The sequence below is a fragment of the Schistocerca serialis genome, chromosome 8 (genome assembly GCF_023864345.2).
Source record: "Schistocerca serialis cubense isolate TAMUIC-IGC-003099 chromosome 8, iqSchSeri2.2, whole genome shotgun sequence".
In the NCBI taxonomy this organism is placed as follows: Eukaryota; Metazoa; Arthropoda; class Insecta; order Orthoptera; family Acrididae; genus Schistocerca; species Schistocerca serialis.
This window is the reverse complement of record NC_064645.1, coordinates 289,743,727-289,870,411: the sequence shown is the minus strand read 5'-3', so window position 1 is coordinate 289,870,411 and position 126,685 is coordinate 289,743,727. Positions and strand designations below refer to the sequence as shown.

The 126,685-nt window shown below is 40.0% G+C and overlaps 1 protein-coding gene across 1 annotated transcript; it reads right to left on the bottom strand.

The window, feature by feature from the left end:
* Window positions 1–9,066: 9,066 nt before the first annotated feature.
* LOC126416467 (protein phosphatase 1 regulatory subunit 42-like) lies at window positions 9,067–118,556 on the bottom strand. The gene is made up of 7 exons (XM_050084204.1): window positions 118,300–118,556; window positions 118,041–118,207; window positions 94,657–94,795; window positions 68,240–68,474; window positions 35,223–35,375; window positions 25,124–25,255; window positions 9,067–9,324 (listed from the first exon to the last, which is right to left on the bottom strand). Exons 1-7 carry the CDS (start codon window positions 118,441–118,443, stop codon window positions 9,206–9,208), a joined length of 1,089 nt encoding a protein of 362 aa, XP_049940161.1. The 5' UTR covers window positions 118,444–118,556; the 3' UTR covers window positions 9,067–9,205.
* Between the last annotated feature and the right edge of the window lie 8,129 nt (window positions 118,557–126,685).

Genomic DNA, 126,685 nt, shown 5'->3' with positions numbered 1-126,685 from the left:
ACAAAAATGTCTCATGAAATTTTGGCACACACACACACACACACACACACACACACACACACACACACAAACAACATAAGTGATACAAGATTTCTTCAAATGGTTAACAGTTAAATATGGAACTAAACATTGTTAAGTTACTTAGTAAGTTTCACATAATACAAGACTAGAGGGCATACACAAAAATTTCCCATTATGGCTAACAGTAAAATATGAGCTCAACATTATTTAGTCACACTAAACTCTTGCTAATATTTCTGTTCTTTGCATATATGTGTGCCAGATTAGCAGAAGTGCCAGAATATTGAGACTGTCTCAAATTTAGTTTAAACACATGCGTTATTAAATCCAAAGCTACATTCATTTGCCTAGAAAACTTTGTTCTTGAGTGCATGCGTGTACAGTAGTATCATTCACTGGGAAACATGTCAGGCATTTTTAGTTGTCACAATGATGATACATGATGATGGTATGCTTTATCGCACAGTAGCTTTAAAAGCATTACGTCAATACCTCATGTATGTGGTTGTTGCATAATGTCTCCAGGAAAATGTCTGCAGCTTCAGCAACAGCAGTGTGAGAAATCTTCATGCTCTCTATGTCCTTTTCTATCACTTTCATCATTACTTTCCCTGCTTGCTTTTTATTATTTCTTCAGCTGTTAATGTTTGGTCTCTCACACAGTTTTCCACATTCAGTCACTTAACGGCATCATCATCATCATCATCATCATCATCATCATCAATTCCTCCTCCTCCTACAAACTTGCAGAACATGTCAATGTACAAAGTGTCAGCAGTTGATGGTTCCAAACTAAAAGGCTCATCACTGTCAGTCAGTGCTGGTCCCAGCTCTGCGTCTGTGGGTGGCTACACTTTTCTCCAGTTTCATTATAGTAGGGTTCTCCACTTTATCCCATGTTTCTGATGTCTATAAAACAACATTATGTAAGCTGACTGCTGTCCTCACCTTTGACTAGCCTTGGTAAAGTTATTTACACTCTGCAAGAGGTGCATGTTGATTATGAAATTTCATTGATTCCAAAAGTCCAGGGGCTGAATCAACACTGCACACAGGGCGGAAGAAAGAGTGTTTGTATACCATTGGACATTGGAGTCACATTAGAATGATCATTGGGAGCACTGTCAATTATAAGGATTGCTTTCAGCAGAAACTTTTTCTTCTTCAGCTATCCTCCGCAGCTGGTACAAATGATTTGTGGAACCACCAAGAATACACACTTTCTTCCGAGCTCAATTTTGCATTCTGATGAAGACAATGTGGATGTTGGGGTCTCCCAATCATAATGAGTGGTAATTTATGATTCCATTTGTGTTACAATATGCCATTAATGTTGGTTTACCAACCAGCTTCCGTCTCATTTTTGGCAGCTAGTTTTTTTGAAGGAAGTGTCTTGTAGAAGAGGGCCATTTCATCAGCATCATACAAGGCATCAGCAGTTAAATATTCTTTCTCTGTTATCTTCTGTATCTTCTTTACAAACCCTTCTGTATCTTTTCTGATAGCTGTGTGACTTTTCTGGTTGACTACCAGCTGCCACATGCCATGACATTTGTTTCAGTTTAGTAGGCAACCATCACTGGCTGCAGCCAAGTTACTTCTATGGAGCTCTTTGTTAAATGCAGCTGCTTTTTCCTTTAGTATTGGGCCACTGACTGGAATTCTTTCACAGCATTGTTGTATGAACACCTTCAAACAGCTAAGTCCAGTTCTTCATCCTCATTCTTTTACATAACCTTCCATTTTATCAGCTCACTCTCCATTTGGGTTGCATACTGTTGAACATCATCTTAATTTTTTAATGTTATAAATAGTTTCTTGTCTAACATTATACATAGCAGCAATTACTTTCTGTAAAGAACCTAGGTTCAACTGATCTAAATTCTAAAGTTTTGCTTGAGACCTAAATATTTTCTATTAGAAGCAGTGATACTGAACTGCAAATAAAGCCACAATTTCAAACATGTATAGCATTGTTTAACATGGTAATTAACTAACATTATTGCACACAATAATTCATTGTTGTGCATGTCATTTCTGCTTGAGTTACTAGGGGCTAGATGGCGTTTGGATTACTGAGAGGCAGGGTCACTGAGCCTTCCTCAGCAAAAGTTCAGTGCATTTGCAGATTCATTATATACATAACACAAGATACCAGAGAGGGCATAAAAGCGTAGGAAGAAGGTACAAACAAAACTGTATTATGAATTACTTACCAAATCAAGTCAACTTTTGATGAGTTTTCAAATCCCTTAAGAGTGTAAAAAGCTTTGTCTTCCAGCCACTTTTGGGTCTTATTTTTAGAGACATTAAGAGAGGCAGCATGTGCCTGTACAGGTAGTGTGTTGAGAAGGTTTATTCCTACATATTCGTAACTGCCTTTTGTTTTTCAAGTCGAGTTGTAGGTATGTCAATCTCTAATCCCTGACAAATGTTATGTGAGACGCGGGACTTCGGGAAAGGCAGGATTCGGTATGGACTGGGCGTTACTCAGTAACTGTTGGTTGCTCAGTTTCCTTTTTTTCTTTCTTTTTTTAAAAAAAAAAATCACGTACACTTTATTTGGAACCAATTGCAAATGAGGTTGACAATAAGGAGAACAATTATCAAATTTGACTATTAAGACACAAAGTCTAATAAAAAGTCCTTAACCAAGTTGCACTCATGGCTGAAGGCCTTATTGACCAGAAATTCAAATTATTTGTCAGCTGAAGGCCCCAATAGTAATAACTCAAAAACAATTTGACAGATTTGATGGCTGAATGCCTGGATAGCAATTCTTAAGAACAGTTAAACTTCTCCAAGAGATACTAATATATTTTTAAGAAACAACAATCATCAAAATTTCACTATTAAGAGACAATATCTAATTAAAAATTCTTAAGGCAAGTCGCATGCACTGCTGAAGGCCTTATTGACCAAAAATTCAAATTACTTGTTGGCTGAAGGCCCCAATAGTAATAACTCAAAAAAAATTTAATGGCTGAAGGCCTGGACAGCAAATTCTTAAAAACAGTTAAACTTCTCCAAGAGACGGTAAAATATTTTTTTAAGAAAAAACAATCATCAAAATATCACTATTAAGACACAATATCTACTTAAACATTCTTAAGACGAGTTGCATTCACAGCTGAAGGCCTTATTGACAAGAAATTCAAATTACTTGTCGGTTGAAGGCCCCAATAGTAATAACTGAATATATAACAAAAAAAAGAACAATCATCACAATCTGATCAAACTCAAGAGACAAGACAGTGCTCGAAGGATCAGCCTGGGAAAGACACTCAACTTCGTAACCGATGAGACAGGCAGCCAAGAGTTGTATTAGCTTAACTGCATGGCAACTCAAACTAGTGACAGTTTAAAAACAGACCAACACTCTTGCAAAATCTACCTAATGTCTGGTAACCAACACAACGATGGAATAACCCAGGCAAGGCAGAACCGGCGGAGGTAGTCCAAAAGGACTGACAGCAGTGGCAAGGCAAGGAAAGGTACACTGCCGCAAAAATACGCTAACCTCCAGGGCAGGTAACTGGGGCGTTAGCGGCCACCAGACAGATAAATACCGCTGGTTGAACTTCATCAATAATTCAATGATTAATAATAAGAAGTGGAGGATGGCTAATTAATTTCGCCAACTCCAAACACTCCACTTGTTGCTCTTCATCTCAGCGACCCTGTGAGCAGCAATGTGTGAACAAACGGCATGATCTCAAAACAGTGGAGCTTTCACTACTGGGTTAATGTTCACTCAACTGAAACATCCTGGGTCCAGTGGACAATGGGGTTGTGGTCCTCGCAACTACAGCCCCTCGATAAGGCAGTTCCTGCGTGCCGCCAGCGGTCCTGGGATGTCCTCGCACTGCCGGACCTCACTGCTGCTCTGCCCCAGCCGAACTGCCAGACACACTCCGACCCGGAAAACACTTGACGACCTTCCAAAGGGTACTAAATATCGATAACCATTGCTGCTGCCACTCGCAGACAGACAACGATAGCAAACATAGTAGCACCAGTAAACACAAGAAGAAAACAAGACACCACTACCCCTATTACACAATGCCAACCTACCAAAGGGACCAACGCGAGCCGCAACATCATTACACACAATAATTCATTGTTGTGCATGTCATTTCTGCTTGAGTGACTAGGAGCTAGATGGGGGCTGGATTACTGAGAGGCAGGGTCACTGAGGGCTGAATTAGCAAAAGTTCAGTGCATTTGCATATTCATTATATACAAAACACAAGATACCAGAGAGGGCAAAAAAGCATAGGAAGAAGGTACAAACAAAACTGCATCATGAGTTACTTACTAAATCATGTCTACTTTTAATGAGTTTTCAAATCCCTTCAGAGTGTAAAAAGCTTTGTCTTTCAGCCATTTTTGGATCTTATTTTTAGAGATATTAAGAGAGGTATCATGTGCCTGTACAGGTAGTGTGTTGAGGAGGTTTATTCCTAAATATTTGTAACTGCCTTTGTAGATATGTCAGTCTCTAATCCCTGACAAGTGTTATGATTATGAATCAACTGCCTAATGTTGTAACCATTAAGGTTTTCTTTCATGTACAAAAGGCAGCTGAATATAAAAAAGATGGGACTGTAATTATCTGCAATTCCCTGAAGTAAAGCCTACATGTGATATTTTTGGTAATTCAAGAGAAGCTCCTGATAGCTTTCTTCTGCCAAACAAATTTTCCTGGTCCCTTAAGAATTACCCCGAAGAAGAATGTCATTGCCTAGATGGCAATGACAGGAGGCATAACGGGAGTTAATCAGCAGTTTTTTAGAAACAGAGGTGTGTAATTGTTTCAGTAGATAGATAACTTGTGAAAGGTTTCAAGATGTGCTGCTTCCAAGTTAATTTTCTATCAAGGTACACTATGTGATCAAAAGCATCAGGACCCTGGCTGAAAATGACTTACATGTTTGTATCACCCTCCATCGGTAATGCTGGAATTCAGTATGATGTTGGTCCACCCTTAGCTTAGATTACAGCTTCCACTCTTGCAGGCATACATTCAATCAGGTGCTGGAAGGTTTCTTGAGGAATGGCAGCCCATTCTTCATGGAGTGTTGCACTGAGGAGAGGTATCGACGTAGGTCGGTGAGGCCTGGCACGAAGTTGGCATTCCAAAACATCCCAGAGGTGTTCTATAGGATCCAAGTCAGGACTATGTGCAGGCCAGTCCATTACAGGGATGTTATTGTCATGTAACCCCTCCACCACAGGCTGTGCATTATGAACAGGTGATCAATCACGTTGAAAGATACAATCGCCATCACTGAATTGCTCTTCAACAGTGGGAAGCAAGAAGGTGCTTACAACATCAATGTAGGCCTGTGTTGTGATAGTTGATGTAGGCCTGTGCTGTGATAGTGCCATGCAAAACAACAAGGAGTGCAAACCCCATCCTTGAAAAACACGACCACACCATAACACCACTGCCTCTAAATTTTACTGTTGGCACTACACACACTGGCAGATGATGTTCACCGGGCATTTGCTATACCTACACTCTGCAATCGGATTGCCACACTGTGTACCATGATTTGACACTCTGCACAATCTTTTTCCACTGCACAATCAATCGTCCAATGTTTAAGCTCCTTACACCGAGTGAGGCGTCGTTTGGTATTTAGCGGCACAATGTGTGGCTTATGAGCAGCCACTTGACCATGAAATCCAAGTTTTTTCACCATTCACCTAACTGTCATAGTACTTGCAATAGATCCTGATGCAGTTTGGAATTCCTGTGTGATGGTCTGGATAGATGTTTGCCTATTACATGTTAGGACCCTCTTCAACTGTCAGCAGTCCCTATCAGTCAACAGACAAGGTCAGCCTGTACGCATTTGTGCTGTACTTGTCCCTTCATGTTTCCACTTTACTATCACATTGGAAAGAGTGGACCTAGTGCTGTTTAATGGTGTGGAAATCTCACATACACACGTATGACACAAGTGACACCCAGTCACCTGACCACGTTCGAAGTGAGTGAGTTCCACAGAGTGCCCCATTCTGCTCTCTCATGATGTCTAATGACTACTGAGGTCGCTTATATGGAGTACCTGGCAGTAGGTGGCAGCACAATGCATCTAATACAAAAAACATATGTTTTTTGGGGTGTCCAGGTACTTTTGATCACATAGTGTATATTCCAAGAAGTTTGGTAGAAGTGGATTCAACATTAAGACTGGATAAGCTGAAAGAAATATCTGCAGTCTTTTCACAGTTAATAGCTAATGCATTGGCTTCAAACCACATACTGGATAATAAGAGGAAATTTTTACTTTGCTCCTTCAGTTTATTTATGTCTTTCCCAGTATCCCCAGTAGGTGGTATGTATATTGCTAAGACTATGACTTTTCCCTGTATTTCATACAACTGTATAGCTGCTGCTTTATAATGTTTCTCTACACTCAATGATTCAGCTTCACACCTTATTTTGTACCTGATACCTGATTTAGCAAAGATACATACATCTCCGTTTTTGGCATTTTTTCTACAATACTGACTTGCCAACTTATATGGATGAATATAAATGCTACTTACTTCAAAACTTCTGCACCAATGCTCCATGATGCACGTACAGTCAGTGTTTGCACCATTCATTGCTGCCTCAAATTCTAGTGATTTATTTCTAAGGCACTGAATATTTAGGCTGAAAATCTGCAGGTGACTAGGATGAGAACTGGTTATGGTTTTATTTACATTTTGTGCTGTCATATTCATGTCCTGGTAAGATATGTCAGCATGATCTATACTATCGCATATGTCCTTAGAAAAACAGGTTTGTCACAAATAAAAACAATACAACAATACCAGAGAAGGGAAGTTGCTACTCACCATATAGCGGAGATTCTGAGTCATGATAGGCACAACAAAAAGATTCACACAGTTATAGCTTTTGGCCATTAAGGCCTTTGTCAGCAGTAGACACACACACACACACACACACACATGCACACACACGCTCATGCAGGAAGGCAAGAGAGAAGGTGCGGAGGGGGTAAGTAGCGAAAAGGAGAGAAATAAAAAGAAATTAAAAGACTGGATGTGGTGGTGAAATGAGGGCTGCGTAGTGCTGGAATGGGAACAGGGAGGGGGCTGGATGGGTGAGGACAGTGACTAACGAAGGTTGAGGCCAGGAGGGTTACGGAAATGTAGGATGTATTGCAGGGAAAGTTCCCACCTTCGCAATTCAGAAAAAGCTGGTGTTGGTGGAGACCCCCGGTCACACTGAAGCCTTCACTGAGCATAATCATCCTTCCATCCTTGTACAAAAACAAATCTCTTGTGCCTTATCTTTCCAGTCTCCCATCACCTCTCAAAGTCCCACAGTCCGGCCACAGAGGAGCATTCTCCTCGTAGCTCAGTACCATCAGGGACTGGAGCAATGGAATTATATTCTCCACCAGGGTTTCGATTACCTCTTGTTGTGCCTTGAAATGAGAAATATCCTGCCCACTATCCTTCGCACCCCTCCTACCATGGTGTTCCACCATCCACTGAACCTACACAATATACTCGTCCATCCTTACACAACCCCTGCTCCCAATCCCTTACCTCATGGCTCATACCTCTGTAATAGACCAAGATGCAAGACCTGTCCCATACATCCTCCTACCACCACCTACTCCAGTCTGGTCACTAACATCACCTATCCCATCAAAGGCAGGGCTACCTGTGAAAACAGTCATGTGATTTACAAGCTAAGCAGCAACCACTGTGCTGCATTCTATATAGGCATGACAACAAACAAGCTGTCTGTCCGCATGAACGGCCACCGACAAACTGTGGCCAATAAACAAGCGGACCACCCTGTTGCTGAACAAGCTGCCAAACATGATATCCCTCATCTTAATGACTGCTTCACAGCCTGTGCCATATGGATCCTTCCCACCAACACCAGTTTTTCTGAATTGCATACGTGGAAACTTTCCCTGCAATACATCCTACATTCCTGTAACCCTCCTGGCCTCAGCCTTCGTTAGTCACTGTCCTCATCCATCCAACCCCCTCTCTCTTCCCATGCCAGCACTACGCAGCCCTCATTTCACCACCACATCCAGTCTTTTAATTTCTTTTTATTTCTCTCCTTTCTGCTACTTATCCCCTCTGCACCTTCTCACCCGCCCTCCGTCTAAACTGCAACAATTCACTGTCTGCCACTCCCACCATACTATCCCTCCCCCTCCCCATCCCAGCCTCCTCCTCAGCCCTACCCAGTCGCCACTCAGATCATGCACTGGTGCTGCTGCTTGCAGTGTGGTTTCAATTCTCTGAGACTGCAGACGTGTGTGCAAGTTGCATTTGCTTGAGTGTGTGTGTGCATGTGTATATGTGTGTCTACTGCTGACAAAGGCCTTAATGGCAGAAAGCTATAGTTGTGTGAATCTTTTTGTTGTGCCTATCGCGACGGTGAGTAGCAACTTTCCTTTTCTGGTATTGTTACATTCCATCCTGGATTTTCCACTGTTTGATAAAAATGATACAGTTGCAAAGAACTTTGTGTAGTAATTAGGGTTGTCCACACACACAACATTCCACTGATACTAGCTAGATGCTGAAATGCGTAACAGTTCATATTTGTACTCACGTTTACGTTTCCTGATGAGTTCAACTGTTCACAGTTCAACTGTGCACTTCAACTTTTTAACTGTAATGTTTTTATTTCTGACAAATCCGCTTTTTAATAAATGTGTGTGGAATATGCTACATACCATGCACTATAATGTTGACATGGCATGTGTGATACAGTCACTGTGGAACAGGATGTGTAACAACAAATTTTTTGAAGACCATAGGTTGACAGTCAACTGCTGAAACCGAATGCAATCTTGGCTATTAATAGCTTCTTCAAAGCAAATACAGACTGCTTCTTTCAGCCTCTAATTGGGAGACATTTCAATAATGTATTTTTCTCACTGTAATGGTGTTATCTTAAATGTACAAGTTATTTAGTTGCTTGGAGCGTTAAGTGGCATTAACGTTTCAAATAAAAATGCACCATTACATTTGTGGTTTGCCATATTATTTGCAGAAAGATAATTTAATACAAGGAATCCATTGACAATATGAAAATATTTTTGTTGGGGAAATAAAATAAACCTGATTAGAAATTTATTGCTGCTGATTTAGAGAACGAACACCACTAAATTAATGAGACACATTTTTATAGCTTTGAAAAATTAATGTCTTCTGGGAGCTCCTTCCCACCTGATTTGTCATCAGATTGGAGTTTTGTTTGATACAAGGAAGATCTTGATAATGTATTTCCCCTTCGAACGTTTCCTGAAACAAAATTGAAATATTATCATAGTACTTAATAATAATAATAATAATAATAATAATTATTATTATTATTATTATTATTATTATTATTATTATTATTAGAAATAATATTAGGAATTAGGAAAGATGGTAGACAAATAAAAGATCCTGAAATTGGCAAAGAGAACAGCATAACATATGACAAAACTATTAATCTGTGGTAAGTACAGACTGTTCAACAGCAAAACAGACAGGAAAATGGGAAAAGGAGCTCTATTCTCGGGAATGGCTTTTACAGTCAACAAGAAGATCCTCCAATCAGTAACAGAAATGAAACCAATAAATAAGACGTGACAATGATGCTCAAATAGGCTAAGTCTTATATGATAATTGACACACATGTACTAGTAAACCAAGATTAACAAGAGAGAAAAGGAGGAGTCAATAATAACTGGGATGAACTAGAGAAAACCACAAAAAAAAATCCCTAATGGAGATGTTAAAATTTTATTAGGTGATTTAAACACACAATTAGGCAGAGAAAAAGAGATTCGGAGGACTGACAGAACAACATCAAGGTCACAGACTCGCTAACAAGAATGACCAGACACTGATAATGCTATGTTACCAACACAATATGAGGATAATATGGTCAACTCACGTCAAGAAAGGCATGAAGAAAACCAAGATATGAAGACTGCCAGTCAAATCCTTACAAGAATAGCAAATCAACCATGTAGCTTTACACACAAGAACTCAAATGGTTCAAATGGCTCTGAGCACTATGGGACTTAACATCTGATGTCATCAGTCCCATAAAACTTAGAACTACTTTAACCTAACTAACCTAAGGGCATCACACACATCCATGCCCGTGGCAGGATTTGAACCTGCGATCGTAGCAGTCGCGTGTTGCTGGACTGAAGCGCCTAGAACTGCTCAGCCACTGTGGCCGGCACACAAGAACTATAAAGAATTCAAGACCATACAAGTTAGAAGAGGAGCTAACACAGACTACAATCATTATCTCAACAGAATCAAAATTAGCCTGACACCAAATGAAATGAATAAGAAGATCACAGTGATAAAAAAGTTAAATATGACAAAATTTATATAATCAAGGAACAAAGAGAACAAAGAGAAATGGGAGTAAAGACAGACATGATCTGACAAAAATAAGATCATCAGTCAGGCAAAAAAGAAAATTCATCTAATCCAAGAGAAGAGACATTTGTAGTGGAATGACACATGTGTTAAAGCAACTGGCAACAGGAAAATAGCATACAACAAACAAAACAGTGACAAAACAGAAGTCAGTCTGATAATGTACAAAGAGGCGAGAAAGCAATTAAAAGGAATAGAAGAGGATTTCTGAAACTGTAACATGAGAGACTTTTAAAAGGTCTGGCAAAAAGACCTCCAGTATTTCAAAAGGTAATTACAAAGAAACAAAAGATACAGAGATAATATTTTTATCTGTGAACAACAGTACTGTGCTATTTTACATTAGTTGGTTTTAAAACCTATGTCTGGTGAATGACGTCTCGCAATGTTGACACATTGACAAAGCCTTTCCCTGACATTGTGAAGAATTCCTCTCAAAATATCTAGAGAACACTGAGAAATGTGAGCTGTGGCTCTGTCTTTTTAGAATAAGACTTCTCCCTCTTCATGGTCCCCAACAAACTGTCACATGACAGCTGTGAAATGGTTGTTGGTAAAGTTCCTAGGGGTTTCTGCTACCCAGTAGTGGAAATTTTGTTTCTTTACAGTTCCTCCCAAGTGGAAGTGGGCCTCACTGAAGAAATCAAAACAGTGCCAAGGGAAATGTTCTGAAGAATTTTCTCACATACAGCTCTGCAAGTTTCAAAATCTCTCTTAACTCATTGGCAACCACCATTTTGTTTGGGTGCATGTGAAGATCGCTGTGAAGGATTTTTATTACAATCCTATCAGACAATCCAAGGGCAGCTGCATGTTTAAGTGCCAAACATTTCACGGAGGACACGCTTACATATGCTACATTTTCTGGCATTCATACAGTCCAAGGTTGGCCAGTAGATTTTCTTCTCAGTGCACAGCCTGAGGTTCTAAAGTTTGATACTAAAACTAGAATAGTTTCTTAGAATCATGTTGGGCAGGAAAAACCAAAGGATTAGAAATCTGTCTGGCATTCACTGATGATTTGGTAATACAGATAGTACAGAAGCCACAGTAAAGCAAATCGAGGTCCTGGAAAGGAAGGCTGAAAAGGTTGGATTACATATCTCCTTCCAGAAAGATAATACATGTCAATCCAAAAAGATGCACCAAAAAAGATCACGACAGAGTTTGGTGAGACAAAGAGAGTTTACAAACTCAAGTATCTTGTGGAGACGATAACAGAAAATGGAACAGAGAAATAAGCTCATGAACTGAGATATCAAAAGATGACTAGAGCATTCTGGATGACTGGAATCATCTAAAATAAATCATGTCTACCATGTGATGTAAAAGTGAGTCATTACAACACTGTAAAAAAACTTATATGCATAGGAAACACTGGTCATAGATTGGAAAGGTGCACAAGAAAATATCAAGAAACTAGAGAGAAGCATCATTAGGAAAATCCTAGGGCCCAGTAAAATAAAAGAAAGCTGCAGATTGTTGGGTAGATAAGAGACTCCACAGGTGTCTAATATAGCACACGACATGAAGAAACATTGCCTGAAATTTTAGGGGCTCATCAAGTGAATACCAGTCACCTGACAAATTAAACAGATCTTGGAGTACACAAAAAGCTTTATGAACATGAAATGGATCACCAAAGTCAGAAAAGACTGTTACGATGCTGGGGTAATAGACAGAAAATCTCACATCAAGCATGTTCGGTGCATGGTCCTCTAGCAGCCTACAAGTGTATGATAATAACAGTAATAATAGTAATAATAATATTTAGTTGACCATAATAAATTTACAGTCTTGTACAACGTTTTTTGAACATTTATAACAATGATATGATCCCATAAATACAATGAATATATGCAATGAATAGCACAGAAAGACATTTACCACTAGTAACATACTGCAATACACAAAATTATTTCTGTAAGTAATTGAACTCACAAATATTTTTAGTGAGTGTAAACGTTTTTAAATGACAGCTGTTTCAAATTGTCCTTAAAAAGATTTCCATGGAGTTATTTTACATTACTTGAAAACCTGTTACAGAACTGTATTTCAGCAGCAAGTGAGCTGTGATCGGTACCTCAGTATCCCATAACCTACATCTACAACTACATCATTATTCTGCAGTAAACATCCAACTGCTTGACAGAGTTTCACGAAATCACTGTCAGACTATTCTGTGGCCATTCCACTCTTAAACAGTATGTGGCAAAAAATGAAGACCTAAATTTTTCTGTGCAAGTCCTGATTTCTCTCATTTTATTACAATGGCCCTTCCTCCATATATACATGGGAGTCAGTAAAATATTTACACATTTGGAGGAGAAAGTTGATGATTAAAATTTCATGATAATACAGTATGAGCTGCCCTTCTCTGAACATTTTCAATACCCTCCATCAATCCTATCTGGTAAGGATTCCATACCAGGCAGTGATACTCAAGAAAAGGACATACAAGCATAGTGTAGGCAGTCTGTTTAGTAGATCTGTTGCATCTTCTAAGTCTTCTCCCAACAAAACAATGTCTTTGGGTTTATAACGTAATTTGTAGATAAAAAATCTACTCGCCAAGCAATGGCAAGAGAATGCACACGTAAAATGTATTAAGATTTGCCAGTTTTCTGAGTCAGTGGCTCCTTCTTCTGGCAGAAGCACTGAATGGGAAGAAAGACAGGTGAATGGGTGAAGGAAAAGGACTGGTGAGCTTTAGGAAATGTGGTAGAGTTTGGGAAAGTTGTCCACAACCCCAGGACAGGGGAGAATTACTGGACAGGATGAGAAAAAAAGACTGACTGCTGGAGACTGCATCAGTTGAGATTTGAAAATCTGAGAGCTTAAAGGTGGAAGATAGGGAAATATGCAACACAGAGATCACTTCCAAAATATCACGTATGAGTTAATAAGAGAGAAAAGTTAAGTGCATTGTATGTGATAGAGGTGGGGTGGGGGTGGCAAAAAAAATGAAAAGTGTAGGAAACTAAACGGAAGTGAAGAAAGAAATAGTTACTGTGAAGAAATGGCAAGACTAAAGAAATTAATGTAAATTAAGGCCAGGTCAGTGGCGAGAACCAAGGACATGCTGTAGCATCAGTTCCCACCTGTGGAGCTCTAAGAAACTGGTGTCTGGAGGAAGAATCCAGATGGCACATGTGATGAAACAGGCACCAAGATCATGACTGTCATGTTGTAGGGCTTGCTCTGCAACAAGATATTGGATGTTGCCAGTATACACCATCTGCCTATGCCTATTCATTTTAACTGATTACTTGGCAATTTGTCTTCCCCGCAATTTCAGTCTACTGGTTCCAATTAAAGTTGTTCATAGTTGTAGTATGTGGGTATTTGGCTGAACTGACAACCTTTAAATTTGTCTTGTTCATCATGTAGCTGTTTTTAGTACTCATGTGGAGGACCTCACACTTTTTATTGTTCAGTGTCAATTGCCACTGTTTATACCTTACAGATATTTTGTCTGACTTATTTTGTAATTTTTGATGATTTTACTACACTGTATATCACAGCACTATCTGCAAACAATCTAAGAGGGCTGTTTACACTGACTCCCAAATCGTTTATATAGATTAGAAACAACAGAGGACCTTGGGGAATGCCAGATATCACTTTCATTCTGCTTATTCCTTCATTCTCATTTACAAATATAATTGTCTTAAGGACACGTAAAGAATACACAGTCAGTAAATTATATTTGATGAAATAGTTTCTAAAGGAATGAAATTTGATTATATTAGAAATTATTGTAACTGCTCTCTTCTGAAGCCTGAACACCCTGTCCATGTAGACTGTGGATGCCCCACTCCAAATTTGCTGATGTCTGTGGATTAACCTATAGTATAGTTGTTTAAAGATGTTAAGATATGTAAATTGAAATCGACAGTTTTTTGTTTACTCCACTGTGTTATAATTACTTGGTGGTTATTATGTGTTCTGGGGTGTGTAGTAGTTGTTATGCACATACTGATTAATTAAATAAAACATTGTTTTGGAAATCTTTCACATGTATATTAAAAAATGCCCAACAAATGGTTATGGGCCCAGGCACAGGTGTGAAAGCAAGGTTTTATAAATGTAAAAATTGAATCTGTGCACAGAAATCCAGAGCAGGTTTGGAAGTTATGTGTATGCTGACCATTCATATTTTGCTGATTGATCATTCTTGCATACAGACTCAAAGCTAAAAATTAGTAGTACGGCATCAGTATGGCTTCCAGTGGATGAAAAGTTGATCAGGCGTGAAAATTACTCAATGAGGAAATTTGCCATAAGGAAGATTTGGTCCATGGTGGACTGTGGGATGTTGCTGAAAACGCTCCTTTGGATCCAACAAAATGGGACAATTCTTGAAAGAAGAGAGACAAAAAGGCACATTCCTGGATTATACTTTTCACTGACAAGATGAATTATTTCCATATAAGAGGCATAAAGATGGCAGTAGAAGCCTGGATGGCCTTGGAAAAGGCATTTGAAGACTCAGGATTCACATGTAGAGTGGACTTGCTTAGATCATTAATCACTACCAAATTAGATAACACAAGTCGGTAGATGACTACAGTAATCGTACAATAACAACCATGTGTAAGTTACATGAAATGAATATATCTAAAAACAAAGATGATGTGACTTACCGAACTAAAGTGCTGGCAGGTCGATAGACACACAAACAAACACAAACATACACACAAAATTCAGGCTTTCGCAACAAATGGTTGCTTCATCAGGAAAGAGGGAAGGAGCAACCGTTTGTTGCGAAAGCTTGAATTTTGTGTATATGTTTGTGTTTGTTAATGTGTCTATCGACCTGCCAGCACTTTCGTTCAGTAAGTCACATCATCTTTGTTTTTAGATATATTTTTCCCATGTGGAAGTTTCCCTCTATTATATTAAATGAAATGAAGTTTGTCATGAGTGAAGTGTGGATAGGAACTTTGGTCCTGGCTGGATTACCTGATCATTATCAGCCTATGATCAAGGCACTTGAAAACAGTGGCACACATATCATGGGAGTTTCTATCAAACTGAAACTGCTGAAGATGCAAGTGTAAATGAAGAATCTGCTCTATATACAAATAAGAAGAGGCCAACAAAACATATTATTAAATGCCACAAGTGCAGTAAATCAAATCATATTGGTAAATATTGTTCTAGCAAGGACAAAACAGCAGGAAGCTCATCAAAAAATGACGGATATGTATTTAGGATCAGACACAACAAAAGAAAGCTTTTCTTGCTGTCGATGATAAACAGTCTCTCCAAAAGGATATGTGCTTTGACTCACATTACTAATGATGGAAACAAGCTTCATAATGTCAAGCTATGGTGGAAAAGCAGTCAGCAGAAATATAAAGTAGTTATGGGTTGACAATGGAAAGGAGTGTGTCAACAATGAACTAAAAGGATTTCTGGCTTCTGAGTGTATCATCCACCAGCTTACAGTATGTTACAGTCCACGGCAAAATGGAGTTGCTGAGAGAGCTAATAAAATATTGGTTGAAAAAGCTCAATGCTAACCTACCAAAGGAGTATTGGGCTGAAGCTGTGTCTACAGCTGTGTACCTGTCAAATCGTTCACCAACACCACACTCGGAGATAAGACTCCATATGAACTTCGGCGTAGGAGAAAGTCTTGTTTGTCACATATGAGAATTTTTGGCTGCAGTGCAATGGTTCACGCTCGAAAACCCCATTGCAAGGAGTGGGATAAGAAGTCACAGAAGTTGTCATTTGTAGTCTACTGTCAGGCAACCAAAGGCTGTTGATTCATCAACACGGAGACTGGCCAGATGATTGTCAGCAAGGATGTCAAATTCCTGGAATATGGGAATTTTTCAAGTTCAAAGACCACAAATGCATTAGGATTGAAACATGAAGCAGTTCTTCAGGACATCAATACTTCACAAACTGAAGAAGTAGTTAAATCAGAAGACAGTGACAATGAACACTTTTATGGCTTTGACAATGATTCAATATAAACTGAAGCTCAAGATAAGGGTCACAAGAATAAAAACATACCTCGAAGGTCAAACAGAGAAGCTAAACCCAAGAGGTAGCCTGATCATGTTACTTACTATTTGAAAGAAGGACTTCCAAGTGAAGATATTGATGTCAAAGAAGCTTTGGAAGGGGCAAATAATGAGGAATGGAAAAAAGCAATGAAGAAAGAATTCTCATCCCTAGTTCATAACAACACATTTGAAGAATCAGAGCTACCCAGAGGACACAAACCACTCAAGACAAGTGTGTATTAAAAATAAAGCCTAAGATTAGCAGTACACCAGAAACATTTAAGGCACAATTAGTGGTAAAAAGGATGTGCTGAAGTTCAAGATGTTGATTATCAGGAAACCTTTGCACCAATGGTCAAGCATGCATCAATTAGATATCTCTTTTCTGTGGCAGCTCGAGAGGAACTGGAGATTGACCATGTTGACGTCACTGCTGCTTATCTCTATGGATACTTAAATAAAGAAATTTAAGTCATTCCACCAGAAAATTTTGCAACTCCTGGAAAAGAATGGAAGCTGAAGAAAGCTGTTTATGGACTCAAACAGGCTGGTAGGAACTGGAGTCAAAAAATTGATGACATGTTAAGAAAACTGAAATTGAACAGATCAAACACTGATCCATGTCTCTATTTTCACAGAGATGGCACCAAACTAATCATAATGGCTTTCTATGTTGATGATATGCTATTACTCTCAAATGACAGAAGAAGTGTTTTGGATCAATTCAAAAGTTCTTTGAAGAGATTTTTTGAGATAGAAGATTTAGGACAGATAAGCCATTGCCTAGGCATGTAAATTACACAGGATTGTGATAAAGGAAAAATGTGGATCTCCCAGAAATCCTATGCAAAAAAAGTTCTGGAGAAATTTGGAATGAGTGAAGCCAAGCTGTTGTCAACACCACTTGAATGTGGTTTGGACTTTGAAGCAGTTGACTCAGGTGATATCAAGGTACTACATCAAGAAGCGTTAGGAAGTCTTCTATATTTATCCCAAATCTCCAGACCTGATATGCGTATCGCTGAAAGTCTCCTGAGGAGCTATAATCATTGTTTTAAAAAGATACATTGGTTGTCAGTAAAAAGATTGATTAGATATTTAAAGAGAACCACAGATTATACGCAAAAAAATTTGGAAATTTGTGGTAAGGTCTTTTGGGACCAAATTGCTGAGGTCATCGGTCCCTAAGCTTACACACTACTTAATCAAACTTAAACTAACATATGATAAGGACGACACACACACACACACACACACACACACACACACACACACACACACACACACACACACACACACACACACCTATGCCCAAGGGAGGACTCGAACCTCTAATGGGGGAAGCGACGCGAACTGCGACAAGACGCCCCAGACCGCGTGGCTACCCGCGTGGCGGATTACACACAAGAACTGTCTAGAGATGGTAACAGTGAAATAATGGCCTTCAGTGATGCAGAGTGGGGAAATAAAATCAATGACCGACATTCTGTAACTGGTTCATGCATAAAATTGCAAAACTCTTTAATTTCAAGGTCTAGTAGAAAACAGAAAACTGTTGCACTTTCTATTTGTGAAGCTGAGTGTATGCCCTTGGCACCAACTGTTCAAGATTTACTGTGGTTAAGATAAATTATGTTTGAAGTAGATCCAAGCAGTATCATAAAGCTATTTACAGTGTATTGTGATAATAAAGTATCTAATGACAAACTCTAAATCAAAGCATATAAATATAAAATATCATTTTATAAGAAGGCATGTTGAGTCAGGTGTTATTAATGTTGAACATCTGCCTTCTGAAGAAATGTTAGCTGATGCTTTCACAAAACCACTTAGCAATGCCAGACATGAAACATGTGTAAGAAGCTGTGGCTTTGTGAATTACCTGAAGGAGCTACTGTACATTTAGGCATCATACTGTGTGTCGATGTCAGTTTAAGGGGATATTTTAAGATATGTAAATTGATATCGACAGATTTTTTGTTTACTCCATTGTGTTATAATTACTCTGTGGTTACTATGTGTTCTGGGGTGTATACTTGTGGTTATGAATGTAGTGAATAATTAAATAAAATGTTTCAGAAAGCTTTCACATGTATATTAAAAAATGCTCAACAGAGGACAGAAGAAGTTGTCACAAATGCATCTGCAAGATGTTTGAATCAGTATGTATAAGAGATAATCTTTTTACAGATATAGCTGATATGCTCTTACCACGTATATGTTATTCCATCATAATACCTACAAATTTGTATGTATCAGATGTTTCAGCACTAGACAGTGATTCCATATTTATGTCCTCTTGAGACTGGTTATAATCTAACAATAACTTCATCACATTTGTCTTAGCCTTTTTTAATGAAAGTTTATTCATGATAACAATATTATGAAAAGGAAAGTCGCTACTCACCATATAGCGGAGATGCTGAGTTGCAGATGGCACAACAAAAAGACTCCAACAATTAAAGCTTTTGGTTATTAAGGCCTTCGTCAACAATACACGCACACACACACACACACACACACACACACACACACACACACACACACGCACACACACAACTCACACACATGATTGCAGTCTCAGGCAACTGAAACCACACCGTGCAAGATATGCATGGCAGCTGGGTGGAGGTGGGGGTAAGGAGGAGGCTGGGGCAAGGAGGGGGACGGATAGTATGGTGGGGGTGGCGGACAGTGAAGTACTGCAGGTTAGACAGTGGGCAGGGGAGAGGTGGGGAGGAGGGGGAGGGGGGGGAGTAGTGGAGAAGGAGAGAAATAAAAAGACTGGGTGTGATGTTGGAATGACGGCTGTGTAGTGTTGATAAGTTATATGTGATCCAACTAAAGATCTCTCTATTTTTTTGCAGTGCTAGTTGTTCAGTGCAGTCCTGGCTAATAAATGATGTATTGTCAGCATAATTCACTAACTTCAAGTTTGTGGCCATGTTATGCCACTGGCATACACATGTAATAAAAATGGACCAAGAACACTTCCTTGTGGGACTACATGGCTGAGAGTCTTGCATGTTAATATTACTGTTAGGGTCTTCCCTTTATTCTTACAACATAGTTTTGCACACTAGCCATTCCTTCATGAGTATACACTTAACTTTCTAATTTGGATAAATGCACTGAATGATTCACAGAATTAAAGGCCTTACATAAATCTACAAAAGTTCCAATGACTTTGTTACCTTGATACAGTCTGTTTAGCAGTTCAAGGAAAAAAGCTGCTACTGCTGTGTTGTATTTACAGAATAAATGTTCTATGAAGGCCTTACTTAGAGTCTTTGGCTCACTCACCAACATGCTGTTTTCTCCTAGTGCTATATTTCTGAAACCCTGGATACTCTCTCTTTTTACATTCATTGTTTAGTATATTCCACATTGTTTATTAACATTACTGGATTTGCTCTCTGGTTAGCATAATAATGTGCTTTCAGTGTCTTCAAGGACTGCCTGAATGTTTTTCTATCTCTTTTGTATTCTTTTGGGAAATATTGTAAATTGGTCTCCCTGAACAGCACTTATATGTCTTTCATATTTTCTTTTAATTTGTGAAATTTTGAAGGACTTTTAAGATTTTATGTATAGTCTGATTTTCTTACTGTTTTTACCAACAGCTCTAGGGTCTGAAAGAGAGTTTTCAATAGTTTTCATCACCAATTATTCCCTATTTAAATTAATAATGACATTGTCAAAGTAAGTCTATGAATCAGGTGTTATTGTGGTTGGTGACAAATTTATATGGATATAGTTATAGCACTATAACAAGTCAGAATGCCTAAGATAATTTACGTTATACCTTAAAGAGTCTATGTTCACATCTCCCACTATTATAACCTGTTTTTGTTTGTCGAGAGTTTGTCCAGTAGCTCTTCTAAATGATACAAGAATTTATCTACATCACTGTTTAGTGATCTACATAGACCAAGCGTTATTAAGCTGTTTCTGCCTCATTTTGTTTTTACTGTTGCCAATTCAAAAGCCATGTCCACTGCAAGTTCATCAATGCAATTAATGTTCTCCACACTGAATGTGACTTCTAACACAAATGCGTACATCACCACAAATGCTTATATCACCATCCATGTTTATCTTTCTGCAGTATACAGTCATAACTTTATAATTATTTACTTAAAAACTATGGATCTTTCCAGTTCATTCACAATATATAGCAATTCAGAACTTACTCTATTTTATTTCTACCACACAGTTGTTGGAAGTATCACAGCGTATGGTGCAGAGTTGTGGGAACTAACTCAGAGGCAGAAAGATCACCTGCTGGCTGTCGAGATGGATTTCTGGAGACAGAGTTGTGGATATTCCAGGCTTGATCATATTAGAACTGACAGGCTCAGAGAGGTTATGAATGTCGATAGCACAATCCCAGACTACACGAAAAGGAAGCGCCTACTCTGGTATGGTCACTTACAGCAAATGCCAGATACAAGATGGCCAAAAGGTGTATGGCAATTGACTCCACATCAAAGAAGAAAGTGCGGTAGACCTGTGAGATGCTGAAAAGATGATGTCAATGAAGCAATGGCAGCGAGAGGTCTTAATGAAGGAGACTGGAATGACCATGAATGATGGAAATTGGGATGTGAGAGGCAGCGGCAGCCGTGGAAACATCACTCATATACATAATGAACATTCTGGAACAAGATTTCATGGTTTTCTCTTTTTTGTGCTGTCAGTGGGTGTTTTGGCTTCATGTGTGTGCGTGGAAAGCTGCTATACATTACAATTGGGACTCCACGCAATTAACTGATTTAAAAGCACCTTCATTCTGAAATGGCATTCATTGGTGCATTATTATAAGATATAGAGGATAAATGTACTCCAATTAATACTTAGAAATGAATGGAATATTTAACGTAGAATTGTCTATAGGCATCTGCTCAAACAGTTGGGGATATTAACCACAGCCCGATGGTGTATTTATTCAGTGATGAAATTTGCTGTCAACAATCTATTACAGTTGGATATATTCAAAAACAGACTAGAAGGAAAATGATCTGCACTCCCCTCTAATCTAACTTTGCCATAAAAGTAGTTAAATACATAAGTTTAAACTCTTTCACACTCTGCCTATGGAAATAAAATGTCTGACAGAATACAGAATTGTAACAATACCAGAGAAGGACAGTTGCTACTCACCATATAGCAGAGATGCTGAGTTGCGATAGGCACAACAAAAAGATTCACACAATTGTAGCTTTTGGCGATTAAGGCCTTTGGCAGCAGTAGACATAAATACACACACGCACACACACACTCACGCAAACGCAACTTGCACACACGTCTGCTGTCTCAGAGAACTGAAACTACACTGCGAGCAGCAGCACGAGTGCATGATGGGAGTGGTAACTGGGTGGGAGTAAGGAGGAAGCTGGGGCAGGGAGGGGAGGGGGAGGGATAGTATGGTAGGAGTGCCAGACAGTGAAATGTTGCAGTTTAGACAGAGGGCAAGAGAGAAGGTGCAGAGGGGGTAAGTAACAGAAAGGAGAGAAATGAAAAGAAATTAAAAGACTGGGTGTGGTAGTGAAATGAGGGCTGCGTAGTGCTGGAATAGGAACAGGGAGGGGGCTGGATGGGTGAGGACAGTGACTAACGAAGGTCCACTTGTGGTTTGGCCACACTTTGTCGGTGGTCATTCATGTGGACAGACATCATAGAATGCAGCACAGTGGTTGTAGCTTAGCTTGTAAATCACATGATGGTTTCACAGGTAGCCCTGCCTTTGATGGGATAGGTGATGTTACTGACCGGACTGGAGCAGGTGGTGGTAGGAGGATGTATGGGACAGGTCTTGCATCTATGTCTATCACAGGGGTATGAGCCATGAGGTAAGGGATTGGGAGCAGGGGCTGTGTGAGGATGGACGAGTATATTGTGTAGGTTCGGTGGATGGCGGAATACCACGGTAGGAGAGGTGGGAAGGATAGTGGGCAGGACATTTCTCATTTCAAGGCATGACGAGAGGTTATCAAAACCCTGGCAGAGAATGTAATTCAGTTGCCTCAGTCCCAGATGGTACTGAGCTACGAGGGGAATGCTCCTCTGTGGCTGGACTGTGGGACTTTGGGAGGTGGTGGGAGACTGGAAAGATAAGGCACGGGAGATTTGTTTTTGTACAAGGATGTAAGGATAATTACGGTCAGTGAAGGCTTCAGTGAGACCCTCGGTATATTTTGAGAGGGACTGCTTGTCACTGCAGATGCGATTACCACGGGTGGCTAAGATGTACAGAATTGTTTTCAAATGCGGGTTTAAATTGATTCACCTTAACAACTTCTATTCTTGGATAGAAGTAAACAGTCAGTTACAAACATTAATAGGCCAGTAAGTAGCTATATAAATAATTTTAAAACTTTTATGCACTCTTTAGTTCAACTGATATTGTAACATTTATCATAAATATGATTTGCTGGTCATTGATTTAATTACCAAACTAACCGCTCATATTACAACTCTCCATCTGACATGGACTGAATACCTAACAGAGTACAACTAATGGATATCCCTACACTATTTTTGGTAGTTGCACATTGAAAGTTGTGACAATACACTACTGCTGTTATATACCTAGAAAAGTTATGATACTAATGGTATGACCCTCCCTGTTTGCTTGGATGGAGTCTTACTCCCATGACCGAAAATAGAAGGTTGTATTAATCAGGGTTGAGATAAACCCTGCTCCAGCTCTCAGCTATGATATGAGTATGTGTACAGAGCTGCAAGTTAAGTGTTTATCCTTTTCTATGTTTTCCACCATATTCCTGTCTTTTCCTGAACATTTTTGTACTTTCTTCTTTCGTTGATCAGTTGAAGCATTTCTTCCAGTCTGTGGTCTAGGGCTAGCAACTTTGACTAGTGTCATGGGTCACAGGTCTTAACCCAGTCACTGCTTAAATTTTGAATAAAAATCATCAGAAATGGCAGCTAAAGACTTCTGGCATAAGAAGTCACTTTTGTTCTGCCAATAGCCTTGTAAAAAAAGGGCAGAGAAGGGGACAGAGGTTCAGTGCACCCTCTTGGCCATGGTGTGGGAAACTAACCCAGAAATATGGTAGAATCAGCAACTACCAATGACATGAGAATGTAGAAGGCAATGGAAATCACTGCAGCAAAGGCACATAAGGTGTGTCTACATAACATGTAACTGAGAAAGTGTCATGATGATCTGTCTATCAGCAAAATATTCCAGGTTAGTTCCCCATTCTGATCTTGAAGAGGGGACTGCCAAGTGGGAGGTAAACACGAGAAAAAGAAGGAATAATCAACAAAAGGATAACTTCCTACAGGTAGGAGCATGGGCGGCAAAAGTTTGAACATTTAGGAAAGCTATAAAACCTGAAAAAGGAAATTTAAAGACTCAATCAAGGTACAGCAGTGTCAGTGAAGTGAAATGGGAAGAAGATAAGGATTTCTGGTCAGATGAATTAGGGGAATACCAACAGCAGCAGAGAATGGTACAAAGGGAGCAGATTCAATATGACGAGAAAAGTAGGGCAGGGTGTCAGCTACTGTAAATAGTTCAGTGACAGGGTTGCTCTCATCAGATTCGAAAGCAAACCAACGGTGACAACAATAGTTCAGGTATACATGACGATGACACAAGCAGAAGATGAAGAGGTAGAGAAAGTATACAAGGATACTGGACAGGTAATTCAATATGTAAGAGGAGATGATTATCTAATAATCATGGAGGACTGGAATGCAGTTGTAGGGGAAGAAGTAAGGTTTACAGGAGAATATCACAGTAGGAATGAGAGAGGAGCTCTGCAATAAATTTCAGATGGTAATAGTGAATACTCTGTTCAAGAATCATAAGAGGAGGAGTACTTGGAAAAGATGCAGAGACACTGGAATGTTCCAGTTGAGTTGCATCATGATCAGAAAGAGATTCCAAAATCAGATATTGGATTACAAGGCATGCCTAGCAACACATAGATTCAGACCATAATTTAGTAATGCCGACAAGTAGACTGAAATTTAAGAGAATCATGGAGAAGAATCAGTGTGGAAGGAACCGGGGTACTGAAATTCTGAGGAATTATGTGACACATTTGAAGTTTGTTAAGGATGTGGACACTGTGGTAAGGAATATCACAGGAGGCAGTTCATTTGAAGAAGAGTGGATGTCTCTAGAGTGGGCAAATCATGTCACTGTATAGAAGGTTTCCAAAATTTGGTCCCATCCCTTGGGATCTCTCCTTGTGAGTCTTGGCATTATTAATGCATGACTCATTGGATTTTCAAGTTCAGTTATTTAAGTGTTGTAAAGTGTGAGTTAAATATAAAACTTTTGATATGAATGGAAAAGAATATAATAATTTAATCTTTTCTGTTGTGTGAAAGCAGTGTTGCTATCTGCAGCTTCTGACAGAAGTGATTATGCATTTGTCTTTTTTAGTCTGACTGTTTTTCATAACAAAGTTGAGGTCTATTGTGTGTGTGTTGTGTAACAGGCAAACCCATCTGAGTTTCAGATTTTTTAGTAACAGATAAAAAAATAATAAAGAAATGATATAAAAGACTGACACTTCACACAGTATAGATTCATACCTACAAATTATTAATACTTATGCACTAACTGAAGAACACTACTGAGCCAACTGACTTACCACTTGGCCATGGTGGAAAGAATGTGTCCAACCCAGAGTGACCTGACAGGCTGTCACCACCAGGCATAACATCACGCAAAATAGAACGAGAGACTGATTTCATAACATATGGGGACACAGCCTTGGTCAAATCTGAAAAATAAATCAGTATTTAGTGGAACTGTTTAGGTAAAAAATTACAAGTTTCAGATGACTCACACAGAGATAAATTATTTTTTATTTGTATATGTGACTTTTTTCTCACAAAGCAGCTCCCAAAATTACTGATTTATTTGCATACTGGTTTTTTAATGTTATAAATCCATTGTCAACGCAACAATCTGTCAGTTCATTTTCATTTCTGTCTCAAAAACTGTTATATTCATTTACTAACTTGCCACTTTAGGTAAAGGATGTAAATATCTTTCAAAATACAACCTGATGGTCACTTGCTGATGTAGGCACTATTGCCTAGACCAGGGGAGGCCAATTATTTTGGCTCGGGGGCTGTTTTGTGAGAGGGGAGCTTAACAGAGAGCCCCACATTTTAAAATGATTATATTCATTAACTAACAATGCTGTAATTTGGAAAAGGTGTAAATTGTACCACAAAAGTCAATAAATCTTACATATACATATAATATTATTAATTATTAAATATCAGTTAAATACCAATATCAATTATTAAATGAAATAGTGGGAGTTGTCCCTATTTATTTATTGTACTAAATAAATGTCATGTGACTAGGGCCTCCCATCGGGTAGACCGTTCACGAGGTGCAAGTCTTTCGATTTGACGCCATTTTGGCGACTTGCACGTCGATGGGGATGAAATGATGATGATTAGGACAACACAACACCCAGTCCCTGAGCAGAGAAAATCTCCAACCCAGCCAGGAATCGAACCTGGGCCCTTAGGATTGACAATCTGTCATGCTGACCACTCAACTACTGGGGACGGGCATTTATTGTACTAATTTGATATAATCTACAGCTGTAAATGCATATAATTTTTCCACAGAATGCTATGGCCTCCTCTGTTGTAATGCTTGCCATTTTGTTCCAAGAAGGCCATTTTCTTCCACACCATTCACAGCACACTAAAGCAATTCCCAATCACTGGGTCTATCTTTCACTGATCCTAGAACAAGTAACTCCTCTGTGATGACGAAATTTTCATTAACTTTGTGGATAAAGATGAGTAATTGTGCAGTATCTTCATTATCTGCTCCCTTGTCTATTGCCAAAGCAAACCTACAAAAGTTTTTGTGCACAATCTTTAGCTGTTTTGTCACTAACTGAGTCAAAGCACCTCGCTACAGTCCTTTCTGGCAATAACATGCTCTCAATTTTGCTTCTAAGATCAGGACATTTAAGTTTGTGCAGTATCTTACACTGCTTATTAATTAGGCCTTCTTAAAAAAGGCTTCTTGTGTTTAGCAAGATTATAGGCTACTTTTTAAATGACTGTTGCTTTTTCTGCCTTTTCATAAAGTCTACATTTTAATATTTTGTGTTCTGTCTTGGAAAGTTTTCTGCCAAATTTGCTGTGTTTGTTTCGTAATGTCTTTTCATAATGTACTTCTTGTATACACCATTGCATGACACAACAGACACACTCCTTTGTTCCCAGTATTAACACAGAAATAAGTGTGTGTATGTTCTTCATTAAACAGATGAAATTCAGCACCGATTTCATGATTTCATGATTTTATAGAGGGTTCATAATTTCAGTAAAGTTGTAAATTTATATATTTACTGTTGCACATACAAAGTATATACCAGATCAACCAGAAAAACAGTGTGTATTGTTCTACACACGCAAACCAAGTCAAAATTTGATGCGGTGGCTGATGGGGAGACACCATAAATGGCTTTGTAAATGGTAAATGTCTTCTCAGTTGCTCCCATCAGCCACTGCATCAAATGTCAACTTGGTTTGTGCAAATAGTATCTACACTGCACATGCCTGATGACATGCCCATCCTACAAAAAATCAGTCATGCATGGCACAAAAACCTCAGTTCAAGATGATTTTTCTTACTCTTGTGGCAGGCCGCACAAAAACCCTTAGTGGACCACATGTGGCCCCAGGTCTAGACAGTCCTTTAATGCACCAAGCAAACTATGCCTCAAAATACAAACTAACAATTATACTAAAGCTATGGAAGCATTTCAATTAAATGTTCTCTACTTTTAGAATATTCTGTATGGAGCGCAGAAACTCATTATTTTTAGTGAGAATTGCTATGCAGTTGGGACTCATAACTCTAATGCACAGCCAGAACCATGGTACCATGTGTTACTGGATGGAGGCCAGGGGGTGGGGGAGGGGGGGGGCAACATGATGACAATTTTTGTTTTTCACTTCCAATACTGAACACACTTTGGCTCCAAAGGCGTAACAATACCTGCTGTTACTGTCCAATGGCCTCACAAGTTCATGTAATACTTACATTTCTTGTCAGTGATAGTACAAGAAAGTAAGACGCACACACATACATTGTACAGTGTGTTATCATCAAGCTCCAATGCAACTTTTAGATGATGTCAGTCAGAAACTGACAATGGTAGTAGTCACTTCAAAGTACTTGCTGATGTTGTTGTCAAAGCCTTGCTGAATATTTACAAGAAAATGGTTGCAATATACAAACTTATTTTTGACTGATTTGAGGCATTAATGAAAAAATCTCACACACAAGATTAATTTCCTATGGGTGAACTCAAATTTCAATGAAAGTTTTAAATGTGTGATAAATGCTGATGCTCTCTCTTAGATAAACTATAATGCATGATTAAACATCCATCCGTCCAAGAAAATGGCTTTTCCAGACAACTGATGTTAATATTTCCACATTTTACAGTATTTGTAATGATATGATTGTGTGAGTGAATATTAGTGAAAATGGGAGAAAGTAAGTATGTTTATAAGTAAGTCTATTTTTATCATTTTTTTTAATTTTAAAGATCTTAATCACATTTGCCATAAGCTGTTTTCACTATTGTGAATGTTAAATGGACTGTTTCTGACTCCTCTAAGAGTATTGTTACAGGAAGATATCGATTAAACTGTGTGTATTGTGGCAGAATCAAAAAACTTGAACTCCGACTAAAAATATATAAAATAACAAAAATAAAACTATTCTGATCCCAAAGGACAGTGGAAGAACTTTATTAGACACAGTCCTGTTTTTAATAGTATATTATTGTCTTCCTCTAACCCGTAAACTGATTTACTCAACCAGTTATATACAAGTCTAACTATGTATCTGTGTAATGGGGGGAGTTTCTGGGTGTTCAGTGGTGAAAACAGCTTGAGGCAAATGTGTTTAAAATACATAAAATTAAAAAAACAGTTGAAAGAGGATTAGTCAAAAACCACTCACTTTTTCCTATTTTTCATTGATATTCAGTCACACATTCACATATTTACACACACTGTAAAAAGTGGAAACATGGCTATTGGCCTAAAGCCCTTATAAAATGTAAATACAAAGGGCAAAAATAAGCTAGCAGTTCCATTAACTGAAAAAAGTAGTACTGTTTCTTCAAAGTAACAGCGTTTCTGCCAATTTGAATGGGTTCAATTTAAATTTAGTCTGTGGACATACATATAATGAAACAGTGGATGGAATAATAACAGTATGGAAATGATATCTTGCTATTTGCCATATAAAGAAGGTGCTGAGTTGTAGGCAGGCACACTGGAAAAGATTGCTCATTTCGAAATAGAAAACACCCACACATCCACACAAGCACAACTCACAAACTCATATGGCCAACATCTACAGGCACTGGAGACTGATTGCAACAGCATCTGATGTGAGTAGCAATCTGCTGGGGTGAGTGGTGGGGGTAAGGAGTAGGCATGGGGTGTAGGGGTATCAGGATGGAGATGGGTGAAGATGCTGCTCTGCCCATGGGAGCATGCAGGGACATGGTGGGGACAGGTAGAGGTACTAGCGCAATGTCAAGATGGTGTGCTTTGGGGGGGGGGCCTGACCGGGGGGGGGGGTGAGGGTTGCAAATGGATGGGGAGGGGGGGGGAGGGAGGAGAACACATCATGTTGGGCAGCACGTTCAGCAAGTGGGTGATCCAGTCTTTCTTGATCATAGTCTGGTGGTGGCCATTCATACAAACAGCTTGTTAGTTGGCATGCCCACATAGAAAGTGGCTCAGTGGTTGCAGCTTATTTTTTAGATTACATGGCTACTTTCACATATAGCCCTTTGTCATATGGTACAAAAATGTCTGTGATAGGACTGGAGTAGGTGTCAGGTTGTATGGGGTAGTTTTGCAGCTAGTCTATTGCAGGGATGTGAGCCATGAAGCAGGGGTTGGGAGTAGGGCTGGAGTAGGGATAGACAAGGATATTGTACAGGTTCGGTGGGTGGCAGAATATCGCTGTGGGAGGGTTGGGTTGGGTTGTTTGGGGGAAGAGACCAAACAGCGAGGTCATCGGTCTCATCGGATTAGGGAAGGATGGGGAAGGAAGTCAGTCGGCTGTGCCCTTTCAAAGGAACCATCCCACCATTTGCCTGGAGCGATTTAGGGAAATTACAGAAAACCTAAATCAGGATGGCCGAAGCAGGATTGAACCGTCATCCTCCTGAATGTGAGTCCAGTGTGCTAACCACTGCGCCACCTCACTTGGTCACTGTGGGAGGGGTGGGGAGGATAGCAAGCAAGATTTTGCTCATTTCAGGACATGACAAGAGGTAGTCAAAATACTGGCAGAGAATGTGATTCAGTTGCACCCGTCCTAGGTGGTACTGAGTCATGAGAGAAGTGCTCTTTGTAGTAGGACAATGGGTAAGTGGGAGGTGACTGGAGAGACAAGGTATGTGAAATCTGTTTTTGGACAAGGTTGGGATGATAATTTTGGTCCAAGAAGGGCTCAGTGAGACTTTTGGCAAATCTGAAGAGGGACTGCTTGTGACTACTGATGCAATGACCACGGGTGGCTAGGCTTTATGGAACAGACTTCTTGGCATGGAAAGGGCAGCACCTGTCAAAGTGGAGGTATTGTTGGTGGTTGGTAACATGTTCTCGACAGAGGCACTGTTTTAGCCATGAGGTGGAGGTCAACATTGATAAATGTGGCTTGTTAGGTGGAGGAGAACCAGGTGAAGCAAATGAGGTAGAAGGTGTTCAGGTTCTGAAGGAATGTGGATAGGGCGTCCTCACCCTTGGTCCAGGCCAAAAAGATGTCATCAGCAAATCTGAGTCAGTTGAGGGGTTTGGGATTCTGGATGATCAGATGGTGCCATGTGGGAGCCCATTTCTGTACCATGGATTTGTTTGTAGGTGATACCTTCAAAGGACAAGTAATTGTGGGTGACAATACAGTTGGTCGTAGTGACCAGGAAGGAGTTTGTCAGTTTGGAGTCAGTCAGATAGTGTTCAGGAGTGCCAAGGCCACGGAGTTGTCAGTGTAAATGGAGGTGGCATTGACAGTAATGAGCAGGGTTCTGGGTGGAATGGAATGTAATCTGTTCACCTCCTACTCTCACCTTGGACTACCACTATCTACCGTCTCTACAAGTGCTTCCATCGAACATCCCTCACATCCCATCATAGCAGCCAAATCCTGCTCGCAGACCTTCTACATTTAACACACCCTCAGAAATGTCCTCCAACCACTATGCAAAATCCACAACCTAAACAGACCCAAAACACAGTCATGAAAATATGCCCCCAAAAGTCTAGATCCACAGAAGTAGCAGTCCCTTCCAAATGCCTTACCAATTGCCCCACTCAAAATTCAGTCATGTTGGACTTATTTAAGACCTCCTCCCATTCTCCCGACCTCTACAGAGGAAACACTTTTTCACCACCAACCCTACCAATTAGACCTGATACAAAACCAATATTGAACGCTGCCAGATTCATTTCACTCCTCCATCCAACCTGATCCATCCCCACTGCCTCAAAATCATCTGATTAACTTTCCAGAAGTTTCTAACCTTGAACTTTGCCTCACCATCATTCCCTAAATACCTCAATATGGACACCAACTTCACATTTGCAGAAAGAACCACAATCTGCCACCTAAAATCCCCACTGCCTCAAAACCATCCGATTAACTTTCCAGAAGTTCCTGACCTTGAACTTTGCCTCACCATCATTTCCTAAATACCTCAACATGGACACCCACTTCACATTTGCAGAAAGAACCACAATCTGCCACCTAAAATCTGATCCCAACCTTATAATTCTACCTACCAACAAAGGCTCCACACTGTGGTTAGGGACAGCAGGGATTACCTGGCAGAGGGACTCTGCCAGTTCTCAGAAATGTCCACATACAAACCCTGTCACAGTGACCCCATTCCAGAAATTGAGCAGAATCTCCAAACCTTCCTCAAGCCTTTGGTGGTCCATCCTAGAACCTCTCTCTCTGTCTCCCCCCCCCCCCCCACCCCCACCCCCACCCCCACCCCCTCACCCCTACTCTCCTATCTTCTCCATGCTTTCTGAAGTCCATAAACCCAACCACTCCATGCTTTCTGAAGTCCATAAACCCAACCACCCAGGACACCCCACTGTGCCCAGTTACTGGGCCCCATAGAGGATCCCTGCTTTGATGGACCAACACCTTCAGAATATTGCCCCCATCACTCACCCCAGCAGTTTACTATTAATGTCAGGTGTAGTCATAGCCAGGCTCCAGCACCCAGAGAGAATGGCCCTGTGTGTGTGAGTTATGCTTGTGTGAATGTGTGTGTGTGTGTGTGTGTGTGTGTTTTCTAAGTATATATAATGTGTAGGAGTGTAGTGTAGTGATGAGTCATTGTTAATAACTTGTTTAGCTTTGGTTTCTAACAGCTGCTTGAATTTTGTCAATGTTTTCCTTTACTCCCTCCACATCCTCAAAGGTTCTCCTAAACGATGGACAGCTTTACTTATCATGGGATTCTCAAACTTATATATCAATACAATTTTTCCCTAATGGCATTTGTGGTTGATGACAAGACTGAATTTTTGGATGCACTGCCATATTTTCAATCACTATATTACAAGTAAAAGTAGTTTTCATATAGACTATGTGTCCAAAATCTATGACAGGTTGTCAGTATGTTATCAGTAAGTGAGTAAGGAAATTGCAACCTGTTTGTCCTATATACTGACTATCGCTATCACTACAAAAAAATCTTGTAAACTGCTGAGTCCAAATATTTATTATCACAACTACCACTTATATGTTTCTTGTTTTGGAGAAGGTGTAATAGTCAGTATATAGGACAAACATGTAATAATTTTCTTACTTGCTTCAATGAGCATACAACTGGTGTAGCCTGCACTACATCATTGGTTGGTCAGTATTTAATACACAATAAACATTCAGGAGGGCTTATTCATGAGAATTTAAGAATTCTACATAATGGCCCCAAAGTGCACTTATTAAATGCTTTGGAATAGACAGAAAACTACAACTATTAATGCAGGAAAAAAGCCAGCCATCTACCCTAATAAACAAGCAATTTGATTTGATATTTCTTAAACATTTTTGTTGATTTTCTGTAATACATGTCTGCTCTTGTGCTTTCCTTTTTATTACAAAAATTGTTTTTAAATTATCTTTATTTTTATGTCCTCTCCCTCTTATTATAAAATATATATTTCTTTTTAGCTCAATTTTTTGTATGACAGATTTCAGCTTGTAAAGATGGTATAATGTCATTGCACCTATCATGAAATTCTTACATGCCTGTAACAGTACATATGGTCTGTCCTTTCTTTGACTGTCAGTGTACTATCTCCATAAGCTATAAAGTGTGACCAGTTTGACATGTATTGAGACATTTCTTCACTACTTAAATAATTTTATCAACAAGTTTTAGGTTTTATACTTCCAAAGGTATGATACAGATTGCCATTCATCGATCCCCATCTCTGTGGTGACCTACGGCATCCATCTGCTGTTACACCTCTGGCATGTCAGATTCCTCGCCACTGACACAATTCATCAACAGGTTCCATGGTGCTATCTCCACAACAATGGCTGGCATCTCCAGATTTATCTTTGCTTCCACACCTCAGTTTGAATTTTATGCAATGCTTGTAGATGGCAGTTACAGTTCTTACAACTAATTCTATTGGTTGTTGATGCATATTTGTAAGTATCTGTTGCAAATATAAAGTAATTACTACTATGGCCAACTTACATTTATGTAATGTTTCATATTGTATGTTATTTGTATCTAGAATGATATTTTGAGTGTTCATGTATGTCATCATTGTATGTTAAGCCCTAAAGCCTCCTAATGAGGTCACACAGTAGGCAAGGGGTGGAGCTTCTCCTTTATAACATGTAGCACTTTGATGTTATTTAGCAGTTGCCACAGGTGTCTTCCAACACGCCAGTACTCTGCTCATTGTCCCCGTTCAACTTGTCAGTACTCTATTGTCTCTGCTCACTGCCTAAAGATATAAATACCTTTCTGTTTTATTATTATCACGTATCCACATTTTATCATACAAATAAAGTGTAAAATATTAGTATGTTATCCTATGTTGATAGAGACAATAAAAAACCCACAAACACACACACATATTTCAAGCTTTCACAACCCAAGGTTGCTTCATCAGGAAAGAGGGAAGGAGAGAGAAATACAAAAGGATGTGGGTTTTGAGGGAGAGGGTAAGGAGTCATTCCAATCCCGGGAGCAGAAAGACTTACCTTAGGGTGAGGGGGGGGGGGGGGGGGGGGGGAAAGGACAGGTATACACTTGCACACACACACACACACATATCCATCCGCACATATACAGACACAGGCAGACATATGTCAACAACATCTTTGCCTCTGTACTTCCGCCTCGACTGACATCTCTGCCCAACCTCTTTGCCTTTACATATGTCTGCCTGTGTCTGTATATTTGCGGATGGATATGTGTGTGTGTGTGAGTGTATACTTGTCCTTTTTCCCACTAAAATAAGTCTTTCCACTCCCGGGATTGGAATGACTCCCTACCCTCTCCCTTAAAACCGACATCCTTTCATCTTTCCCTCTCCTTCCCTATTTCCTGATGAAGCAACCTTGGGTTGCGAAAGCCTGAAATTTGTGTGTGTGTTTTTTATTGTCTCTATCAACATACCAGCGCTTTCGTTTGGTAAGTTACAGCATCTTTGTTTTTATATATATTTTTTCCACGTGGAATGTTTCCCTCTATATATATATGAACTTTAACTTCTAACAAAAATCTGTGATCAAGACTGATTGCTATTTTAAATAATCTAATCAGATTGCTGCTTTGTCCAATAATGTTTTCAAAAATTATACAGTGATAATGCCAGATGCTAGGCAATTCCTTTGACTGCAAATGTCAGTTTGTACACTGATGGATGACAAGAGGGATTTCTTGTAAAGATCCTAAAACAGCACTGAGAACGGTATCCAACACAAACACTTCAATTACAACAAAACTGTAATGTCCACACAACAAAGTGGCTGTCGAGGGGAATGAGTAAGGCAGACTTTTGCTGCCAGAAATTGCCTTCAGTGGCTGCTTCAGTCTGTTAACATATAACATCATTTATTCCATACCCCTGAAGGCTCTCCTTTGTGATAAGCTTCAAGAAAGTGGCATGTAAACAAATGAATCCAAAATGAATCCATGTTATTAATATAACAAAGTACATTAATATAATTCTTACACTTTGAATCTGCCGTAATGATGACTGTTGCTTTCTGATACTGGCCTCCTAACAGATGAACATAACCAACTAATATTTTCTGTCTGCCATCCTGCAAGTCTGTTTTTAATACCTTATGATTAATTCCAGCCTTGTGAATTCTGATTCCTTTACACTCTCCCACAGCCATTCTTTCTGTCATACCACTTCTCCTTTCTCTCTCTCTCTCTCTCTCTCTCTCTCTCTCTCTCTCTCTCTCTCAATACAATTATTTAATTTCTATACTAAATCCAAATCATAGCACTAACTAGATCACTATAATAGATAAAATATCATTATAACATGGGAAAAAGTAAGAAAATCATATTCTTATGGCACTGTGCTCGAACTATCAGCCCAGGATTTTCACAATACTGTACAATTATCTCATATCAAAGTAAGCAAACTTGACTTATAACTTTAAGTAAACTTTACACTTACGAGCTATATTGGCAGCTGCAGTCAAGGCTTCCACATCTCCGGATTTTTGTACTGCACCTTCACGTTCCAGTCTCTGGTAATATGCAGTGTTTTTCATAAGATGTTTTACAAAGACCCGTGTCGTTTCAGGAACAAATTTACCATCCAGCAGAGCTGAAGCACACAAAAATTATTATTTAAATTCCTGTTTCACTCATCAAATAGTTATGGTTCGAGTTTAACATGTGTAAAATTAATCAAACATAACAATAAAAATAACAGATTAGTAAAAATGTCATAAAAACAGAAATGGTACAACCAAAAGAGAAGAGTTCGTTGGTGACATCAACTTGAAGACAGGTTAAAGTTTGCTTTCCAAAAAAAAGTGAACAGTAAAGCAGTCATCAATCTGCAGATTGCTTTGAACACAAAGTACTTCACCAGGTACAGTCCTATCAAAGTTGATGCTGATTTTCCTCCAATCTTTGAACTGACTTACCCAGCCATTTGTGGGAATATTGACATCAAAAATGCTTCTCAGAGACATAAGCATTGCTGCGCAGACAGAGTATGGCTGCCAAACAGAAATATCTGAGCAATACACAAAGACTTCAGTGTACTGTGAAACGTGACTGTGCAGTCAGACTTTTGTATTATTTGATTGGAAGAAAGTATTTTTTTACTCAGAATCATCTTGTCTTCATTATTGGAAATTTTCCTTAATGGTGGCCTCATGTCAACTGTGCACTGCTTAACACAATTAGTAAGTGTTCGTTTCATTTCAGTTAATGTGCCTCTTTTGTTGGACATACTGCTTAACAATCCCTTTGTGACTCCACAATATGGATGGATGTAAGTGAAGTTTTTCAGCAGTGCAGTCAGTGTGACAATCACCGATCGGTGGTAAAATATGAGTGCATAGTGGTTACGAGTCCTGTGTTACATAATGAGCTCAGTCCAAAGCACCCTCAACAATGCAACAACCAAGCAATCTTCTGTTAGGCTTTGGGCATTAACTACCTCCATATACATCACTGTGTGAACCAGTATGACAAAGAGAACTACTTTCAAACTGTGACACATTTCACAATATGAGCAGCAACTGTGTTGCAAACAATGGCTACCTCCATATACATCACTGTGTGAACCAGTATGACAAAGAGAACTACTTTCAAACTGTGACACGTTTCACAATATGAGCAGCAACTGTGTTGCAAACAATGGCTGCACGTATGATCACCTTGCATATGATTGCTTCACATGTGTCTCCACAACTCGTCACCCAAGATATGATTAGCAGAGTCACAACCTCACTGACAAGGGAACCTCCCCATCGCACCCCCCTCAGATTTAGTTATAAGTTGGCACAGTGGATAGGCCTTCATAAACTGAACACAGATCAATTGAGAAAACAGGAAGAAGTTGTGTGGAACTGTGAAAAAATAAGCAAAATATACAAACTGAGTAGTCCACGGGTCGCATAGGCAACATCATGGACAAAGTGAGATCAGGAGCGTCGTAGTCCCGAGGTAGCGTGAGCAGCTGCTAAACGAGAGGTCCTTGGTTCAAAGCTTCCCTCAAGTGAAAATTTTATTTTCTTTATTTTTGCATAGTTATTGTCTGTCCGTTCGTTCATTGACGTCTTTGTTCACTGTAATAAGTTTAGTGTCTGTGTTTTGTGACCGCATGGCAAAACCGTGCGATTAGTAGACGAAAGGACGTGCCTCTCCAATTGGAACCGAAAACATTTGATCGCAAGGTCATAGGTCAACCGATTCCTCCATAGGAAAACACATCTGATATATTCTATACGACACTGGTGACGGCATGTGCGTCACATGACAGGAATATGTTGTCGACCCACCTAACTTGTACACTTGGCGAAGGGGTAAAAAGATTCTTCTACCTTGCCCGATTTAGGTTTTCTTATGGATGTGATGATCACTCCAAAAAAAGTGATGAAAACATAAGAGTTTGTCACATAAACCGAAAATAAAAAATTAAACTTTTCACTCGATGGAAGATTTGAACCAAGGACCTTTTGTTCCGCAGCCGCTCACGTTACCACGAGACCATGGCGCTCCTGCGTTCTTAGTGTCCTTGAAGTTGCATATCTTCCCATGAACTACTCAGTTTGTATATTTTGCTTATTTTTTCACAGTTCCACACAACTTCTTCCTGTTTTCTCAATTGATCTGTTTTCAGTTTCTCAAGGCCTATCCACTGTGCCAACTTATAACTAAATCTGAGGGGGGTGCAATGGGGAGGTTCCCTTGTGAGTTACAACCACACTGCAAGTACTGCAGGCCACCTCATCTCTGATGCCATTCCACTCGACTGCAGCTAATTCTATTACCTCATGGCCACCACGACATGCACTGACTGCACTCTCACCCTAAACAATTGCCATTTCATTAAGAACAATCTGCCCTCTGGTTTGCAACTGTGGAATGTGTTTCCAATACCACAGGCATTCTGGATATTGAGATATATCAATAAATAAATGTCATGGGAACTCCATGCCATACAATGCACAGCAACAGTCGAACACCGCGATTACCGACTTACAACCAGCTATGATAACACACATGAGGACAATGTCACTGTGCCTGCTCAGAAGCCAGCCCAGCCAAACATTCACACCACTACACTGCCAGCTGGAAATGAGGTGTCCAGCACGCCACCACATCAAGGTCATTGCACTGCTGCTATCTTTGTCAGTTTAATGATGCCACGAGGAACTGCAGTCAGCTTTCTGAGTTCTCAAAGTCCACACATGGGTGCACAGGTTCACTGGCTAGCACTGAATCAATAAGTCACCAACAGCCATCACACGTGTGTCAAATATGCATCTCACCACCCCCCATCTCCAGGGGGACACACTGTAAGTTCTGTAAATCTGTGATCACAACACGCCCAACTACTTACTGGTGGAAACAGTTTCAGACATCAGCACAATACCGAAGAAAATTACTTCCACATTCAGCACTAGGCAGTGCTCCAACTCAGTGCCACTAATGATTCACGGATCATGGTGTACAAAACTGTCGAATGAACCTTGCACCTCTCCCCACACCAAAGAGTGGCACTCAGACAATGCATAAATGACATATCCATTGCTCACACACCGGCATTTGAGCACTACAAGTGCCACTGGCCACACTCAGTGGATCACCCATCAGAGCTCATGCTTAATCTCTGAGTTACAGTCAAACTACTGGAGCTACTTGGAGCCACGAGCAGTCTTCGTACTCGCTATGCTGAGTCTTGGCATCTTGATGCTCAGCCATCCCAGACTATGGAGTCTTGACCTTCTACTGTGACTGTGTTCAGAGACTGTCATCTCACCTTACAGTTCAAACTATTTGTGTTCTTGTTAATTAATGCTCCAGAATGGACAACAGTAAATTTATGTTGTTATTAATAACCAATATTTCTTGTTGTCTACCTGGGTGTAAGTTCTTCCACAATGAACCCCAAGCAGGAAACATCATCCTGACCTCTACAAGAGGTGACAGAAGAGTTTCTGCCGCAGACAAGTGCGTCAAGGACCAGGGTGCGATTTGTGCTTTTACCAGTGGGGGGGATGTCTTAGATGGTTAGTAGAATTATATATGTTACTAGCTTGGACTGTGGCGTTACACGTGGTTAAACAGCTATTTATAAATAGATGTTAATGCCAAAACTCACTATTCACGCATATGCACTATCAGAAAAGCCATACCTTGTTATATCTTTAAAAGTACATTATACAGGGTGTTTCAAAAATGACCGGTATATTTGAAACGGCAATAAAAACTAAACGAGCAGCGGTAGAAATACACCGTTTGTTGCAATATGCTTGGGACAACAGTACAATTTCAGGCAGACAAACTTTCGAAATTACAGTAGTTACAATTTTCAACAACAGATGGCGCTGCGGTCTGGGAAACTCTATAGTACGATATTTTCCACATATCCACCATGCGTAGCAATAATATGGCGTAGTCTCTGAATGAAATTACCCGAAACCTTTGACAACGTGTCTGGCGGAATGGCTTCACATGCAGATGAGATGTACTGCTTCAGCTGTTCAATTGTTTCTGGATCCTGGCGGTACACCTGGTCTTTCAAGTGTCCCCACAGAAAGAAGTCACAGGCGTTCATGTCTGGCGAATAGGGAGGCCAATCCATGCCGCCTCCTGTATGTTTCGGATAGCCCAAAGCAATCACACGATCATCGAAATGTTCATTCAGGAAATCAAAGACGTCGGCCGTGCGATGTGGCCGGGCACCATCTTGCATAAACCACGAGGTGTTCGCAGTGTCGTCTAAGGCAGTTTGTACCGCCACAAATTCACGAAGAATGTCCAGATAGCGTGATGCAGTAATCGTTTTGGATCTGAAAAATGGGCCAATGATTCCTTTGGAAGAAATGGCAGCCCAGACCAGTACTTTTTGAGGATGCAGGGACGATGGGACTGCAACATGGGGCTTTTTGGTTCCCCATATGCGCCAGTTCTGTTTATTGACGAAGCCGTCCAGGTAAAAATAAGCTTCGTCAGTAAACCAAATGCTGCCCACATGCATATCGCCGTCATCAATCCTGTGCACTATATCGTTAGCGAATGTCTCTCGTGCAGCAATGGTAGCGGCGCTGAGGGGTTGCCGAGTTTGAATTTTGTATGGATAGAGGTGTAAACTCTGGCGCATGAGACGATACGTGGACGTTGGCGTAATTTGGACCGCAGCTGCAACACGGCGAACGGAAGCCCGAGGCCGCTGTTGGATCACCTGCTGCACTAGCTGCGCGTTGCTCTCTGTGGTTGCCGTACGCGGTCGCCCTACCTTTCCAGCACGTTCATCCGTCAGGTTCCCAGTCCGTTGAAATTTTTCAAACAGATCCTTTATTGTATCGCTTTTTGGTCCTTTGGTTACATTAAACCTCCGTTGAAAACTTCGTCTTGTTGCAACAACACTGTGTTCTAGGCAGTGGAATTCCAACACCAGAAAAATCCTCTGTTCTAAGGAATAAACCATGTTGTCTACAGCACACTTGCACGTTGTGAACAGCACACGCTTACAGCAGAAAGACGACGTACAGAATGGCGCACCCACAGACTGCGTTGTCTTCTATATCTTTCACATCACTTGCAGCGCCATCTGTTGTTGAAAATTGTAACTACTGTAATTTCGAAAGTTTGTCCGCCTGAAAATGTACTGTTGTCCCAAGCATATTGCAACAAACGGTGTATTTCTATCGCTGCTCGTTTAGTTTTTATTGCCGTTTCAAATATACCGGTCATTTTTGAAACACCCTGTAGGTAAAGCTTATTTACAAAATCATCTACATACAGGTATATGAGGGGAATTCAAAATGTAGAGGCACATTTGTGAAAAGCTGTACGTATTCTGATGATAGAAAACTGAAACATATTAATAGTATTAATAGTAAGACTTATTAAAAACTTTCAGTGTTCGGCTCCATAAATTTAAATTATATTTAAAGTTTTACTCCAGTGCTTGGGAAATAAACATCCCTGATTGGGATGCATAAACTAAAACCACAGGAGGGGATGGTCTGATGCAGAGAGGGGGGGGGGGGGAAATCCCCCCCATCCCCCCCTGCAAATCGCACACTGTCAAGGACAATGTCGAGCATTCACCTGGTACTTCCCACCACAGCACGAACCCTGCCTATGGTAGTGAACTGTAGGCCTTCCTGACCACCAGCTATTCACTCTAGACCATTACATACACAACAGACAGCATCTGCAGGCAAGGCAAAACTGTGAATATCTTCTGGGGGGGGGGCGGCAGCTGCCCCCCCCCCTCCCCCCTCTGCCCCTCGCTGGGTACGCCCATGTCTGCAGGTGAGTTCTCATGTAGGATGAGCAAACTGTATGTCAGAAGTCAGTGCCCAATATGGAGACAAGTTAAGATCACTTCATGTCACCTCTGTGACTGGAAGGATCCAGTGTTATGGCTTATTGCCAGATTTAATTAACTGAAATTTTTATCTCTCACTTCCAGCCACTCATTCTCCCAGTGATGCTTATAACTGTGTCCACACAATGAGCACACTGTGTTACTGTAGGTATCGTAAACACCTTCTGGGATCCAGTACCTGCTAAATCATTTCTCCAGATTCCTACACATCTTTGTATCCAACAGAATATCCATTTCTGTAAATAAGGAAGCATGTCTGTGAAAAACTAGAATAGTTTCTCTGTTGGATATATGCTGTGGATAGCTTGGGAGTCCACACAAGAAACAAGAGCATATGAATGATGAGGATTATGGGTATGGCTTTAAAGATACTACACATCTAAGGTCATCAGTCTCTTATTCATCCCCCAACTCCCCTCCTCCCCCCCCCCCCCCCCCCCGCACCTACCCACCACCACCCCCCACCCCGCTCCCCAGGCACAAAAATTGTGTTATTTTTGTTTGAAAACAATTCTGAACCTCATAATTAACTATTTTAGGGGCTGTTGGCTTCAACTTAAAGAGTATGAAATGGCTTTAGGTTGCCACTGAGTGTCATCACTGTACTTTGTACAATCATTGGAATGGCTTTTTCGTAGAAAGGTTATTGAAGAATGCCATTTCCATGGATAGGTGCTTAACCAGATGGAATACAATTGATTGTGGGTCTGAGAAGAACCTGTATACCTCACACATCATGAGTTATTGCAAAATGAATAGAGGCAGCTCAACAATCTCAAGTGCAGAGACTTGAGTATGGGGCTGGTACAATAAGCGTCTCTGAGCAGCCTAATCGCCTCATGCTGTAAGGTATCAACTATCTTTGGTCTGTTGGACTTGCCAATCCATAATTCAGTTGTAATAGCTTGAGAAATTCATAAAATTTGTGCAGATGTATTCTATTCCCTCACCAAGATGGTGACTATGGGTCTTCTGGCTATTTACTGTTCTCTGAGTTTGAATGTGTATAGCATTCTGAAGTGGCAACTATGTCAGTTTTCCATCATAATTGAGGCCTAGTAGCATCACAGCTTTCTAGAAACTTAGAACTGTGTCCCTCATTAAAAAATACATAATGTAATCCTCGACCCAAAGGTTCAACTGAACACCAGAATGCTTCATTATGAATAATCCTAATGTAGGTGCTATGTCCTTGCCTTCATCTGGTCTCTATACAATTTACGTTGCCATTTAAGTGAACTCTGTTGAACCATGGTACAACTTGGCATTTCTGACATTAACAGATCGCTGCCGGAGGTAAAATAACTGATAAGTGTCAGAAGAAATCAACTAGGAATAAAACACTGAATCTTTGGATTTGTGGTCTGGCATTTACCCACTGAGCAACCACACTAGTTGGATTTAAAAATGTTTAAACAATTAAAAGGCACACACACTGACTTCTCTAAGTAGAATCTAAGGCCAGTGCTCTCTGCCCATTGCTCAAAACACTATTATCAGACGCAGGTGAGAATTAGTCATTATAAGGCCGGAGGGAAGACAGAAGATAGCAAAGTGATCTACAAGCAATAAACATTGCAAATCAGTAGTGTCTTCAATCAGTCAGAAGTTATAAAACTTTAAGGGTTTCTTTCAGTTCATTCCTTAAATGATGCAGCATGCTGCAGTACATTAAGTCAATTACAGGAGACAATTTACAAATATCAGACAATGATAAAAAAAACTGTATTCCTCTATGCTAACGTCAGCAGAAAGCTGAACCTGTGCTTTTATGGAAGAAACTGAAATAAAATATTCTGTCATAGTCTGGGCAATCTTTTGGGCATTGTTTGTAGATATCACTGTCTGTGTGCATCTGACAGAAATTATTTTGTTGGTATTTGACAGTTTGTTGGAGCTAGTGGAACAATTTAGCAAATCCAGAAAAATTTCTCATTAACCCTTGTTGTTTTCTGTTTGTTCTACATGTTTTTGTCCTCTGGAGCCAAAAGTCAGTGAGATCCTATGGAGACAGTCAGTATTTGAACCAGTGGAGAGCCATGTGCCTGCATCTTCTAACTACTGATTATCTAACTGTTAATTATCATTCATCATTCCACACAGGACAGGCTACCTTGTAAGATGGTTTCAGAACTTTGGGATGTGTGTTTCATCTTGTAAAATGATCTACCCAGTCATGGATGCTGCCCTGGTGTTCAAAAGCAACCAGCAACAGAATGTAGCTTGCTCTGCCATGCTCTCATTTTGATGGCTTCTTTTCAGAGTAAGGAATGTGGAAGTTAAAGAACGTGGAATTAAGTATGTGTAAATTAAAATCTGAAATGCACAGTATATTGAAGGCAATGTCCCAACTGATTGAGTCACTCACTGACTCATAATCTCCAGCCCAAACCTCTAAGGATAGAAACTTGATCATATGCTGTAGGCATTGTTTAAGATGGGATTTTTCGAAATTCAGCCCCTAAGAGGGAGAAATAGGGGATGATAGATTTTTTGAAAATATGTCACTTTCTTGGAGCTAGACCCATGAAAATTAGTATTTGGTTTATCAATCAGAAATAAAGAAATGTGTGTTTCAGCATTTTTGGAAGTGTAACCACTAAGGGGGTCAAATAGTGGACAAATGTTCTTTTGAAAATAAATCATTATTAAATAACTACTAAAGTATTTTTAAAGCTACAGCTATGAAAATTGGTATTCAGCTTCTTGGTTCAAAATTTAAAAAAAAGTGTGTTTCAGTGTTTGTGGAAGTTCAACTCCCTAAGGGAATTAAATAGGGGATGAAAGGTTTTATGAAATTATTTCATTATGAAAGCATTTTCAAAGCTAACTCTATGAAATTTTGTATTTGTATTCTCTATTGGAAATTAAAAAATATGTGTTTCACTATTTTTTGGCACTCAACCCCTGAGGGCATGAAATAGAGAATGAAGACTTTTGCAAAAATATTTTGTAATATTTACAAAATTTAAAACTAAATCTATTATAACTTGGTATTTCACTTCTTGATTAGAAATGAAAAAATAAGTGTATCACTGTTTTTAGGAATTCAACCCCTAAGGGGTGAAATAGGGTCAGACTGACTTACTGACTCATCATCGCCCAGCCCACTAAGTATAGAAACTTAAATTTTGGAGATCGTGTGGACCTAATACTGGATGCATGTTTTAAGAATGGATTGCTCGTAATTTCACTCCTAATGGGGTGAAATAGGAGATGAAAGGCTTTTTGAAAATATGTTACTATTAAGGCAACTTTGAAGCTACAACTACAAAAAGTAGTATTTGATTGCCCAGTCAGAAATTTAAAAAAATATATGATTCAGCATTTTTTAAAATTAAACCTTCAAGAGGGTAAAATAGTGAGTGAACTTTTTTGCCAATAAATCATTATTAAAGAATATTAAAGCACTTTTAAAGCTACATCTGAAGACTGGTATTTGACTTCTCACTTAGAAGTAAAAAAAAATATGTGAACAAGCAATGGTGTGGACAAGTGAAACAACTGCAGTATGGACAGGCACTGACATGGATGTAATGGCCTGCAACAGCTGTGGCACAATAGGCAGTGACATGGACAGGTGTTGATGAGGACAGGTGGGTTGGTATGGCTGCAGCCCCCCAACAAAGAAATGGTGGGCAGTGGCATGGATAGGTGCAGCCCTGCAATGACTGCAGCATGGACATGCAGAAGCCTTTTGTTTGTCACCAACAGCACTCTTACAGCACAGTGATATGTCGATGATATTCTATGCCCAATTTTGTTGCCCTTCATGGCAAGCCATCCTGGGCTTACATTTAAGGAACATAATTCCTGCCAGCACACAGCAAGAGTTTCTACTGCTTGTCTTTATGCTTGCCAAACCCTACCTCCCAGCAAGGTTGGCAGACCACTCCCCAACTGAGAATGTTTGGAGCACTATGGGCAGAGTCCTCCAACCAGCTCAGGATTTTGACAATTTGATGCACCAATTGGGTATAATTTAGCAAGATATCCCCCATGAGGACAGCCAACAACACTATCAATCAATGCCAAGCTAAATAACTGCTTTGACAAGGGCCATAGGTAGACCAACACATTATTAACTAGCTCAGTTTGTAAAGTTCTTTCTTTCGAATAAATCACACACATCCATTTTTTCTGCAATTGTAATCATTTTTTGTGTTTGCATTTACATCACATCTACCAGTGTCCATCCAATGTGGATAATTTCTTTGTCATCGATGTACCTTCACTCATGATATGCACAATTTCAGAGAACACACGTCCATACAGTTCACAAGCCCACTTATAGGGGCCACCTTGGGCAGCTCCCTGGCACACTCTGGAGAGCTGCCAAAGAAACAGCATTATTTAAGTGATTACAAATGAGTGTTTGGCCTATTCTTTACACTGTATTACTGTTGTCCAATCAATGTCTTCAGTGTTGCACACAACCTATATCTTACGTGTTGCTCTATAAAGTACTGTGTTCCATAAATTATGTTTGTTCTTGCTCTAACAAACTTGGCGACAAGTGAGGGTTACATTTTCTCCATGTGTTAGTGTTAGTGCTCAGTCACCTGACAAACATTTCGATGGAAGAAATACTCCAACACCTCAATGCCCAGCAACAAGCTTTTGTGGAACAGCAGCAGACTCTTGCCACCACTCTCAATCAAGTAGCATCTGTGTGTTCACAGCAGTTTACTTTCCCATCAGTGCAATGGTTGCCCTTTTGGGCATATGATTGAAGATTGGGACTCCTACGAGACACGGTTACTCCAACATTTCCAGGATTTTCGTGTGGGCAATGCAAACCTGTGTAAGCTTTTCTTTCTTTCCTGGCATTTGGCACACATGTATCAGTTGTTGTGCCAACTGGTGCCGTTGCAAGATCTGGCCAATTTATCATTTGATGAAATATGCAATCTTCTATCCATCTATTACTGTGACAAAATGCATCTCATTGCAACACATATAGAATTTTACCATTGTTAGAAATACTCGCACCAATCCTACAAAGCCTGTGATGCACAATTGCGCTGATTGAGTCGTTGCCATAAATTTGTCACTAGTACCCATCACAAATAATACATGGATGACATGGCGTGTGATGACATTATTGTCTGGCCCTGGATAGGGAAGTCCACAAAGAAGCACTTCAGTGTGGGAATCTGACGTTTACAGATGTGCTCAATGTAGTACAGTTCTTTGAAGCTTTGAAGTGTAATGGGTTGCAGGTGATCAGATTGCTGCATGGGGGAGAGCCATCAGAAGTTGCTCAGTCAACCCCTATAAGGCATGCTGCAAGTGTTCAGGATGACTGGGAAGCCATTGCAGAAGCACAATCTTCAAATCAGCATTGCGTGGGGCAGCGTCAGTTATGGCTGCAGCAGCAACAGGCCATGTCACAGCAGTGGCCACACACTCCTCTTATATCTTTCTCATACTGCTACACTGAACACACGCATGCTGTGTGACCTAAGCATTGGATGGTCTGCGGACCTGTTTGGGTTAGACGTGTTTAATGATTTTGGTTTCTCCATTGCCGATGAAGTATATTTAGTGTCAGATAAGTTCTGAAAGAAAGGCCACATTTCATCAGTGTGTAACTCCTCTTCAAATATGGTAGACACACTAGTACCAATGGACATAACCTGTATCTCCACAATGACTGGTTCCCCAAACAAATTGTTCATTGACTTGTGTATGTTTCATAAACTGCTAAAAATGTAAGTGGACAGAGGAGCTGCAGTGGCTTTAGTAAATGCACAGAAGTTGGTTAGCTACAATAAATAGCAGATTCCGATCCTAAGTCAGTTCTCTTCTCCTGTATCTCACAAGTCTGTTGTTTGCCCTCCTGCCTTCCTTGTTGTGGATCATTCTTATACTGTAGACCTGTTTGCGTTAAACGTGTTTAATGCTTTTGGTTTCTCCATTGCCAATGAAGTAAATTTAGTGTCAGATCAAGTTCTGTATCAGCAATTGGAGTCCATCTGCTCTGAATTTTCATCCCTGTTTTCCTCTGGGCTGGGTTGTGCTACTCTTTTTTAGGCCCACATTCCCATGAAAGAGTCTGCCTAAGGTCCTCTGCTCTGAGTTTTCGTCTCTGTCTTCCCCTGGGCTAGGTTGTTCAAGTTGCGTACTATCTTTTACCAGGCACATCCACTATTACTCAGCCACTGCACTTGCTTTTGCACCAGAATGTGCCTTTTTCCTGGTCCCCAGCTTATTACTGAGTGTTTGCTTTGCTTAAATCTAAGCTTCAATCTGTCCTGCGTCTGACCACTTTTCAGCTGGGTCAGCATCTCGTGTTGGCTACCAGTGACTCTCAGCATGGTCTCAGTGTGGTGTTGGTGCACAAATATGCGGACGGGTCTGAACAACCTACTGCTTATGCATCTAAGACTTTAACTATTGCTCAGCAGTGGTATTTTCAGATTGAAAAGGAGGCTTTAGTGACTGTGTTCAGCCTCAAGAAATTTCATATCTTCTTGTATGGTTCTAAGTTGCATTTAATCATGGATCACAAGCTGTTGATTGCTCTTTTTAACTCTTTAGCCTCTGTGCCAGGACAAGGCAGCACATCATTTGCAACAGTGGGCACCCTTCCTCTCCCATTATCATTATGAAATCCATTACTGGCTGCAGGCGCAACACATCAAAGTCGACCCTGTCTCGCCTTCCAATTGGGCCAGATACAGTATTCAATCAGGATGAGTTGCTTTGTTTCTACTTAGGTACTGAAAACCAGAATAGAATAGAAACTTTATTGTCACATAACATGTCATATACAATCAGATGATTGGGACATAGGTGGCTCATTAGTTTAAAGCTACTTCTAACTGTAAATATACAAGATAATTACAGGTATTTTGTAATTTTAAGTATCACAAAATGATTTAAAATAATTATGCTGAAAATAAAGTAAAATTAAGAATAAGTCTTTACTTCAAATACTTTTTTAGTTTGACAGAATAAAATGTAACATCAGGAACAGTTATTTATGACAGTCAGCCATAAATTTTTCTACACTGCATTAATATTTATTTGCTAGGTATTTTTTAAAATGATGACCAAATTCTTCTGGTTCATAACTTTTAAATTTTTCACAGACTTTATTTCCCAGCCTCAAACCCATAAAGCAAGGTGTCTTCTCCAGCAGTTTTAGCCTATGAGTTGATAACTTATACTGATATTTGTTTCTTGTTTTATAATCATGCTTAAACAGTTTATCCTCAAAAAGTTGTGGGTTTTGTCTAGCAAACTTAATTGTCTCATAGATATAGAGGCCAGGAACAGTCATAAGATCAAGGGCCTTGAACAGAAGTCTGCATGATTGTCTTTTTTCTGCACCTGCCATGGCTCTAATGATCTTTTTCTGTAGCCTAAAGACTCTCTGTAACTTTGTTTTCTCTGATCTCCAAAAAATTATACCATATCTAATCACAGATACAAAATATGCATGATATACAACTTTTTTGACTGGCGTTTTTTATTATACTGCTTATAACATTCATTGCAAATATTAGACTATTTAGACGGTGACACATGGCATCTACATGGTCTGTCCATGAGAAATTCTTGTTCAGCATTACACCTAGAAATTTGGTACGGTTTGTGGTGGCAAGGTGATTGTCCTCATAAGGTATTTCTAGTATATCCTGTACATCTTGTTTTGTGGTAAAGTGAATGATTTGTGTCTTTGTTAGATTTAATTTCAGACCATTATTTCTCACCCAGGCCTCAATTTCAGCCAGAGACTGCTGAAGATGACTAATTAAATTTTCACTTTTCTGCCAACAGACTATTGCTATAGAGTCATCCACATAAAGAATAGTGTCTGAATTTATGTTAGTCAGCAGGTCATTTATATAATACAAGAACAATATTGGCCCATGCATAGATCTTTTGTTCTGTCTTTTCCCAACTTGAGAAGTATCTCTTACCAGTTTCTTCTAGTACTGTTCTTTGTTTCCTGTTTAAAAGGTGTGTCAAAGGCTTTACTTAGGTCACAAAGGATGCCTGTTACATTCATATTTTTCTCTAGACTACTACTAATTTTTATAACAAGTTCATTAATGGCTTGCCTAGTGCAGTGTCCTCTTTGGAAACTACGCTGATTGTTCTGGACAATATTACACAGATTATTATAGTTAACTATCTGGTTACATGCAGCTCTTTCACATATTTTGGAAAATATTGATAACAATGGGTTTGGTCGATAATTATTCACTTCATCGTGTGCCTTTTTTGTAAATGGATCGCATACTTCAGTCTAGCGGGAAAACATCCTTCCTCGAAAAATTGATTCATTATAGGGACAGAGAATGTGCAATACAATGGGTGATTGCTTTTATTATTTTTGTAGGAATTTCATCCCAGCCTACAGAATTCAAATTCTTCAAGGACTTTATGATATCAGCTACTTCAGAATAGAATATATAGGTGAATTTAAATTTAGTGGGGTTACATAAACTGGAAACAGGGTCCATGTTTGGCAGTGAAAGTTCATCAGTTTTACATGGATTTATGACGTGGCTGTTAAATGCTTCACAGATTCATGTAGGGTCCCGAACAGTCACCTATTTCATTCTTTACAATGGTCCATATTGCTTTAGAGTTATTTTTAGCATTTGAAATGCAATTATTATTTGCCAATTTTTTTGGCTTGTCTGACAACTTTATCAAAGATTTTCTTATATTGCCTTACATAATTTAAGAATTCTGGGTCTCAATTGACTTTCACCTCCATATGAAGTTCTCTTTTCCTCATGCTTGAAATCTGAATACCCTTTGTTATCCATGAACCCTTCTTGGGTGTGTCGGTTTTTATAGTTATAAAAGGAAAGCATTCATCGAACACTATCAAGAAGGCCTCCAGAAAGTTATTGAAATTTTCATTTACTGAGGACTTAGCAGTAAATGGACATCAGATGAGGCTGATATTATTGACGCACATTTTTATATTTTCTTGTCTAAAATTTCTGATTTTCTTATTTGTGTGCTTAGGGCTAACACAGGGTAATGGTTTGCCGATGCCTCTTCTTTCTTCTTGTTTGTCCCGGCTTCCTGAGATATCCCAGTGCTTGTTTGTCCCGGCTTCCTGAGATATCCCAGTGAAGAGACACAGTAAATATAATAAGTTCTGAAGTGGTGCAATGAAATTATGCAACAGTTAGTAATCTCATGGTCTGTTTATTCGTATTTATGGAAAAGAAAAGAAACTCTCTCATACTATCGCGCATCATCAAACTTCATTGAAGATTTCGTTGTATAGGTAAAAATTCTATACCTTTTTTATAAGAATTGCACTGCCACTGTAGTCATAACTCTGACCTTTTCTTATCATTCTATATCCTGGAAATGTGATACATTCGTTCACCTGGCTGTATCTACAATTTTGAACTGACACAAACAGATATATTTAACATTATAATAATTTTAAGTAGACTGCCTTTGACCTTAATGAATAGGCATTCCACAGTATAATACCATTAATGAATATTATCATTAGTGCTGGTGAATGCTGCAAATGAATTCATGATTAAATCTGTAATAAAATTGTACTGTGCTGGTGATTCTAACTGCCTGGCTGGATTAACTTGTCATAATACTAATAATTTTATTTCCTGGATGTCGTTAGTAAATTTATCAGTAATTTCTCCTGTTTCAGACATCTGATGTGTTTGAGGCAAATGGGATTGCTGCAGGTTGGAGTCACATTGTGCTGGTTTGGTATGAAGAATTTCTTATTCATTCTGTACTGTGTAGATCCAGAGACATTCCCTCTTTTACCTCCTTAGGAATGGGGATAGTGTTGCAGTTGTTACCGCCTGTGATACGGAGGCATCTGACAACCTGCTACTGAAGCACAGCAAGTGATACAGGGGCAAGTGCTATCTGAGTCAATGGGACTTCCACGTGAATGTGATGATAATGTCACAGATGCGCTATGTTCCAGATTAATTTCAGCAGGTTGAGCGTGCGGTGACAGCAGGTATGCCTCATGGCTCCATAGGTTTACTGGTTGCATTGCTGCCTCCATACCTCCTTACACCCTGCTTTTAAGTTACAACTTCGACTCCCATAATATATTTACTATGTATTTGCCTAGCATACTCAGTGCAGTAACCAACCAGAGCAATTTCAGAAATTGGTGGGATTAATTTGTCATAGTCTACAATACCATGTGAATCTGCACACTGTGCACATTTTTGCTGGCTATGGCAATGTTTGCTGCCATGGCCATAGTGCAAATATTTGCAGCACTTCATAACCAGTTGACATATTGACATACTGCTGTATGGGGTAATGAACTCTGAGAATGTATATACAATCAGGTAACATCCTACATTTAGAAGCAACTACACATTCTGGCATTGATTTGTCTTTGATATCCTCATTACCTTTTATTTTCTTGTGGTATCTCCTGACTGACACAACTTTAGCCTTGTTCTGACAGGTTTATCAAGACATTTCAAATAATTCCTGATCTTGTACTCATAATTCATGGAATACACACCTCCAAATTATTCACTAAAAAACTGAGCTTTGTACTAGATTATTCACAGCTAAGGCAGAGTGGGCTTCAATTTTGATTTTGTTATGCCTGGCACGAGCTACATTCGTGAGCCTACAGCTAATTCCAGCTTCGAACCAATAAAGGTTTGCCGACTCACATAGCTGCTCGTGTTACCTCTGGAATGGTACTAAAGGTAGAGATGGCATGTTCAGCAACCTGTTTCTCATGCTCCACACTTACTTCTTGCTTATCGTTTGTCCTTTCAGCACTTTTGGAATTGTCTTTGTACTGAGTGTTTATTATTATACTGATGGTGTTCCGTTGCTGCAGTATGGGCTGTATACATAGCAGGACGCTGAAACATCATTGGAATGTTCATTAATTGGTGTGGTCATGGAGTATGATGAAAAAAATGATAGTTACACTTCTGCCACCGGATGAAAATATAGTTTTGTGAGCAGTCAAAATGTTAAATGTTTCATGTTTTGACATCAGTATGCTATTGGTGTAGAGGGTTAAGAAGGTTGAAGTTTTCTGTATGAAACGAGGTGGCTATTGAGAAGAAAGACCATGCACTGCTGATGAATTTGTTTCATCACGACAGCAGCAATAGCATCGCAGCATTGCGACAAAATCACTGACAGAAACAGCTGCAAGGAGCCCCATGTCAATAAATGAGCTAAAAAATGTAATTAATAAATTTGAAGAAACATATGCATTAAGTGGATCAGCAGGGAGAGGGAGGCAACCCAGTCCCATGGCAGTTGTTCTTTGGTTGGTTGGCTGGTTGCTTGGTTCAGAGAGAAAGGTTCAGCCCCTTTTTCCACATTCAAACAGGTCATGGAGTAAAACCAGTCCCCAAAAGAGTCTGGGAAGTAAAAAAGGCAGAAAACTAACTGGGAAACACACTGAAAGAGAAAATGAAAGAGGTAAGACAAAGGGGAAAAAACTGGTAGAAGGGCTGGCTGATCGCAAGAAGAAAAATGCATGGGCCGGCCACTCTGCAACACACTAAATTCTTCAGCTTAAAAGACAAGGCTAGAAAAACACAGTTAGGGAAAAGACAAACACCAAGGCGAACAAACAGCAATGAGAGAGTGAGGAAGAGTTAAAATGGAGGGAGGGTGGAGGCCTGGGAGAGAAGCCCCTACACCCACCTTTACATTGTATGATAAGCCCCCCCCCCCCCCCGCCCACACACACACACGAATAAAATGTAAAACAGTATCAGCTGTTGTGGCATTGTCTCCCAACACCATTGGAAGCGTGGTGGGAAGGAAAAAAGTCTGGCACAGGGTGACTGAATTGGACAGTCCAACAAGACGTAGACAACAGTCATGCGGTAACCACAGCGACACGGAAGTTGGTCTTCACGACAGACAAGATGACCATGATTCAGCCAAGTAAGGCCAATGTGGAGCCGGCAAAGGACAACCAAATCCTGGTGAGTGGTTCGCATGGATGACCGCCACACATTCGTTGTCTCCTTGATAACACTTAGTTTATTTGGTGTACCAAGGGTGAACTGTCCAGTACCCCAGTTGCAGAAAACTATATGGCGTAAGACTGATCAGAGATCAGTCTCTGGTGGGCTAATTTACAGAGTTGGTTAACTGGTAGCCTGTTTGGTCAGTCTGTCAGCAAGCTCATTGCCCAGTATCCTGACATGCACTGGGGTCCAAACGAAGGACACTGAATGTCCACTGTTTCCAAGGGCATAAAGAGACTCCTGGATATTCAAAGGATGGCAAGGAAAGCACTGGTTGAGAGCTTGTAGCCTGTTTAAGGAGTCACTACAGATGACGAAGGACTCACCTGTGCAGGAGCGGATATGTTCAAGAGCGCAAGAGAGCAAGAGCTGTGCAGTGAAAACACTGCATCCATCCAACAAAGAGTGCTGTTCAGTATGTCCAGCGTGAGCATATGCAAAGCCAACATGACTAGCGACCATTGAGCCATCAGTGTAGACTATTTCTGAGCTCTGGAACCGCCGAGAATAGAGAAAAATTGTGAGCGGGAGGCCTCAGGTGGAGCTGAGCCTTCTGGGTCTTGCGGTAGTCCAGACAAAGCTGTGACCGAGGCACGAACTGTATGTAAGTGGACCTGCAGGAAAGGTGGTAGAGAGAAAGTGTCAGGTGCAATAAGAAGTGACCAGACATGGACTGCAATTGGAATCGCAGATCTGGGCCACTGTTGTCAGAGATGTATCACCTTGTTAGGGAAAAGAACACGGTAAATTGGGTAGTGAGGTGAACTATGAATGTGGGTGGTATAATTCACCAGCAGTTGTCACCTGATCCACAATGGATGAACACCAGCTTTCATGAGGAGGCTGTTCACTGGGCTGGTTTGGAATGCTTCTGGCACAAGCCAAACTCCACGGTGGTGTATAGTGTCCAGATGCCACAATGCTGATGGTGATGCTGAACCATACACCAGGCTCAGGAAGAAGGGATTGCCTATTCAGCTGCAGAAACAATGGTAGTAATGTGGTGTAGATCACCTCATCGATGCTGTCATGCAACATGCAGGTGAAAGCCTTGGTAAGAGCCTTTCAGCCTTGGTAAGAGCCCATCTGGGCAGCTGAGCAAGCTGCCAGGTGAGTGACGCTGGAGGAGGGACAGGAAGATTGGAAAGTGGTCCTTACCACATAAGTCGCCTTGCACTCTCCAATGGACAGACAGAACAAGACCAAGACTGCAGACCAAGAGATCAATGGCCAAGTATGTGCCATGTGCCACACTGATATGGGTGGGGCACTTGTATTTATGAGGCAAAGATCAGTTTGAGTTAGTAGATCCTTGACATCTTTACCATGGCCAGAAATCTTGGAACCACCCCACAAAGGATTATGGGTGTTAAAATCACCCAAAATTAGAAAAGGTAGGGTAGTTCAGAAATTAATGCAGCCAATACATGGTGTGGCACTTCACCGTCCAGAGGAAGGTAGATGTTACGGATGGTAATTTACTGTGTTGTTCTCACCCTGACGGCCACAGCTTCTGGAGGTGTTTGAAGGGGCAAAGGTTCACTACAGACATAGGTAAGGAAATAGACACAGACTCCACCTGACATTCTGTTACAGTCATGACCATTTCTGTAGTACCCCCGATAGCCACAAAGGGTAGGAGTACACATTGCTGGAATCCAGCAGACATAGGTAAGGACATAGACACAGACTCCACCTGACATTCTGTTACAGTCATGACCGTTTTTGTAGTGCCCCAAATAGCCACGAAGGGTGGGAATACACATTGCTGGAAACCAAGTTTCCTGAAGGGCAATGAAAAAGCAGGTGTAACACTTAAAAGCAGCAGTTCCACTGGAGGATCACGCTATCAGTCATCTGGGAAGGCATGACGAGCCCAAGGAGGCATTTCACACCTCATGGTCACCTGTCACCACTGCTGGTGCTGATAGCTGGGACTATTGGGTCTGAAGGTCCTCAGGGGATGCTAGAATCTCCACCTCATCTACAAATGTAGGACTGTTATGGAGTGGTGGCATGAGGACCACATTTCTTAACAGTCTCCTTCTTTGGCTATTTACCCTCTCGCTTCTCTTTAGGGGTGTGCCCAGAAGGCTTCTGGGAAGTAGTTTCAAGTATGGATGAAGACAGTGAAGCCCTTCGACCAGTAGCTTGTGGCTCCTTCAGCCACTGGCTGGTGTCCACTTTTTCACAGGGGGAGACCTTGGAGAATCCCCAACAGCACAAGAGGAGCTGGAGGAGGCTGTTGTTTCTCCAGCTGGAGTGAGGGGACCAATTTCATGGCGTTTGGGGGTGGTATTGCTCCCAAAATAGGTTCTTTGGGAGTAACAGAAGAAGAGATGCCCTCAACCACCAAGGTAGCAGAAGTATTTGAGTGGCCCTGAGGGCCCACTGTATGAGGCAGAAATGTGGGGACTACCATCACCAGTGATAATGACGTTAATGTAGCATACAAAGACATCAAGTGAATGGGGTGCAACTCTTCATATTTCCATTTTGCCTTCGATTAAGTCACCCAGTCCAGTGCCTTGTACTCTATAATTTTCTGCTCCCTTTGGAGTACCGTGCAGTCCAGCGAACAGGGTGACTGGCGCTCTTCACAGTTGACACAGGTAGGAGGAGGTGCACATGGAGTATTCGGATGCAGCACATGTCCGCAGCCTCTATATGTGGTGCTGAATTGCAACTGGAAGACGTGCCTGAATTTCCAGCACTTAAAGCACGACATAGGGGGAGGGATACCGAGCGAGGTGGCGCAGTGGTCAGCACACTGGACTCGCATTCGGGAGGACAACAGTTCAATCCCGCATCTGGCCATCCTGATTTAGGTTTTCCGTGATTTCCCTAAAGCGCTCCAGGCAAATGCCGGAATGGTTCCTTTGAAAGGGCACGGCCGACTTCCTTCACTGTCCTTCCCTAAACCGATGAGACTGATGACCTCACAGTTTGGTTTCTTCCCCCAAAACAACCAACCAACCAGGGGTATGGACGTATGGTTTGATATCACATCAGTAGACAATCACCTTGATCTTGGCCCTCAAAGGCCAAGATGAAGGCAACTATGGCAATTCTATTACCTTTTGGTCCCCTGCAGATGCACCAGACAAAGTGAACACCCTGCCATTCTAAATTGGCTCTTTTTTGAACAGCAAGAGAAGGTGACAATGGAAAATTATCTCCTGGACCATGTTGAGGCTCTTCTGGGGGTTGACAGAAATGGGAATATCACCCAGCTTGTCACAGGTGAGCAACACCCGGGACTGGGCTAAGGATGCTGTCTTAATCAAGACCAACCCATCACTCATTTTGGACAGTGCTGTCACTTCCCCAAACTTATCCTCCAGGTGTTCAACAAAAAATTGGCTTCATAGTCAGAATGGAGTCCTCATCTGTTCTGCTGCAGACTAAATACATTGTCAAATAAGGCTATTTTCCATAGTCCTACATTCCTTCCATGTTGTAGGTAGGGAGGGGAACAATTTGGGGTCATATTTCTCAGGATTAAATTCAACTTTTCCTTTCTTAGAGACTGCTTGAGCCACTCAGTCCCCAGAAAAAGATGACTTGATCCGCTTCATTGCAGGTCATCCGCCCTGATGCTACCCACTCTGATCAGGAGCTCTCCCCACAGGCGCCACCCAGCCACAGCAAAGGCCTCCTAGCGCAATGGCCATTGCCAGACTCCTGATGTCCCAAGAAGACTGGCATCTACTCATTGGAAAACGTGGGGAGTTTGCAGCTGAGGCATCAGGGTAAATTACAGCCCCACCACAATGGACTGGCTACCATGCTGGATGTTAGGTCCATGGAAATCCTGTACTTTCATGGGAGCAAAGGAGGACTGCGGACAATCAATGGAGATTATGCACCACATACGGTGTCCTCACCCAGACAGCTGGAATATGGGTGGAGTTGTAATGCCATGTCAATAATAGGTGCAGAAGACCGTAATGCATTAGAGATATTTAGTGCACCATGTAAGGCATCCATCCCCAAGTGGCTCTAACTTCAGAAAAATTTGGAAAGATGGAGGTCAAACCTGCAAAGGAGACCATAATTCAGTAAGCCAAATGGTTGGAGACTCAGGAATACCTCAGGCCTATTCTAACCCCTGAACCCGCAGAGGGAGGTAGTTGTTGATGAAGTTGCTGTAGCTATAGCTGACAGTGCAGTAGTGCAGCACATGCCTCAAATTCTGCAGCCAGTTCACAAGCTTTGTCGCGGGAGTTGTCTCAGCCCTGGTCAACAGTTCAAAAGAAATTCCAGTGCATTTCACACTGGTATCCATAAAAGATTCAGAATGTCCACCAAATGAAGCCCCATGATAGGCTACAACACCACGATTTTGTCCTTCATTTTTTGGTACACAGGGAATTGGGTGATGCATGGCTGTGGAATATTCTTTAGATGGATGAGGCACATTTTACTCTGCATGGTGTTGTGAATGCACAGAACTGCCACATACGGGATCCTACTCCACCACATGTTGTACAGGAACATCCACTGTACTCAGCTTATTTGACTGTGTGGAAGCTCCTTTATTCCCAGTCTGTTTTTCTTTGAGGAGATGACACCTTGCGGGCCTGGTAGATGTACAGTAACATATGAATGTTATAAGGACCTCCTTGTGCTACACTTGATTCCAGCTTTGCAAGAATTTAACTGTGTGTACACTACTATTTTTAAGCAAGATGGGGTGACGTCACATGTCGCTTGCCAGGTGAAAGGTTAACTTTGAGAAACCTACAGTAAAGACATATGGCCTTCCATATTCTCCAATCTAAATCCATATGCCTTCTGGCTATCATGTCTATGAGTGATGTATCCAAACTCTTCCTGATCTGAAGAATAGTATATGACAACATATCACTCTGATTACACCAGAGGCTGCGAGCAACTGTCAAACATGCCGTGTTATGGATGCAGCTTGTTGCTGAATCAGGAGACCACACTGAACTCATTTTAACTTGTGATCACATCCTAATTAATGTGCCAGAACTACTGTTATCATGTGTTTGATTGTTCCTCCCCTCTTCCTGCACCCACACCACATTCTAACTGCTTAAAATGCCATATTTTCACCTGGTGACAGAAAGTGAAACCATTATTTTTTCAGCATACTCCACAAGTGTACTGGTTAATGAACACACCTATGATGTTTCAACATCCTGCAATATATACAACCCACACTGCAGCACTTGGAATGCCATCAATGTAATTACAACCACCCAGTATTTCTGTCTTCATCAGACACAAGTTGTGTTATTTCCGCGGATTACTTTGGAGCAGCATGCCCTCTTCGTTTTCCACTGCTGAAGCAACTGCAGATGTCCTGTGACATATACAATCCATAATGCCGCATTCAGAACACAACCAGTTTAATTATAACCGCCTGGTATTTCTGTCTTCCTCAGATGACTATGTGTGTCGTTTTTGTTGATTCTATTGATCTTACAATTAAATTTTCCCTGAGACATTCAGCTTCTAACATTATCATAGATCTTTTGATTCTTTTTGAACAGCACATCTTTGTTTACCACTACTAAAACAGCTCCAGATGTTGCCACTGGTACTCATAAGCCCACAGATTCTTGATGTGATTCATTAATGAAATTTATAGTCCAGGAAACTGTTTCAGAAATAGAGCTTTTCTCCTGATACAGTCAATGAAAGATGTAATGATGTGGGCATAAAAGCATCCCTTCCCCAGACATGCCACTAGCCATAATGGCTCACTTTTAAATTGCTGCCCCACAAATCTGAGTTGCACCGGCTTGAGCTTCCTTGTAGCACAATCAGTCTTCTTCTTCTTCTTGCATTACGGCCTCTGTAGGACCACGGGTAGCCCCTTCATGGACTGCATTTTCCTCTTCTTCTCCCAGAACCTCTTCATTCTTTCTCTTCTTCTCTCCCACTCTTCTTCTGAGATCTTCAGTTTCCGTTTCTCCTGGCGGCTCCACTGGCGACATTCTAATCTTTTCCTGTATTCTTCACTGTCATTGATGTCCGGCATATTTGTCGGTATATATTTGTTCCTCCAATTTTCCTTTCCTTTGACCTTGATCCCCAATTCCACCAGTCATTCCAAAGTTCAACAACCCACTTGGTTCCTGTCTTTCCCCTTGTCCTCCCTGTTGTTTCCCACACTCTCTTCGTCATTCTGTCCATACTCATCCTAACTACATGCCCAGCAAACCTTGCCCTTTTGAGTCTGATTTCCCTGGATATTCTTCTCATGTTCTGGTACAATTCTTCCCTAGATCTTCGCATTCACCTCTCTCCACCTCTTTTAGGACCTAGTATTTTTCTCAGTATTTTTCTCTCTTCTTTCTCTAGTTGCTCTGCCCCATTTCTTCCTAGTGTCATTGTCTCAGCAGCATATAATACTGCATTCCTCACTGTTGCCTTGTAGTGGCTTATCTTTGCCTCTTTGGATATATTCTTTTTATTGTATATCTCTCTCGTAATGCAGAAGGCTGACCTCATTTTCTTTATCCTCTCTGTTATTCCCCCCTTGGTCCTGTTCCTTCCTGTTATAAATTCTCCCAGGTATTTAAATTTGTCCACCATTTGCACAGTGCCTTCCAGTGTTTCCCAGTCTGCAGTGGTGTTTAATGTCTTTCTCTTGTTATAGGCAATCCTCAGTCCCACCTTTCTGGCTACCTTACTTAAGTTGTCGAGTTGTGTCTTTGCGTCTTCTTCCATCTCACTTACTACTGCTATGTCATCTGCAAAGGCTAGGCAGTCCACTTGAGCCCTGTTGTCCTTTTTGTCCCCCACATGGGTCTTTGGTATTCCCATTTCCTCGTTTATTGCTCTCCACTGCCTGATCACTTCGTCCAGTGGTACACTGAACAACAATCGTGGCAATCCACAATCAATCACTTCAAGGTATGCACCTGACAGCTGCTTGAGAAGAAGAAAACTAGTTTGAAAGTCTCAAATTGGCAAAACAATTAAGAATGATTTCAGCCTCTGTTCTCATTTACATTGCCAACACAACACTGATTATAATTCATTATCGCTATTTGATATCAGTGAGACAGCAGAAGTTTTATTCAAAGTTGCTATATTCCTTTCTAATTTCATTTGGTTGGAATAAGCACATTTAGTATTAAACAGTAGAGTGACAGTTTACTGTTAATACACTGTACAGATTAAGTTTATAATGTGCTTGTCTTCTGTTAATGTATACCTTAGCTCATCGCACATCCCTGAAGGTAATCTTTCTTTATGGTATGTAAGGAACATGATGAGTAGGTGAATACTACTTCTCAAGGGCAAGGAACTCAAATTTAGAAGTTTTAGTCTGAACTCTTTCAGTTTATCCAAACTAAACAATTATGCTGCCCCCCCAGAATTTGTAAAGTAAGCTCAAAAATGTAAGAGGAAAGAGTATTGTCACTACAGAAGGAACTTGGGGAGCACAACATGAACTCAGAACAAAATGTCAATCCATGGAATAATGGTCAAACTACTACCCATAGGGGATGGAAAAAAATAAACACACTGCCATCATCACAGAAAATTATGGCATAATTGTTCTGAAATGCAAATGATATTATACATTTAAATTTTCTGGAACAGGATACAGAGAGTAATGTAGTTAACACTGAAATATTCAAATCTTTGAAAAGTCGTTTAGAAGAATTTGAAGAGACAAACTGAATGTGTTGTTTCAAGGTTAGATCACTCACTTCATGCAGCACAGTGGATGAGCTACACCACACAGTTTTACATGCCTATCACAGAAGTACATTCAGTTATTTCATGACTGTATCTTCTAAAGTGACAGCACTTTGTTGATGGCAACAATCTCTGCATTTCACTTTTTTAACTACATAATGCTTAATGAGGCATTGCTTTTCAGTTAGCTCCCATACTGTATAACTAGAGATCTTTTAATACTGCCAAATAATATAAATCAAATTAAAATGTTCTAAAGTATAACAACTATAACATTCTCAAGTAAAAACAACATTCTACATTTACATCAACACATATACTCTGCAAGCCATTGTACAGAGCATGGTAAAGCGTACACCATACAAATATTATTAGTTTTCTTTCCTGTTCCCCTAGCATATTGCATGTGTTCATTGTAACCAGCAAATAGTTTATTCTCTCTTCTATAGTACTGTACATTCCCCAACTGTGAGCTCTACAACAACAATTGGCCTCTGAAGATTCTTACATTACATCTTCTACTTACATTTTTCTTTTACCCCTTTGTATTCTGCAACATTCTTTTTCCTTACATCTGATATTACTCACACTAATGTTTTTAAAATTGCAAACACTATAACCTATCAAATTTAATTAACTACAGCTATGTACAGCTCACTGACCAGATAATAATTGAAGGGGTCAACAAAAGAAAGTGTTATCCAAAGAGTGTGTATTTTGAAGTACTGCAAGTTTGATTAAAGAAAAAGATGGGGGCATAAAACCAATAAGACAAAGTACTTTTTATAGTAGACAGTTCTCTCTAGTGGTGCAAAGGAAACAAGTTGTTTCCAGAAAGTGGTGCATTCAAAAATACAATATATTATGTGGTCAGTCTAATCCTTACTAAACTGAGGATTAGAAATTTCTTTCACTGACCTCTTCAATTCTCACTTGATACTTCCTGACTCAAGTCCTATGAGCAAGCTGCAGTCAAGCTCACAGTTTTAATCTGCGAGAACATTTCAGCTCAGTGTAAATGCAGCTACAGAGTAAAAATTTATTATGGAAACAGTCCCCTAGGCTGTAACTAAGTAAATTCTCTGCAATATCCTTTCTTCCAGGAATGCTAGTTCTGCAAAATATGCAGGAGAACTTCCATAAACTTTGGAAGGTAACAGAGAGGTATTTGAGGAAATAGGGGCTGGTCAGGAGCCATGCTTGGATAGCTCAATCAGTTGTGCACCTGCCTAAAGAGCTTAAGATCCCAGGTTCAAGTCACATTCCAAAATACAGTTTTAATAAACCAAGAAGTTTCATTGGTGCAAATTCCATGGCAATTCCATGTTGCAAATAATCCCCTATGCAGTGGTTGATTCAGTTCTCCACAACATCCTTTATTCCAGAAGTGCCAGTCCTGTAAGGTATGGAGGAGAATTTCTGGGAAGTTTGGAAGGTAGAGATGAGATACTAACAGAAGTAAAGCTGTGAGGGTGGGTCATGACTCATACTTGATTAGTTCAGTCACTGGAGCATTTGCCCATGAAAGGCATAGGTCCTACATTCGAGTCAATTTGACACACAGTTTCAACCAGTTAAGAAATCAGTGCTCACTCTGCCACAGAGTGAAAATTGTGGCAATGCATAACTGTAGCAAAAGCCTTCCTAAGAGACATCAAAGAACACAGCATCAACCTGAGAGCTGGTATCTACTACTTTCTCGGTCTCAAGCATGAACAGAGCAATCTGGGTTTCACACAAGTGTTGTTTATGGAACTCATTTATTTCTACAGAAGAGATTTTTGGTCTTCAAATTGTCATAATATGTGAGCATAAAATAAGTTCCAAAATTCTACAACAGACTGACATCAGATACAGTCTACAGTTTTGCGCATCTGTTCTTTGGCCTGTCTTGGAAATGGGAATGACCCGCACTTTTTTCCAATCATTAGGAACACTTCTCTCTTCCAGTAGCGTACAACATGCTAGTGCTAGAAGAGGAGGAAGATCTTCTGCATAGTCTAAGTAGAATCATATTGATATCGTCTCAGGCCCAGTGGAGCGATTTTAGTTGCCATTCTACCCAATGGTCACTTGTTTTTACATTTGTCATTCTGGTATTTGTGCAATGATTTCAAGGAGTAACCACAGTGCCAACTTCTTCTGTGAAACAGTTTTGGAAAAAGAAGTTTAATATGTTGGCCATTTCTGTGTAATCCTTTGTTTTGTTGCCATTATGGCCAAAGAGAGTCTGCAGATATGTCTACAAGCCATTTACCATTAGTTAACTATGCACTGAAACAGCTAGTTTATGGTTTTTTTTTTTTTCTTTCAAATAATTAAAGAGCAGTATTAATATGATTAACTGAGAAACATGTTTTTATTAAGTTTGTCTTGATCATACTAAATGTGAAGACACAGTTGATCAGTTTTGACTCCTTCACAGTTATTATCATAACTCCTAAAAAAAATATACAAAAATATAATAACTACTGTTAAATATAACACTAAAAAGTGCACAAACATGAAAAATAATGCATCCATGTGACCTGTTACAAGTTACTGTGCCACTGGCATGTAATACAAACAGCCATTTCTCCTTGTATGTCATGCTTGTAGGAATGAGTGTAACTCTGTTAGCAGAAGGTGCAGAAGTGGGATCTGCAGTTTGTATTACATTACTGGGCATACACACTATGAATCAACAGAAATCACAGAAGCAGTTCATATTATGTGACTGAGATACACTGAAGTGCCAAAGAAACTGGTATAGGCATGCATTTTAAAGTACAGGGATATGTAAACAGGCAGAATATGGCACTGTGGAGTGCAGTTGTTAAAGATCCTGTTCTGGAATGCATACAGGATCAACAACAAAAGGGCGGAACTTGCCATGCTCATGAAGCATAAGGCTATCCTTATTGCACTACTGAGCAAAACTAAGCTCAAACCCCACAACCACCTAAACTTCACTGGCTATTGCGTCTATCATAGCGACCGATCAGATGGCTCCAGTTTCGGTGGAACAGCTATCATCATACACAAAGACACTGAACACACAAACATAGTGCTTCCTCAACTTGAAAAACTAGAGGCAACCACTGTCAGGGTCATGTTCAACGGAGCCTACACTACACTGGTGTCAGTATACAATAGCCCTAAGAACATCAAGACACATGACATCAGCACTTTACTCAACATATCACCATGAGTAATTGTCGCTGGAGATCTTAACGCAAAACACCCTGACTGGAACTCATACACACGAAACTCCAACAGAAAGAAACTATATGAACACGCAGATCCTGGGCCTGATCTCAATGAAGAACCACCTCAGGAGACAGCAGCGTACCAGGTGCCAGCACTTCAAACAGCACATGAACAGGCTACAGGGAATAATCTTGGACAAAATCCAAACATTTAAAATGCAACAGTGGAACCAGAAACTCGAAGGGCTGGACACATGCAACCTGGTGTGTGACAGTTGGCCCGTCAATTCACCAGGGAGAAACTGTACACACTCATGCTACCAGGGCCAGATGGACCAGCATATTCTGTGGAAGAAAAATCAGAAATTATGGCCCTCACACTTGCAGCGTCATTAACACCAAACCTGAATTCCTCAGACCCAGCATTCACACTTGTGACTGACCAGATAGTTATACGCATCTTGGCCCAACCATCACGCAGCGACATCCGACAGGCTAGCACATCTGGAGTCAAATGGGCCATCATGCATATCACAGCTAGGAAGGCCCCTGGTCACGATGGCATTCGAAACCGTGTCCTCCAGGAGTTCACAGATAAAGCAGTAGAATACCTCACACACATCACGAATGCCATACTTAAACACCAACACTTCCCCACCTTTTGGAAGATAGCCGAGGTCCTGATGTTCAGGAGGCTGGGGAAAGACCACTCCCTCCCACAAAATTACCAACACATCAGTCTGATGAGCACACTCAGCAAGATTGTTGGGAAGGTAATACTAAAATGACTCACTAGACACTGTATTACAAATGACACCCTGAGGCTGGAGCAGTTTGGCTTCAGGAATCACCACTCGACAACACAACAACTCCTCCACCTCGTTGAATGCATAATACGCAGATACAACACAAACAAAGCAACTGGGGCAGTGTTCTTGGACATCGAAAAGGCCTTCAACCATCTGTGGCACAACGGCCTCATACGCAAACTCAGTGATGCAGGGTTCCCCCGACGGGCTCATATGTCTCATACACTCATATCTCACCGACAGGAGTTTCAACATCGACGTGCAGCGCAAACAATCAACATGACATGGTATGCATGCTGGAGTACCACAGGGAAGCATCCAATGGCCCATATTGTTTAACCTCTACATTAATGACCTTCCAGCTACACGCAACATGGTGGTGGCAATCTACAAGGATGACACTGCCATCCTTGTGCAAGATTGGAAACCATCGAACATTAACTCACCACTACAGACTGCATTCAGAGCGGGAGTGCCTTGGTTGGTGAAATGGCATGTTAGAGCAAATGTCGACAAGTGCGAAGCTGTTCTGTTCACTAGAAGACTGAAACTACTGCGTAAACATCAACACTGCAACCAAACAACACTACGTGTATGCCCAATATGTTTCTGTGAGAAGGTCAAATACCTTAGTGTCTGGCTGGACCACAAACTACTCTGGGGGGACCACATTCAACACATGACCAACAAAGCAAACATGAGGCTCAAACAACTCTATCCTATGCTTAATAGGCATAGCACACTGAATAGGAGGGTGTCCAGGTCCATGTACACCACACTTATTACAATTCTGATGACGCACACTGCTCCCGTCTGGGGATATGCTGCGCCCACATGCCTGCGCCATCTGCAGCTCATAAAGAACAAAGTACTCAGAATCATAAGCAATGCACCACGTTACACACGAACTGTGGATCTACACAGGGAACATTGGCTAGATACCCTCTTGCAGGTATTCCAAAAACTCTCCACACGACTGTACAGAAACACGACACACTCACGTAACACATTTATTCTTTCTATGGGGAACTACGACCACAACCATAGATGGAAACATAATAGACCAAAGACACTATTAGCAAGGAATTAAACATCTATGGTCCATAGCATGCTAACACAACAGTACTGGTGAGCCCTTACAACACAGCTACTACTGGCAACCCCAGATGCTCGACCCGCCGAAAAACAGGCAATAGCAGGGAAGCCATACTGTACACAACACGCAAACCAGCCACACACACCCCGTACACTGTGAGCCGATCTATGGCCAATCGCCCACTAATGATGACTTCAAACTGTTATAGGGACGCAGCTGCTGCAGCAGGCCCTACAACGAGCACCCGCAATGAAAAAGGTAGCAATGCACGATAGCTCGCACCAAGATAACCACACCTTGCATGCACTGTTACAGCTAGCATGCTGCTACTGCCCTTACTACCCATCCTACTGACGCAAAGGTTTTTTTCCCTTGGCGCTTGCCCTGACACTTTTTTTCCTCTGGCCTTACAAACCGCTACCCTTCGATCGCCTTTGTCCACTTTCTGTCTCCTGATGGACGATGTCAATGAGTAATCCTTCCCAGACGCATGGACAACATCACAGCTCACATCCTGTGACTCCTGATTTAAAAACTAACATGTTATACGGAGGTGACAGTAGAACTTTTGGTTTGGTCACCACGTCGGTGTTGGCGTGGAGGGGGCCCATCCGATATGGTGCAGTTGTTAGATCAGTTACTGCTGCTAAAATGGCAGGTTATCAAGTTTTAAGTGGGTTTGTGCATGGTGTTATAGTCAGCATATGATGGGACACAGCATTTCCAAGGTAGTGATGAAGTGAGGATTTTCCCGTGCGACCATTTCATGAGTGTACTGTGAATATCAGGAAGGCGGTAAAACACCAAATCTCCAACATCACTGCAGCTGGAAAAATGTCCTGCAACAACATACTGTGGATATCAGGAATCCGGTAAAACACCAAATCTCCAACATTGCTGTGGCCGGAAAAAGATCCTGCAAGAACGAGGCCAATGGCGAGTGAAGAGAATCGTTCAACGTGACAGAAGTGCAACCCTTCCACAAAATTCCTACAGATTTCAATGCTGGGCCATCAATTAGTGTCAGTGTGTGGACCATTCAATGAAACATGATGGATATGGGCTTTCAGAGCCAAAGGCCCAATTGTGTACCCTTGATGACTGCACGACACAAAGTTTTACATGTTGCTTGGGCCTGTCAGCACCAACATTGGCCTGTTGATGACTGGAAACGTGTTGCCTGGTCAGACAAGTCCATTTCAAATTGCATCAAGCAGATGGACATGTATGGGTATGGAGACAACCTCATGAATCCATGGATCCTGCATGTCAGCAGGGGACTATTCAAGCTGGTGGAGGCTCTGTAATTGTGTGTGGCATGTGCAGTTGGAATGATATGGGACCCTGATACATCTAGATATGACTGTCAGGTGGCACATACGTAAGCATCTTGTCTGATCTCCTGCATTCATTCATGTCCATTGTGTATTCCGATGGACTTGCGCAACTCTAGTAGGCAATGCGACACCTCACCCGTCCAGAATTGCTACAGATTGGCTACAGGAACACTCTTCTGAGTTTAAACTCTTCCGCTGGCCATCAAGCTCCCCAGACATGAACATTGTTGAGCATATATGGGATGCCCTGCAACATGTTCAGAAGAGATCTCCACCCCCTCGTACTCCTACAGCTTTACGGATAGTCCTGCAGGATTCATGGTATCAATTCCCTCCAACACTACTTCAGACATTAGTCGAGTGCATGCCATGTCATGTTGTGGCACTTCTGCATGCTCAAGGGGGCACTACACGATATTGGGGAGGTGTATTAGTTTCTTTGGCTCTTTAGCATATATACACCATTGCTCAATAAACGGTATGGATTTGGAAGTAGCCGTTCACATTATACAACTGAGATGTACACATCATGGCTCTGATATGTTACAGTGTAATGTTTTTTTTCATATTTAAGGACTTTTCAATTTCATATTTAATCTTTTTTTATCTACTGCATTTTTTTAGAGTTTTGCTGATTTTTTAGCAAACAAAAGCAGTCAGCTTTGTCATTATGTTTCACTTACTCAAGACAATCTTAATAAAAATATATTCAAATAAATCAGTTCTCGAAGTGACACTGTAACTTTCATGTAACAGAGAAAAGTTTTTATTTTGGTACTGATGAAACAACAGTGTCAGTCCTTTGCAGTTAATCATGTCTATTTGATCATATGACAGCATTAATTGTGGAAAATAATTTCATCAGTATGTAGGATTTCATTATTTACATATCAGATACTGGAACACACACACACACACACACACACACACACACACACACACACACACACACACACACACACACACACAAGAAAAAGTTATGTCAATGTAACACTTACCAATCCTATTGGCAGCTGCAATTATATTCTCACGATAGTGGTGGCATTTGCAAACAGGGTTACCCTGTAGCTCAAGTGAAGAAAGAATATACCACCCACTTACAACATTTGTGATGTCACCTACGTCCAACAACCTGTTATCCTTTGCTGAAAGAGATGTCAACTTACGAAGAGGAGCCAAGTCCAGTAAGGAATGTAAACCATTGCCAGAGACATTCAGCACTTTCAGAGTTGACTAGAAAACAAAAAGAATATTAAATTGAAATCATCCTATTTCAAAATGAACAGTAACTGATGGAAACCAAATAAAAAAAATAAAAAAAATAAAAAAAAAAATAAAAAAAAAAAAATAAAATAAAATAAAAAAAAAAAAAAAACATGTTTCTACTCACAGCAGTTCTTCTTTCTGTCATGTCATCTACTCAAAGAATGTTAATAACTGTCGAAGGCAACTCTTCCTATCTGGTGATTTTTATAGTATGAATTCTATAGTGAAACTCACCCTGATCTATATTTGTCTCCTGTGGCACCTTCTATAATTTTTTTGTACCTTACTTTAAAAGACATGCTATAAACAACTTGCCTCCTTAGTAGTTAGTTTATCTTTATATTGGATCTTCAGTGATGTATAACATGAAAAGGTTCTGAATATCTCAATCAGTTTATCTAAAGAATCTTTTTGTGTTTGTCCTTGCTACATTGCATCAATGTTGGCAGCATTTCTTACATGTAGTGAATTTTCCACTTCTGAAATATCTCCTTCTTCATCTCAATTTTGATACTGATTTCACTTTTTCAAACTTATTTTTCTATTACCTGGAGTTTTAGGTGCTATAATCCCAGAATTCATTCAATTATTATTCTGCCAAAAGTGACTGCAAAGAAAAAAAAACATATTTTCCACTTTCTGATAAATTTTTGATGCTTTTGTTTCCCAGGGATCCTTCTGGACATAGAGTGCTTTGTTACAAGTATATCTACATCTATGTTCATATTCTGTAAATCACTGTGAAGAGCATGGTAATGGATACATCCCCATTCTGCAACATATTATGGTTTCTCCCCATTCCATTTGCTAATAGAATGAGGGAAGAATGATTGTCTAAATGCCTCTGTGCACACTGTAAATAGTCTAATTTGTTTTTGTGGTTTCCATGGGAGCGTGTGTCCTTAGAAATTCTGAAGCCAGTCACTTTTTTTTTTATATACATCCATATGATCGTACTGTTGTTCATAAGGCTGGTATTACACTATCATATTTCTTTGTCAAAGTTGATGTTAAATAATTATGTCAAAGAAATTTGATGGTGTAATAGGGAACTTTGTCAAATCTTGTCTGTCATCAAATAAATATGATCAAATCTAGAGCCTCACTGTAGATTTGATCATAAAAGTTGCCTGTCTTCTGTTCACTGCAATGTGAAATGTTACCACTTGGAGTGCTAGCATCAATGCAGTATTCTGTCACCAGTAGTGTGTTTATAAACATGGCTGCGATGTTTAATTCACGTGTGCAGTCAACTACAATATTAATAGAAAGGTATGAAGCTGATGAGGTGCTTTAAAATGTGAGGCACCCTGAGTACAAAAAAGGATTAAGAAGACTGGAAAAAAAATATCCAGAGGTCATTATTTTTTGTACTCAGGATCTCAGGATGTCTCACATTGTAAAGCACCTCATCAGCTTCATACATTTCTATTAATTTTAAAGTTGTGGGACAGGAAATGTAATTATTACTTTGATCTACAATAAAAATAGTTCTTAATGCACATAAAGTGTATGGAACATTTATTTACTTTCAGATATTGGTCCTTTAGTGCTTTATAAATTGCTTTCACACATTTCAGGTATTAGTTTAGTTAATGTGTACTGTGGTATTCAAGTGCTGTACTGTAAGCTAGAGTAACTCTCTCCTGTAGCAAGAAATCAGAGTGTTACTGTGAGCCTGTCTTCTGCAGATATAGCAGTTCTTAAGTGAGTATTGTGCTTTGTGATATGGCAAGACACTTCACTGAGCAAATACCGAAATGTATGCTCGTCCATTCTTAAGTAATTTACGTGCATCTTGACGTCCTTCACTAGAAACTCATGTAACAAATTTTGTTGAATGCTTTTATCGTATTGTCATAAAACCCACGGTTTCACCCAGGTAGATTTCTTCCCCCCCCCCCCCCCCCCCCCCTCCCTGCTTTTCCTCCAAATGCACACACAGTGCAATTGTGGTACATGCAACTGCTGTGCATAATAACAAGTTGTTGTAAGCCATATTGAACTTTGACAAAAAATATGATGACAGTGTAATACCCCTTTTTAGTGCCACATCAAATATCTTTGTCAAACATATTTGACCAATATTTCATCATTTCTTTGATCAAATCTTTGTCAAATAAATATGATAGTGTAACACCAGCTGGCAAGGAAAAGTCCACAGTGATGGGATCAACTTTTTGAAACCATCTACTCACTGATGTAGGTTTAAGTCCCAGGTATCACACCAAAATTTTGTGTAATGTTCTACAGCATTAACAAAGGACTGTTTTACAAAGTGGTTGCATAGGTTTATGGTTAAGGTAGACTCCTCAATTTGAAAGGTTATGGGTTTGAGTCTTGGCAGGTGCTTTGAAATTTTTTCTTATATCTTTTTAATTAAACAACTTGCTGTTTATTTTTATTAGTTAATTGTTTTTTAGATACATTTCTTTTATTTCTATTCCTCTGTCACACCATTTTAACTATTGTATTAACTTTTTCAACTGCTCTCATATTTTCTTCGTATCCTTCTTTTACCTCTTGGAATCTTTGTACGTGCGAATTTTTTTGTTTATTTATCTGTCATAGTATTTAAATATCTTAAAATGCCAATGTAGTAGTTAAAGAGCAAAAGACGGCATACTATATTTATATTGACTGTATGGCATCAAAAATGTATTTTTTGTTACAAGATGGACATTTTTTGGATGGTAATCATCACACAAACATTTAAAACATAAATTCTTATTGCATTATGGACAATATAATGCAGATGAAGATTTAAATGAATGAAGGGATTGTAAGTAAAATGAAATTCAAGCAAAATGAGGAATAGAAATATAGAATGCATTAACATGGACAAAAATGTAGGATGATAAAATGACAGAAATTAAATCAAAGTTAATACATAAAAACAATTACATTTAGAGCAATTAATCAAATAAAAATGAAGATCAAAGTCATTTTGACAAAAATTTAAGAATAAAAAATTTCACAGCACCTGATACGGCTGGAACCTACAGCTCTTCCTATGTGAGGACTCTACCTTAACCATTACACTGCACAACTAGTTTGAGAAAAAGGCTTTGTTAAAGCTGTAGGGCATCATACGAAATTCTGAAATTTTTTTGCCAATTACTCACGAATGAGAGCCCACCAGTTTGAATGGCTGCATGGTGTGATACTTGGGACCTTAACCTACATCACTGTATAAATGGGTTCCAAAAGGTGATCCCACCACTGGGAATCTCTGCTTGTGGGTAAAATGCTTTTTGGAAGTCTAGAAATACTGCATCTATCTGAGTGCCTTGATCCATGGCTTTCAGGATGCCAAGTGAGAAAAGCGTAAGTTGGGTTTCACATCTCTCAGTTTTTGGGATACATGTAAGTTAGCATGAGGCTGTGCAACACATCACATTTGTGCTAAGAATATATTCTAACATATTACAACAGATGGATGTAAATTGATATTGGACAGAAGTTCTTGTAAACAGGTGTGACTGCTACACTAAAACAGTGCCCTGACAAGGAGCTTGTCATGATGTGATGATCTAAGATTTCAGACAGGAGTAGAAAAAACTCAAACTTTACTGAATTACTCAATACATTGTGCTAGCAAATATTTACCTTTGTGCTTATTCTTACTTATTTATTGTTCATTATCTAATAATATTTGGAATTACTGAATGACCTGTAAATAAGATGTCAATTATACAGTTCCATTTGCAAAATTATGATGATTTGGACTCCCACTTAAATGTAATTACATTCTGTTAAAGCCATAAATTCGAACCCAGGAAGATAATTCACCCATGTAATACAACCATTATACAAAATAAGCAAAATTATCAAACAGAAAGTTCTGGAAAAACAATGCATAATGTCATGACCAGTTACTGAGATTGTAAATAGTTCAGTGGATCATAATCTTTAAGATGGTTTATAAGGTAGTTAGTTAAACCAAATAATGTAACTTTAGCATTGAAAACCTCTGTAACCAGTAGTAATATAAATAATTAAGTATGTCAGTAACAATTTGCATACATCAAAAACAACTATTCAATATCAATACTTTATGAAATTTTGTATAAAAAATAAACTGTACAAGAAGACAGACAGTGTCAGATATTATCTTAAATACTGTAAAACTTACAGCACACTTAAGTTTTTGTGTGAAGAAGTAATTTTTCATCATAACTGTACGAAAATGTTAAAACTAATAAAGAATTTTATCATCATGGATAGTTGCTTTCTTATGCTGGGCCTGTGTCAAGCCAAAGCAGTTGGTTGTTGTTGTAGAAAATAGTGATTAGTTGTTTGGGAGCTGTTGTTGAGTTGTAAGAAGTTGTGGCTTGTCTGGTATGAATAAATGAAGAAAATGATCAGGCTATGTATGTGTAAATCATTTTCTGTAAACAACAGGAGACCATGTAAGTGAAATTTGTAGAGCAACCTCAAGTAGATGTTGTCTGTACTGACAGTCAGAAAGGGAAAAAGTTTTTGAAGATGAATGTTTTATGCATGTGCCACATTCCAGGTAACATACTGATAGGTGTGATGCCATGGAATGTCAGAAGCAATGAGGAGACAGTTCTGAATTATGAGACCCGTATCATAACAGAAATTAGCCACAGCAATTTGACATAGTAAACTGTACAGCATATGAGTGCTGGATGAGAAATGTATTTTACTATGTTTTAGATTGGTCAATATTTAAGAAGCCCAAGATTTCAACAACACCTAAATAGGCAAATAGCCATGTTGGTATCACTTTGTGACTAGAAGAAGTAGCACTGTTACTGAGGAAACATCTTTAATCACCATCACCAAATGAATTCCCAGTAGTGATTTATAGGAGATGGACAGTATTTTGTCAGTGGAGTTTAAGGGAAAAAAGAGTATCATTAACACTAATAGGTTGAGAAACCACTACATTTGTTATAGCAAAAGAAGAGCCATGACAGCTGAGAATGGTGTTGTCAGTTTTCAAGTGTGCACCGAAAAAGACTGCTGGTGATATCAACGTCATTTATAGAGTTGCAGCTCCATTGAGAGACTCCCACAGAAGCGTACACAAAATAATGTTACGTGATTGGTAGTGCCAGACATGCTAGGTAGCTGTACCAAACCCATTTTAACTGTCAGGACTTGTCTTTCACTGTCCAGATTATACCTCAAGTACCTGTACCATACCAAGAATACAAGATATTGATTGCTATGGACATCAACAACATCATACAGTCCACACAATCAGCAGCACTTCCTCATTAACAAGCACAAAAGTGGTTGAAATCATACTCCAGTGACAGAGCACTGCCAACTGCCAATATGTACGGTCCACAGTTTACTATACTGACAGAAAATTTAAAAAAAAAACCTCAGCACCCTCAAGGGCAAGGTCACTTTATTGAATTGATCACTGTAGGATTATATGATGACAAATTCAGGCCAAATGAAGCACATGTACCAGTAAAGGGTGCCCAAACAAGCACACTGATACACAGTGCACCCCTTCTTGTGGCAACGGAGACATGTATTCTCACATGCAACCACTCAAAAAGGTGTCTAATGGAATCCAGACTGTCCCAAGCATCTTGTGTCTTTTGCTGCAATTCAGCAATGGCTCTTGCCAGTTCTACAAAAGGAGTTAAATTCCTACTTCGCCGTGTGTCATCTAGTGAACACAGTGGAGTTCCTTCTTCACTATGTCTCATATGTTTCTAACTGGTGAGAGATCTGGTGATTTTACAGGTCAGGACAGTCATTCTACTGTGTCACAGAGCCGTATGTGGATGTGCACTGTCCTGCTAAAAAAGAACATCACCTTCCTGTCAAAGAAATGGCAGTAGCATGGGGATAACAGCCTGTGTAATGTAGCAGGCAATGGTTACTGTACCCTGCAGAAAAACAAATGTGACCATGAGTTGTAATTAATGCTCCGCCATTGCATGAATTCCAGAATGGGATGTGTGTAATGTGGGCAAGTGCATTCTGGAATAGGCAGCTCATCAAGTACATGCCATAAATGTTTCACCCATCATTCACACTCAGGCAGAACTTACTCTCATCACTGAATACAAGAGACTGCCTTTCCACTCTACAGTCAACTCTTCCACAACAGCAAAGTAGTCACACTTGGTGTTGTCATGATGTCAGTGGTAGCTGGGGCAGGAGCACCACGATCTTAATCCTGCTGCAAGCAAATGACTCCCAATAATACCTAACAACACAGCAGGTGCAACCTGTGCCCAGATTTTGTTCTTGTATGATATTTGGTTGGCTACCACTGCTTGACAATGCATCAATCTCGATCTGTGTCCATATTATGCATATGTCCAGAACCTAGTCCACAGGTGTGGGAGTGTTCCACAGATCACTGCTGAAAGCAGTGCCTAGCATGTGTAGCAATTTTCTGATTCGTCCATCCAGCTTCCTGCAAACCTGCAATATGATCCTGTTCAAATGGCCAAAACTGTTCAACAGGAGTACGTGCTCATCAGTGGGGCATCATTGTACCTTACAATGAATGCTGCAAACTATATTCACCTCTAACTCAGCACAGATACTGCCTGCAGAGTCAATACAGAGGCTGCACAGGTAGGCCTCCTGAACACCGTCTGATATCAGATGGGTGTGATGAATCATTAATGCTACAACCCATCAGTATGCACATATCATAGCCTGAAGCCACTGAATACAGTCCTTGAGGCTGGAGCATTTATTTTCTGGCAATGTATCTTTACTTGGCACTATTTTTAAAGCCACCACCATTACCCTGAGTTTTGTTACTCATCACATGACTCCTGATAGAACTGTTTTTTTTATGTTAATACTGTACATCACCTTTACTCCACCAAGCAAAAGTTTGGTTTTTTCCCCCGTCGCATGACCACACTTCCTCTCTCTCTCTCTCTCTCTCTCTCTCTCTCTCTCTCTCTCTCTCTCTCTCTCTTCTCCATCTTCCTCTCTCACAATGGGCCCTTTCCTTCACTTACGCTCTTGCGTTTGCTGTCTAGAACTTCAAACTGGCATGCACAAATCTTGTACATGCAGTCTCCAAAGGAAAATTCTAAAGTCTGCTTTTATACATAAATAAATGTGTCTATTGCACTGATTTTTCACTTAGCTGATTCTGTACACACTTCCACACAGCAGATGCATGTGACTATGGCTTGAAGTCCATTCTTTCTCACAATGTTGATGGAATTGAGCATCCAAATGCACTTGTTTCCAAGATGTTAACAGGCACAGTGAAATCAGTCAGGCTGAAAAGGAAGCCTTAGCTACCATTTTTGCACCGAACAAATTTCACCACTACATGTATGGACAGCAATTTATCCTGTTAACAAATCATAAGCCTCTTTTAGCACTGTTCAGCCCACATGCTAATATTCCAACCACACCTGCCTTATGCCTACAGAGATAAGCACTGTTCCTCTTGGGGTATGGCATCCATTATCTGCCCACAGCGCAACATTTCAGTGCAGACAGCCCATTACATCTCCTACTGGGATAAGACCATGAGTTTGATGTGGCTCCTGAAATCTGCTTTTGTACCGATGCAGAAGCCAAGGTAGCAATGGCCAGATTACCAACTGATTAGAGGAGGAGGAGATTAGGGCTTAATGTCCCATCAGCAACGAGGTCATTAGAGATGGAGCACATGCTCAGATGGGGAAGGAAATCGGCTGTGCCCTTTCAAAGGAACCATCCTGGCATTTCCCTGAAACGATTTAGGGAAATCACAGAAAATCTAAATCATGATGGCCGGAGATGGGTTTGAACCATCATCCTCCCGAATGCAAGTCCAGTGTGCTAACCACTGCGCCACCTTGCTCAGTCACAGACTAGAGAGATACTACGAGGGTCACTCCAAAAGAAATGCACACTATTTTTGTAAAAATACAGTTTTCATTCTGCATGCGTGGAAGTTTTACAGTGTGGAGATACATCGTTACCGCTTGTTTTCAAACTTAGTTCAACCTGTTCCCGCGAGTGGCGCCAACATAGCATGTCTTCAAGATGTCTGCTACACTTGATGTTCATCAGAAGCAATTTGCTGTCATAGAATTTCTGTGGTATGAAGACGAGACAGTGGGAAACATCCACAAGTGATTGAAAAAGGTGTATGGAGATGCTGCTGTCGATCGCAGTACAAGTTAGTCGGTGGGCAAGCAGGTTACATGATGAAAGTGGGCACTGCAATATTGAGGATTGTCCTTGCAGCAGCAGGTCTCATACTGCCTACACTCCAGACAATGTGCAGAGAGTTAACGAATTGGTGACTGCTGACACACACATCACAGTGAACGAATTGGCACACTACGTTGGGATAGCGGAAGGAAGTGTTTGCAGAATACTGAAAGTGTTGGCGTTAAAAAAGGTTTGTGCCAGATGGGTTCCCAGGATGTTGACAGTTGCTCACCAAGAAACAAGAAAAACCGTATGCAAGTAACTTTTGGAAAAGTACGAGAATGGTGCAGATGAATTTCTTGGAAGAATTGTGACAGGTGATGAAACATGGCTCCATCATTTTTCACCAGAGATGAAGAAGCAATCAATGGAGTGGCATCATGCTTGTGCACACTGCCAAATAGTGGCTCCAACAGGTCGATCCAGAGTTTTACCATGCGAGTATACAGGCACTGGTTCCAAGATGCCATAAGGCAGTTGAGAGGGAAGGAAATTATCTGGAGAAATGAAAATATTGCTCCTAAAGGATGTATCTACACACTGTAAAACTTTCAAACATGTAGAATAAAAGAAGGATTTCAAAAAAAAAAAAAAAAAAAAAAAAGTGCATTTCTTCTGGAGTTACCTCGTATAATATTTTTGGCATGTTTCAAGTGGTCTAGCCCAGAATAGAAGGGAATTCTTATACAAACTGTGTAATGATATTCATACTCTATAAGCACCATTCAATGGTTGTCTTCCTGCTGGAGAAAGAATGCATGCTTCAAGGGACAACACTCAATCTTGATGCACTTCATATCATCTCAATGGCTGGAAAAAGTTGTCATGACAATAGGGTTGATTTCAATGCCCAGAACATATTATCCCTCACTTCTAATTTTTGTTCCTCACTTTGTGCACTAACAGTGTGGTAATGGTTTGCACAACGAGTGCAAAATGGGATGAGAAGTTCCGCCTTACGCAAGACACCTTTTTTCTTTTGTTTCACCCATACATGTTTCAGCACTTTTGTGCTATCATCAGTGGGTTCTATTTTTATTTTTAACTTACATTATGTTATTGTCCTCTTGTTTTGGTAGCTGTTATGCTACACAATATGCAACATGTCATAGTTTTGAAGTTGTGGTACGTTTTCCTGTTTTTTTGGCGAAGTAAATAGGCTTACTTCTTTGCCTATTTACTTCGCCAACAAAACAGGAAAACATACCACAACTTCAAAACTATGACATGTTGTATATTGTGTAGCATAACAGCTACCAAAACAAGAGGACAATAACATAATGTAAGTTAAAAATAAAAATAGAACCCACTGGTGATAGCACAAAAGTGCTGATACATGTATGGGTGAAACAAAAGAAAAAAGGTGTCTTGCATAAGGCGGAACTTCTCATTTCATTTTCTTAGCAAGCACGGAGACAACAAGAAGAACTGCACCACAAGATGAGTGCAAAATGTTTTGCCGTGTTTTCTTTCATTTCCCTGAATTCCCATGTGTCTTTGCACTATGCAGAATGATACCTCCTTCCTCTGTTTTTGTAAACATGTACAGCACTCTCGAATGTTATGTATTTCCTGTTGTATGGGGTAAAAGTGCTGACTAGCCTGAAGAGCAGTCGGGGAATAGGAACACGTGAAGTATTTCTTGGAGTGCTGCTGTACCACCTGTTTCAGTCTCCTCAAGATCAAAGACAGCTCAGCAACATATGCCATAAATTCATTTGCTTGCTAATTCTTGTGGGTAGATTCACTCAAGACAACTGGCTAGCCCCTATTTAAAACTTAAGTGTATATGAAAAAAGAAACAGAAGTTTAATCTTTAACATCCCATTAGTGACACAGTCATTAGAAATGGAGCACATACTCTGATTAGAAAAGAATGGAGACAAAAATAATCCTTGTTACATTTTCATAGGAACCGTCCCAAGATTTATGATAAGCAATTTAGGGAAATTATGTAAAACCTGAATCTGGATGGCTGGATGAAGTTTGAACAATCATATTCCTGAATTTCAGTCCACTATCTTAGACAATGAGGCACTTCACTTGGTATATATACACTGACATAACTGCAGTCAGCACTTAAAATCTGTATGAAAAAAGACCTAAAAATTTATTTTGGAAAATTTTTATTCCTGCACTCTAGTAAATGTGATACAATTCTTGGCTCCTCAGCAACCAAGGTGGTGTTAAGTCCCATTTTCACTTATGAGTACGAATTTCATCTGCAATTGATGCCACTAGGTGACTGGTCACACAGAGCACTGATGGGCTCATTGCTCATATAACTATCTGATGGAAAGTATCTGGAGCCCTATTAATGTACACTAAATGGGGTGTGTCCATCCTTCACCTTTACAATGGTTTGGGTCTGGGGACACTTTGAATGGGGAGTCTGAATTTCTGTGGAGGAACAGCAGTCTATTCTTTCTCAAGAGCTGAAACCAAGAAAGGCAGTGATGTTGGACACTGCGGTCTGGCGAAAAGTCGATGTTTTAACTCATCCCAAAGCTTCTCAATTGGGCTCAGGTCAGAACTTGGGTAATCGATGGGACATTAAACGCTAATTGTCCTTCCTCCTTTTTCAAGTACAATAAAAGGATCATACCCTAACCATGAAAAACACCCCTATATCATAACACCATCTCCTCCACACTTCACTGTTGGCACTACACTTAACACCAGGTAACTTTCTCCAGGCATTCGCCGAGAGCCAACCCTTCCATTGGATTGTCACAGATTGCAGTGTCACTTGTCATTCCAAATTACTCATTTCCAGTCATCCACTGTCTTGTGTCATCACTCTTTACACCACTTCAAGTGTCATTAGCACTTGCTCAACAACAGAAATGTGTCACTTAGGAAGAGCTTCTCGATCATCATACCCACTTTTTCTAACTCCTTATGCACAGTCATTGTGCTAGCTGAACTAATGGTAGTACTTCAGAACTCATAAATGATTATTTCTGTTAATTTCATGTAATGTTTTACAACCACTCTCCTTGTCCATCATTAGGTGACGTCTGCTTGGTCTTGATGTAGCTTTGGTTGTTCACTGGCACATCACTGACTGTTGACTTGGGCACTTTTAGAAGGGTTGAAATGTCCCTGTTTGATGTGTTATTCGGGTGACGTGTTATGACTAGTCCACATTCAAAGTCACTGAGCTCTCCTGACCAATTCGCTCTGCCTTTACTTTTCTCTACTTAAAATACAATACTCCTTGCCTCATTCATTTATATATATGGGTCTGCCTCACAGCATCTAGTGGTAAATTCCACATTACAGAAGGTGTCTGGATACTTTTAATCAGATAGAATGTGACTCACAAAAGGTCAATTCATGAAAGGGTAAGCACTGTATAGAAGATTGGTGACAGGATAAGTGAAATGATGCTTTATGCTTGGCATAGCATAATAAGATCAGCTTGATGGCAGCACAAAAGTTAGGAGGATTAGTCATAAAACTCTGACTGCTGGCCTGATCCCCTCATGGTAAGAAGTGTTAATAATGGATACAACTGCTGATCTGAATCATATACAGAGAATCCATAATCAAGCTGGAGTTGCACAAAGCTTTGAATGCTATAGTTACATAAAACTGCAACCAGTCACTTTTTTTAATAGTTATTTATTATTCCATGACCAGTTTTCAAACCTTTTCAGTTTCATCTTCAGATGGGTTTTTGGAAGTTACAGCACTACCACTAGCATAATGCTGGGTGCTGACTCTGTGACAAAGAGATGGAACATGCTTTAATGTATCGCCATGAGCATTGTTTATCTGTTGATATGGATGCAAAATTTTAGTTTTGTACTTACTGTGACAGTACGGGCAGCTTTTTCCTATCAGTATCCATCTGTCTGCTTCGATCTTGATGGCCAGTTGGTACATCACTTCGCACTCTTTTTCACAATCTGTATACATTTACACTGTAATAGCAAAACTTTTCCTGCATCCAGCATGTTCTATACAACTGTTGTTTGTTACAAAGTTCTTGACATATAGATTTGACATAGGGCTACTTTGCTCAGAGATGTGTTTGTTTTTGTTTGCATGTATTACAATCAATATACGGAAAAATACTTTAATTAGATTGGCATAACATGAGAGCTTAAAATACAATTAATTAATTAATTCAAGAACAAACTTCAAGTGATCTGATGACATAACTTTAAACTGAGAATGCCCTCATTGTTAGAGCAGACAAATGTGGGACAGCTGTTTTCATATATGAATCAGATTATATCAACAAAACTTATGAATTCTTCAGAAATAATAACACAAAATAAATAGTATATGACCCTACTCCCAAATTCCAAGATAAAATTAGAAAGTTACTTAAAAACTGCCCTTCTTGACACCAACAGAAGCAAAGAATTGCACAGTGACAAACCCATCAGCACCAAAATTTACATCACAACCTAAGGTCCATAAACCAGAATGTCCGATACATTGCACTGTGAACTCCATCAATAGTTAGCTATAAAATCACCAGGAAACTTAATGACATTGCCAGCAAGTCATATGTATTTGAAAATAACTTCTCCATGAGAAACAGTTATGAGCTCATCAGTAGCATAATAGAAATCCCCAACCCAGCTACAGCTTGATTTGCATCTCTTGACATAGTCAACTTATATGCAAACATACCTGTCAGGAAACAATCAGCATAATAGGAAATAACTTACTCAAACATGGAACAATGGGTACAGCTGAAATCTATGATCTTGTAGAGATCCTGGAGCTTACATTAGCACACAACTACTTCCTGTTCAACAAGTTTTACATTCAGGAAGATGGACTGGCAATGGGTAGCAGTCTTGCAGGCTTGCTAGCTGACATATATATTAACAATCTTAAAAACAACTTTTTTAGATCGAAAACCCAAATGAAAGATAAACTGCTTTATTACAAATGCTATGTTGATGACACTCTCATTCTGTTCAATGGAACAACAAAAGAAATAGAAAATCTACCCAAAGAACTTAATAAATTACACCACATAATTCAATTCACTCTGGAACATGAACCACCATAAGGCATTAACTGCCTTAATTCAACTATCTCAAATAAAAATCAAAAGCATAAATTTCAAATTTACAGGAAGCCAACAACCACCATTACTATAAATAACTCATCTTGCCATCCAGACCAACATAAAAAAGCATTCTTCAGAACAATGGTTAATCGCCGACTTAAAATCCCAATGGACACATGTGGAAGACAAAAAGAAATGGAAATTATAAAATCAATTGCCTCCAACATGAGTACAATCTTTCTATAATAGATTAAGTAATCCATACAACAAAGTTAAATCAACCAACTGCTCAACAATCACCCACAAACAAGAAGACACATTTATAAGCCTGCCTTTCCTAGGGAAGATTTCTCACCAAATTTCCAATCTCTTCAAGACATACAAAATAAAAATAAGCTTCTTCACCTACTACAAAATACAAAATAAAATCATGCACAGCATCAAAACCACTATACAACAGACATTTAAAGTACACATTGAAGCACTCTGTCTTTACAACCCGAACACATCCAGCTTTGCCTCAACATCTTGCCCAACACAATCATCTTGCAAACAACGTATAACAAAACCTCCAAATACTCCATTTCTCCAAGAAAGGCATGATACTTGACCTTCTTGAAGAAACTGAAATCCTTATCAATACACATATAGCAGCTGACAACTTACTCAATGACCAAACTGAACTAAGAAAAATTTTTCCTTCAGAACTTCAAAGACTTACTAGTTCAAAACAAGTAATCAATCAACCATCCCTATACTGCCTCAAAACCCCATCCCCTAAGCCCTCCCTCCTCCCCTCCCCCTCCCCCCAACACCCCTATCCTTCTCTTTACATCTTAACTACACTGGTGTCAATGTAAAGCAACTCAAGATACGGACCTCCAGTTAAAACTAATGGATAAGAAGATAGAGAGTGTACAATCCACAAAATTTTTGGGCATGCACATTGATCAAAACTTAAGCTGGAAAGACCATCTCAAGTACTTATCCCACAGGCTCAATTCGACATGTTTTGCATTGAGGATATTATCTAGAGTATGCAGCACAGACTGTACTAGACTAGTGTATTTTGCTTACTTTCAGTCCACCGTGTCTTATGGCATAGTGTTCTGGGGTAAAACTAAATCAAGCTTAACAGATATCTTCAAATTTCAGAAAAGAGCTATACGAATCATAACACATAACTCTCCAAGAACTCATTGTAGGCCCCTTTTCAAAGAACTGCAAATACTCACAATACCATCACTGTATATTTTTAAAAGCATTCTGTGTACAAGAGCACATATGAAAAATCTACGTACAAATGAGGACTGCCATAATTATAATACTAGAACTTGTAAGAATTTGTATGTAGAAAGGGTAAGGACAACACAAACCCAAAAGCATGTAAGTTATTTTGGAATAAAACTCTACAATGCTCTGCCGGTGTACATGAAGGCAATAATAGATTAAGTAAAATTTAAGACTGAGCTTAAAAATTACCTTTTAAGCAAAACTTTTTATGACATAGATGAGTACTTTGATTGTGTGTAAATTTATTGCCAAAATTTTAATTTATATGTCTAAATTTGTACTTTTAAAAAATGCCTTGAAAGTGATATTCCATTATTATGTCTGTAGTACTTGTACTAGTATGATAACTTTGTTGTGACAATTCCTACATCATGTAAATGATATACAGGAAGATAATAAAATGAAATGAAAAATGAAATGAAATGAAATATCCTACCACAGAATAAAACCTGTACTATATTTCTAAATGGTGAAGCCCTCTACTGTTAACATAAATCAGCACTTGTATACATATTACCTATAGCTGAAATAAACAGAATCTGCCTTTACTAGTATTCCAGATCATTTTAATGCAGGAACAGAAATATGTCAGCAGTTCATTTGAAATTTTGTTCCTGTTTTAAATTTAAAGGTCACGGTCATATAAACAGCCGCAGTTCATTAAAATAGTATAACTTTTATACATATTATCTTTAGCTAAAATAAATAGAATCTACCCTTACTAATATTCCAGATCATGTTAATGTAAGAACAGAAATAAGTCAGCAATTCATTTGAAGTTATGTTATTGTTTTAAATTTAAATATAAAGTTCATGGTCATACAAACAGCTGGATCTCATTGCAAATACTATAACTCTGTATTGTTTTATTCCTGGGCATTCATGTTCATACCAATCTTCATTAAAGTATTTGCTCATAAATTGAATGCATTATATGTTAACATACAAATAGAAATACGACATCAGATTACTTGAAGTTTGTTCTTGTACTGATTCATTCATTTATTTATTTTATTTTGTTAATGCAAGTCTAATTACAGTATTTGCCCATACGCTGACTTTAATACACACAAACAAAACCAAACATATCTCTGAGTAAAATAGGCCTATGTCATATCTACACTCCTGGAAATTGAAATAAGAACACCGTGAATTCATTGTCCCAGGAAGGGGAAACTTTATTGACACATTCCTGGGGTCAGATGCATCACATGATCACACTGACAGAACCACAGGCACATAGACACAGGCAACAGAGCATGCACAATGTCGGCACTAGTACAGTGTATATCCACCTTTCGCAGCAATGCAGGCTGCTATTCTCCCATGGAGACGATCGTAGAGATGCTGGATGTAGTCCTGTGGAACGGCTTGCCATGCCATTTCCACCTGGCACCTCAGTTGGACCAGCGTTCATGCTGGACGTGCAGACCGCGTGAGACGACGCTTCATCCAGTCCCAAACATGCTCAATGGGGGACAGATCCGGAGATCTTGCTGGCCAGGGTAGTTGACTTACACCTTCTAGAGCACGTTGGGTGGCACGGGATACATGCGGACGTGCATTGTCCTGTTGGAACAGCAAGTTCCCTTGCCGGTCTAGGAATGGTAGAACGATGGGTTCGATGACGGTTTGGATGTACCGTGCACTATTCAGTGTCCTCTTGACGATCACCAGTGGTGTACGGCCAGTGTAGGAGATCGCTCCCCACACCATGATGCCGGGTGTTGGCCCTGTGTGCCTCGGTCGTATGCAGTCCTGATTGTGGTGCTCACCTGCATGGCGCCAAACACGCATACGACCATCATTGGCACCAAGGCAGAAGCGACTCTCATCGCTGAAGATGACACGTCTCCATTCGTCCCTCCATTCACGCCTGTCGCGACACCACTGGAAGCGGGCTGCACGATGTTGGGGCGTGAGCGGAAGACGGCCTAACGGTGTGCGGGACCGTAGCCCAGCTTCATGGAGCCAGTTGCGAGTGGTCCTCGCCGATACCCCAGGAGCAACAGTGTCCCTAATTTGCTGGGAAATGGCGGTGCGGTCCCCTACGGCACTGCGTAGGATCCTACGGTCTTGGCGTGCATCCGTGCGTCGCTGCGGTCCGGTCCCAGGTCGACGGGCACGTGCACCTTCCGCCGACCACTGGCGACAACATCGATGTACTGTGGAGACCTCACGCCCCACGTGTTGAGCAATTCGGCGGTACGTCCACCCGGCCTCCCGCATGCCCACTATACGCCCTCGCTCAAAGTCCGTCAACTGCACATACGGTTCACGTCCACACTGTCGTGGCATGCTACCAGTGTTAAAGACTGCGATGGAGCTCCGTATGCCACGGCAAACTGGCTGACACTGACGGCGGCGGTGCACAAATGCTGCGCAGCTAGCGCCATTCGACGGCCAACACCGCGGTTCCTGGTGTGTCCGCTGTGCCGTGCGTGTGATCATTGCTTGTACAGCCCTCTCGCAGTGTCCGGAGCAAGTATAGTGGGTCTGACACACCGGTGTCAATGTGTTCTTTTTTCCATTTCCAGGAGTGTATATGTCAAAATCTTTGTAACAAACAACAGTTGTATAGCACATGCTGGATGCTGGCAAAGTTTCGCTATCACAGAGTAAATGTGTACAGATTGTGAAAAGTTTGTGAAGTGATGTACTGACTGGCCATCAAAATGGAAGCAGACAGATGGACACGAACAGGAAAAAGCCGCCCATACTGTTGCAGTAAGTATAAAACCAAAATTTTGCATCCATATTGACAGATAAATAATCCTCATGGTGATACATTAAAGCATGTTCCATCTTTTTGTCACAGAGCCAGAATCTAGCATTCTGCTAGTAATGGTGATGCAACATACAGAAAACCATCTCAAGATGAACCTGAAAAGGTTCAGAAACCGGTTCATGGAGTAACAAATAACTGTTAAAAAAAAAAAGGGACTGTTTACAGTTTTATGTATCTACATTCAATTAACAGTCACGGGTTCCAAAATATCCATAATGGATAATCTTAACCTTTGAAGAATTTTATCACAGACACTCAGTTGCTATCCATGGTTTGTAGCTGAGACAATCAAGAAGTTGAGTGCACGGTGGTCTTTAGCTATGAGATGCCTCGTGTGTTGTAATGATGTTGATCTTTCATCAAAAATTATGATCAAATACCTCCCTGTATTTTAAACAATGAGAGTAGCAATCTACATCTACAGTTAAGATGTACTGAGAATTCCATAGAATGGTTTGCATTTTTCTCTGATGAGAACTTGAAAGCACACTGCTTGGCCCATTCCTCCAATGTGTCAATCATCAGCTCATGAGCTGTGGTTATTAGGATGGAAATCTATTATAAGATGACAAAACTATCTGAAAAGTGTTAATATTAAACATTTTACTCAACAGGGCTTTGCACTATTGGTGAAACATTATTAATTGCTATTGAAAACATGATTTCATCTGAAACAGACATTCAAGAGACTTTGTGCTCTTGCTCAAATAGTCAGATACGATGTGGGCAATCTAATAGCTATGGAAATTTTTATGAAGGACGAATAGTAAACAGATATGAATCATCCTCAGAAGCTCTATTCATGTAGGTATCCAAGGACATTACCTACTGGTTATATTGTTTGCTCTCTCATGGTTTATCAATAGTAGTATGATATCTCCTAAGCCACGATGGATGCAACTAATAGACTTCTTTGCTTCAAGAAACAGTATTAATTGGTAAGTCACAATATGCTCTAAGATCTCCTTGTATTCAGAAACATAAGCATTCTCTAAGATCTCCTTGTATTTTACAAACATAAATATGACAAAAATTCCCAAATATTTACTATCATAGCTGTTGTTTCATAGTGAGACAGTTTATACATGTGATCATCTCCAGGAAATCATACCTTATCTCTCCCAGAAATATTTTACAAGATGAGCAAAAAAAAACACAGTATGAGCAAAATACACAGATTTTTAGGTGTCAATCTTCAGAATCGTAAGCAAGTTGTTTGTGTAGGGAGAGAAATGTCGAGTATAGAACAAGTCAAGGTAGGTGTTCCGCAGGGATCTGTGCTGCATCCCTTTTTGTTCCTGATAATGGTAAATGATCTGTCATCATTTATCAAGTCCACCACTGTGTTGTATGCAGATGATACAACATTTCTTCGTGCTAGTGATGATTTCAATAGCCTTAAAACATGTGCAGCAAAGACAATTGATGAAGCATCCTATTGGTTCAAGGCAAATGGATTCCTGCTGAATGAAAACAAAACACAGCAGATGGTCTGTAGTCTTAGAGACAAGCTTCTATCAGATGAACCAAGTTATGTCAAATTTTTGGGGGTATACATTGATGATAAATTACCTTGGAGTCAACATGTACAATATATTAGTGGTAAATTGTCAAGAGTTATTTACCTGTTAAGGCGACTTATGGATTGTGTTCCTGAAAAATATGTTAGAACATCCTATTTTTCATTCTTTTAAAGCATAATAACATATGGAATTATTTTGTGGGGGAACTCTAGCTGTGCACATGACATATTAATACTGCAAAAAAAAAAGCTATTAGGATAATTACTGGTTCTGCATATAAGACACACTGTAAACCATTGTTCTGTGAACAGAAAATTATGACTGTTATAAACTTGTACATATACTATGTTCTAATTTATACGAAGAAGAAATTACCAGAAACAAAAACCAGAGAAAATGTACATAGCCACAATACAAGAAGGAATAGGTGTCTCTATATTCATTACCACAGATTGTCAAAGTCACTCAACAGCTACGAAATCATGGGGTACAAATTATTTAATAATCTTCTTCAATCTGTTCAAGAATTGCCTGAACAATTATTCAAACAAACAGTTCATGACTGGCTAGTCCTCCACCCATTCTATGATATAAGAGAATTTATCAACTGTAATATAATACTATAATGTTAACAACAAACCTGTTGTTTCTTTCAAACTATTAATTGTATTTTAGTATGTATATGACGTTGTCTATTGCTGTAATGGCCGAATGACAATAAAATTATTATTATTTATTTTCTCAGACGTTAAGTCTGGTTAAAAATGGAAAGTGACGCGAACCTTGATCAAGCGTCACTTCCTTTTAACTGTACGGTATGTGTTATATTGCATTTAGGAACTTTCGGGTAATTGAACATGTATCAATAATTACAGATTTCTGTAGTTGTATATATAAGTTTGGATGTAGCTGTATTGCATTGATGTACTGGTGGATATTTGTGTAATATGACTCCTGTAGTTGATAGTATAATTGGCATGATGTCAACTTTATCCTGATGCCACATGTCTTTGACTTCCTCAGCCAGTTGGATGTATTTTTCAATTTTTTCTCCCGTTTTCTTTTGTATATTTGTTGTATTGGGTATGGATATTTCGATTAGTTGTGTTAATTTCTTCTTTTTATTGGTGAGTATGATGTCAGGTTTGTTATGTGGTGTTGTTTTATCTGTTATAATGGTTCTGTTCCAGTATAATTTGTATTCATCGTTCTCCAGTACATTTTGTGGTGCGTACTTGTATGTGGGAACATGTTATTTTATAAGTTTATGTTGTAAGGCAAGCTGTTGATGTATTATTTTTGCTACACTGTCATGTCTTCTGGGGTATTCTGTATTTGCTAGTATTATACATTCGCTTGTGATGTGATCTACTGTTTCTATTTGTTGTTTGCAAAGTCTGCATTTATCTGTTGTGGTATTGGGATCTTTAATAATATGCTTGCTGTAATATCTGGTGTTTATTGTTTAATCCTGTATTGCAATCATGAATCCTTCCGTCTCACTGTATATATTTCCTTTTCTTAGCCATGTGTTGGATGCGTCTTGATCAATGTGTGGCTGTGTTAGATGATACGGGTGCTTGCCATCTTGTGTGTTTTCTTTTTCCAATTTACTTTCTTCGTATCTGTTGATGTTATGTGATCTAAAGGGTTGTAGAAGTGGTTATGAAATTGTAGTGGTGTAGCCAATGTATATATATGAGTGAGTGCTTTGTGTATTTTGCTAGTTTCTGCTCGTTCTAGAAAGAATTTTCTTAAATTGTCTACCTGTCCATAATGTAGGTTTTTTATGTCAATAAATCCCCTTCCTCCTTCCTTTCTGCTTAATGTGAATCTTTCAGTTGCTGAATGTATGTGATGTATTCTATATTTGTGGCACTGTGATCGTGTAAGTGTATTGAGTGCTTCTAGGTCTGTGTTACTCCATTTCACTACTCCAAATGAGTAGGTCAATATTGGTATAGCATAAGTATTTATAGCTTTTGTCTTGTTTCTTGCTGTCAATTCTGTTTTCAGTATTTTTGTTAGTCTTTGTCTATATTTTTCTTTTAGTTCTTCTTTAATATTTGTATTATCTACTCCTATTTTTTGTCTGTATCCTAGATATTTATAGGCATCTGTTTTTTCCATCGCTTCTATGCAGTCACTGTGGTTATCCAATATGTAATCTTCTTGTTTAGTGTGTTTTCCCTTGACTATGCTATTTTTCTTACATTTGTCTGTTCCAAAAGCCATATTTATATCATTGCTGAATCCTTCTGTTATCTTTAGTAATTGGTTGAGTTGTTGATTTGTTGCTGCCGGTAGTTTTAGATCATCCATGTATAGCAGATGTGTGATTTTGTGTGGGTATGTTCCAGTAATATTGTATCCATAATTTGTATTATTTAGCATGTTGGATAGTGGGTTCAGAGCAAGGCAGAACCAGAAAGGACTTAATGAGTCTCCTTGGTATATTCCACGCTTAATCTGTATTGGCTGTGATGTGATATTATTTGAATTTGTTTGGATATTAAGTGTGGTTTTCCAATTTTTCATTACTATGTTTAGGAACTGTATCAATTTAGGATCTACTTTGTATATTTCCAATATTTGTAGTAACCATGAGTGGGGTACACTATCAAAAGCTTTTTGGTAATCAATGTATGCATAGTGTAGCGACCTTTGTTTAGTTTTAGCTTGATATGTCACCTCTGCAACTATTATCAGTTGCTCTTTACATCCTCGTGCTCCTTTGCAACAGCCTTTTTGTTCTTCATTTATAATTTTGTTCTGTGTTGTATGTGTCATTAATTTCTGTGTAATGACTGAAGTTAATATTTTGTATATTGTTGGTAGGCATGTTATGGGGCAATATTTAGCTGGGTTTGCTGTGTCTGCTTGATCTTTAGGTTTCAGATAAGTTATTCCATGTGTAAGTGTATCAGGGAATGTGTATGGGTCTGCAATGTAACTGTTAAATAATTTATCAAAAAACAAAGATGATGTGACTTACCAAACGAAAGTGCTGGCAGGTCGAAAGACACACAGCCAAACACAAACATACACACAAAATTCAAGCTTTTGCAACAAACTGTTGTCTCATCAGGAAAGAGGGAAGGAGAGGGAAAGACGAAAGGATGTGGATTTTAAGGGAGAGGGTAAGGAGTCATTCCAATCCCGGGAGTGGAAAGACTTACCTCAGGGGGAAAAAAGGACGGGATACACTCGCACACACACACACACACACACACACACACACACACACACACACATATGTGTGGATGGATATGTGTGTGTGTGTGTGTGTGTGTGTGTGTGTGTGTGCGAGTGTATCCCGTCCTTTTTTCCCCCTGAGGTAAGTCTTTCTGCTCCTGGGATTGGAATGACTCCTTACCCTCTCCCTTAAAACCCACATCCTTTCGTCTTTCCCTCTCCTTCCCTCTTTCCTGATGAGGCATCAGTTTGTTGCGAAAGCTTGAATTTTGTGTGTATGTTTGTGTTTGGCTGTGTGTCTTTCGACCTGCCAGTGCTTTTGTTTGGTAAGTCACATCATCTTTGTTTTTTGATAAATTTTTCCCACGTGGAATGTTTCCCTCTATTATATTAATATCATTAATTTGAACCCAACAATTACATTTGTTAAATAATTTAGTTAGATGTGAATGTGTTGAGGTGAATTTCTTTAGCCAGAAATTTGCTATTTTATCTTTTCCAGGGGCTTTCCAATTGTGAGTAGAATTAATTGCTTGGGTGACTTCATGTTGCAAAATTATCACTTCAGGCATTTGTGGTATCATCTTGTACGTATCTGTTTCTGCTTGTATCCACCGTGCATGCCTGTTATGTTGTACCGGGTTTGACCATATGTTGCTCCAGAAGTGTTCCATGTCTGTTATGTTTGGTGGATTGTCTATTTTAATGTGTGTGTTATCTGTTGTCTGGTAAAATTTCTTCCTTCTATTTTCACTTTTTTTGTATCTTCTAAGTCGTTTGGCCAATGCTTGTAATTTCTGCTTCTTTTCATCTAATTGCTCTATCACTTCTTGTTGTGATATTTTACCTAACCTTTTTCTTTTTTTTTCTGACATTTCATTTCTTATAAATTGTGTTAGCTGTCTGATGTCTTTTCTCAGTTTTTCTATTCTGATCTGTAGCCTGTGTTGCCATGCTGGTTTTGTGGGTTTCTTCTGTGTGTAGGTTGGTTCTGATCTCTGCCTAGTGTGTATATTTAGTGTAGTGAGTGCTCCTATATAAACCAGTAGTTGTAACTCTTCCATAATTGTGTTTTCATTTATTTTGTTGTCTATGATTGTGTTGATAGTTTTTATTGTTGTTTTGACTTGTGGGTTATTTGGCGGTCTATGCAAGAATGGTCTAATGTCTGTATTTGTGTCTTTGTATTCTATATATGTCAGCTGAAATTTTTCTTCTATATCTAACATGTGTGTCACTTCGTGTTCTATTTGTGCTTGTTCTGGTGGCTGTCTTAAGATTTCGTTTTCCTCTGACTGTTTAATTGATGCGTGTTGTTCTTTGTTTGTTTGCTCTGGGATGTTTGAGTCCATTACTGTATTTTCTTCTTCTTCTGATTGCACATTATTTTGTTCCAGTATTTGTTGTACTTGTTGTTTGATGTTTTCTAATTCTGACTGGGGTATCCTGTTATTTTTTATTATTACACGGATCTGATCAGCTAGTCACTGTTCTGTTAAAAATTTTAATTCTGGGTATCTGGTAATAAATGTTGTGTATACTTGTGATCTGTATCCAGTTGTGTTGGTTCCTAGGTTTGTTGCTTGGTAATAACAGAACATGAGATGTCGATTAACTTCATCTGACCATCTCATCCTCTGTCTTTGTTTTCCTTCTAGGGTGGTTGCAGGAAGCATATCCTGCAAAACACCTCTATTTGGATTTGAATCATTTTCCAGTTGGCTAGCAGTGTCATTACCATTGTGGGCGGGCATAGGGTTCAAGCGTCACCCCCGACCATGACGGCGCTTGTCCGAGGCTTCTTTAGTTCTGTCCTGAACCAACTAATCACACTAAAAGGGGGGATAGCCCTATTAGTGGTTTGTTCTTTTCGTCGCCTTTTATGACTGGCAGAACATATTATTATTATTATTATTATTATTATTATTATTATTGTTCAATCTATTTGATGGAACAACATTAAATTGCATGATGGAAGTAATTGCACCTCTTCTGGGGCCACAAAGTCTTCAATAAACCTCTTCCAGCAGATTACATAAACTAACAAAACCATAAGTCACAATACACACATGATTTACTATGTGCTATGCTTAATGATTTTCAAGTGTTTTCTTGCTGCAATGTAATATTATAATGTTTAAAAAACAACATACTTAGCATACTGTTGGTAGAACTATTCTACACTTTATATACAGGGTTACATAGCAAAGCCATCTGCTGGAAATGGCAAAACTTCTTGTGAACAAAAAAAGTCAGGTTGCACCACTTTTAACTTGCCATATGAAACTAAAAATGTCTCCATAAGTGGCAGAGGAAACTTTTTCATATTTTGAGATAAGTATATATTATGCCCATATCATGAGTTTGTGAGTCCTCGTAAAGCATAATTGTTTTCAGTGGAAGGAAGGAAGATTAGTTTTTTTTTTAATTGACTGACAAAAGCATCATTAAGAGACAAAACACAAGCTCAGGCTGAAGGATGGTAAGGAAGGAAATAATTGGTGTGCTTTCCCAAGAAACCATCCCAGCATTTGTCTTAAGCAATTTAGAGAAACATAAATATTTTAAAATATAACCATTAATATTAGGAGAGTAATCCTCAGCTATGCATTCCCGGTATGGCTGTCTAAGTTAGCCACACAGAAACATGTATTTCAAAAGCACACATGGTCAAAATATATAAACAAATAAAGTTATTTGGACATGAAGTCCTCATCTTACTTTAAAAATGGTAACCCCAGATTCTCTCCTCCACTTATACACACTACCACTCACTTACCAAAGCATTCCTTCCATAAAGTGGTAACATCTGGCCATATCGGCTCCCTCTCCATGCACCACTAGTTCATAAATGTGTACGGCTCTGACAGACTGTACTAAGCCATCAGCCATTCCACAGATTCCAAATATGTTACAAAGAACATGGAGAGACATCCTATCAATGGTTATCTTCGCAAAATCATTCACATTTATTCCACTAATGCCAATCTCAAAAAGGATCTAAAAATATTATTGGAAAAGGCATTACCATTCTCATCAGTTAATATATTAGGTGCATTGTCATACTTAACCCCACAGATTGCTATTTCAAGTTCTTCAAGCAGGTCCAGTTTCTTTTCTTTCTTATTTACATGTATCACCTCTAATCCTCTTCTATGTCTTTCAGGGGATGGCTAGCCCAAAAAATAAGTTTGGCAAGCACCAATCTGCGGTAGTTGCTCAATTTTAGGAACTAGTGGTGCATTACTTCACTATTTCACATTGTTAAGGACTTTGGATATTTTAGTTCAATAGTTTAGAAAACCATGTACTCATGTGAACAGTTGAATTGATGCCAAAAGGAAGAATTTGTGTGAAATATACTAACAGGGCCGATGTTATAATTTTATACATAGAGTTCTCATCCAGGTGTTGCTCCAAGGTAGGCTAGTATCTCAATCTTAATAAATTATTTTTGTACTTTGAAACTGTCATTTCTAATTTTTTTCAAACCCAAATAGAATTCCTTATGCTGTATGCATACCTGGACTTAACATTCTCCTTGTAGTTAATGACTTTGGTCTAACATCATATTAAGCTACTCTTTTAAACATAAAGACAAAAATTAAGATTGTTGATGATGATAACACAATAAATAAGTCTCCAAAGATAGATGCAAAACAATACATAACACAGTTATGAAAAGCAAAGTTGCTGCTCATCATATAGCGGAGATGCTGTGTCCGAGATAGGCACAGCAAAAAGACTGTCTCAAATAAGCTTATGGCCAACAAGGCCTTGGTTAAAAAATAGACCACACACACGCACAAATGCAAATGCAACTCATACACACAACTGCAGTCGCTGGCAGCTGAAGCCACAGTGTGTGTGTGTTGCTTTACGTGCCAGAGACTGCAGTCATGTGTGTGTGAGTTGCATTTGCATGAGTGTGTATCTGTCATCTATTTTTTAAAAAAGGCTTTGTTGGCCAAAAACTCATTTGTGACGGTCTTTTCGTTGTGTCTATCTGTGACTCAGCATCTCCGCTATATGGTGGGTAGCAACTTTCCTTTTCATAATACTGTTACATTCCATCCTGAATTTTCCATTTTTTGATTAATACAGAATATAGCTTACATTAAGGATACAATCACTTACTGAGAGTGCTTCAACTGACTGAGGATGGAAGTAGAGGGTTTCTCCTTCTGGCAAATGCTGTCTTTCAACATGCAGCTCCTCAAGACTTAAGAGAGACTCGAGGCCTTCAACTACCGATATACAATTATTCCCCAGGTACCTTCAGTCAAAAAAAATTATTTCCTTGATGGTGATTCGTTGTACGATCTTAAAAACTGTGTGTTTCATTTAATGTTTAGACAGACAAAATAAATCTATACTCATCAAAGAGATCAAAAAAGCATAGTTTGCCTCTGCATTCAGCTCAGGAAAAAATATTAACTCTTAGGCTTTACATCTTCAAATCCTAATTTATCAAAAGAGAAATGAGTAAATAACTTAAGGAGTAGAAGCAACAACTCACCAAACACTCTCTCTTTCTCTCTCTCTCTCTCTCTCTCTCTCTCTCTCTCTCCGTCACACACACACACACACCTGTACAGAAACACTGTCCTGATTAATTACACTGTGCTGGCACTGCATCTCACTTGAGGTATGAGTTGTGTCAGATGGACTGGGTGATGGGAGAAAAGCCACAGGGAGTGGGAAGGATGGATATGGCAGACTGGCTGACACCTGGCAGGGAGAAACAGCAGATGTTGCATCAGCGAACTTATTCTGGCTGTAAGCAATGGGAGCTGTGCGCATGGGAGGAATTGTTTGGTAGGGAGAAACAGAACAAATGCAGACGGAGACTGCATGTTGAGGGTGTGAAAGCAGGATGTGTGAAGTGAGCATCTTGGAGCAGAGATCAAGAAGGCTGTGCGGCTTGGTCTATTGTAGATTGTGTCAAGGATGAAGATTGAAGGAAGTGTTGTAAAGACTACTCCAATCTCCATAATTCATAGAATTTGGTTTTGGGGACAAGGGTCTAGATGGAACAGTTTGTGAGGAAGCCATTTAAATCGAGCATTTTGTGCTCAACACTGGGTGAGCAACTCTGCTCTCGAACATAGTATGGCAGTGGCAATTCATTCAGGTGGAGAGTTAGTTTGTGGTCATGCTCACATAAAATGCAGTGTAGAATTCACAGCCTAACTGATATACGATATGATATTGATTTTACAGATAGCCCTGCCTCTGATAGGATAGAACAAGCCTGTGATGGTACCGTAGTAAGATGCACTGTGAGCATGCATCGGATGGGTCTTGTACCTCTGTCTTCTGCAGGGTATGAACCTTACTGCAAGGGGTTGGGAGTAGATGTGGCATAAGGATGTACTAGGGTATTGCATAGATCAGGTATATGACGGAATACCACTTTGGGAAGAGTGGGTTGAGTTATGAGTAGATATTACTCATTTCTTGGAAAGATGATAAATACTCTAGACTCTGTCAAAGGATATGATTCAGCTGTTCCAGATAAGGATGATATTTAGTTATGAGAAGGGGAGCTCCTTTGCAGCTGGCTTCTGGGTATGGTCAGAGGATTAGAAGTGTTCATGACTGTTGTTGTTGTTGTTGTCTTCAGTCCTGAGACTGGTTTGATGCAGCCCTCAATGCTACTCTATCCTGTGCAAGCTTCTTCATCTCCCAGTACTTACTGCAACCTACAACCTTCTGAATCTGCTTAGTGTATTCATCTCTTGGTCTCCCTCTACGATTTTTACCCTCCACGCTGCCCTTCAATGCTAAATTTGTGATCCCTTGGTGCCTCAGAACATGTCCTACCAACCGGACCCTTCTTCTTGTCAAGTTGTGCCACAAACTCTTCTTCTCCCCAATTCTATTCAATACCTCCTCATTAGTTATGTGATCTACCCATCTAATCTTCAGCATTCTTCTGTAGCACCACATTTCGAAAGCTTCTATTCTCTTCTTGTCCAAACTATTTATCGTCCATGTTTCACTTCCATACATGGCTACACTCCATACAAATACTTTCAGAAACGACTTCCTGACACTTAAATCTATACTCAATGTTAACAAATTTCTCTTCTTCAGAAACGCTTTCCTGGCCATTGCCAGTCTACATCTTATATCCTCTCTACTTCGACCATCATCAGTTATTTTGATCCCCAAATAGCAAAACTCCTTTACTACTTTAAGTGTCTCATTTCCTCATCTAATTCCCTCAGCATCACCCGACTTAATTCGACTACATTCCATTATCCTCGTTTTGCTTTTGTTGATGTTCATCTTATATCCTCCTTTCAGGACACTGTCTATTCCGTTCAACTGCTCTTCCAAGTTCTTTGCTGTCTCTGACAGAATTACAATGTCATCGGCTAACCTCAATGTTTTTATTTCTTCTCCATGGACTTTAATACCTACTCCAAATTTTTCTTTTGTTTTTGCTTGCTCAATATACAGATTGAATAACATCAGGGACAGGCTACAACCCTGTCTCACTCCCTTCCCAACCACGGCTTCCCTTTCGTGCCCTCGACTCTTATAACTGCCATCTGGTTTCTGTACAAATTGTAAATAGCCTTTTGTTCCCTGTATTTTACCCATGCCACCTACAGAATTTGAAAGAGAGTATTCCAGTCAACATTATCAAAAGCTTTCTCTAAGTCTACAAATGCTAGAAATGTAGGTTTGCCTTTCCTTAATCTATTTTCTAAGATAAGTCATAGGGTCAGTATTGCCTCACATGTTCCAACATTTCTGCGGAATTCAAACTGATCTTTGCCGAGGTCGGCTTCTACCAGTTTTTCCATTCGTCTGTAAAGAATTCGCGTTAGTATTTTGCAGCTGTGACTTATTAAACTGATAGTTTGGCAACTTTCACGTCTGTCAACACCTGCTTTCTTTGGGATTGGAATTATTATATTCTTCTTGAAGTCTGAGGGAATTTCGCCTGTCTCATACATCTTGCTCACCAGATGGTAGAGTTTTGTCAGGACTGGCTCTCCCAAGGCCGTCAGTAGTTCCAATGGAATGTTGTCTACTCCCAGGGCCTTGTTTCGACTCAGGTCTTTCAGTGCTCTGTCAAACTCTTCACCTAGTAACGAATCTCCCATTTCATCTTCATCTACATCCTCTTCCATTTCCATTTTAAAATGTGTGGGGAAGTGGAAGGGATTTCTCTGGGCCTAGCCTTTTCTATGAGCAATCCACCATTATTCAGTTAATTATCTCTGCTGCTCCTTTTTTTTTATTCATTTATTCTGCTGCTTGCCTACACTTCCAGGTGATGGAGTAGATGATAGCTCAGTATGTACTGCTTGTTGATATCTGAATTTGTCTCCTGGCTAGTGATCATGCTGTTTATCTGTTTGGAAAGCTCGTTTTTCTTTATTTGCATTTAATACTTCGTACTGATACAGTAATATTGGTTTCATTTTTTTTCCTTGTCCTATTGTACCGTAATTTAATAATGATTCAACCTCAGACAATGTTATTCTAAATTAATAAGAGAAATGTTTACAAACACTGACATAAGAAGTTAAGTGTGTTAAGCAAAAACTAAACAGTTCATCCCAGACACTCTCTCTCTCTCTCTCTCTCTCTCTCTCTCTCTCTCTCTCTCTCTCTCTCTCTCTCCCTCCCTCTCTCTCTCTTTCTCTGAAGAGTGAAAGAAACTGGTACACCTGCCTAATATCATGTAGGGCCCCTGCGAGCATGCAGAAGTGCCACAACACAATGTGGCATGGACTCAACTAATATCTGAAGTAGTGCTGGAGGGAATTGACACAATGAATCCTGCAGGGCTCTCCACAAATCTGTAAGAGCATGAGGGGGTGGAAATCTCTTCTGAACAGCACGTTGCAAGACATCCCAGATATGCTCAATAATGTTCATGTCTGGGGAGTTAGGTGGCCAGTGGAAGTGTTTAAACTCAAGAAGAGTGTTCCTGGAGCCACTCTGTAGCAATTCTGGACGTACGGTGTGGTGCGGCATTGTCCTGCTGGAACTGCCAAAGTCCTTTGGAATGCACAATGGTTATGAATGGATGCAGGTGGTCACACAGGATGCGTACGCATTTGTCGCCTGTCAGAGTCGTATCTAGATATTTCAGGGGTCCCATATCACTCCAACAGCACAGACCCCACACCATTACAGAGCCTCCACCAGCTTGATCAGTCCCCTGCTGCAGGGTCCTGGGATTCATGAGGTTGTCTCCATAACCGTATACATCCATCCACATGTTACAATTTGAAGTGAGACTCGTCTGACCAGACAACATGTTTCCAGTCATCAACAGTCCAATGTCAGTGTTGACTGGCCCAGGCGAGACATAAAGCTTTGTGTCATGCAGTTATCAAGGGTTATCAAGCCCATATTGTTGATGTTTTGTTGAATGATTCACATGCTGAAACTTGTTGATGGCCCAGCATTGAAATCTCCAGCAATCTGCAGAAGGGTTGCACATATGTCACACTGAACAATTCTCTTGAATTGTTGTTGGTACTGTTCTTGCAGGATCCTTTACCGCCCACAGCAATGTTGTAGATTTGATTTTTTACTGGATTCCTAATATTCATGGAACACTCATGAAATGGTCGTACGGGAAAATCCCCACTTCATTGCTACCTCAGAGATGGTGTGTCCTGTCACTCATGTGCCAGCTATAACACCATGTTCAAACTCACGTAAATCTTGATAAACTGCCAATGTCGCAGCAGTAACCAATCTAACAACTGCACCAGACACTTCTTGTCTTATATAGATGTTGCTGACCACAGCGCCGTATTCTCCTTTTTTTATATCTCTGGATGTCCAAAGCAAGCACAGAAACATGCTTCCAATGTTTTCAACATGTTTATTAAAGTTTCATGGAGAATACGTCTGAACACAATAAATATGTACTTCCCAGTGACCACAGGGAAATAAACATTGGTCCATCAATATGTTCCATCTCTGTAAGATATAACAGACTTAATCAAACATTAACATTTTAAAAGGCGAATGTAAAAAGTATTTCTGCAGCATTTAACAGTGTAAGTGAAACAGGTGTCTTTCAAGCAAGACTAAAAATGGATTTGGTAACCACAGCTTTGAGAATGAAACATTTCAGGCAAATCTCCTCCAGGGTAATAAAATACATGATCATAATTTTCTACAAAAAAATTTAATTTTTGAAAACCAAAATGGCTTCTTAGGAAACAAATCCACTATTACAGTAGAAGCAGACACTTAGATCTTGAAAAAGTGTGTGTTTATCAATTTTACAAAATTATTACATAAATTATGGAAAACAGATATAAGTTATTGGCTAGGATTGTATAAAATAATATCTATCTAAAAGGAAATAGTTCACAGTTCTTATAATCATGAATTATGTATACAGGGTGAGTCACCTAACATTACCGCTGGATATATTTCGTAAACCACATCAAATACTGATGAACCGATTCCACAGACCTAACGTGAGGAGAGGGGCTAGTGTAATTGTTTAATACAAACCATACAAAAATGCATGGAAGTATGTTTTTTAACACAAACCTATGTTTTTTTAAATGGAACCACGTTAGTTTTGTTAGCACATATGAACATATAAACAAATACGTAATCAGTGCTGTTTGTTGCATTGTAAAATGTTAATTACATCCGGAGATATTGTAACCTAAAGTTGATGCTTGGAACCTCCGACGTTCAGTTGCGTGTTGTAACAAACACGGGCCACAGTCGGCGAGCAGCATCTGCAGGGACATGTTTACGATGACGACCGTGTTTACGAGTGTGGCTGTAGTGCACTGTTGTGGTTTGGTCTAGCTGTCGCAGTGTTCGCATGTAGCGCTTGCTGCTATTGTTATTCTGCATTCGTCTCCACACGCAGATGTACTGTAGTACACCGTGTTACCAGACGTCTGTGATAGTGTAGTGTTGTAGGAACTGTGACCATGTTGTATTCGAACTCTGAAAAGGCGGATATGATACTCATCTATGGTGAGTGTCAATGAAATGCAGCTGAAGCCTGCAGGATGTATGCAGAACGGTACTCGGACAGAGAGCATCCAACGTGCCGCACATTGCAAAACATCTACTGCCAACTGTATGCAACAGGTATGGTCATAGCACGCAAACGGGTCCATAACAGGCCCATCACAGGAGAAGCGGGTGCAGTAGGTGTGTTAGCTGCTGTTGCCATCAACCCACACATGAGTACACGGGACATTGCGAGAGCTGGTGGACTGAGTCAAAGTAGTGTCATGCGCATACTGCATCGTCACCGCTTTCACCCATTTCATGTGTCGCTACATCAGCAATTACATGGTGATGACTTTAATCATCGAGTGCAATTCTGTCAATGGGCATTAACAGAGAATGCGTTGCAGTTCTACCTGTTTACCGATGAAGCGGGTTTCACAAACCATGGGGCAGTGAATCTACGGAACATGCATTACTGGTCCGTGGACAATCGTCGCTGGCTCAGACAGGTAGAGCGACAGCGACAGTGGAGTGTAAATGTATGGTGCAGAATCGTTGGCAACCACCTCATTGGTCCTCACTTCATTGCAGAATGATCTGCCAACATTGCTCGAAAATGTCCCACTGGAACCGCGTCGATGTATGTGGTATCAGCATGATGGTGCACCTGCACATTCCGCAATTAACACTAGGCTGACCCTTGACAGGATGTTTGACGGGCGTTTCATAGGACGTGGAGGATGCATAAATTGGCCAGCCCGTTCTCCTGATCTTACACCTCTGGACTTCTTTCTGTGGGGTACGTTAAAGGAGAATGTGTACCATGATGTGCCTACAACCCCAGAGGATATGAAACAACGTATTGTGGCAGCCTGCAGCGACATTACACCAGATGTACTGCAGCGTGTACGACATTCACTACGCCAGAGATTGCAATTGTGTGAAGCAAATGATGGCCACTACATTCAACATCTATTGGCCTGACATGTCGGGACACACTCTATCCCACTCCGTAATTAAAAATGGAAACCACGTGTGTACGTGTACCTCATCCCTCATGGTAATGTACATGTGCGTTAGTGAAAAAGACCAATAAAAAGGTGTTAGCATGTGGACATAATGTGCTGTTCCAGTCTCTTCTGTACCTAAGGTTCATCACCGTTCCCTTTGGATCCCTACATAATTCGGTGCTCTCTGATACAGACGATCGAACAGCGGAGGAGTGGTATTCAAGCGTCAACTTTAGGTTACAATATCTCTGTATGTAATTAACATTTTACAATGCAACAAATGACACTGATTACGTATTCATTTATGTGTTCAGATGTGCTAACAAAACTAACGGGGTTCCATTTAAAAAAAACGTAGGTTTGTGTTAAAAAACATACTTCCGTGCATTTTTTTATGGTTTGTATTAACCAATTACACTAGCCCCTCTCCTCACGTTCGTCTGTGGAATCGATTCGTCAGTATTTGATGTGGTTTACGAAATATATCCAGCGGTAATGTTAAGTGACTCACCCTGTATATTATATGCACCATGTAACTTGACACTTTCTGCAGGGGCTGCTGGGAGTGGTGGAATAGATGGAATACCTTAAGACTCACTCCTAGCACCCTCGACATAATCTGCAAAATTACACTGCCCATATCGTACATCTGAAACAATTATCATTAAAAAGGACGCACCGCAAGGTTGTAATGGGGCCACTATACTCTCTTATTTTTGGTAAAGATATTGAATGCTGTTCTTTTAGGTATAAAATAGGTTGATATGCAGACAATACCACTATTGTTTGCAAACACAAAGCCTACGACGAAATGAAGATCTAGTATAATTATATTGTAAATACTTCACCTGAATGTACAGTATGTAAACGATGAATCAGAGGTAATATCACAAGAATACAAGTCAAAAATTCTAGTAGTCACTGAACATGGGCTAAAAGAAAATCTAATGGAGGTCTACAACTTGAAAAATTACTCAAATGTAGCCAGTTTTTGCAGAACATTGCATAAAGGTGGTGGGGCTGGCGTTTTCTTTAGCTACGCATCAACTAAAGTTATCCAAAACAGCACAAAATATGCTAAAGAAATGAGCTTTGGAACTACTGTATTGGAAATAAAAACTGCAGGGAAGTCATGCTGTGTGTTAGGCCTGTACTGATCGTCAAATGGTGAAACAAAAACATTCGTGAAAGAGTCTGTGGTACAATTCAAGAATTACAAAAATAAATAGTTATTGAGGAGTTGAACACAGATACCAGGTAAAGTACAGAAAAAACTATGACACTAATGGACTTACTGCATACTTTCAAGCTAAAAATAAACCCGCCAGACTAACTACCCATAGTGAAACTACTATTGCTCTCGTAATAACATACAGTATATTCCTTCATGCTACTGTGAGATCCAGGTAATGAACTCCACATTAGCACACCATTTTCCATCACAATAAATATTAACATAAAGAGTGCTGGAAGTGAGCAGAAGATACAGCAGCAAAAGTGGAAGATAAACATACAAAACTTAATCCAACTGAAAAAGATGTTAATGGCAGAAAAATGGGAAGCAGTGATTGCAAACAATGACGCAAATACTAAATAGGACCAGTTTTTATATTTGTTTAATTATTATAATCTTACATGTCCTCTCAGAATAAGATTAGTAAATAAACAAATACCAAAAAAACAAAAGCTGTGTTACTGGAGAGGTAGCCCGGATTTGTTTGTAGGTAAGGCTATGGGCACCCATATGGCACCATCCCATACCAACCTATTCATGGTCCATCTAGAGGAATTCTTCCTAAACACACAGAATCCTAAACCCCTCACCTGGTTCAGATTCACTGAGGACATCTTTGCAATCTGGATCAAGGATGAGGACACCCTATCCACATTCCTCCAGAACCTCAACAGTTTCTCCCCCATGCGCTTCACGTGGTCCTGCTCTATCCAACAAATCACTTTCCTAGATGTTGATCTCCTCCTCAAAGATGGCTACACCAGTATCTCCGTCCATATCAAACCTACTAACCAAACGCAATACCTCTACTTCAACAGCTGCCACCCATTCCGTACCAAGAAGTCCCTTTCATATAGCCTAGCCACCCATGGTTGTTGCATCTGCTGTGATGATTGGTTCCTCTTGAAATATACCAAGGGTCTCACAGACTATAATTATACTCCCAACCTCGTACAGAAACAAATCACCTGAGCCTTATCTTTCCAATCTCCCACAACCTCCCAAAGTCTCACCATCTGACCACACAGGAGTATTCTCCTCATAACTCAGTACCACCCTGGACTGGAGCAACTGAATTACATTCTCCACCAGGGTTTTGACTATCTCTCATCATGCAATGAAATGGGAGATGTCCTGTCCACTATCCTTTCTACACATCCCACAGTGGTAGTCCACTGTCCACCAAACCTATACAACCCCTGCTTCCAACCTCTTATCTCATGACTCATATCCCTGTAATAGACCTAGATGCAAGACCTGTCCCATACATCCTCCCACTACCACCAGCTACTCCAGTCCAGTCACAGACATCATCTATCCCATCAAAGTCAGGGCTACAAGCATTGTGCTGTATTCTATGTAGGCTTGACAAACGAGCTCTTTGCCACCTGAATGGTCACTGACAAACTGTGGCTAAGAAACAAGTGGACCATCCTGTTACTGCACACACTGCCCAACACGACATCCTTCATTTCAATGACTGCTTCACAACCTGTGCCATATAGATCCTTCCCTCCAACACCAGCTTTACTGAAATGGTGAGAAATCTCCTTGCAATATATCCTACATTCCCATAACCCTCCTGGCCTCAACTTTCATTAGTCATTTTTCTCACCCATCTAGCCCCTATCAACTCACCCAGTATTTTTACTTCTCTCCTTTTCCGCTAGCCCCCCCCCCCCCCCCCCCCACACACACACACACATACAACCTCTCACCTGGCCTCCGTCTAACCTCCTGACTGCATTTAGCTGTCCTACCCTCCTTCCACCTTGTCCTTGTGCACTCCCCAGTAGCACTTCACTGTCCCCTGCCCCTACCCTTCTATCTCACCCCCCCCCCCCTGTCCCTGCCCAGCCTCCTCCTTACCCCCACCCAGCTGCCACTCCTATCATGCACTACTGCTGTTTCTCGCAGTGTGGCTTCAACTGCCAGAGGCTGCAGTCGTGTGTGTGTGTGTGTGTGTGTGTGTGTGTGTGTGTGTGTGTGTGTTTGTTGGCGTAAAGCTTACATTATGACAGTCTTTTTGTCGTGCCTATCTGTGACTCACCATCTCCACTATACAGTGAGTGGCAACTTCCTTTTTCATAATATTCTTACATTGCCAAAAATCCCACATATAAACCATACCATTGTTTTCATGCCAGCTGCTGATACAGATGTTTCAAAAATAATAAAGAATCTAAAAGTCAAACATTTATCTGGCCATTTGATGGGGTTAATCACATCTCATACAAGAATGTAGGGAATGTGCACTACAACCCTTAACATGTGTTCTGAATGCTGCAACAGAGGAAGGTGCATTTCCAGATTCACTAAAAACAAGCAAAGCTATTCCTTAAGAAAGGAAAACACAGAACAATAACATTGATCTCCACTTTTGCTGAAATATATAAAATGATAATAAACAATAGAATTGTAAGTTTTATACAAGGTGTACAACTTTGCTTCCGCCATTTGCCGATAGGTGGCGACAACGGTAAGTAGCGGTCGAAAGAAACAGATCACAGACATCAGGCAGTTAGCTTGGACCTCAGTCAACATAACCTCATTCAAACATTAGTTGATTTGTGTCTGCATCATAAAGTCGTTCTTGATTGAAAATGTCAGTTTACGAGCCTAATTCTCGTCATTTGTGGGCGGTATTACTGTTTTAATTCAATATGAAGAAAACAGAGGCTGAGTCTCATCGAATGCTCTCAAGTATGTATGGCAAGGACGCTATTAGTGAAAGAATGTGTCATGAGTAGTTTTAATGCTTCAAGAACGGTGGTTTTAATGTCGTAGACCGGCATAGTGGTGGAAGGTCATAGACCGGCATAGTGTTGGAAGAGAGAATGTTTTCAAGGATGCAGAATTGGAGACATTGCTGAGTGAAGACTCGCATCAAACTCAAGAACAATTGGCATGATTAGTGGGAGTGATACAGCAAGCCATTTCAAAATGTCTCAAGGCTATGGGCATGATTCAGGAAAAAGGAACTTGGGTCCCGTGTGAGCTGAAACCAAGAGACGTTAAATGGCGTTTGTGTGTTCGTGAACAGTCGCTTCAGAGGCAAAAATGGAAGGGACTTCTGCATCGCATTCTGAGCAGGGATGAAAAATGGGTTCATTACAATAAACCTAAATGCAAAAAACCATGGGGTATCCCAGCCATGCTTCCACATCGATGGCCAAACCGAATATTCACAGCTCCAAGATCATGCTCTGTATTTGGTGGGACCAGCTTGGCATCGTGTACTATGAGGTGTTAAAACCAAGTGAAACAATCACAAGTGCTCATTATTGAGCACAATTAATGCATTTGAACAGAGCATTAAAAAGACAAATGGCTGCTATACAGCGAGAGGCATGCTAAAGTGATTTTGCAGCACGACAATGCTTGACCCCACATTGCAAAAGAGCTCAATATGTACTTGTAAACGTTAAAATGGGCAGTCCTACCCCACCCACCATATTCTCCAGACATTGCTCCCTCTATCACCTGTTTAGATCTATGGTGCATGGCCTGGCTGACCAATCCTTCTGATCTCATGAAGAAGTCACAAACTGGATCGATTCTTGGATTGCTTCATAAGATTAACAATTTTTTTGACGTGGGATTCGTACACTGCCCGAAAGATGGAAGAAAGTAGTGGCCAGCAGTGGAAAATACTTTGAGTTATACATGTGTAACCAGTTTGTTTCATTAAAGCCTAAATGTTGGGGAAAAATGGTGGAAGCAAAGTTGTACACCTGGCAAACAAATTTAAAATAACACACACATTTAAACACGGTTTCAGGGAAGGGAAATCAACAATAACTGCACCAACAGATTTATTGAAGATAGTTTGAGTTTTCTCGATAGGAAACAGAAGACTTGCAAGATCTTCATGGACCTGTCTAAAGCATCTGATTGCACAAATCATTCCAGGCTAATGGATAAACTCTATCAGTATGGGATTTGAGGGAAATGCTGTGACATAGTCAAATCATATATTACAAATAGGAAACAGTGCACAGAAATCGAACATACTAGTGGTTGAAATATAATTAATTACAGTTTGTGCTCAGGCCAATACTGTTCATTCTCTATGTAAATGAGTTTCCGGAATATATAAAACAGAAACTTACAATGTATTCCAATGATACTAAAATTATATGTTTAGCTGGTAACAAAGGAGGAACTTGAGAAGGAAGCACCCCTGAATATTGAAACTACAAACAAATATATACTACAAAAAAATCTTTTTATAAATTAATCTAAAATAATTTATACAATACTCCAAACCAAACAGAGTGAAATGTAAAAAGTAAATATTACATTAAATAGTGAGTATCACAAAATTCTTAGGAACTATAATAGATAAACATTTGACATGAGGAGAGCACAAAGATGTTCTGTGTAACAATATTATGAATATTGTTATATATTGTTACATTCGTCATGGATTTTCCAGAGGTTATGTGTAAAAAGATAAACACACAGATCTTCATCTTACATAAAATGGCAAAGATTGTGGATGATAAAGTACTCAGGACAGTGTATTACGGACTTTAGTTCCCATAAGCGTCCTACTCAATTCATGTATGGGGCAGGGCACAAGATAGCCCCTATAAAGAATATTTTCAGAGAAGAGCAGTGAGATTGTGGCGAGTACAGTAGTCAATGACCAAGAAGTTAAACATTATATTATGTGTTATATCTTTTGTCTGATTATCTTTTGTATCTTCTTTGTACTATTGTCTAGCTGTGAAAATGTGTCTCTGTTGTGCTCCTTTGCTTGGGAGCAAATTGTGGCAAATAAAAAAGGACTCATTAAAGTGCACACTTGTTATCTGCAAGATGCATAGCCAAAATACCACACAGACAAACTTGTAGACAAGCTTTTGTACAGTATAATATTATGACAGTGTACTCACTGTATATAAATCAGAGTATTATAGCAGTGACATAAACACCTCAAAAATAATGATGTACATGACCATGCAACAAGAGAAAAGGAAAATTATTACACAAAACAGTGAAATCTGAAACTGACAATAAGTGCTACCGATGATGCAGGGGAAGGTTTTTTTAACAAACTTCCAAAATCAGTTAAAGATGTAAAGAGATCAAATTCATTTAAAAATCATTTAAAAGTGCATTTTATAAATGTATATAGAGTATGAGTGAGTATTAAAATGTCAGAGAAAATATTAGCTGCTGTACTGTAATAAGAAACATGTAATAACTGCATATGTACCTGATACAGTGCATCCTATTTTCTTTACTGTAGATTTGTGGCATATATAAAATTGTATGACATACCCTATACTCTCAGCTGAAACTTATCAGCTAAAGTCCAAGGGCAAAGACTAATTAAATAAATAAAAATAACTAAAGTCTTCTCAATGTAAGCACCCTCAACATTTGTTCATCCTGTCACTATGGGCCAGTCGTCTTTCAAATGTTCAGAAGTTTTTGTGATTCAGGTTCATTTATGGTAGTTGTTCGGACACAAACTTATGAGAGTCAATCTTTTGCCTGTATTTCATCTGTTTGGTTACCAGTAGGCAACAGCAACTTTTTCAGTTCTTTCAGATGTAAGTTAGCTATTGTACTTTGATTTTTCAAGTCCTATGTATATCACAGAGCAGTTTTTTTGGTTAATTGTGAATTGTCTGCTTGCACTATATGTCTACAAAATTTCAGACATCTTTTTTTGATGCAATGGAACTTCATTCCTTCACAGAATACAAATACTATGAACATTAGCACAACCAAATATGATTTGGATCTGATCATACTCTGTGATACTGGTAATTCCATTTTCTTGAAGACACTGATGGTTAATGATGATGTTTTAACTCCAGACAGTGCTTTTAGGAGAATGACTGTTTGTTACTGGCAAAGTATGGAGTTGATGGAAAGGGAATTTTGTTACAAATATTTAAGATGACTGTGTATGTTTAACATCATTTTTCTACATGTTTTATTGTTCATTTTGTCAATGCCAGTGTTCCAAATAATTTCATCTACATAATTAGTGTTGATCCTGAGTGATGTTGCCATATCTTGTCATGAAGGATCCCAAGTCTGCATTTTTGGAGTGTCTTCTCATAATAAATTTGGAGACCAGTTTTGACAGCATCCTCACGAAATTTCTCTAAGGCACATCCACCTTCAATGGCAGTCCTAATGATTAATAATACATCACCAGCAAAGGTGAGGCATTTGATATTGATTTGTTTACTTTTTGTTAGAATATTTATTCTGGGTATTTCTTTCTACCATGTTTTGTTGAACTCATCTGGCACAAGTTTCATTTTCTGATGATGTATTTATACTGTATTAAAACACAATGAACTCATCTGGAACAAGTTTTGTTTCCTGATGATATATTTATACCGTATTAAAACACATATTCAATGTTCTCAAGTATCTTAAATACTCTATATAACTTAGGTACCTGACTTAAATGAAGTTTAAAATTAATCACTGACTTTGCATAGTGAACAATAAGTGAGTAGACTGAAGAAAACTGACTGTAGGGGCAAAAAAATGTCCAAACCCACTGGAGACACAATGAAAGGAAATAAACTGTCTCACAAGACTGTGCTACAAAATGGTAAACATGGTGAACAGTATAGGCCTACTTTAAAGCCCATTGAGCATTTAAAGCCCACTGTGCAAAACATCTGAAAACATTTGTATGTACCAAAAACAAAAATAAAGTTGTAATACACTGGCCAGTAACACTCATGAGACCACCTATCAAAAGCCTGAGTAGCCACCTTTTGCATCAGAGATCACTGCAAGATGTGCAGGAAGAGTGTCACTGAGGTTCTGAAATGTATCTACTAGGATGTGGAGCTATGTCGACTCCAATGTTGTGGCCAGCTGCACTAGATTTTCAGTTGAGGATCCATGGCACGTACAGACTGCGTACTGTCTGACTGAAGTGGTTCCACAGATTGTCAATTGGGTTCAATTATGGGGTGTTTGGTGGACAGGGGAGTACAGTATACTCATGCTGGTGCTCTTCAAACCAGGCATGTTCACTGCGAGTTGTGTGACACATTGAATTGTCCTACTGGTAGATGTCATTGTGCAGAGGAAGACCAAACTGAATGTAGGGTTGGGCATGGTCCTCAAGGATGGATGTATATTTGTGTTGATTCATTTGGCCTTCCAGAATGATGACATCACCCAGGAAATGCCATGAAAACGTACCCTCAGACCAAAATGCTCCCTCCTCAGCCTCAACTGTTCCAACGATTATTGCTTGTTGTTTGCTTTCATTCATTTCATGCCGTACACACCAACAGCCATCCGTTCGGTGAAGCATAGTATGTGATTCATTTGAAAAGGCCACCTGTCATCACTCACAGGAAATCCAGTTGCTGTACTGGCATGCAACCTCTAGCCTTCGTCAGTGATGAACAGCCATCAGCATGGGTGCATGAACCAGGTGCCTGCTGCAGAGGCCCATAACCAGCAACTTCCACTCAACAGTTGTTGAGGAGACACTGTTGGGAGCCTTTGGTTCATCTGGGCGGTCTTGGATCATCTGGGCAGTCAGTTGCTCAACCGTTGCACATCTATTTGCCTATACACATCTCCACAGCTATTGTTCACCTCTTTCACCTACAGCCCATGATGTACCACAGTTGCCTCGGCACCTGTTTTGGATAGTGACATTTTTCCATGCACAATATACTTTAACCAGGGCAGCAAGCAAATAGTTACATACTTAGCCATTTCAGAAACGCTTCCACCCTTGGCCCAAAGGCCAATGATCATGCCCTTTTGGATGTCATATAAATCAGTCCATTTCCACATTAAAATAATAACTGTACTGTTTACCATGTCACCTCAACACACTTTATATATCCTCCACTGCCAGCACTGCCACCTACTGTCTGTGAGAGGTTATTGCATGTTGATGTCGAATGCTTGTGGTGGTCACAAAAATGTGAGTGAACCATGTAGGTAATGACCACAAAAGATGAAAACAGTCTAGTTCCACATTATAAAAGTAAGAGGTAGCACCACAACTAAAACTGTAGGTTTGCAGAAGAGCTTTTGTGAAGTTTGGGAGGTAGGGACGAGGTACTGGTAGAATTGAAGCTGTGAGGATGGGTTGTGAGTCGTGCTTGGGTAGCTCAGATGGTAGAGCACTTGCTCGCGAAAGGCAAAGGTCCCGAGTTTGAGTCTTGGTCCGTCACACAGTTTTCATCTGCCAGGAAGTTACATTATCAGTGGTTTCTGAGAAAGTGAGACCCAATGTATTAGCTATATGTGAACCCTGGTTAGCTCAACCAGAAACAGAATACTACAGACATATTGAACATCTGGAAGTATTGAATGTGTGATGTAGAGAAACTAATAGCCATGGTGGTGTGTGTGCGTATGCACATAGTACATTCGGCATCAATAAAATTGACTTCTGTATACATCTGGACCTAGACCTAAAATTGGTTGCTTTGGGACTGCCAGATGCTAATGAATTGTTGTTTCTGTGTACCGTTCCCCAGACAACTATTTTGAAAACTTCATCCACCAATTGGAAAGTTGTATGTGACATGCAGTGCACCTAGGATCAAAAACTGCCCTATGTGGAAATTTCAACATCATATGGGGGAAGGTAGTAATGAAGAGAGTGTTTCTATAAACTTAGTAAGCAGCTATGTGACAAATTAACTACCAACATGAGGGGATATCTATCTTGATATAACTACCACAAACCTAAATTGCTGGAACTACGAAGTGTGGTTGACCATGTGTTTGCCGATCACAGTGCAAAAATCATGAAGCTATGGGCGAACTCAGTACATGCACAACAAAGTTCCAGATGGGATTCAAGTTATCTCTTGATCCCAAAATCTGGAGCAGTATTCCAGTTTTATTTCCCTCTTACTTATCTGTATCCTGATGAGATTCTGAAATATTGAAAATTAACATATTTTTAAATCTGTATGTCTTTCATGTTGCTACTTCAGCAGTTGAGAAGAAGACACTCCTCTTCGGCCAATAATATGGTTAAAAAATGTGGCTTCCAGGTGTAACATGCGTAAAATAATTCGTAGTGACATATTCATGCTGTTCAAAATTATTGCAAGAAGCTATGAGAACTAACACCTTTCATGAAAATACGATCTGCTTCTGCAGCAAATGACATTAATGCAAATGTGTGATAGCACTCGACTCAGAGGCAGCCAGTTCAGATTTGAACTGCAGAAGAAATTTTCAGTATCATGAGTCGGCCAGTAAGGTGGAAGAAATGCGACAGTATGTACAATGTTCCTGATCACCACATCTGGAACCAGTTTCGTAGGGCAAATTTTAGCCATCTCTGGTCACAAGAACACTAAATATTGTTGATGATAATCCCACTGGGGTGAAAGTTATATGGAAATTTCACATGATTTATATATACATTGTTAAGAGAATATAACCATCTTTATACTGTAATTGAACTTATTGACGAAGCCCATTGTATAAGAAAATACTGAACGGCTAATAAAGATTCTTATTCTTATTCTTATGGGCGAAGAGGCAACAAGCCACGTAGTTCCATTCCAGACCACTAGAGGCGCTAGGGGTCAAACGAAGCTGGAATTGACCAATGAGAGCTGTCTAAACTCCAGTGGTGGTTGTTTTGAAATATTCTATCATCTTGCTCTGCACTGAAGTCTGTGATCCACAGTTACAATCGTCTTTGTATTTGTTTCATATTCACATACTACTCATCTTCATTGTAAGCAGATTTTTTACTTTAAATTAATAAAGCTCACTGTGGAATTGAAGAAATTTCCTGCTGAAAAATGTCCACAATTAATTGTAAGGTAAGACATTTAATTTTTCATTAAATAATCTTGTAGCTTATAAATGAAATGTATCCTCATATATCACGAATTAAGCAGTGTGGTATCCGTTTGTTTATTTGAATAACTTTGATTTGTCTGTAGTAGTTTTATTTAATGAAGATGTTTATGTTTTTTTCAGAATATTCAACACAACAGATTGACGTTGAAATACTCCTGCAAGTTCCCCAGTTGTTCATCTGGCTATTACATGGGTTCGATGCAGGAAATTTGCAACAAGCGTTTCTACAGGCTTCCAAAACAACCTCAAGAGTTGCTTCTAAAGTGGAAGAGTGTTTATAAACTGTCACCAGATGTGAAATGTGCTTCTTATTTTGTTTGTGAAGATCATTTTTTTGAAGAACATTTTATGAATAAAAGTAGGCATAGGCTAAACAGGGGTGTGTTTCCAAAACATGTGACAGGTGTTCCATGTGAAATTGCCAAAATCGGTAGTGTATCAGGTGACACTGTTGTCAATAGTGAATTGGGCCTACCAAGCACTAGTGGTGCTATGGCAACTCTTCCATTTTACAGCTGCTAATGCCAGAAGTGAAACCGGTGTTAATGAACTACAAAGCCTTAGTTGTGCTGTGGCAAGCAGTTCTCATGTAGGTGTTTGTACCAGAAGTGGATCAGGTGAAACTGGTGTTAATAGTGAATTAGATTTACCAAGCACTAGTGGTACCATGGAAAATCTTTATTACACAGGTGCCAATACCAGAGGTGAAACTGGTGTCAGAGAATTACCTAGCACTAGTTGTGCTGAGCAGAGTAATTCATTGAGTGATGCACCTCTTAAATTTTTTATCTCCCCTCAAAATGAATCTGCAGACAGTGAGTACACATTCTTATCTGAAACATTTTGTAATGAGGAAAGTGGGGTTTTAGGTACAGGGGTTTCAAAAGCAGACTTAACTCCAACAAAATCAAAAATGTACAAATTCATAGGAATACTCTAACAAGGCTATCAAAACTGAAAGCAAAGCTACATCATGAAAAATCAGAACTGAAAGCACTTAAATATTTATATGACAGCAATACTTTCTCTGTCATAGAATCTAATTTAAACTCTTTTGCCAAAGATTTCATAAACAGCCAATTACGAAATGCTCATTGATCAGCAAATGCTAGACGATGGACACCCGAGGACAAAGTATTTGCTTTATACTTATACAAACGAAGTCCCCGCCTATACAAATGTTTGTCAGTTCATTTATATCTTCCTTCTGTGAGGTATCTGAAATGTCTGTTGTCTTCTATACCTTTTGAACCAGGGTTGAATACTTTGATCATGAATGTAATGAAAGCAGAAGTTGAAGTAATGAACAACAGTGACAAATATTGTGCTTTGTTGTTTGATGAAATGTCTTTAGAAAGAGGGTTGTATTATAATGTAAGCAAGCAAGAAATTTCAGGTTTTCAAGATTTAGGGCATTTAAGGAGGTCAAATGTTCATGCAAATCATGCATTAGTTTTCATGGTTAAAGGCATGCATAAAAGCTGGAAGCTGGAATTTCACTCACAACTCAGTTTCAAGTATCACTTTAAAAAGTCTTATTACCTACGAAATACGGAAGCGTCCGATCCCGGCCGTCTGCTTTGATCCATGACGTCACAAATATGGCGGAAACGACCATAAACCACGATTCCAATATGGCGCATATAAAGTCGTTACGTACACATTATGAGGACGAAAATACATTGAAAAACAAACACACACACTTTCCACAAAAAGCCTAATGACACTAACGGGACAAGCGCGGGAAATGGGGTGTTTTTGGGTGGGCGCAAACTAAATATAAACAAATTTAGACACCCACCCCATACAAAACCACACAAAACGACGAAAAAAACCGACATCACAAAACTCCCCAAATACCACTAAACACAATAATCATCTGGGATCGAACACTTCCCTTGACCTGCGCACTGCTAATTTTATCCGTCATATCCATTCCTGAACAAAAACAACAACCGATTAATTTTACTAAAATCACCACATGACGTACAGTGAACAACGCTTAAATTAACCTTCACACAAAATCGTTAACTTACTAAAACGAATTCCACTACAAACACAGCCGACACTCGAACAATTCTGGATAATGAGCAAAAGCAAACTGAGCCCATTACACCACACAAACGAAAACCATGAACATACCACCAGAGAGCACAACAAACCACAACATGACGACATCTACAAACACGCCACACTCACAAACCAAACTCCGCGCCGTCATGACGTCACACACGACAACACCCTTACGTCACGGGTCAAAGCCGACGCATGGGATCGGACGCTTCTGTCGACCCTATTACCTATGTCATAAGGCAACTGCAAGAAATAGGGCTAAAGGTAGTTTGTACAGTTTGTGACCAGTGTGCAACCATCCAGAGAGCACTGAAGGAACTCTGCTGTGAGAAATCTACTGAGTCTAGTCCATTTCATTTTGTAGTCAGAGATGAACCTATTGAAGTCATTTATGATGTCCCACATCTATTAAAAATACTAGAAATGCTCTGCTAGGAAATAAAATACAGTTTAGGTTTAAAAAAGAGGCTAGTTTTGAATATATTCACAGGGGTTTTCTTCTGGATCAGCAGAAGATGTTTAACACATTGATAAAACTACATAGGAATCATTTTGAATTCAAGGATTCTTTTACTAAAATGAAAGTCAAGGTAGCTGCAGCCCAGCTTAGTCATACAGTTGCTGCAGTTATTGAAACTTATGTGGCATTTAATATCTTACCCGCTGAGACAATATACACTGCAGAATTTGTTGAAAAGATGGATTGTTTATTTGATTCACTGAACAGTTCCTATTGTTATCCACAAGATGGCAAGTCCAATAAGTGTGCCCTCTCTGCAGAGTCCCCACATATTGAAATGTGGTACAGTCTGTTAAAGGAAATGGAAAATTGGAAAGTGTTGGAGCTAGGCACAGGGAGAGATAAGACAAATATGTTCAGTTTCATAAGTGGGTGGCAAACTACAATAAGATGACTGATGTTCATTTGGAACAGATTAAAAAATGGCTTTAATTTTTTAAGCATGAGGGCTTTCAATCAAGACCGTGGAGAATGTATTTTGTTGTGTGAGGCAGCATGGTGTTGCAAACACCAACCCAACTTGCTTTCAGTTCAAAGCAGCATTGAAAACAGTTATAGTCAATAACATGTCCTTACCTACAAAGTCACTAGGTAATTGTGAGGATGATAGATGCATGCCATTAAGCAATTTAAGGCAATTTTTGGGAGCTAGTGATGACAACTTTATTGACTCCACAACAGACCATTCCATTATGGCTCAAAGTGCTTTATATTGTGCCCTTGCTGATAATGAAGCTGCTGCTGGTAGTGGTGGGGCTGATGTAAGAAATGACAGACAAGCACTGGCATATGTAGCTGGTTACATTCTACGAAAGATGGGTGTAACACCTGAAACCAACTGTAGTGACTGTAAAACAACTCTGTTCTCACCAACACCCACAGAGCATAATTGATTTACAAGTTTCAAAGAATATGATGCTTTAAACCCAAAATTATTGTATGCTATTGACAGCTTAATGTCCTTAGTAGCAAATGTTCATAGTCAGTTGTATGCATTCTTAGATAAATGTGGACACCAGGAACAATTGGAGAATACATTCTATTCACTGTTTAAGTTTCCAGAGGAAATAACGTTTTGCAAGGCCCATTTTTCTGAACAGTATATTTTAAGACAATGTGTACCTCTATTGACTTACAAGTAAGTGAAAGATTGGAAACACACCATCAGTAATAAAAGACAAATTCAGTGAACGGTTTAAAGCTTTATAACAGTTAAAAGAAAATTTGTCTTGTGTGCTTGAGAAATAGAAAGTAAGTTTTGTTTTCATTTGATCCGTTTTCATTTCACTGTTTTTATCCATCTTTCCTGCTTTTGGTACTTGGTATTGATGTTTTCTTTTTTGTGTTAAAGCATTTAGAGTAGTAAGATGTAGGACCCTTTTTAAAAAATAAATGGTCAGCAGTGTAAGTTTGCTGGGCAGTTACTCAGAACTTATAGTCCTGAAACATAGATGAAACAAATTTTAGATTTCTTCATTAATTAATACTGTGATATTTCTTAATTGAACCTCTTTAACTGCTGCTTATTCTCTTAATAATAGGCTTTTCTTCTCCATTGATCCAGCAGCTTGTATTACGTAAAAATCATGGCATTATTCAGGAATATTTGTAGTCCAGTTTAGCTGCTACAATGTTATTTTTCTTTTGCCTCAATTATTTACACTACAAGCTTGTTTCGACTTACTCTCAGTTTCAAGTGTTGCATCTAGTTCTTATGAGCCATAAAACATGCTGGAGCTTTTACATGTTGATAGATAACAATATAAGCATGTCAATTTAAAAGTCTATTTTTGACGTTTGCGTCTGACAGACAAGAAAACATGATACGAGCAGCGACTGTCAGAATAGGTTTCTCTCTGCTGTAGTACAGTGTGCTATAGCTGTGTTTCAATTATTTTATTATGATGCCAGCCAAAATAATTACATAGCACGCCCAGAAAAATTAGGTAACAGAATTAAAAGAAAAAGAAAAACCTACAACGTAAGTAAACTAGGGCGGGGGGGGGGGGGGGGGATGCAACCCGCAATGTTACATATTTTAGTTAATCTCCACACCACTTGAGGCGCTGCTGTCGGTCTGTGTTTCCCACTTTTAACACGGGAGTTGCATTTCTCTTTTTTCATGTTCTGCGGATAATCCTTCACGGGATTGGGGCGTTATAGGCGCCGTTTACATTGCTGCCTTTCAATAATAGGCTGTGTGTCAATCGCTTCGACATCTCTTGTCATTATCAGTAATCCAGACTGACACTTAACAATCTATATACACTCTATACAGTTTCCTGTTGCACTGATGACATCTGTTATGCAATCTTGCAAGGGAGGAGGGATAAACTCACTGATTTTATTGTGCTGAGACAAGCAGATGAATTCCTTACAGTCAGAATTTGAATGTTATCTCGACAGATTGTGGACCGGTACCCATGCAAAAAGACAGTGTCTAATAAAGAGATACCTAGAACAAACTGGGTAAAGAATTGGATGAAATTAAAAAACCGTATACACTAATGTCAAAGACAAAGTTTATACTGTACCATTTACAGAATGCGAAGCTGCCCTTAAATTACCACTTACGAACTGCATTTTTCATGAATCTGTATCCTCATAAACCTGGTTTTGTAAAACTTTGTATTTGAATAAGTGGAGATAACATCTCGCAATCGATGGTACAAGTCAATTATCAAACTCAGGGTCTCTTTGATCTCTCTTCGATTCAAAAGGAGCATTACAGTGCTGTACTATTTTCTGAATACTTTCTTAACATGATATTTAGGCAGTTTTAAAATACAGAGAAGCATAAAGCCACTACTAATAATACAAGCTTCAAACTGTATTTCACGAAACCGTTGTTTTCAGTACTCACAGTTTTCTTAATTTATTAAGATTGCCAAGGTTTTCTATCTTGGATATTTTGTTCCTCTGGAGGTAGAGATGAGTTAAATTTGTAGCCGTTTCCAGATTTTCAATTTTAGTAATGTCATTGTTATGCAAATAGAGAACGGTCAGTTTTCTGTATTTGGATATATTACCCTGCACAAAAAAAACAGTGTCTTACAGCGTTTCTTTGTCTACAAATCGCTAAGGACTGTTTAACAATTTTCTTAAAAAAATGCTGTACTTACAATGAACTTCAGAAATTTGTCATGCAGGTAAAGATGGGTATTTTTCTTTTGCTGCTCCGACTTGGAAATTCCGTAACTTTTGGAATCATCTTTTTCCGATTTGATAAATGACGACCCTGTTAATTTCACCATTTCCCTTCTCATTTCTTATTTTTGTAAGGATGGGTGTTAGTAGTGCTCAAGAGTTATAAACTTCCTCATTCCTACGAACATCTACTACATAGTGCGACACGTACACGCCCGAGAATGTTGCCATAGCAACGATCGCGGGACGAAGTTTGAACGATTGAAAAGCGCAACAAGTCACTAATTTTCATATTCCATGGATCATGTTTGCAATATTCGCTACAATGCGTAAAGCGGATTGCAAACGCTTATTCCAGAGCTCCCTTTACACCGATGAAAACACAAACGAATGCACATAGCAAGCAATGCGCAGGAAGTTCACTTGCGCGCGTCATCATTGACTTGTACCTGCCAATAAATCTTTAGTTCACTAGAGCGAACGGAAGAGAAAGCATACGATGTATTTTGGCGCTGTACCGTCAATTAACCTGCATTCAGTACAGCGTGCTGGAGAAAAGAAACACAACTTTATTTATTTTGTATAGCGTGCCCGCTGTTGGTCATGAAAGGAAAACGGCTTCTGAATTTTTGCGCAAACGCTCTGATCAGTGATTTGCGGCTGCAGCCATAGCTTGTTTTATTCCAAAATTTCACCTGCATGTCGATGGACGTTTTTCGCCTTCTTCTAGCAGCCACTGACAGAATATTTCAAAGTAAGACGCAAATTATCGATGATCCATATCAGCAACAGATGACAGGCTGCTTTTACAGTGGCCACCGGCAAAGGTCACATGAGGCCGTCCGTTACGCTAGCCTCAAAAATCTATTTCGCACATCAACCGCACATGTTTCCCAAATAAGTCCAGAAGTATGTGATGCGATATTCGAAACGCTCGTGAATTTTAAACGTAAATGCGAAGGAGATACAGTCATTAAAAATGAGTAACGTAATGTAAAAATATCAGTGGCTTGGTTCTAAAAGGGCCAATGTCAATACTTGTCAAAACTGGTTTTATTGGTGTACTCCATATTGTTTCACGTGCTGTTCATAATGTTAAAATGGCCAACCTCTAAGCCACATAGGATGAGAGATACTGGAGTTTTAAATTGTAAGCCCCAAAGTGTTTTATCAAGTTTTAAATCAGCATAAATGGGCCAATCTTGACAGTGGCCGTCCCTCTTATTTTACATTTGTTGGAAGAAGGGCCAATGTCGACATTGGCCTTATTTCCAGACAGATGGTTTCAACAATTGAAACAGAGCTGTGACATTGGACTTAAATCTGGCGGGAATACACAATAATAAGAGTCGTTGCTTTAACAATTACGCTAATCATTTGGTGCATTGTGAGTCAGGAGTATTGACAGTCTCGGTGAGCACAAACATAATGCTTCACAGAGAGGATAAGGAAGAGCTTGAGGAACAAACTGCACCTGAAATATCACCACTGAAGTCGTCACTTTGCTTTGAAGGTAAGTTTATTAAAATAAACTGGTATCAGGAGCATTTATCCTTAATTTTTCCAAAACAAGACCATAAATTGACTGGTATCTCTACTTAATGCCAGTCTAAATATTACCAACAGCCTATTAAATTTATTTCATTTTTATTTTCTTTAAGATCATCCCAGTACCAGCACAGAAGGAAATGCATGTTCGTCACTATTGGCAGACGTGATTTCAAATTTTGATGAAGATGTATTTGAAGATTCTGATGAATATGTTAGAAGTGGTGGCAAAAGTAGTGATGAAAGCAATGACAGAGAGAATATAGCTGCACGAAAGACAGTTAAAATATCTTCTTGGATTGAAGAAATCGATCTAATTCAACAGCAGTCTGGCAATGAAACAACAAAGTTCAGTGGAAGGGGAAGGAAGAAATGTGATCCACAAGATTCCTCCAGAAAAAGAAAGCGAAACGAAAAATTATGAAAGAAAAATCGGAGAAAAGAATTGAAAACTGCAGGAAAGGACTATGTGGCGTCGAACGGAAAAGTTATACCTGATAAAGTTTTGAAATCATCGTACAAGTCCAGGAAAAATTGCGGAGGAAAAGAAAATGACGATGAGAGAGAGAAAATGTTCATAGAATATTACAAATTGTCCCCAGAAGCTCAAAATTATTTCATAGCTAATCACATGTCTGAGGAAAAGAAACATGTGGAGCGTTTAAGGAACAAAACTGAAGGAAATGCAAGCAGACGAAAATATTCCAGGAATTACTTTCTTTACAGACTAAGATAGAAGTATGTCAGAATATGTTCCTTAGTACATTTTATTTAACACAAAAGAAGGTAAGAATAATTGTGAGGAAAAGACGGGGCTCTGAAGGACGAGTGTGTTCTGAAGATGGACGTGGTACACATTCTAATCATCCGAAAGTTCCATCTGATGATATTGATTTAATAAAGGAACACATTAACATGTTTCCTTCCTACGTAAGCCATTACTCTCGATCTCATCCTTACAAAAAAATATTTATCGCCAGACTTGCGTGTTTCAGCAATGTACCGGCTCTATCAAGAATTTTGCCAAACCAAAGGTATGAAGCCAAGAAGTAAAGCGTGTTATCGAAGAGTGTTCCAATTTTAGCTTCCACAAACCGAAGGCTGACACTTGTGCAAAATGTGACAAATATGTCATGTTACTTTAGAATTGTACTGAGGATGCTGAACGTTGTAAGGTTGAAGTGGAACGACAGCAACATTTGGATTTGCTTACGATCAGAAAGACAATGATAAAAAGAAAGCTGAGCAAAATTCCAATGTAGTAACCCTGGCCTTTGATTTGCAGAAATGTCTTCCCACTCCATTTCTACGCTGTAGTGTGGCATTTTACAAAACACAACTTCGGACCCTCAACTTGACCATCTACGTAAAGAGACATAAAGAATGTTCTCCAGCATGTTACATTTGCAATGAAAGAGTGGCAGGAAGAGGTGGCCAAGAAATAGCTTCTTGTCTATATGATTATTTGATGAAACTGACCGATGAAATTGTTGTGGTACAGCTGTACAACAATTCGTGTACCGGACAAAACACATATTTTTATTGCCATTATGTTTCTGTGAGTAGTGGAAGAATTCACGATTCAGGGAAGACGTTTGGAAATCAACCACAAGTTTCTTGAAGTTGGACATACTCACTTGGAAGCTGACCCAATTCAAAAGCCACTGAGAAGACAAAGAAAACAACATCTGTTGAAGTAGGACTGCCAAGAGACTGGGCCAAATTAATATGCATGGTTCCCCAAAAGCCACCCATAACTGCAACAGAGCTGGAACAAAAAGACTTCTACAGCTTTACAGACTTGATGAAAAGTCATTATCTACACAAGAAAATTAACACAGAAGGGAATTCTATTGTTTGTAACTAGATAAAACGGAGAAACTGTCACTCAGGTATGCCAGGAATTGTCTCCTAAAAATACAGTTACTCCTCAAAAGAACCATTCAAGATGATAGAACTGAACAGAAATAAAACTCTACACTTGTCTATGCCAAAAATTGAACCTACACTCCTGGAAATTGAAATAAGAACAACGTGAATTCATTGTCCGAGGAAGGGGAAACTTTATTGACACATTCCTGGGGTCAGATGCATCACATTATCACACTGACAGAACCACAGGCACATAGACACAGGCAACAGAGCATGCACAATGTCGGCACTAGTACAGTGTATATCCACCTTTCGCAGCAATGCAGGCTGCTATTCTCCCATGGAGACGATCGTAGAGATGCTGGATGTAGTCCTGTCGAACGGCTTGCCATGCCATTTCCTTCTGGCGCCTCAGTTGGACCAGCGTTCGTGCTGGACGTGCAGACCGCGTGAGACGACGCTTCATCCAGTCCCAAACATGCTCAATGGGGGACAGATCCGGAGATCTTGCTGGCCAGGGTAGTTGACTTACACCTTCTAGAGCACGTTGGGGGTACGGGATACATGCGGACGTGCATTGTCCTGTTGGAACAGCAAGTTCCCTTGCCGGTCTAGGAATGGTAGAACGCTGGATTCGATGACGGTTTGGATGTACCATGCACTATTCAGTGTCCCCTCGACGTTCACCAGTGGTGTACGGCCAGTGTAGGAGATCGCTCCCCACACCATGATGCCAGGTGTTGGCCCTGTGTGCCCCGGTCGTATGCAGTCCTGATTGTGGCGCTCACCTGCACGGCGCCAAACACGCATACGACCATCATTAGCACCAAGGCAGAAGCGACTCTCATCGCTGAAGACGACACGTCTCCATTCGTCCCTCCATTCACGCCTGTCGCGACACCACTGGAGGCGGGCTGCACGATGTTGGGGCGTGAGTGGAAGACGGCCTAACGGTGTGCGGGACCGTAGCCCAGCTTCATGGAGACGGTTGCGAATGGTCCTCGCCGATACCCCAGGAGCAACAGTGTCCGTAATTTGCTGGGAAGTGGTGGTGCGGTCCCCTACGGCACTGCGTAGGATCCTACGGTCTTGGCGTGCATCCGTGCGTCGCTGCGGTCCGGTCCCAGGTCGACGGGCACGTGCACCTTCCGCCGACCACTGGCGACAACATCGATGTACTGTGGAGACCTCACGCCCCACGTGTTGAGCAATTCGGCGGTACGTCCACCCGTATGCCACGGCAAACTGGCTGACACTGACGGCGGCGGTGCACAAATGCTGCGCAGCTAGCGCCATTCGACGGCCAACACCGCGGTTCCTGGTGTGTCCGCTGTGCCGTGCGTGTGATCATTGCTTGTACAGCCCTCTCGCAGTGTCCGGAGCAAGTATGGTGGGTCTGACACACCGGTGTCAATGTGTTCTTTTTTCCATTTCCAGGAGTGTATTTCTGATGCCATCCCCCCTCATTACGAGAGCAAACAGTGTTGTCATTATCTATGGTGATAAAAAAAATGACTTTTGTAACATGTAACAATTGGTATCAGTTATTAAATTCTTGAAGAATGAATAAAGTGATTTGATTAATGAGTACGAAGAAATATTTATCTTACAATTATCTGTTTCTGGTTATTCGGTGTACCTGTCCGTAATGTCCAAAGGGCCAATGTCAAATAATCTAAGAGAGTTCATGATGTTAAATTGGGCCAATGTCCTCTTAAGTCCTTTAATTTTGATGTTGAAAATTCTAGAAATTTATTATTGAAAATAAGCTTTAGTTAGGCTGATTTACTATAATGATAGTAACAAATAGCTCCAAATATATTGTTAACAGTTGTCAGAAAATATTTGGAAGCTTATAACTTAAAACTAAGATTCTTGACATTGGCCCTTTTAGAACGGGAGGGGGGGCGCCCTGTACACGGAGTTCATGTCCCGGCGTCCGACTCTGTCTGCTCCGTCTGTAGCCCTTGGTGGAACGGAACATTCTTCCCTGATAGCAGACTCCCACGCTGTGCTGAGATGGTACCCACTGTCGCAGCTGATTAGGTTGGTGTGTAACCGTATTTCTATGGACTCTTTGATTACTGAGTCCCAAAATCCGTTTGTACTGCATATTTTCTTTGTGTCCTCAAAATTGAAGGTGTGCTTCTCGTCGCTACTATGTTCCACTACAACAGATTTGTTGGTCTGACCCAAGCGTACATACCTGGTGTGTTCATTGCGGTGCAGTGAAATGCAACGCTGCGTCTGTCCTATACATTGCCTACCACATTCGCATCCGATCTTGTACACACCAGGTGCCGTCAGACCTAGTGGATCCTTGGTGGAACCGAGAAGGTCTTTGATTTTTCCTGCTGCGCGGAAAATGGTCTTCACTTTACGTTTCTTTAGAATTCTCGCAATCTTGGCTGTTGGAGGACTCGCATATGGCAAGAACACACAGCCCATTACTTCTTCTTCATCCGGTCTCTCTTCTGTCTTCCTGTGGTTGGTCTTCAGAGCTCTCCTTATTTGTGTCTCACTGTATCCATTTTTCTTGGAGGTGTCCTTGAGGTGTTGCAATTCTCCTGGCAATCTTGCCTTATCACAGATGGACGTGGCCCTGTGCACTAACAAGGGAACATCCCCATCGCACCCCCCTCAGATTTAGTTAGAAGTTGGCACAGTTGATAGGCCTTGAAAAACTGAACACAGATCAATCGAGAAAACAGGAAGAAGTTGTGTGGAACTATGAAAAAATAAGCAAAATATACAAACTGAGTAGTCCATGCACAACATAGGCAATATTAAGGACAAATGAGAGTTCAGGAGCGCCGTGGTCCCGTGGTTAGCGTGAGCAGCTGCAGAACGAGAGGTCTTTGGTTCAAATCTTCCCTCGACTGAAAGTTTTTACTTTCTTTATTTTCACAAAGTTATGATCTGTCCGTTCGTTCATTGACGTCTCTGTTCACTGTAATAAGTTTAGAGTCTGTGTTTTGCGACCGCACCGCAAAACCGTGCGATTAGTTGACGAAAGGACGCCCCTCTACAATGGGAACCGAAAACATATGATCGCAAGGTCGTAGGTCAACCGATTCCTCCACAGGAAAACACGTCTGATATATTCTATACGACACTGGTGACAGCATGTACGTCACATGACAGGAATATGTTGTCGACCCACCTAACTAGTACACTTGGCGAATGGGTAAAAAGATTCTTCTACCTTGCACGATTTAGGTTTTCTAGTGGATGTGATAACCACTCCCAAAAAAGTGATGAAAACATAAGTTTGTCACGTAAACTGAAAATAAAAAGTTAAACTTTTCACTTGAGGCAGGACTTGAACCAAGGACTTCTCGGTCCGCAGCTGGTCACGCTAACCACGAGACCACGGCGCTCCTGAGATCACATTCTCCTTGATATTGCCTATGTTGTGCATGGACAACTCAGTTTGTATATTTTGCTTATTTTTTTCATAGTTCCACATAATTTCTTCCTGTTTTCTCGATCGATTTGTGTTCAGTTTTTCAAGGCCTATCCACTGTGCCAACTTATAACTAAATCTGAGGGGGGTGCGATGGGGAGGTTCCCTTGTAAGGTGTTGAGTACAGAATTGTGTTGCGCAGGGTGGTAGCAGCTGTTGGCATTGGAGAAGATAGAGGTCCGTGTGTGTTTTCTTTCTGTACACTGCGTATCCCAGTGTGCCGTCCATGTTTCTTGTGATCAGGATATCCAGAAAGGATAAGCTGCTGTTCTCATCTATCTCCATGGTAAATTTGATATTTCCATGTAGACCATTGAGGTGTTGATGGACGTCTAGCAGTTTGTCCCTGCCATGTGACCAAACTACAAAAGTATCCTCAACGTTCCTGTAGAAGGCTTTTTGCTTCTGTTTAGCAGCATCTCATAGCGCTGCAACAAACACATCAGGCATGTACACTTGGGTCAGACCAACAAATCTGCTGTGGTGGAACATAGTATTGACGAGAAGCACACTTTCGATTTTCAGGACACAGAAAATATGCAGTACAGATGGATTTTGGGACTCACTAACCAAAGAGTCCTTAGAAATACAGTTACATGACAAACTAATCAACCGCGACTATCTCAACACAGCCTGGGACCCTGCAAGAGGAAAATCAGAGAAGAATATTCCATTCCACCAAGGACCACCGATGGAGCAGACAGAGATGAATGCCTGGGCATGAACCCCGCACACGCATCCTCCCCACCACCGGCCGCTCCATGCGCATCGGGCGATTCCGCGGGCGCGTGATTGGCCAGCGGTGGGAAGCGCAGAGCCGTCCAGGAGAGATATCAGCCCGCGACCGACGATATCCCAGACGGTGGAGTGCTTCAGGTGTCAGGGCCTGAACCACATCGCCGCCTACTGCACCATGCCAGTAAGGTGCAGGAAGTGCGCTGAGGCCCACGACACAAGAACATCTACACTTCTACACACGGACCCACAAATAAGGTGCGCGCTGTGGCAAAAACCACACAGCGGGTTACCAAGGTTGTGAGGTCCACAAACGACACACACAACAGGCAAAGGGCGCAAAGGCCGCCCCACACACACACAAACAAAACACCATAAACCCACCCAGACATACAAGAAAACGAAACATGACAACGCACACGGACAAGGCCTGGGTAAAAACAAGGCCGGACACACCGAGGGCGACTTATGCAGAAGTGGTTTCTCCTCCGAGGAACTGTGAAAGCGTGGCCCAGTCACCACAACACCAGACACTATCACGGGAACAACACCGGGAAACACAAAGCAACAACGACCAGGTCCACCATGACGGAGGAAGATCTACGGAACCCCACACAAACTCCCCCCCCCCCCCCATGGATCAGTTGTTAGGCATAATGGCGCAGACCATGAACCTCATCATGGAAATGATGAAGGAATTCAGGGAAGCCCAGAAGCAGAACACACAGATCCTCGTCGCC

Bases quoted from the DNA above. Each gene is read 5' to 3' on its own strand.
- LOC126416467 (XM_050084204.1), bottom strand. From the start codon at position 118,443: ATGAGAAGGGAAATGGTGAAATTAACAGGGTCGTCATTTATCAAATCG. The intron at 118,208-118,299 runs GTAAGTACAGCA...TTTTTTGTGCAG, and splicing joins ACAAATTTCTGAAGTTCATT to GGTAATATATCCAAATACAG. The intron at 35,376-68,239 runs GTAAGTGTTACA...TGTGTGCTTCAG, and splicing joins TGCAGCTGCCAATAGGATTG to CTCTGCTGGATGGTAAATTT.